Source organism: Xyrauchen texanus, chromosome 22 (genome assembly GCF_025860055.1).
Source record: "Xyrauchen texanus isolate HMW12.3.18 chromosome 22, RBS_HiC_50CHRs, whole genome shotgun sequence".
In the NCBI taxonomy this organism is placed as follows: Eukaryota; Metazoa; Chordata; class Actinopteri; order Cypriniformes; family Catostomidae; genus Xyrauchen; species Xyrauchen texanus.
The window spans coordinates 29,974,178-30,105,528 of record NC_068297.1 but is presented as its reverse complement, the minus strand read 5'-3'; the positions used below and the strand labels follow the sequence as shown (position 1 = coordinate 30,105,528).

General features: G+C 39.2%; 2 protein-coding genes across 2 annotated transcripts in view; one reads left to right on the top strand and one right to left on the bottom strand.

The window, feature by feature from the left end:
- Nucleotides 1–24,686: 24,686 nt before the first annotated feature.
- On the top strand, nucleotides 24,687–79,112 carry LOC127662191 (solute carrier family 35 member F4-like). Its single transcript, XM_052153281.1, has 7 exons — nucleotides 24,687–24,959; nucleotides 65,075–65,375; nucleotides 66,932–67,151; nucleotides 67,894–68,019; nucleotides 69,468–69,660; nucleotides 70,684–70,773; nucleotides 76,950–79,112. The coding sequence occupies exons 1-7, from the start codon at nucleotides 24,740–24,742 to the stop codon at nucleotides 77,189–77,191; spliced, it is 1,392 nt and encodes a 463-aa protein (XP_052009241.1). The 5' UTR covers nucleotides 24,687–24,739; the 3' UTR covers nucleotides 77,192–79,112.
- A 50,657-nt stretch (nucleotides 79,113–129,769) lies between these two features.
- The window catches only part of LOC127662194 (N-alpha-acetyltransferase 30-like), a 14,535-nt gene continuing 12,953 nt past the window's right edge, over nucleotides 129,770–131,351 (bottom strand). Inside the window, exon 4 of the mRNA XM_052153285.1 lies at nucleotides 129,770–131,351. This exon is cut by the window's right edge and continues 5,260 nt beyond it. The gene's annotated coding sequence lies outside the window, so the exon portion shown is untranslated.

Genomic DNA, 131,351 nt, shown 5'->3' with positions numbered 1-131,351 from the left:
GATTTGCCCTAATAAATGTAATATGAATCTATAACATTTATTTTATAATACAGGTAGTGTTAATACAATAAACATCATGATACATTTTAGTATAAGCGTGATGTTTAGATTGAAATGTCGGTAACGCTTTAGATTACAGCCCATATTTTACAGCGTAAGCACACAGAATTTACAGCGTACCTTTTTGTATTAATAGTGTACCTATAAGTTACTTACGTGTAGGTATAAGGGAACAATATGCAAAGTATGGGGAATAAAGGTGTAACAACATGTAAAATTACAAATAATTTATACTATAAGTATTTTATAGCTAAGGAGTAACTATTCTAATATTATATATATTACGTGGTATGTATGACCTAATATGCTAAACAACAATCTTATGTTTGCGAGCAATTTGGCAAGAATATATACTGCGTACCTTTTGTAATACTACATAGGTATTATATTATATATATATATACAGTATCTCACAAAAGTGAGTACACCCCTTACATCTTTGTACATTTTTTATTATATCTTCTCATGTGACAACACTGAAGAAATGACACTTTGCTACAATGTAAAGTAGTGAGTGTACAGCTTGTATAACAGTGTACATTTGCTGTCCCCTCAAAATGACTCAACACACAGCCATTAATGTCTAAACTGCTGGCAACAAAAGTGAGTACACCCCTAAGTGAAAATGTCCAAATTGGGCCCAATTAGCCATTTTCCCTCCCCGGTGTCATGTGAAGCTTAGCTGGGATATGTGAAAAATTAATAATTTCACTGTATATATGCAGAAATGTGTAACAATTGATCAATTTATTATTTATTAAAAAAAGAATTGTTGCTCTACATAAAGATGGCCTAGGCTATAAGAAGACTGCCAAAACCCTGACACTGATCTGCAGCATGGTGACCAAGACCCTACAGCAGTTTAACAGGACAGGTTCCACTCAGAACAGGCCTCGCCATGGTCGACCAAAGAAGTTGAGTGCATGTGCTCAGTGTCATATCCAGAGGTTGTCTCTGGGAAATAGACATATGAGTGCTGCCATCATTGCTGCAGAGGTTGAAGGGGTGGAGGGTCAGCCTGTCAGTGCTCAGACCATATGCCGCACACTGCATCATTATTCTAAAATCATTCTCTTCTAAAGATGATGCACATGAAGCCCGCAAACAGTTTGCTGAAGACAAGAAGACTAAGGATATGGATTACTGGAACCATGTCCTGTGGTCTGATGAGACCAAGATAAACTTATTTGGTTCAGATGGTGTCAAGCGTGTGTGGCGGAAACCAGGTGTGGAGTACAAAGTCAAGTGTGCCTTGCCTACAGTCAAGCATGGTGGTGGGAGTGTCATGGTCTGGGGCTGCATGAGTGCTGCCGGCACTGGGGAGCTACAGTTCATTGAGGGAACCATGAATGCCAACATGTACTGTGACATACTGAAGCAGAGCATGATCCCCTCCCTTCAGAGACTGGGCCGCAGGGCAGTATTCCAGCATGATAACGACCCCAAACACACCTCCAATACGACCACTGCCTTGCTAAAGAAGCTGAGGGTGAAGGTGATGGACTGGCCAAGCATGTCTCCAGACCTAAACCCTTTTGAGCATCTGTGGGGCATCCTCAAATGGAAGGTGGAGGAGCACAAGGTCTCTAACATCCACCAGCTCCGTGATGTCATCATGGAGGAGTGGAAGTTGACTCCAGTGGCAACCTGTGAAGCTCTGGTGAACTCCATGCCCAAGAGGGTTAAAGCAGTGCTGGAAAATAATGGTGGCCACACAAAATATTGGCACTTTGGGCCCAATTTGGAAAATTTTTCACTTAGGGGTGTACTCACTTTTGTTGCCAGCGGTTTAGACATTAATGGCTGTGTGTTGAGTTATTTTGAGGGAACAGCAAATTTACACTGTTATACAAGCTGTACACTCACTACTTTACATTGTAGCAGTGTCATTTCTTCAGTGTTGTCACATGAAAAGATATAATCAAATATTTACAAAAATGTGAGGGTTGTACTCACTTTTGTGAGATACTGTATATATAGGCCTAGGTATTTCTTTTTTAACCACAGGGTACATATTCTATTATTACAGGATACATGATGGAAATTATTAAACAACAAAACTTGAAATCTAGGGAAATTTGTTACTGAGTTTCTGCTAAGATTTTATTTGAATTCTCAATGTAGGCTACTTACCTTATGAAAGTGTATTGCATACAGTCCATCTCAGCTGCGAGATACGCCAGAAACTCCTCCCCACCCTTTTTTTTATTGCAAAAGACTTGACAATTTATTTGGGTCATCAAGCTAAATTAAAACTAGGCAAGGCAACAAGGGAAAACAGGGCAAGCAAAATTAGAACTATTGCAAAAAAAAAATCTGTAGTTACTGTGTAAATATACCATTGTTCCGTGTTGTTACCGTGTAAGTCAAACTTGTTACCCCCTTGTTCCATGTAGTTATAGGGTAAGTGTAACATTTGCATGCTGTAAATTGAAGTGGTGCTTGTTACCCCCTTGGTCCATGTAGTTATAGAGTAAGTACAACATTTGCGGGCTGTAATTTAAAGTGGTGCTTTTTACCCCCTGGTTTCACGTAGTTACAGCATAAGTACAACATCTGCAGACTGTCATTTTTAAGTGGTGCTTGTTACCCCCTTGTTTCACATAGTTACAGCGTAAGTACAACATCTGTGGACTGTAATTTCAAGTGGTGCTTGTTTCACGTAGTTACAGAGTAAGTACAACATCTGCTGGCTGTAATTTTTAAGTGGTGTTTGTTACCCCCTTGTTTCACGTAGTTACAGAGTAAGTACAACATCAGCGGGCTGTAATTTAAAGCGGTGCTTGTTACCCCCTTGTTCTGTGAAGTTATAGGGTACACAAAATATAATATCCTTTACATCATAACCTTTATTTTACAAACAACTTATTTCAAAGCAGATTTTCAAAACGTATTTATTTAAATCAAACATTGTCGACTTTTCAACATGATATAGGCATGACAACAATGTATCACGTTACCCCCCTTTTTTCTCTTGCTTGGCTGCTTCTTCCTTTTGTTCCTCTTATTTTTCTTCCCTTTCACTGAGGACTCTGATGTTGAAGATTTGATGGAATCCCTGTTTTTTGTGTGCGTGTGTGTGTGTGTGTGTGTACATACATCGAAACTCACAATCTTTTCCTTGGGGATAATTTACTCACTGCTGTTTTAAAGGAACTCTAAAAAAAATGAATTACATTAAACAAAATAAGGGTGTATCTTTCTTGAAACTGAACAAAACTGAATAACAATACCAGTTAATTCCCTATACAATCCAAAATAAAGGAAAAAATGAATCAAATTAGGATACCAATTACAAAACAAAACAGATAAATAAAATTAAATCCTATCTACGAAATATGGCAGTATCTAAACATGAAAGCACATGGGAAAAGAAATATAAACCAATATTTGCTTAGCCACATTTGGATTGACATCACATTACACATATAAGCTCACAAATAAATGTTTAACTCAACTCGAGCACTTTAACTGAGCACTTTAAGTAAACCAAAGCATTAACACAGAAATGCATGATACAATGAACAAACATTACTTCATGCACTTTATATGAACTATTCCTAAATTTCTCATACCTAACCCTTTTTAGCTTCACCGCCCTGTCCAATCATTGCACATGCGAACTCTGTGCATATCAAACATCTTATTTTAGACAAACACATGAACTAAATAGTGCATCTTTACAATACAAAATTTAAATGTAGCCAAAAGATGATATTTACCATTTTTTTAACCCAAAGATCTCACAGTAGCTGCACCATATATTTCTCACTCACAGCCTCTCACACATGCACACTGCTTGCCAGAGAGAAATCTCACCACACAGAATGAGGATTTCTTAAAGGGGCCACACCAAAAATGGCTTTATAATCCACTTGGCTACACACATATATAAAGGAATAGTTTGCTAAAAAGCATACATTTTAATTCATATACTGTATATATAATATATATATATATATATATATATATATATATGAATTAAAATGCATGTTTTTAGCAAACTATTCCTTTAAATGGCGATAGCAGAAAATTTGTTTCTTTACCATTGATGAGTTTTCAGTGTCCAGAAACAGAGATCACTCAGTTACTGTGGTGACTTGCAGCTGAGATGGACTGTATGCAATATACTTTCATAAGGTAAGTAGCCTACATTAAAAATTCTCAATAAAATCATAGCAGAAACTCATTAGCTAATTTCCCTAGATTTCAAGTTTTGTTGTTCAGTAATTTCCATCATGTATCCTGTAATAATAGAATATGTACCCTTTGGTTAAAAAAAAAAATACCTAGGTATATATATATATATATATATATATATATATATATATATATATATATATATATATATATATATATATATATTATTATTATTATTATTATTACAAAAGGTACACAGTGTATGTTCTTGCCAAATTGCTCATCACATACAACTTAATATATATAATATATAATATTAGAATAGTTGCCACTTAGTTATAAAATACTTATAGTATAAATTATTTGTAATTTTCCAGGTTGTTACCCCTTTATTCCCCAAACTTTGCATATTGTTCCCTTATACCTACACGTAAGTTATTTATAGGTACACTATTTTTACAAAAAGGTACGCTGTAAATTCTGTGTACTTACGCTGTAAATTGCTGGCTGTAATCTAAAGCGTTACCAAATGTCTTGTAATTTATGTTGGTGCTTGGCACAGTGTTGTCTCCCCTTTTCCTCTACATCGCTGTTTATAATGTCTATAGCTTTTTGAGATATTTGACATCAAAAGCGCTGTATTGAGTTAAATTATGTTAGTTATTTGACTTTTACCGGAAATGGTGCCTTCGGGTGTTTACATCCTGGTGCAAGCCTAACACTGAATAATGTAACAGTATGTACAATTTCTAATGGATTGAATACATTTTGTGTTCTATGCTGCAAAATTGAGGGAAGCCTTATTGAATCCCACATGATATCAGCTATGCGATATCTTATCTGTGGAGCATGCATAATGATAATGCGTGAATAATGTGGGAAGCCCGATTGATGTGCACTCTACAGAATTAATTTACTCTTACTCTACAGTATCTGTTATTCTCTTCCGAAGTTGTCCAAGCATACTGGAGCTTCTGCCAGGCATATTAACCTTTACTGTCCAAGAAACAAAGCATTTATGTTTGATGTTTGTGGCTCTGAAGATAAAAAGTATATCCTGGAGAAGGTAGGTAGGATCTACATACATACTATGAAGATTCTTGCCTGCTATATAAAAGTATGTTCAAACTTGTATGAAATCACACAGAGGGCATAAGGGGGAACTTGGCTGCATTAACTGAGAGCAACAAATCATGAAGAGGGAACAATAATTGAAAACAATCACACCACTCAGATATATGGAGACAATAATATAGACTTTCCAATTACTCTAATGGTAAATAGAACTATAATGCAGAAGGGAAAGACTACATTTTAAAGTGGAACCATGGAAGGAACGTGGTCATCAAACGTTCCTAAACATTGTTTCAAGGATGGAGAAATACATTTACACATTAACACACTAAACAATGCACAAAGCAGAGAAAAAATGGTAGTAGAAAAGATGCGTAATTACGATGTGAAATGTGTTCAAGTGATTTTTGTGGGGGAACAAAAGGACGTGTTAGGAAATGTCATATTTCTTCAGCCACAGAAAATGATGGGAAATGTTGTTTTGTCACAGATCACATCTTAAATCTGCTGAATGAGAAGTATTTTCTGGCAAGTTCTATCATTATTCTTTATCAACAGCAGCTCCACAAAATACATACAAACAAATTGTGTAGTCACCGTTAACAATTAAAACATAATTAAGATCTCCAGTCCACTTTGCCTTCACTATCTTTAATTGACAAGTCAGTGGCAATATACAATTAAATAAAAAATCTGTCTGTAATTACGAAATTGTGGTGGTGTTAATGTGCGCTCGTCATGACTTGAAGGCAGTATAAGTAGTTGTCCTTAAGAGATGAAAACCAAGTCGGCCCACAGGCTTGCTGTTGATAAAGAAAGAAAGAAATACTGCAAGTGCACTGAAACAGTGATAGTATTTGCCCTTCCATGTTTGCTGATGTATTCACATTATTGAAAGGTCAAATACCCCACCAGCTTACCAACAAATAATCAATTTGCTATTAATGAAAGAGCATGTGAACTATGGATGATTTATGCTCTCATTTAGAAGTGTCTGCTTTCACATCATATGTCATGACCATTTCATGTTGTGTTCTGCAGATGAATGAAACTCATCAGTTTGCAGAAATGATCTTTCCACTGTTAGCCCAAGTTAACCAAGCTAACAAGCATTACTGTTTGGTTAGAAATTGGTGGAATGGTGAGTTTCTTCATTTACATCAACATGAAATGGCCTTTGTGACCCATTACTTGCATAATGTGACATATTTCCAAGTGAAACAGAATAGTCAATGAAACGGATGTTTCATACTAGACTGGAGTATGCATACTGCTGTACACAGTTTTCATTTTCTTTTTGATTTGTAACTAGTATAAACATGCAGATGTCCTCACCTATAAGTTGTGACATTTTAAACAATACAAATTTATTGAAAGTCAGATTTTTTTTAAGCAAATTAATTATTAGGTTTACAGAAGTGTTGGTTATTCATGTTTTGGAGATATATAGACATTACAGTTGATTTTCTGTAAAGCTGCTTTGGAACAATGTGTCTTGGGAACAGCGTAAATAAAAGAAACAGTACAACCAAGAATTATTTGACTTGATTAGACTTGTTTCAATGTTTTTTCTGATTTGGCAACAAAATTTAAATGTTCTCTCTCTTTGCACTCTCAAACAAACAAGTGATTTTCTGACACAAATCAGAAATGTGTTTGCATAATTCATTCTGTTTAATTCTAAGTAATGTCCAGCATCATCCAATCAATACCAACCATGTTAAAATAAAAATTGCATTATAAATTATTGAATCTACGTGCTGATTATCATTGTCCCATGTCTGCCAAACATGTTGAGTGGTTCAAACATCATCTGCAGCCTGAAACTGAGTGAATGCACATGCCAGCATAGGAAAGCAATAGGATGCTCCCTTGCAACCTAGTGAATCACTTAACCTCCAGTGTGCATTCATTCTGCAATGGTCTCAGAACAGATTTTAATACACCTGATTTTCATCCTAACTCCGTAAACAGCCTCTGAAAGCAACATTTTTCAACTTTTCAATGGGTGCATCCCCATTGATTATCAATGTGATAATGCACAGTGGATAAAGTATGTCTATGGTAAGTCTGACTAAATGTCTTCATCTTCTTGTTTAACAATGCTCTCTTGATTCCAAAAGGTTTCAATGTTTGACTTGAAAAACCTTACTGAGGTTTCTTACCAGAAGTAGTTTTCTTGGCATTTCTCCTAAAGACAAACGTCCCTCTGATCGGCAGCATGTTGTTTTGTCACATGACTCTGTGCGTCAGAAGTTTAAGACTTTAATGACAGCCCAGAGTGTCCTGAACTGAGATCAGTCTGTTTAAAAGAAATGAAATTATGTGTAGTGTCTAGCGAAGCCAAAACACAATGTGCGTGCATGAGGGTCGCAAGAGGTTAGTAAATCATGTCCATTTTCATTTCATGTTGACTTTAAAAATACACTGGGCACTATCTTCAACTGCAGATCAGGATATGGAATTCATTGCTGTTGTTTCACTGTCCTTTTTCAGCCATGAATAGCCCTTGTCTGAGCGGATCAATACACCCCAAAATACCACTGTCTGTCTTCTGGCTCACCTGGAGGCATTATCCTGATGGCTCTTTACAGTCACACCATGTTGCGACTAATTAAAGCAATACATTGCTACAAACTGTGTGTGCAAGTAACATATTAAACACACGTATTAAATATCCACTGCAGTCCGTTTTATCACTGACCATTCTTGGTGGACTCGTCATAAAATGCACAAGATGAGAAAATGAAGAAGCAGATTTTTGCAATTTCTGAAGAAAAGAAAATGTGTGCTTGCCATTCGCCACCATAATGATAGGGTAACGTGGCATTGCTAATAAATGTATAATAATTTTTTTTATTCTCGCTACTATACATTTAAAATCTTTGTCTAAAACCTTTCAATTCTGTCTACAACAGCGAGGAATATAGCTATCTTTAGCGCACATGGAATATTTTTCTCAGCTGAGGGTGGCTGGTGAAGACACTGATCACGAAGGTGACCCATCAGGACTGAGGAACAGGGCTGTGACTTCAGGTTACTGCTCTCCTTCAAGTGTCCCCTTGCATAAATATTTGATACTGTATGACATTACAGTTGTATATCAAAACCTCACAGTCAATACACATGAAATCAGAGAGCTATCCAAGCATGGCTTTTATGCATGCTGTGCTTTGCAAACATACTGTACATTTGGGGATGAAATATTTAAATGTTATAAAGAGTGTAGCACTTCATTCATGAATTATTTATTGGATATGTATATTTTCTGGAAAAAAATCCTCTAAGGTTTGTGTGACGAGGTAGGCGAGGAAGAACGCAGCTTTATTAACAACAAAATAAACATGCTAACTCAGAATAAAAAGAAAACCAAAACACAGGGAACCGAGCATAAACAATGCATGCAAGAACTGACAAATAAACTGGGGAAAACAAGGGCTTAAATACACAAGGGAAAACAAGGAACACCTGGGGAAACAATCAGGGAATGAGAAACAATCAGGGGAAAACCAATCATAAAATGAAACTACAAAGAACTACAAAAACCTAACAGGAAACAGGAACTGAACAAGAACTTCAACATAAAAGCACAAAAACATAAGACAACAGGGAATATGTGACAGTCTGATTTGAGAGGTCTGCTTTATTCATGTGCCACCTGCCTCATTAAACATGATAGTCCTCAGTCAAGAACATGTTATTTCTCAAGTATAAAAGAAGGGTGTAGTCATAGCTGATGGAGGTGACAATTTGTGCACAGTTGTAGTCTAATGCCAGTACAACTAGTGACAGAACCTAGTGACTTCCACGAGTACCACTACTAGAGACCTGTAAATGGATTCAGATTCCAGGCCTAAATATACAAATGTTATAGCCTTTGACTCCACACCTAGGTGATAAAGCACATTTTATTACATTCTATTCAGAAAGCATTAAAGCAGCGACATGCTTTCAAAGTATTATGCATTTCAAAGAATCAAATGGTGCCTTTAATAAACAAGAATGGCACATACTGTAGTCATTTCTTTCATTCATCATTAAAATAATGATCTAGGTTAAATTCAACTAAAGTGATTTTGCATCTGTGACTCATACTTCTGGCACAGTGCCTCCAACTAGCCAAGAAACATAAAAAATTGCCATTTTTGACCCTGAATGTTGTCTTTAGATTCTTTGGGGTATACAGTCAAATGATACCCAATGTTTCTATGTCGGCCATATTGGTTGTTGGCCATTTGGAATTTTGTTATAAAATGCTGTTTATTATAAACGCATTGACAAATCATTATAAAACTTGGTATATGTCATGCCTAGAAAGTGCCAGAAAAGTTTATTTGGCCTATTGCCATGAGAATAGTTTTTACATTCCTTGGGTCACAGTACAGTGATACCAATTTTGCCATGGTCAACCATACTTTTGTCTGCCATGCTTCCACTTGATCTCAAAGATGGTGTGGTTTGTAATTAGAAAGAGGTTTAGATTTTATTGACTGGTTATAAATTCTGACAAATTTTTGCTGAATCCATGGTCCGTTAAGTGGTGTCATAATATCATTAAAAGGACAAATAAAGATTTTTTGTTGTTGTTGTTCAAATTCACTTAAAATCAGAGAACTACGCAATATTGTTGATTCAAACTGCGATGCCTTTGTAATTAATACCTCTCACCAATCCAGATATAAAAATGTGCTGTAATGTCATTCACCTGCCAGTACTGTACATCATTACAATAGCCTCTCTCTCTCTCTCTTTGACAAAGCATCCTCCCTGTTGCAGTCAGACAGACATTTCAGGCTCCAGTCACGCATTCCAAGTGTCTGTCTGGTCTGTTTCTGGGGAAGAATTTTTCTCTCAGAGTACAAATGACACCAAAAAATGGGAGAACAGGCACAAGAAAAAAGGAAAGAAAGAGCAGATAAACTCGGTTGCCTTTCAAAAGATACAAAAGACCTTACACTCATATGTTCACTGGGTATTAGCTGTTCAGTGATTTATTGACTGGTCTGTGTTGCTTCTCTGGGCAGAGAATCCAAGGACAGTCACTTAGGTCCAACCCTTATTATCATGCTGAAGACCTCCTCACTGAAGCAATCTGTCTGACAGCACCCTCACAACACAGACAGAGCAACCAGAAAACCACTATCTTGGATTACTGCTGTCACTTTACACCAAAATTCTTTGAAGCATGAATGAAAGTGTGCAAACAGGGTGTGAATACTAAGTAACAATGATTGTTAAGACTTTAGAAAATGTATCTGATAAAAACAAAAGCCTGTGGAACAGAATAGTAAACAGAAATCTGTCACTAAACAATAATAATAAAAAAATACAAAACATAATCACTGTTTTAAACGGGTTTCCTGAATGGTCTTCGATTACAGTTCAAACTACTCAGAGTAGTTTAACAATGTAAATTACATTAAAGTAGTATTGGTCTTGGCGGACTAGATCTGCTTCACGCACGCTGCTGCTCGACATTAGCTAATATGCTGCTGCTGTTGGAAACGTAGTGCATCTGAGACTAGATAGACATGCTACTGCTACTGAACCCCGCACCTAAAGCCGATCTAGAAAGTGGACCTGGGAGGAGGAGGGTAAATACTTTGCAAGGCTGCACTGCTGGACTTGAGTCAAGCTGTTGTGGTGAATACAATTTTTATATATTTTCATGGAAGGGTGTAATTGCCTGATTGGTTAGCATAGAGGGGAGTCAGTAATGGAACATTTTGGCCTGCGCCATGTAGTTTCCAAACTGAACTTAATGGGACATTCCTGCCCTAAATTCATGCCATCGGCTGAGCCAATGTTACTGTCGGTGTTATGATGAGCAGGAAGGCAGATGAGGGGCGAGGATCTAAGTGCAGGGTTAGCTTTATTGGAAGGGTTGAGGATTAAACAAACAAAACCAAAACAAAGAAAACACCCGCAATGGGGAAACACAACAAAAACACGGAAAACATACAATGGGAAACTGGCAGGATAAACATAAGGAAACACGAAAACAAGCATCCATATACATCGACAATCGACAGGGGAATGGAGAAACAGCAGGGTTTAAAAACACAGGAGACATGATGATGACAAACGACGATCAGGTGAGCACAATGACACAGGGCTGGCAGTGATGAGGGCCGGGAATCATGGGAAGTGTAGTTTTTTTACAAAGGGGATAGGAGTTAGAGACAAAGACTAGTGAAACACAGGACAGACAACAAGGGAATCGTGACAGTCGGGCTGGTAGGGGTGCTCGACCCTAAAAAAAAGGGCAATGATTTAAAAGCCAATGAGTCAGTGTTTACCCTTATAAGGGTAATCAACCTAAAATTTATTCTAGCTGTCTTTGCATATTAAGCTTAGTTAAGAGAAGGTATTTTAAAATAGAAAAATCAGACTGTTCTCACTGGAAAATATGCAACAGGAGGTACAATTATTTCTGCAAAAATCGGTCTATAATTTTCACAATATGATCACACAGGAAGTCAGAATGCTGTTTCCATGAGTTCTGGTACCCTAGGAGTGGTGACAGTTTGCAGACTCGCTAACATGCAACAATTCCCACTAGACATTTCAGTGTGTTTACCTTCTCACATGGCTGGATCGGCAGCTTATTGTGTCAGAAGTAAGAGAGACCGAGATTGTATCCATGTTGAAACCAGGAAGTAATCACGTTTGCCTAATCAGTGATGAGAGTAATTCGAAGGATTTGCAGCATAAAGCATTTGCATGTTCCCATTGATCATAGTTGAAATAATGGGGAGGTTGTACTAACTTGTTTTGATTATGGGGGGTATACAGTGTGGGCGATTCTAAGGGAATGAACATAAGGCACATGGTGCCACTAGAATTCGGCACATCAGGTTCAAATCTGGGTGGGGAAAAAAATAAGTAACATTGCATCACATTTAAAATGTAGAACATTGGTTGGAGTAAACATAATACAGTGATTTACATGAATTAATTTCTTAAATAATGTTTAAAATACTAGGGATGCACCGAAATGAAAATTCTGGGCCGAAACCGAAACCGAAAATCCAGGATGCACTTGGCCGAAAACCGAAACCGAAATTTTTACCTATTTAAAAAAAAAAAAAAAAATGTTGTGTATAATTGTATTAATGTTATACTTTTTCATTAATTTCATGAATTTAATTAATCTGAATTGAAAAACTACAAACCAATAAAATAAATCACACTTTTATTGAAAGTAGCACAACAAAATTGGACAAAAAATATATTAAAACTATATTAAATATTCTTCTTCTTTCAGTTCTGTAAAAATCTAATTTTACAGATTTTATTAACAATTATCCAAATAATGTAAAGTTTTAGAAAACTATTATATGCAAAACAACAGTCAAGTAATGAACTTAGCTAACATCTTTCAAAAAGTTTAAATATGCAACAGTAATTTTAATTAAAACAACAGGCAGAACACAGAATGGTCTCTATTCCACTGATCTATATATATCTATAATATATAATTATATATATAGATCAGTGCTCTATTCTGTTTATGTAAACGTATGTACACTTTAAGTGAAAATGATTGTGCAAAACAGCAGTAATTGAACTAAATCCAACCTCAACTGTAAACGACAGATGTATCCTCAAGTGAAGAACAAGTGTAATGTAATTGCTATACACATCATATTGGACCGCTTTCTATTTAAGTACAAGTGACAGGTTTCTCTTCAAGAACAAAAGTTGCTAAACGTTCTGACCGTCTCTCCTGTCAGAAAGCTCATCAAGAACATGAGATGCTGCACTGAACAGTCTCTCACTCTCTGTGCTGGTGCTTGGGCAGATATACCTGTGCGCAATCCGCGCAAGCAAAGGAAAGCCGTCTTTGTTTATGCGACCGTAGTCAAGGGGATTGTCGCTTCTGGCGTAGTTCAGCTATACGTCTCAAGTTGTGTTGTAGCTGCGCTAGTTGTGACATTTTCCTGTAGAATCTCTTGCTGTATTCTGTATATATATATATCTTGAAAGTTCTGCTGAATAAACACTGCAGATCGCAAATTTGATGTCCTTATCAGAAACTTTGAAGAATGTCCACACCGCTGACATGATCGCCTTTGTTTGGTAGCGCTGTGATAAGGGCTAGATCGATCCAGATTGAAATCTGAGCACTGAGGGTGGGGCGAGGAGGTATATATTTTCGGCTCATATTTTCGTGTTGAAAAGTGCTGAAAGAGCCATTTTCGGCCGAAAATTTTCGGAGGCCGAAATTTCGGTGCATCCCTATAAAATACATTTCTATGTATTACTAAAGCTGCTTTTTTTATGTGTGCAGAAACTGTGCCATACTGGATTTCATTCAGTGAATTAAAGTTCTGGACTTCAGTGGCCACCAAACAAGTATAACAAGTATGAAGAATGGTAGGAGACAGAGATAGTGTAATAGGCTGAAAGGAGAACAAAAGGAAACAAAACAATGTGGAGAGCAGATTGGTTTAGCAATAGAGTGAGGGAAGAGAAGCTTATAGAATCTGGCACTGTAATTGGGCCACATATGAAACTCAGCATGTGTCGCTCTCTCCCTGAAAATCCGAGAGGACCGTGAGAAAATTCTCTTTCGTGTGCCAGATAACAATTTCACACAAAGTACTAAGGACTTGACACAGAACCATGAAGAAGTCACTGAAATAGACTTGGCTTGTGATATTGGACTGGGTTTAGCCTGAACCTCAGCACTTTTTTTGGATGATCTGTACAAGAGGCATTGGTTCTGAGCCGAGGTGCTGTAAGCCAAAACTCTAAACTTCAGAGGCATGTTATGGTACTTTGCTCTACACGTGAATGTCATTCTATGGACTTGCGCTCTAAACTTTATAGTTGTCCCTCTGTAGTTATAGCTGACATTAATTAACTATTACAATTAATTATTGTATCACTTAATCTAGAGTGGAAAACTAAAAATGTAATTTTGTTGGGGAAAACAGCAAATTTTACTCACATAATATCCAACTAAAACAAGCATTAAGATGGCAACTTTAAAATGAAGAACTCTAAGGTATATGGATTTTATACTTCACAAAAGAAAAAGTGAGGCAGTATGCCATACTCTCAAAACCTTACAAATATATGAAGAAAAAGAATAAAAAGATACAAAAATCCTCAAGCTACCTATAACTATTTTATATGCTACAGAATTTGGTTTTATACATTTTTCACAGAAACCGTTGTCAGAACTTTGAGAGAACTTTTAGAGAACATTAGCCAGAGTATGAACAAATGTTCTTGCAGTAACTTTAATAGAACATTCTCCTGTCATTGATAAACATTCTCAAAACATTAGCATAAAAAACATCATTCATACATTTGTAGGGTTTCTTGGTTCAGGTTTGGGGAATGTACAATTAATATTAATGATTGTAATCAATGATTAATCATACGGTTTGAACTAGATAACAATACATTCTAAATTGCCCCAAAAAGGGGTTATATAGTCCAAAAGTCTGCTTCAGATATATATAGATAATTAAACACAACGAATTATAATTAATTAGGAATATAAATCATATGCAGACAGGCTGTATTAATTTTCAGAACACCTTAATGGAATTAACCCGTACCGCAACCAATCAGTTCGTCCAGCAAACCACTTTGCTCGATACTCTTGATCAATTCTCCAGAAGATTTATTCTTAGTATAAGCTTACTAATCAAAAGCACGTTAAATTGCTTTGATAATATCAGCTCGTAGCTTAAAATCGCACATTAAAGAGGCTTTGTTTTATGATCAACAAACACAGACAACCAAGCGTATAATTGGGTTTAATACAAGGAATTAGGATATATCACTACAATTAACAAACATAGAACACATTTAACAACAAACATTTAACATAGAACAAACAATGTAAAACAGTAAGGAAAATAAAGAGATTACAGGGATAGCAAACTTGTTACAACAGTTAAACCTTAAGAGCCAGCAAGGGACTTACACACTTTAACGCATTTGAATTTAGATGGGATAATACTTGCAAAATGGACCTTTGTGTCGCTGAACAAGACTGCGTGTGTGCGTGAATGTCCTCGTTGCGTCCGTGAGATGGAGGATTTCTCTTGGTGCTTCTCGGCGTGGATCGCTCATGGGAAGTTCAAAGCATCTTAGGAGTAATGGTTGAAACTGAGAGAGAGTCCTTTCACCCGGAGGATATCGGACTGCTCCAAAAACGTAGAGTGTTGAGCTTTGTCCGAAGACAAGAAACAGACTGAGATAAACGCCAAATAAAACAAAAGACATGTCTGACGAGAGTTTGAAGAGAAGTTGAAGAGGTTCAGAAGAGTAAGGGAGTAAGAAAAGCAAGAGGACAAGAGAGCAAGAGAGAAGTGTAACAGAGAGATGTAAGGATAAGAGGACAAGAGAGGACAAAAAAAGAGAAGAGAAGAGGGCGATTCAACACCAGATCCTGACTTTTAACTCTTTCCCCGCCAGCGTTTTTAAAAAAAAGTTGCCAGCCACCGCCAGGGTTTTTGACGATTTTCGCTAACATTTAATGGCCCGCAGAATATTTTCTTCCATGAACATATGAAGATGCTATATAGCACAATAAAGATCTGAGCCTCTGCTTTTAGGCAAAAAAAACGATTTTATTTTATCTTCATTTGTTCTTTTTTATTGCGACTTGAACAGAGGTCGGTTTTGTCAAAAACAACATTTCAGACAAAAAGCTGATAAAAGGCATGTTTATGTCTGATATTTTGAGCTTCTCAATACTCCACTTCTTCATGTTTGAGACGATCGCAGTCTGTTTCTTTGATCAAAGAGTTGCGTACTCTTTCAAAACATGCGGAGGGGTCTTCCTTACCGTATAACACCTAAAACACGGAAACACGGAAAATTCCGTGTTTGGCGGGGAAGCGTTTTTTCATAAAACACGGAAAATTCCGTGTTTGGCGGGGAAAGAGTTAAGGTAGGGAGGTCACACCTCCTTTGGGAGCAATGACCCAATGAGGCTCCTCAGTTTTGGCGCGAGATGGTTCCCTCTGTCTTGTCAAGGCTTCGTCATTTGCCTAATTTACAACAGGGTCCGGATGTGGTTTGAATCACTCAAAAGATGGTAAAACATAGCAGAATACATTTTAATGTAACCTTATATATATATTCAGCTAGGGCGAGTCGTAAGGTTTAATTTGATACCAAGAAACTTGTATTTGGTACACTTAAAAGTGAATATATACTCTTAGACTCTTTATATAAGCCCTCAGAGTTTAACTACACAACTAAACAATTTTAACTAGTTTGATATAACAGCAGAAATACCCAAGCATACGGGAATAAAACATATTTCCTTAAAAATAAGCCATTTCTGGGTTTTAAATGGTAGGAACGTGTGTGTGTATAGATTTTCAGTGTGTAGATGGCGATATCACGAGTGTCTCTGGAGAGGCTCTTTGGGTTGTAAAAACGTCAAGAAAGCATTCTAACTCCCAGACTCGCTGGCGCTACTCGGTGATTTAGATGGGGAGGATCAGAGTGTGGGTTTAGTAAAAATGTGTGCATTGCATTCAGAATTAATGAGTTCATGATTTTCCGTTCATACTCTACACATTGTTGGTGGAACACTCTTTAAATGTTACTACATAATAAATAAAAAAAAATCCACAATAAAAAAAAAAAAATTCAGAACATTCCTATTGACCATTGTTTCAGTGATGTCACTTTTTCCTCGCAGCTGCCATATATGTGACCATCAGCACGAGGAAACAATTGTTTCCCATGAAACTATATCAATAAAAACATAAAAAATTGCTTTTGATCCATGCCAAGTACCAGAAAAAGTTCATACATGTCTGAAGTATTGAAATATTGCCAAAAATTTACTAATCGTAGAAATAGTCACCTCGCTCTGGTTAGCTAAAATTAAGATTGTTCTTACTTGATGATAAAAGATTATCTTGCCCCCCTTAAGACATTCAGTGGTTTGTTCCAAAAGTGATTAAAAGGGGGCCTTGTTAGCTCAGCGAGTATTAACGCTGACTACCATCCCTGGAGTCACAAGTTTGAATCTAGGTTGTGCTGAGTGACTCCATCCAGGTCTCCTAAGCAACCAAATTGGCCCGGTTGCTAGGGAGGGTAGAGTCACATGGGGTAAACTCCTCGTGGTCACGATTAGTGGTTCTCGCTCTCAATGGTGTGCGTGGTAAGTTGAGCATGGGGCAGGAGAGTAGCATGAGCCTCCACATGCTGCGAGTCTCCACGGTGTCATGCAAAACAAGCCACGTGATAAAATACGCAGAAGACTGTCTCTGAGTTACCGCGCCACCACAAGGACCAACTAAGTAGTGCGAATTGAGCATTCCAAATTGGGAGAAAAAGGGATAAAAAAATAAAATTTAAAAAAGCACATAAAAAGTGCTGAATGCACTTCCCATCCATACAGAGCAAGGCATGAATCTTGCGCATCCTCGTGCTGGGTGCATCATAAACCAGGCTAGACTGTAATTTCAAACAAACTGTGAATTTTCTACTTTGAAGCACTATGGACCATGTCAAACACCTCATGAGGTCAGACAGACTCGACATTCTAAACAGTGCTGATGAGGAAAAGATGAGAAAACATAATGTGTGCCATTACTGTAGCATCAACTGTAAAAACAGGTATGATTTGATTGAAATGTTATAGATTCTTATTAAAATTATAAAAGGGGAGCAAGAAGTCAACAAAATTTCATTATAGCAAAGGCAGTTTAAATATAGATTTAGAATGTTTAGTCTACTGTATTTTTATCTCTCTCAAAACAATATGCTATAGTTTGTTTTATAGTACATTGACCAATTCAATAATGAGCCAGCCATGGTGAAACCTGTGGTAATTCTTACAAATAAGAATACAATAAAATCAATTGCTTTAAAGCCTGGACTTCTTTGAATTGTGGACCAAGCTACGATATAAGAAGTCTACACACCCCTTGTTAAAACAGTAGGTTTTTGTGATGTAAAATATTAAACAAAGATACACGCACCTAAAGGATTATTAGGAACACCTGTTCAATTTCTCATTAATGCAATTATCTAATCAACCAATCACATGGCAGTTGCTTCAATGCATTTAGGGGTGTGGTCCTGGTCAAGACAATCTCCTGAACTCCAAACTGAATGTCAGAATGGGAAAGAAAGGTGATTTAAGCAATTTTGAGCGTGGCACGGTTGTTGATGCCAGACGGGCCGGTCTGAGTATTTCACAATCTGCTCAGTTACTGGGATTTTCACGCACAACCATTTCTAGGGTTTACAAAGAATGGTGTGACAAGGAAAAACATCCAGTATCGCGGCAGTCCTGTGGGCGAAAATGCCTTGTTGATGCTAGAGGTCAGAGGAGAATGGGCCGACTGATTCAAGCTGATAGAAGAGCAACTTTGCCTGAAATAAACACTCGTTACAACCGAGGTATGCAGCAAAGCATTTGTGAAGCCACAACACGCACAACCTTGAGGCGGATGGGCTACAACAGCAGAAGACCCCACCGGGTACCACTCATCTCCACTACAAATAGGAAAAAGAGGCTACAATTAGCAAGAGCTCACCAAAATTGGACAGTTGAAGAATGGAAATATGTTGCCTGGTCTGATGAGTCTCGATTTCTGTTGAGACATTCAGATGGTAGAGTCCGAATTTGGCGTAAACAGAATGAGAACATGGATCCATCGTGCCTTGTTACCACTGTGCAGGCTGCTGGTGGTGGTGTAATGGTGTGGGGGATGTTTTCTTGGCACACTTTAGGCCCCTTAGTGCCAATTGGGCATCGTTTAAATGCCACGGCCTACCTGAGCATTGTTTCTGACCATGTCCATCCCTTTATGGCCACCATGTACCCATCCTCTGATGGCTACTTCCAGCAGGATAATGCACCATGTCACAAAGCTCGAATCATTTCAAACTGGTTTCTTGAACATGACAATGAGTTCACTGTACTAAAATGGCCCCCACAGTCACCAGATCTCAACCCAATAGAGCATCTTTGGGATGTGGTGGAACGGGAGCTTCGTGCCCTGGATGTGCATCCCACAAATCTCCATCAACTGCAAGATGCTATCCTATAAATATGGGCCAACATTTCTAAAGAATGCTTTCAGCACCTTGTTGAATCAATGCCACGTAGAATTAAGGCAGTTCTGAAGGTGAAAGGGGGTCAAACACAGTATTAGTATGGTGTTCCTAATAATCCATTAGGTGAGTGTAAATCATATCAGACCTTTTACTCCTTTAATGTAAAAATTACAAACTATACAATGCCACTGAAAACCAAAGAGACACATTTCAGAGACAAAAAATAAAAATATAAAACTTAGAATAACCTAACTGCATAAGTGTGCACACCCTTTTATAATTGGGTATGTGGCTGTGTTCAGAATCAACCAATCATCAAGCTCATGTGAAATAGTACACACACCTGTCTTCACCTGAAGTGACTCTGATTAACTCCTATAAATCTCAGCTGTGCTTTGTTTGTCCACAAAGGACTTACAAAGCATCAACAGGATTTCATTGTTGAAATGTATCCCTCAGATGAGGTCTACAAACAATTTCCAAGGCATTAGATATACCATGAAACACAGTGAAGACAGTCATCAACAAGTGGAGAAAGTGTGGCACAACAGTGACCTTATCAAGAACAGGATGTCGCTCCAAAATTGATGGGAAGACAAAGAGAAAACTGGTCAGGGTGGCTGTCAAGAGGAAAGTACTGGTTGCTCCCTACATGTGACAACTATCTCCCATATTCTTCATCTGTCTGGGCTATGGGGCAGGTTGGCAAGACCAAGCCTTTTCTGACAAAATAATAATAATTCAAGCCCGGCAAATACGTATATCCAGTCTTCCAAACCATGTGGAAAAATGTGTTATAATCTGATGAGACCAAGATTTAACTTTTTGTCCAAAATTGTAAAAGGTACGTTTGGAGCGAAACAAAACAGCACATCAGCAAAAGAACACCATACCCACCCACGGTGAAGCATGGTGGTAGCAGCATCATACTTTTGGGCTGCTTTTCTTCAGCTGGAACTGAGGCTGGGGGGAATCATGAATGGCTCCAAGTACCAGTCAATTTTTACACAGAACCTTCTGGTGTCTGCTAGAAAGCTGAAATGAAAGATCTTTCACCTTTCAGCATGACAATGATCTAAAGCGCACATCTAAATCAAAAAAAAGAATGGCTTCAGCGAAAAAAAAGATTAATATTTTGCCATACACCAGGAGATGCCCTCACAATTTGACAGATCTGGAATATTTTTCTCAAACAAGAGAGGGAAAACATTCCCAAGCCGAGATGTACCAAGCTAATAAACTCTTATCCAAACAGAGTGAGTGCTATAATAAAATCAAAGGGTGCTTCAACTTAGTATTAGTTCAGGGATGTGCACACTTATGCTGTTATTCTGTTTTTTCTTTTTCTCTGAAATATGTCACTTTGGTTTTCAGTGGCATTGCATAGAATGTAATTTTTACATTAAAGGTGCAAAAATTATGATTTATCAGTTAAATTTTTTACATCACAAAAACTTGCTCTTTTAACACTGGTGTGTATACTTTTTATATCCACTGTGTTGGATTACACATGCAGAAGAATTGTAACGACATGATTTGAATCAAGGAAAAACCCAACCTTTATAATCCTGGAATTCCTCAGCATCACAAATTAACGGACCAAGCATCAACTTCCTACTGAAGGCCTGTCTTTGGACAAAACCTAAACAACTTAATTTAAAGCAAAAAGGGTCATTGGCCAGAAAGGCCCCTCAGCATGACCTTCTGAACTTCCACAAAGTGTTAAAGCAGACTTCTCTTTGAAAGGTTTACAAAAGACCATAAGATTTGCAGGACTCGAATTCTAACACATTTCATTTTAATCCAGGAACATTCTACAGTCACAGTACTTTACCGATTTAACCTTCTAAAATGTACAGAATGCATTTAAATACACAATTTACACACTACCAAGGCTTGCTAGGTTATTCTGACAATTGCTTTGAACTGTGGTATATTTTGATAAATAATCTCATCCCTGTTTCTAAAAGATTTTGCTTCAAAGATGTGATATTGTTTTCAATAAGCCATGAGAATAATATCACTCCAATAAGTGAATTAATCATAATTCACTTATTAAAGCTAATTCCTTATAGTTGAAATTGTGAGCGGATACAACGAGACATTGTATTATGATTTTAATGGTGGAGAATAATCTAGTTATTTGTTGTTTGTCTCATTTATAATGGTTGTTGAACGTGACTAATTCCATTATACTATCATTACCTAATAATGTACAACAAGGACAGTTTAATTTAGTTCATAGCTCACATATTTCAAGACCCTAAATTCCCTTACGTATATTGGTGTTAGAAGATGGGCACGTTAACGGTTCCTGTCTAAATTAATCAGTACCAAATACCCTTACATATAATGGAGTGAGAATGAGGGCACTTTAACGGTTCCCTTCTAAATTCATCAGTACCAAATATCCTACAAATGTATCTGTTTTTCACCTGTATAAAATCTATTCTATTGCTATTGTAGGGGGAAAATGTTGGTTTAGTTTGCCTTCATATATTCTAAGAGATAACTTAACCCTATACGAATATATAACTTCACCACTCTTTAATACATATGTGGGTCAAAAAAGACCCAGGTGAAATCTAGATGCTTATTCTTTATAAAACTACTTTGTTTCCCCAAAGTAAATTAAATCTAATGACAATTTTATAAGTAACTAAAAATTTTAAATAGTTATATTTTATTACATTCTGACGACACATTGAAAATGAAGTTTAAATGGGTGAGAGTCTAAAAAAGACTGTATAACAGAAATATGGGCCATTTCCATGTTTGGTGGTAAGAAAAATCTGAAATGTCTCAACAACTCTACCAGCACAAACACATACATTTTTGTACATTGGACTAGGATCAAATGTTTGTTTGTTTGTTAGATTTTTTTTTTTTTTTTTATAAACGTGTAAAATTACAACCTTATGTACTCTAGTATATTGCCATATGACAGTATATTTATATTACTCTACAATCAATCAATGTATTTCATAAATAATGCCAGGGTTAAATGCATGGAATACCATAGGAAATACATATGGGTTATATACACTGCCTGGACAAAAAATAAGCATTTAAATAAGCAGATATTTAAGAGCCTATGATTGGATCATTATTGCAGCAACTAAGTTTCAGCTGGCAAGAATTATTTTCACTTTAACTGATGCAGCATGTAGCTTCTCATTTTTTAAACATCCATGTCGGAAGACATGTTCTGTGGTCGTGGAAAAGATGTTACTGTGTTTCAGAAGGGGCAAATTAATGGCCTGCATCAAACAACTTAGAAGATTGCTGAAATAATTGGAATTGGGTTAAGAACTGTCCAAAGCGTTATTAAAACCTGCAAGAATATTGGTGAACCGTCAACTTCACAAAATAAATCTTGAATGATCATGATCTGAGATCACTAAAACGCTTGAAGTCACATCATAAAAAATCAACAGTAGAACTCACGGCTATGTTTAATAGTGAAAATAAGAGCATTTCCACATGCACAATGTGACGACAACTTACAGGATTCGGACTCAACAGCTGTGTGGCCACAAGAAAGCCACTTGTAATTGAGACTAATTGGAAAAAAACTAATTAAATTAGCTAGGGAGCATAAAGATTGGACTGTGGAGCAATGGAAAAAGGTAATGTGGTGTGATGAGTCCAGATTTACCCTATTCCAAAGCGATAGGTGCGTCAGGGTAAGAAGGGAATTGCGTGAAACGACGCAACCATCATGCATAGTGCCCACTGTACAAGCCTCTGGAGGCAGTGTTATGATCTGGGGTTGCTTCAATTGGTTAGGTCTTTATCTGGCAATGAAATGAAGTCAGCTGACTAACTGAATGTACTGAATGACCAGGTTATCCCATCAATGGATTTTTCATTGCTGACAGTATGGGCATATTCCAGGACGACAATGCCAAGATTCATCAGGCTCAAATTGTGAAAGAGTGATTCAGGGACATGAGGACATTTTTCACACAAGAATTGGCCACCACAGAATCCTGACCTTAACCCCATAAAAATTATTTGGGATGTGCTGGAGAAGACTTTACAGAGTGGTTTGACTCTCCCTTCATCAATGCAAGATCTCGGCCAAAAATTAACTCTGGATGAAAATAAATGTTGTGACGTTGCATAAAGTTGTCAAAACAATGCCACAACGAATGTGTGCGTAATCAAAGCTAAAGGCAGTCCAATTAAATATTATTAGAGTGTGACTTTTTTTCTGGCCAGGCAGTGTAGGACCAACAAATGCATTCTAGAGGTTGTCATGGAAATCCTATGAAAAAATTATGTTAAAAAAAAAAAAAAAGCTAAAATTGCTTACATTTTTATAAACGTAAGTTAATGTGATAGAAGACACCTTAAATGAGGAATACCTGGAATGGCAGATCAAAGGATGTCTTAAAAATTCATATTCAAAGTTAATTTTGAACCACATATGCGTTCTAGGGTTGAATTAACATAAAAAATAAAAAAAATCCAATATTTCCATAAACAACAAAGCCCCAACTCATCAAAATGGCATTCATTTATTGAACAGTTAAGAGTCAGAGTGCAAAGTTGTAAGCGGGCCCAAAAATCCTTACCGCATCCCGGCATACTGAAGGGTCTTGAGTGTCATTGCGACATGCTGAAATATTTAAGGGAGGTGTCCTAACGGCCTGTTAACGCCATGAGTCTGTCTACTCAACCTCTTTTGTAAAACGACGGCACCCCACTGCGTCCGCTCCACCGTAATGTTCGAATCGCGAATAAATGGTTCTTTTGAACCAGTTCTTTTAATTATTCATTTGAACCGATTCCCAGAGTTTGTAAATCTTAGGAGCAAAAATATGTTACAGTAAATGAGGTGAGGTGGGTGACTCGTTTAAACCACAAAGAACCCACTCTTACAACAAATGCCCATTAAAATTCCATCAAGATACTAGTTACCACAATAAAGCTGTGATAAAATTGCATTATTAGCCATTATACTGTCTGTCATATATGAAATTAAACAAAATAGCAAAGATTTTGAAAGCTTATTGTGCAGTATGAAGGATATCCAAATTCGTATGTTTTGATAAATATTATCGAAAAAAAGAGATAAACATCAGTATTTACAAAAATAACACAAAAATTTCACGAAAAATTGAATTTTTGGGTGATAACACGAGAACGGAAAAATCGGTTTGTTTTGCCAGTTCATTTAAACGAACCGATTCGCAAAGACGAACTGGTCCCAAAAGCTAGACGCTATCTGTTCGGAGCAGCGTGACGCCCCCTGCTGTCTGTTGCACGAAATACGCTGGGCAAGTTTTACACAACCCTGAGCGACTCCTCAAACGATGTGTGCTGGAATTTGCTCTCTACTGCGGGGATTGTATGCCTAACGCTTGTCACCTAAAAGCTGCCGTTTTGCCCGCGTGGATGTAAAATGAGCAGCACGGAGACTCATGATTCGGGAGAGCAGCCCTGCATTCGCCTGGAACACCTACCGGGCAAGAGCACGCACCTAGAGGGCAAGGCGTCTCCGCAGGTGAACAACCGCTGGGATGTGCCACAAGTGACTGCCAACGGGATGCATGACATCGAGGACCGAATTTTACGAATCACCGGCTATTACGGTTATAACCCCGGATACTCCAGCCACAGAAGTAAGTGTTTGCAGAAATAAATGTATAATGTTGTCATGCAAATATGTTCACGCTGTCTGCTCATTGGGGTGCATGGCCTTGAATTATGTAGCTATACAGAGTGTTTGGACTGTTTAATTTATATGTACGCATTAGTTTATTTAGTTGACATGAAAAGAGGTGCTGGTTTGCTCACTTGTTATTTGCTCACTAAATGAATCTGATCAACACATGCATTCTAAGTGGGGCAGAACTTTCAAATATTTGAACAGAACAGAAAAAATAGAATATGGCAGAATAGAACAGAATTGAACTGACATCAGATGGAGTGTGTAACAGATAGCTTTAGAATACTAACTCATCCCTTTGCTATTTGGACTGGTAAGATCTATCAATGGAGCAATTTATCAATGTCAGCAAACTACAAATATTCTAGACATTATGCTCACAAATAATTACCATCAACTATGCTGTAAATGCATGTGTTGTGTTCAGCTTACTGAAACAGATTAGCAAATAAAACCAAATGATACTACACATCACGTTGCTCATAAATGCAAATAGGTTATAACACAATAAGTTATTGTGCTGTCACAAGCAAACAAGAAATCACAAGCAACAAATAATGTGTATGGCCAGGCTGACAATAACTAAATGTAAAGAGATACTAAGCAGAAAAACACTGATGTGCTGAACACTTATTATCATATAACACTTATATGATTCTGATTATAGGTCTGAATTTCAATACCCTCTTAGTCTGTTTTAATTCAATAGAAAGAGTCTTGGCGCAACAAGGATTGGTGGATTGGCTTTTGTTGGCATGCATTAATATTATATATATATATATATATATTTTTTTTATATCGCCAAGTGCAATGACTGAGAGAAATCTGCCTATTTGTACACACACAGGCTTTACCACACAATGGGGTACGTGTTAGCATTGGTGGTCTAGCACATGTCTCTGGTGTGCTGTTATTACACTGGTGCAGTATGTAAGTACATGAATCACATCTAATGATTATCATTGTTTGTGTGTGTGAGTGCGGTATCTTTGGGTCCCCGAGGTCTTTGGATGTTAACACTATCTATGCACTACATTTATCTTTACCCACCCATTGTAATCATATCATACATGAGGGGCTGTGCCAGAGATGGCAGTTAAAAAAAATACAAAACAACATAAAGCCAAGAGGAGGATCAAAGGATCCCAAGATCTTTTGGGGAAAATCATAGTCAAATGTCTTTTCAAATGAAGAATGCAATTTTAAAAAGAAATTCAATTAACCTTAAATGTTCCTTTTACAAGTGCTTTATTGAAAGAAGCTGAATCAAAAATCAACAAACTGATAAATCACCTTGATTGGTGATTTTCATCTGGGTTTGCTTCAGGACCCAGATTTTACAGTGGAAATCAAGTGGCAACCCAACATAGTACCAAAATTGTTTACTGCAGAAAAGCAACAAAAATGTTCTTAAAATAACATGTGAAATGTATTAATATTTCCATTAACTGCAAAGGCCCAACAATATCCAAAGTGATTAATGACAAAAGTAATGGTATGTGTTAAAAGTTGATAAGCCTAATAATTTTGGGACGGGTTCAAATACAAGTTAACCTCAATCAACAGCATTTTTGAAATATTTAAAAAAGCAGTTGCAGTGAGGCACTTACAATGGAAGTAAATGGTGCCAGTCCATAAATACAAAATACACGGAGGCTGCATTTGCACTGCAAGGCTTAATGCATAGATCCAATCTTTTAACTGAATAAATGTTTTGGTCCCACCTGTTTACATTCACTGAAGATACGACTCGTATCTGATCTGTGTTTACATTAATCTCCCGCCCCAACCCTGATTCCATTGCTGATCACTTTCACTTATGAGCGCCACGGTTCACCCTCTGGTTTTGAATGGCCTTGTGCTATTTAATATTTTCAAAAGTAGGCAAAATTGCATGCAATTAATTCAGCAAAAAAAGGCGAAAGCAACTTTTCACTGCTGCCATGGTAAACACGGCTTTAATGGTTTGAACATTAGTTAGAGTGTGGCTCAAGGCCTATTCAGACGGTATTAGTTTTCCTGACATAGATCCGTAAAGTAATTATTACTGTGAACATCTGTAATATTTACCGTCAATTTGCGTTCACGTGATAAGCAATGTCTTTAAAAATCACATAGATGGGTGTGATACAGCATTTACACACTGCTGTCATCTATAAGAAAATGTATAATGTGCTTATTAATTATGCAGGACATATTAAACATGATCATATACTGCCTGTGATTATAAGAAGACATTGATTGGACTATCTGGCTAAACACAACAGAAATGGTGACATTAAAAATATGGACAATCCCTCAATTTTTTTTTATTTTATGTTCTTAAACATGGGGCTCAACACAATTTCCTGCACTCACTTTGCTTAAATCTTTATCAAAAACTGCTTGTTTCTCTTTTACTTGGGTAAATATTTAATATTTAAATGGCTCAAGTGCCGGAAAGTGCAGATTTATGGGCTTTTTGTTAATTTGCACTGGATTAATATTACCAGGGGTTATTTTTACAGACCGTTTCATAGTAGGTAATCACGCTGTAATTTTTACCGGCGCGGGAATGCACAGTCTGGAAAAGGTCAGGGAAAATTACTGACATGACCAATTTGCATGGGATTAAAATGACTGAGAAGCTCAGGTAATTACTGCATGACCCCATGTCCCCCCATATAAAAACAATTCCGTCTGGATACGGCTAGAAGTCAGGAGTGGTGGAACCAAGGTCATAGCTAATGGTGAGAAAGGTGGTACCGATTCTAGTAACAAATTCTAAAGTGTATTTTTAAATAGATATATAGTCAGGGGGCCCAGAATACCTTGCTACGGGCCTGGGTGGGACCAAGTCCACACGTTTGACGACAGAGAGTGGGTACAAAATTTCAGCCTCAACAAGAGAAGCTTTAAGTTTTTGTGCGCGTGCCTACAGGCACGTCTGCTTCATAAGGATATGCAGTTAAAAAAAAAGCTTAGGGGAATCAGATATGCATGTTTAGTCGTAGGTCAGATGTCCAGATATCGGATATGTATCAGATTTAAAATCACATTTGGAAGTGGCTCAGATCGGATGCAAAAAAATCAGATCTTGTTGTGGATTTTTCCATTTACAGATTATGATTTTTTGTGACAGTGTAAACACAGCCATAGTTTCTAAAGTATAGCATCAAAATAGAAACATTTTACAGCGTGTTAACACGATTTTAGTGTTATAAAATCACTTGCTAACCTTATGTGTAAAGTTATACCCAATTTTAGGATTGCAGAGTTTCGTTGTCGGGACAACCAGAATTTAAGCAAGCAATTTTATCACACTAAAATCACGCTAACACGTGTAATGTTTAAGTCGTGTGGTAATTCTTTTGAACCCGTGTAAATTTTTGTATTTGTAGACTGGGTCCCATTCACTTCTATTGTAAGTGCCGTACTTTAAGTTATTTTTTTTTAATCCTTGTGCTGTGTTGAAATGTTCTACCTAAATTGGTGTTCCCAGTCAAAAATGACCAGTCTATTAAAAATTGATTATAAATCTCAAGTTATTGAGATTACCAAATATTGGATTAGATAATTTTGTAAACCTGTTTTCTTTCAGTCATCACAGGTTTTCTATTTCTTTTTGGAGCGTATTGATCATAATCCTCATTGACCTGAGCTTATGCACCTCCATTTTTGAGTGAAATAAAGCATTATTTGTGGATAATTTTGACAATATTAAATATGAAAACATTCTGTACAATTTATCAGACTAGTGAGCTTTAATGTTTAACCAGGATTTTTGTTTTGAAATGCTTTTATTTTGTACAAAATGGCACAAAGTCACACCTTTGGTGTTCCTGGTCAAAAATGACCAGCCATTAGAATGAATGTGGGAGATCAAAAATAAGAGGAAAACTGGGTGTTCAGGAGCATGTTCACATACAGTATATCACAAAAGTGAGTACACCCTTCACATTTTTGTAAATATTTGATTATATCTTTTCATGTGACAACACTGAAGAAATGACACTTTGCTACAATTTAAAGTAGTGAGTGTACAGCTTGTATTACAGTGTAAATTTGCTGTCCCCTCAAAATAACTCAACACACAGCCATTAATGTCTAAACCGCTGGCAACAAAAGTGAGTACACCCCTAAGTGAAAATGTCCAAATTGGGCCCAATTAGCCATTTTCCCTCCCCGGTGTCATGTGACTCGTTAGTGTTACAAGGTCTCAGGTGTGAATGGGGAGCAGGTGTGTTAAATTTGGTGTCATCGCACTCACACTCCCTCAAATTGGTCACTGGAAGTTCAACATGGCACCTCATGGCAAAGAACTCTCTGAGGATCTGAAAAAAAGAATTGTTGCTCTACATAAAGATGGCCTAGGCTATAAGAAGATTGCCAAGATACTGACACCGAGTTGCAGCACAGTGGCCAAGACCATACAGCGGTTTAACAGGACAGGTTACACTCAGAACAGGCCTCGCCATGGTCGACCAAAGAAGTTGAGTGCACGTGCTCAGTGTCATATCCAGAGGTTGTCTTTGGGAAATAGACATATGAGTGCTGCCAGCATTGCTGCAGAGGTTGAAGGGGTGGGGGATCAGCCTGTCAGTGCTCGGACCATACGCCGCACACTGCATCAAATTGGTCTGCATGGCTGTCGTCCCAGAAGGAAGCCTCTTCTAAAGATGTTGCACAAGAAAGCCCGCAAACAGTTTGCTGAAGACAAGCAGACTAAGGACATGGATTACTGGAACCATGTCCTGTGGTCTGATGAGACCAAGATAAACTTATTTGGTTCAGATGGTGTCAAGCGTGTGTGGCAGAAACCAGGTGAGGAGTACAAAGTCAAGTGTGTCTTGCCTACAGTCAAGCATGTTGGTGGGAGTGTCATGGTTTGGGCTGCATGAGTGCTGCCGTCACTGGGGAGCTACAGTTCATTGAGGGAACCATGAATGCCAACATGTACTGTGACATACTGAAGTAGAGCAGGATCCCCTTAGAGACTGGTCCGCAGGGCACTATTCCAGCATGATAACGACCCCAAACACACCTCCAAGATGACCACTGCCTTGCTAAAGAAGCTGAGGGTGAAGGTGATGGACTGGCCAAGCATGTCTCCAGACTTAAACCCTATTGAGCATCTGTGGGGCATCCTCAAATGGAAGGTGGAGGAGCACAAGGTCTCTCTAACATCCACCAGCTCCATGATGTCGTCATGGAGGAGTGGAAGAGGACTCTCCATGCCCAAGAGGATTAAAGCAGTGCTGGAAAATAATGGTGGCCACACAAAATATTGACACTTTGAGCCCAATTTGGACATTTTCACTTAGGGGTGCACTTTCGTTGCCAGCAATTTAGACATTAATGGCTGTGTGTTGAGTTATTTTGAGGGGACAGCAAATTTACACTGTTATATACAAGCTGTACACTCACTATACATTGTAGCAAAGTGTCATTTCTTCAGTGTTGTCACATGAAAAGATATAATCAAATATTTACAAAAATGTGAGGGCTGTACTCACTTTGGTGAGATGCTGTATGTGCTTGCAAAAATAAAGGACTTTGGCCTGTGCATGTGCACACACACACACATGCAAGCACACACAAACACACACATGCTCCCATACACGCATAAACTCTTTTGAGTATTACATGCTTTCTTTTTCACAGAGATTAACTTTATCCTACCCTGAACTGCAACCTGTGCTAATTAAAATGAAACAAGTTGGCAAAAAGATCTAATCCAATATTTGCAAGCAATAAATACAAGCAATTTTGTCATTTTATAGGCCAGTAATTTTTGACTGGGAACACCAAAAGTATAACAAGGTGAAACCCAAATTCAAAACATTTTCAAAAATGTTTTGGGAAGTTGTGATACCCTGTGTGAGTAGTAAATATGTTTTAGACCAATAGGGTCTATATATATATAATAAATAATATATAATAATATAAATAATAATGTTTTGTGAAAATCAACTGTGGCAGGGCGGAGGGCGGGCCGGGTCGTGATTCTACACACCCGGTCCCTTATCAGACTAATCAAGCCTCCGAGAGGGATAAAGGCCGACTGCGGTGGATTGTGTGGGAGAGAGAGATAGTTTACTGACATGTCCGTCATGAGTGTGTTTGTGTCGTTTGTTTAAGTTTATTATTAAAATATTATTTATATTATCAAGCCGGTTCTCGCCTCCTTCTTTCCATTGACTGCTTTACATCAACATACTGCCACAAATTCTGTCGACTGAGGTTAACTTGTATTGAACCCTTTATGCACAATGCACAATTATATGATTAGTTTTATTATTTGCATTTAGCATTGTTTTTTCCTGTTGTCCATTTACATCAGAGCAGATCCACAACCCATTTTTAGTGGGATCTGGAACTGGTGGGATCTTGACCAACCAGTTGAGAACCATTGCTCTAGAACACACACATAAAAATAGTTTTAGGAGATACATTTAGCCTTTTATGGTGAGGTGTCACATTGATACATTTTCCCAGAGTCTATGCCATGCTCATCACAGTTTTAAGACCTGATTCAGCACTTTATGGTGAGAATTAAAGTGTCAGACTGAGACAGGCAAGAAGAACAATGTGAAATCACTATTATTCATCAAACTTGTTGCAACCAAACACCATGGATCCCAGAGAACTCAGCCTGTACACATTGTTATTGACAGTAAATCCTAAAATTGATGCTTAATATTCATAGATGGATAAACATAGAAAAAGATATGGCGTATTGGTTTGTTTGTTGAGAAAATTCATGCAGTATATATTCGTATTGAACTAAATGAGGTAACGAGCAAAAGCAAGTTGTGAGCTCTTCTTGCATAGAATTCACATTATCGTGTTGATTAACAACAGATGGCACATTGGAGTCTCATCCATGTCATGGCTGATGGGAACAACAGTTCAATTAGCTTAAGGCAACATGAAATGGCCAGAATCGAAGTCACACCTGAAGGCCAGCTTGAAGTCGATGGTGGAGGACTACTCCCCTCCTGAAACACCACCGGCACCCAGTTTTTTTGTAGGCTTTTTGTGTTTTTATTTAATTTTAAAAAAGTGTACTAAGTGTCATCTCTAAATGCACACACAGCTGCAGGAACACAACTGGCAAGACTGGGAGTCCGACTAAGCCGATCCACCAATCAAAATGTTCATTTCAGACGTGATTGGATATTTGCTAACCAATCATACTTTCCGATTCAGTAAGGGGTGTGAAATGTCCAGCATCTGATGCACAAGCATACCTGGAGTGACCATAATTTGCACTGAAAATGTATTTATTAAAAATGTAATTTAAAATATATTTCCATCCTATATATATATATATATATATATATATATATATATATATATATATATACACACACATTTGAATTCAACTTATGCAATTAAATTTTGTGAAAATACTGCATGTTAGTGCTCACCTGCTACTTTTTATAGTTTTATAATTACAATAATTTTTTTATTTAAAAGGAAAAAAATCATACACATTTTACATATGTACTGTATATAAATGTAAATTAATTTTAGCGATCGGGTGCGTGTGTTTTTAAATAATTTTACAGTATGCCCACCTCTTCAGACACTACTACACCACTGAGTGTAACTCTATAAAGTCAGATCACATACATACTATGTGATCTGGTATTTCATAATATTTGTCATAATGGAAATAGTTATTTTTCAAATCTATAGTTATTTACTTTAACATTTATTACTTAAATTTTAAGTGACGTTAATTACTGCTCCCCGGCCTGAGGCAACGGCGGGAGGAGTGTAGAGCGGAGGAGGGTGGGGCCGAGCTGGAACGACGCACACCCGCTCCCCAATCAGAGGGATAAAGGTGGCCGGTGACGACAGTTCGAGAGAGAGAATTACAGAAAAATAGAATTAGCTGCCCTTTATTTGTTTGTGTGTGTCTTTTTATTTATATTGTTAAGCCTGTTCTCGCCTCCTCCTTTCCCTTTTACCCCCCTTACATGGTGCTAAGAGTGAGGGAGGAGGAGAGGTGGAGACCGAGCCTAACAGACTGAGTGTGGTTAGTGAGAAAGTCCATAATCCAGGAGCAGAGGTGAGTGGAGAGGCCCAGGTGGAGGAGTTTCCTGATGAGTATGTCCAGTATGATAGTATTGAAACTATAATCAATGAAGAGCATCCGGACGTATGTCCCTCTGTATTCCATGTGCTCCAGCCTTGTGGAGGGCTGTGGCAATGGCATCCTCTGTAGACCTGTTGGCCCTGTAATCAAATTGATAGGGGTCAAAAGTGGGAGGGAGGCTAGCTTTAATATGCCTCAATACCAGTCTATAGTCACTTTTGGCACTTTTACACTGCACGTTACGGTTCGACTTGCCTCAACTCTATTCGCTTTACTTTTCTGAGCTTGCATTTCCATTGCAGTTTAGTGCCACCTCAACATGGGTGGGATTATAGGCGGATCATCATAGTTGCACCACCTCTACTGCCATAACATCATCTTAAACACGACACAAACTGACCAAAACAATAACACAACCGCTAGCTGTTAGCAACTAGGTCATTGTGCTGCATAAAGCAGCTGTTGCATGGTGATTTTACACAAGTGTAACAGTTAAATTGGCCTAGTTGTTTTAGAAGCAAGTTCCAGTAGCTGGTCAACTAAATAAAGCGAAGCTTTCAAGCGGAGTATAGAGTTAACATAACAAATCATACCATCCTCCATCGTGGATCAACACCATTCCAGGGCACTCTCCCTCCCATTGCTTGCCAGTTTAGATAGTGTCCATTTGGTCAAACCACTTCCACTTTTCCTTGATGGTTCTGTAGTCAAGTTTTTTTTGTGCTTATCCCTACACTGTTGGTAGGTCCGGAGGTAGCAGTTCCGGTCAACAGCTGATAAACTTCCTGAGAGACTTTTTCATTTCACTCATTGATAACGAGAGGACCATCTGCAACTCGTTTATTGACCACGGCGTAGTTTTGCGCACAGCCGTTTATTTTTTCACAATTCAAAAGTCGCGTGAACAAATGATACTGTTATCGCTGTTTATAACTTTAAAACTAGCGGGTTGATGTTGCGTGTCGGAAATCCAGTGACGCTGTAGTGACGATTCTTTCTGACCAATTAGTGATCTGCAGGGTTTTGACATCACATTTAGTATTGGCTCGGCTCGCTTGGAACCTCAACTATCCACAGTGTAAAAACCCCCTAAAAGCGAGCAAAGTCGAGTTGAGTCGAGTTGTACTGTGCAGTGGAAAAGCCCCATTAGTGACAATAGAAGTAGGAGTAATGGGTCTGTAGTCATTTAAACTGTCTACAGCAGGCTTCTTCGGGGCTGGAATGATAATGGCTGATTTAAGGCTGGGAGGGACGATGGCTTGTGACAGGGACATATTGAAAATATTTGTAAAGACAGCAGCAAGTTCATAGGCACCAGTCCTGAGTACCTTTCCAAGCACTCCATCAGGGCCTGCAGCCTTTCTCGGATTCACTGACTTGAACACCTTCAGAAGCATATGATAGGTGTGGGTGGAGAAACGGATCAATATTTAAGTCCATTTTTTCTATAAATTCTCCCTAGCAATGTGAATCACCAAAAAAAAAAAAAGGACTGTAAAAGTGTATTTATAGTAAAAAAGGACTTGAATAATGATCAGTTTCTCACCCACACCTATTATATAGCTTCTGATGACATGTACTCTTTATTACCTTCAACATTGTGGCCACTATTCAATTGTATGGTCCTACAGAGTGGAGATATTCTTCTAAAAATCTTTGATTTAAATCCCCAGTCTAGGTTGGGGTAAACCATAACAAAGGTAAAAAAGTCCTTTGTGAATAAAGGAATCCTGGAGTCCCGGATATTCCGATATCCTGGAAATGGATATCAAAATAATGATTTGTTTTTATTAAACAAAGGAGCAGCAGAAACTTTAGGATGGGGAAAGGCCAAAACAATAAACAAAACTGAACTATCAAGAGGGAAAAGCAGGCACACACAAAGGACTCTTACCACTCCAGGACCTTAATGTGCTTCTTCTTGAGCCACTCCTTTGTTGCCTTGGCCACGTGTTTTTGGTCATTGTCATGCTGGAATACCCATCCATGACCCATTTTCAATGCCCTGGCTGAGGGAAGGAGGTTCTCACCCAAGATTTGATGGTACATGGCACCGTCCATCGTCCCTTTGATGCGGTGAAGTTGTCCTGTCCCCTTAGCAGAAAAACACCCCCAAAGCATAATGTTTCCACCTTCATGTTTGATGGCGGGTATGGTGTTCTTGGGGTCATAGGCAGCATTCCTCCTCCTCCTCCAAACATTGCGAATTGAGTTGATGCCAAAGAGCTTGATTTTGGTCTTATCTGACCACAACATTTTCACCCAGTTCTCCTCTGAAACATTCAAATGTTCATTGGCAAACTTCAAACGGGCCTGTACATGTGCTTTCTTGAGCAGTGGGACCTTGTGGGTGCTGTAGGATTTTAGTCCTTCATGGCGTAGTGTGTTACCAATTGTTTTCTTGGTGACCATAGTCCCAGCTGCCTTGAGATCATTGACAAGATCCTCCATGTAGTTCTGGGCTGATTCCTCACCGTTCTCATGATCATTGCAACTCCACATGGTGAGATCTTGCATGGAGCCCCAGACCGAGGGAGATTGACAGTTCTTTTGTGTTTCTTCCATTTGCGAATAATCGCACCAACTGTTGTCACCTTCTCACCAAGCTACTTGGCGATGGTCTTGTAGCCCATTCCAGCCTTGTGTAGATCTACAATCTTGTCCCTGATATCCTTGGACAGCTCTTTGGTCTTGGCCATGGTGGAGAGTTTGTAATCTGATTGATTGATTGCTTCTGTGAACAGGTGTCTTTTATACTGGTAACAAACTGAGATTAGGAGCACTCCCTTTAAGAATGTGCTCCTAATCTCAGATCGTTACCTGTATAAAAGACACCTGGGAGCCAGAAATCTCTGATTGAGAGGGGGTTGAATACTTATTTCCCTCATTAAAATGCAATTCAATTTATAGAATTTTTGACATGCGTTTTTCTGGATTTTTTGTTGTTATTCTGTCTCTCACTGTTCAAATTAACCTACCATTAAAATTATAGACTGATCATTTATTTGTCAGTGGGCAAACATACAAAATAATTTTTTCCCTCACTGTATATTAAAAATGACAAACAGAATAAAGATTTATTGTATTAATATATTATTACATAAAAATAACAAGTAAGGCACAAATATTATAAAAGTTCATTCACTGGCGGCCAAAAGTTTTGAATAATATACAGATTTTGCTTTTATGGAAAGAAATTGGTACTTTTATTCAAAGTGGCATTCAACTGATCACAATGTATAGTCAGGACATTAATAATGTGAAAAATTACTATTACAATTCGAAAAAACATTTCAGAACATCTTAAACTACTTAAAAGAGTTCTCATCAACATATCATCCACGTGCAGCAATGACAGCTTTGCAGATTCTTGGCATTCCAGCTGTCAGTTTGTCCAGATACTCAGGTGACATTTCACCCCACACTTCCTGTAGCACTTGCCATAGATGTGACTTGTCTTGTCGAGCACTTCTCACACACCTTACAGTCTAACTGATCCCACAAAAGTTAAATGGGGTTAAGATCCATAACACTCTTTTCCAATTATCTGTTGTCTAATGTCTGTTTCTTTGCCCACTCTACCCTTTTCTGTTTCAAAAGTGGCTTTTTATTTGCAATTCTTCCCATAAGTCCTGCACCCCTGAGTCTTCTCTTTACTGTTGTTCATGAAACTGGTGTTGAGCAGGTAGAATTCAATGAAGCTGTCAGCTGAGGACATGTTATGCATTTATTTCTCAAACTAGAGACTCTGATATACTTATCCTCTTGTTTAGTTGTACATCTGGTCTTCCACATCTCTTTCTGTCCTTGTTAGAGCCAGTTGTCCTTTGTCTTTGTTCACCTTTCTATGAAATCTTCAGTTTTTGGCAAGTTCAAGCATTAGCCTTCGTTCCTCAAAACAATGATTGACTGACAAGATTTTTTTAACCTAATATTGACCTTAAGATATGCCAGTCTATTGCATACTGTGGCAACTCAAAAACAAACACAAAGACAATGTTAAGCTTCATTTAACGAACCAAATAGCTTTCAACTGTGTTTGATATGATGGCAAATAGGGTTGCAGCGGTATACCGGTTTCATACCTAGCTATTTGGCAACTGGATGGAGAATCTCACATGTGCGTGTGCATCTCCTTTCCTCCTTGTCTGCCTGTCAGACTCGTCAACTTGCGTCACACACACAAACATGCAGCAGAGAAAATGTCAGAGAGAAGCAAGGCGAGGTGTTAAAGCAGTGTTTCTCAACTGGTCTATTCGGACTGGGTCGCGGACAGTAGGGAAAGAACAATGCCATGGGTCTCCCATTGAAGATATTTTGGCGGCCACACAAGTGATCGACTATGTAGGACTGCCGAGGCAGATTTAATGAAAATCTCGCAAACAGCTAAAGACTTCTCATCTGCACTTTCTCGAGTGTAACGAGCTCACGCTAATGATCTGCAATTATCACTGGTGCGCGCGTTCAATAACTGAGCTTCCCTCGATATTGCGGAGCGCAGCCATCAAAACTGATGTGACCAATTTCAATTCTAGTGAGACTTTTCTAGTTTAAAGTGTTACGGAGATTGTCAATTCGAACCTCTCAAACAGTAGCAGCCCTGACATTCCAAACAGAACTGAGGAGGAAATTAGCAAAATTGTGCTAGGTGCCAAAAAAAGATTTTACATGAGTAAAGGTAATTTATATTTTGACCAAATGTTATAGTTTTATTTGAGATAATCTAAAGGTAGAATCTATTAGACCTCATTTTACATCAACAGTGGCAGTTGTAGTTAAAGATTCAAGATGTGTTTCAGCTAATATTTATTTTTCATAAATAGTGTAATTTATTATTATTATTACTATTATTTAAGACTAGCACACTGACCATGGTAATGAGGAGCCTTTCCTTTTGTGTAATATGTTTATAAATATTAGGCAACAAACGGGATAATAATGGGCCCATATAAGTAAATATGCTCTTTAATTTTTAAAAGGGGGAAAGAAAAATTCCTGTTGGTTTTGACACCAACAACAAAAATAATGTCACTTGATGCATGTCCTTATACTGGAAAACCAGTCTGGTCTGGCCTCGTTGTCGCACACCTACAGTATATGTTAACTGTTAATAATCAGTTAACATAGGACATTACTTCAAAATGAGATTTTTCATTTTTGGGTGAACCATCCCTTTAAAGTTATTGCTCATTGACATACAGTACATTTCTAAAAACTTCTCTTGCCCTTATTCAGACATTTTCTATGACAAATGTGATGTGACAAATGTTTTGGAAGCTTTTTGTAACAGCTGGATTTGTCCTCAAATCATATCACCTTATTGAAAATCCTATTGTAAGCTTTGCTCGCACATCTCTAAAACCAGAATTGCAGCCTTAGTATACTGTATCGGTTTTCAGAATTACTAAATTACTATTGTAATATCTCCAACAGAGTTGTGAATAAAGCTGGGAAACAATGTTGCAAGCACAAAATTGTCTGAATGTGTAATACATCTTTTGGCAATCAGTCATGTGTACTACTGCATGTGCTCTCCTGTACTGCCCTCATCTGGTCTTTCAACATATGTCTTTTCACTCTTTCATTGATTCAGGCTGATATAGTGATGAGAGGACCATTGACTAACCTGCTGTGATTACAGTTTGTTGATTATTAATAAATAACAATCACACACAATATCATCAATGCAACCAAACAATATTTATTCATCATTTATTGTGTCAGCTATATATGAATTATTTTAACTTGGATCTCTCTTATTATTCTTTGTTCAGTACATCTTACATTTTACCAACTTTACTTACAGAATAATTGATATGTGGCTGGCACTGAGAATAGCTAATCATATAAGTGAACCCTTGTTCTGTGAAAATGTTCATGTATGCACATTTGCTGCTACCAAGGTTTGGTTAAGGTGTTTTCCCTATAAACATCTTGATTTTGGGCGAAATGTCACATGTACTTATTGTTTTTGCTGAAATATTACTACTTTCTGTCAGAATCACTGATTTAGATTGACAGGGTGACAGAGATTAAATGACTGCCTACAACATTTCTCTCCAATGCCGCAGGAATACAGAAATTAAAACAGGAGCACCGCAAACATTCTAACAGACTGAATTAAGACTATGTCATATAGTGGCATATAGTGCTGTACATTTGTATTTGGTCCTTGCTCTATAAAGTATACAATATGTTTACGTGCAGCCTTGGTGAGAAAAAAAGATTTACAATAATCTCCTCTTATTTTATTCTTTCTTATTTTAGATTAAAGGAATGTACAAGTTAAGCTCAATCGACAGCATTTGTGGCATAATATTGATTACCACAAAAAAATGGAAGTGGCACTTTCAATGGAAGTGAATGGGGCCAATTTTTGGAGGGTTTAAACACAGAAATGTGAAACTTGAATTTTATAAAAGCATTTAATTATTCTGTTAAAACTTGACAATTATTTGAGCTGTAAAGTTGTATTTTTACAGTCATTTAAGGGTTTGTGGACATAACATTGTCATAGCAATGATTTTGTAAAATTGTCTATAACTTTACACAGAAAATTTTAGTAAGTGATATTACCATGGTAAAATCATGTTTACACACATATCCTTTATGTCTTGTGGCTATCGTTTGAAAAAAGTGAGTATTTTAACGTTCAAAAATTGGCTCTTACAATTACACTTCCATTGTAAGTGCCTCGTAATTATTTTCTATGGTAATCAACATTATGCCACAAATACTGTTGATTGAGCTTAACTTGTGTTAAACCCGGAACATTCCCTTAAATGTGGCAAGGCTTATGTGAGGCCGATACTGATATATTATAACACTGTGCACTTTTGCAAGTTATATGCTGCAGTTATATGTTCAAGCCCCACACTGTAAAATGACATTCAATTTACATTAATTGTTTCTAATATTTTTTAAATTGAAAACAGTTATGAACAGTTCTGTTGTCACTATCAGTGATCATTGTGACATACTGACACCAGGAAATACCATGAGAGCATCACACACAGCAGAGATACTTTCAAAAATATGATATATCCACTCCAATCTCCAAAACTGCTCCAATGAGAAATCATTAGTATTTATGATTTGTTTACCATCTTTCACCTTTTGTTGTAATGCAAATCACAGATTATGAATTAATCATAGACATGTCTATGTCTAATCATACACATTTTTAAAACAAACCTGGCATTTTATTGATCTTTAATCTATTCATCTGAATTATTACGTTTCTGAAAGTGTAAATTTGCAAAATAGCTTACCCTCCAGTGGCAGCACTGTCATGCTTCGAGGGCTGAGCAAATACTCATTCATTACATTTGCACAGTATGTGTGATTTTGTGCATGCTGCATTTTGAAAAAGATCAGCCCTTTATCTAGACACAATAGATCGGTGCATCCCCAACGTGGTTGCCTGCAACGACTCCCTTTGATTCATCAAAAACAATTCAAATTTAAATTAAACGTTATGGATGAAAATTGGATGAAAACCAGATAAAGGTCTTAAAGTTAGAGTTGGTTTAGGATTCAGATTGGGGTAGATTTTGTACAAAAGTAGATTTTAGGGTTTGAGTTGGGGTTTGGGTTGGATTAGGGTTATGGTCTGAGTAGGCTTCTCGCTCCTGCAGGACTCCATATAAATCCAGTGTGTGAATGTCATAACAAACCAAATCTGTTTTGCAGAACCTTGGTCACCATCTAGCCATGGCCAACCATAATTTCTGAGTTCAGATAAGACTCCCTCCTCATGGCCACAAGATGTCCCCGTTCTCATTTTACTAATGGTTAATTCTACATCCAATTCACTTGTCCAAATCACATTTGACAAATTGTTTTGTTGACCAAGTATCTGAACTCTTAAGTCATTAAAAGGGGTCATTTTTTATAATTTTTCCATTAAGTTTTTAATGTTAAAATAGCCATAATGTTTTGGTTTTTACAACAATTTTCCACCACTTTTTTGACCCTTAAGAAATAATCAGGCCGCGTTTTTCTTTTTGTGTCTTGAAGACTTCTATAAGCACTCTTTTTGCATGTGAAATGAGATACAGTACTTTGCTGCACATTTACACATTAGCTGCAGACTTGTTGTTGGGTTAAAATAGTTTGCAATACTATGTTCATTTGTATCCATTTGTCTGATTTCAGAAAGTTGCTGAATTTGAAATGAACCATTTTTGCTGCTTAGTTTCAAAAGATACAGTATGTAAGTAAATTGTACTTTAAAAGTGGTAGTGAACTAGATCTTTAAGTATCAAGGAAAACTTTATTCCTTGTGATATGCACCCTTGAATTAGTGGACATTTGAAGGGAAACTGTTACAAACAGGATAGACCATGTGGCAAAGTTGCCACAGTTCAAAATCCTGACTCCTAGAATTTCTGTTTCAAACGAGAATGGTTAGCTTGTAGCAAAAGTACGAGAAAGTTCATATTTATTCAAATCACGCAGCTCCTGCACTTTTGAAAGTATTTTATGAGGTTTTGACTAAGTGGTTATGAAGTGTGTGTTACACATAGTGTGTGCACAACTCCCCTCTCTTCTCATCACGTCTCACTTTCGTGTCGTAGAACGCTGCTAATAGACTTGCATAAAGGACGCATCAGGTCTGTGGACAATGGTGGAGGAACATCGCACTGATCTAAATGACAAAGGTAGTGAATGGGGCCGCAGTGGCAGTATCGAAGGTGGAACACAAGGGCCAGGCGTTGCTATGGCAAGACGTGAGTGGAGGGGGGCATTGGGACGAAACAACAGGCATCCCAAATGGCAGGTGTCCATTTGAAAAAGAGAGGCTGATAATATAAGACCACTCTGAATATAGGTCCATATGTGTGATTGTTAATTTCCATACAAGAAGTTCAGAGCATTGGGTATGAATGTCTTCTACAGCTCAGTTGAAGTGGATTATTGTTCAAGTATATTACTGCAATATATTAAAAAAGTCATTAAAATAGCGTGACACAATACGTGTAGTCCTGACATAAAATCCATCTTAAATATGCATGAATATATTTTAACTTTGCATGAGCTGCTGGGATTTATATTTAATGGTGTATAGGCCTGAAATGCTTTATGTATATGCTGTAAATGTTTATGTGTCAAAATCAATACATATATGTGAAAGCACGTGATCATTTAAAATAATAACAGTGGCCCCAAAAACTATATGGACACTTAAGACAAAATTAAGAATATTTTTTTTTGCATTAGATAACAAACTATACTAAGTGGCATCTATAAACAAGTGTGCTTAACTTATTGCAATTACGTTTAAATTCAAAATGTAATCTACATTTATATGCTTAAAGGGATAGTTCACCCTAAAATGAAAATTCTCTCATCATTTACTCACACTCATGTCATTCCAGATATCTATGACTTTATTTATTCTGCAGAACACAAATTATGATTTTAGAAGAATATTTCAGCTCTGTAGGTCCATAGATTGCAAGTAAATGGGTGCCGACATTTTTATGCAAAAAGCACATAAAGGCATCATAAAAGTCTCTTCAGAAGTGACGTGATAGGTGTGGATAAAAAAACAGATCAACATTTAAGTCCTTTTTTGCTAGAAATTCTTCTATGTGCTTTTTTTAGGTCAACATTTTGGTACCCATTCACTTGCATTTTATGGACCAACAGAGCTGAGGTATTCTTTTAAAAATCAGGGAAAAAAATAACCTCTTCATTTGTGTTTTGCAGAAGAAAGAAAGTCATACACATCTGGGATGGCATGAGAATGAGTAAATTATGAGAGAATTAAAATTTTTGGGTGAACTATCTTTTTAATGCATGTTCCTGGTCTTATTGCTCACAATTCATCTGTGCATGTTATTCCAAAGAAAAAAAATATATATATATTTTTTAGATTGTAATAACTTGCTTAACATTTAAAATGACTTTCCTTTTTGGACAATGTTACAAATCCCACTTAATTTTTAACCTCTCCCCTCCAATCACCTGGTGGTATTCTGGTATGTAACGATCAATTCCTGTTGATTAAATTGAAGTCCCAGCTTACATTATGAATAATCTTGAACATACTCAAGTATTTCATTCAGAAATACTTCAGTTTACAATAGGATAGGTTGCAAATGTTGTTTCACACTGAGTGCCCTTCGATCAGACTGATCTCACAGAAAGCAAACAGAATGAACTGCTAAAATCACTCTTTACTTTTTTAATGTCCAAACTGGCCGAAGCATGATATACAGTCATGTGTATGCGCATCACTGAGCAAAACTGCGCTGATCACACTGTGAATTCAGTGTCAGTAGGTTGAATGTTCTGCTGCTGAAATCAGTTTGTTCTTAATGAAAACTTTCTTGTGAAATCTCCACAGGGTGGTGCCAAAAGCGAGTTTTATTTTTTTGTTGAAAATGATGTAATACAGTCAACTGGAGAGCATATTTTAGTAAACCTAGCCCCTAATCAAAACCCCAAACCTGAACCTTAACCATCACTGGACCAAAAATGCAACCTCTAAATCGTGCTCACCATTCTTTATGTGAACAGGATTACTTCCTGGTTTCCATGGAACCAGAACCCATTTCTGAGAGATTCTGAGAGATCAGTAGTGCGACAGTGAAAAATAATTACATTTGAATTGATGCAAAAATGTGGGATAAATCTGCGTAATTCGTCCAATGGGGTGGATTTTAGGATACATGAAATTCGGAAATAGCACTCCGATTTTCTAGTGATCATGTTGTTCTCTTATTTCTTTGAATCAATTTAACATGAATGGCAGAGCACATCAGATTTGATTAGAAAATAAATTTATATACTCTTAAAACTATCATTAACCAAAATTGCGCAATTTGTGTAAGTGGAAAAATCTTTCTTAAAAATAAATGTCACTTGGTTTGATATTTGATCTAATGCAATGAATTTGATCATTATTCAGATTGGCTTACATGTCCACAATACAAATAAGTATCCAAGTGTGGCGTAAGTGCCACTCACTGTACTTAAAATTTCACTGTTGGCTCTCAGTTCAGTGTCTTTTTGTCCCAAGAAACAGTGTTATTTATTTTTGTAAGTAACAGAACCATATGTTCAGGCCAATGGCGATTGCTTTTAAGGGGTCACGACACGAGGAATAAAAATTTTCTTGTTGTATTGACATATAAAAGGTCATTGTACTATAAAAACTTCCTTTAAGTTTCAGAACTCAAATCTTCCACCTCACTGTAGAAAAGAGCATTTGTTGAAACCAAGCTGCCAAAAAGACTCGTTCTCTACTTCCTCCACATTGTGATGTCACACTGTGGTAGACATTTGCATCTGACCACCTCCACAACAACACATCAATGTCTACTTTACTTATCACTACCATAGCCCTGCCCAGTAGTGGTGAGCAGTGAGATGGTAAGGAAAGAGCAGATCAATCAAGAGCAGAGAGCCAATCAGAATAGTGGACTTTTACTGTCAAGTCTTAAAGGGGAAGTAGCAACAAAACCATGTTTTTCTGACAGAGGATCAGAATGAGGGTGAAAAATGATTATGCTTTACAAATATATGACTGTTTTTTGTGCAAAAAATCTTTACTGATATTTAGGGATGGGACGATATATGAATTTTAGATATACATTTACATTTATGCATTTGGCAGACACTTTTATCCAAAGCGACTTACAGTGCACTTATTACAGGTACAACAAATGATGTGAAAACCATCCTGATCACTCATTCATACAAAACAATATAGTAATTGAACTTTTGTAAGACACTTTTAGTGTTAGAAAGGTCAGATGCGAGGAGTCGTGAACTATCATGAATATTGATTGTGATTCACACCTGAGGAGACAAAAGACCCCTCCCCTGGGCCAATCAATGAGGAATGTGACAGAAAGAGAATGAATATGAGGAGACTTAATGATCAAAATCAAGTTTTAAGTTAAAAGAAGTAATCTGACTGTACATTTTCTTTACATAAAGACTTTACTTAATTTCAGACCTACACTACCGTTAAAAGAAGTCTCTTCTGCTCACCAAGACTGCATTTATTTCATCCAAAATACAGTAAAAACAAGTGAACACTTACAATTTAAAAGAACATTTTTCTAATTGAATAAATTGTAAAATGCATTTGTGATCAAAGCTGAATTTTCAGCATCATTACTGCAGTCTTCAGTGTCAAGTGATCCTTCAGAAATCATTATAATATGCTGATTTTATAATATGGGCATATTTAAAGTGCATTTTACAAATTTAACCTGAACACATATTTGCAAGCACAAGCTTTGTTGATGATAATGAGGTAGCATGAACACTAATTAAAATATAATCTAAGCATTCATATAATTTTATATCATATTACATATCATATTTATATCATACAGCATACAATTTAAATAACTGCTTTAGCTGAAACAGCATTTAAATGTAACTAAAACTTGCTTATTAGGACATATTTCAAATTTCAATACTCTGAATCCTGGCTGGCAAGTCTTGAAACAGTCCCGCTAATAAAATATGTACATGTTTATATAAAATAGCATGTCAAATAATGAAAACTAAATGAATTACTCGTCCGAAATTGTATCCTCGGCTGGATCAAGTCGCTCTTCAAAATACAAACGTTCATCGGAGTCCCGGTCTTCTTCTGAGGAAAATGTTAACTCTTCGTCACTATCCAGGAGTTTTCTCACTTGTGTATCATGCTGTCTTCCAAACGTGCAGATAAGTGAATGAACTATATGTTTTCAAGGCACAGTCGGGGGTGTTTACCATTTGATTTGACCGTCTCAGCACATTAGCGTATGAATAGCGCCCTCTGCCATGGGTGTGATCACATTAGAGATCATTCACTGAGCCAGTAAAAACTGTACATCGCTTTGTTTCATACAGATTACATTGCAGGAGAATATTTGTTTTAAATTTGACCTTTTAAGCTTTCTTTAGACATATGTTTCATGTTTGTGTGATAAGTATTTGCGGAGTTTCAGTTCATTTTTGTGACCTGTTTCAGATATATGCTCGCAAACCCAGAGACTACTTACAGCCCATCCTTTTTATTTTATTTATTTTAAAAAAGGTTTTGTTGTTATTGTGAGTGTACACAAATGAAAGTAGACACTTTATAGTCTCTAATGATGTCTTACACTTATCTGTATGCCCCAAAATGACAGAGAATTTTATGTTGTTTCCACTCTAATGGCGAAAAAATCCAGCAGGACGTGCCAGCCTGTCCGTCGACCCCAGAGGGTTAAATGAAATGACCTGTGAAACATCATAATCTCGATCGCTTGATTTTACCTCTGAATTTAGCTTTTAGAAATCTATGTACTGGTATACCATGAAAAATCACCTTGTTTTATTTGAAAAGTACTTTAGATTAAAATGGATAATTTCTTCCATGTAATGTGTGTCCATCAAAGATGAGATCCCACATGCCACTTTCATTGAATAATGTGTCTTTTAATATCCTTTCTGTTCTTTACAGTCAGTTAAAAATGTAAAAAGAAATATAGATTTTGATTTTGTTTTTATATTACACAAATATGAGCCAATCGTCTCAGAAACTGATGTTGTCTTCAAAAATTTTTAGCAGAGGGCTATTGATGTTCTCTTTTGGAAACGCAGGGTTGAGAGCCTTCTGACTTTTTGCAAAGGAGGCTTTCAAAGTCATTTATGCAAAGGCAGAAAGCCTTACAGTGAAACTTGGAAATATGCCTTGAAGAAAGCGTTGCAGTCACTCACAACTACAGGATCCCCAGCAGCATTAATTGAGCAACCTAAACAACCTAATTGAGCAGAATACTCTCTGCTTTTCAAATTTGGAAAGTACACATTTTCTTGAACTCGACCCAAGCTAATTTTATTAAATGAATCTGGTGGTTCCTGATGATACATTCCCAAATTTGATGTATCGTTATGGACATTTCATTGATGTAGACTGAGATCTGAGAATTTCAAGTTCTGTACTCTGATCATTACTTGCAAGGTAACAGGGGAATGCTTTGTGACTTCTTAGTCTTTTTAAAGAAATTAGTCAATGCATTAATTATACAAGTTAATGTGTTTAGTTGCAAAAATTGGCGATTAATCAAGCAGGTGCAGAGAGAAGCTTCTTGTGCTTAAAAAGAGTGAAGTCGTACACCCGCAACACAATGGGCAAAATCAAATGAGCAATATTGCTCTGCTGGCCATTGAGAAGAAAATGGTCAACCAGCTGGAGAAGAAATCATCTACAGCTGCCAACCTATCTTTGGAGTCTTTGGTATTATTGTTAGGGCTGTCGATTTAATGCGTTAATTCAGTGAGATTAATTTTACAAAAAATAAAGCGATTATAAATTAATCGCACCATAATAAGGATGATTTCTGAGAAATGCAAGCTTGCAGTACCACCTGTTTACAACAGAGGGCAGTAAGTGAAATTTCAGCTGTATGAGCAATGCACAGATTATACAGTGAAGAAAACACTTCAGTAGGCAACAACACGTTCTTGCGTTCAAAACACTCGAAGGAGCGCAAATGCGATCTAAGGGATCTCAAGATGTTTTTAAAGATTGAGTATTAAACTATATTTATCTTAACACAGTGACCTAAACATTTTATGTTTATGATGCAACAGACCCGAGACGTCTGACGTAGGTGTAAATTGATGGGCCCTTTAACAAGCCCTCATAATAAATCTCCAACTGATTGACAAATTCACTTGTGAAATGGATTGCTGTGAACTGTATGCCAATGATTGACTTATGATCAAATCTAAAGCCACTTTTTGTATTGACTCATCAATGATGAACTCTTCTGCTACAGGAATGCATTTTAATTATCTGAATATTTATATATAAATATAATGTGTATAGATATATATAATGTGTTTATATATATATCATTTTTAAATATTTAAAGATAACTATGTATAGTTATATATTGATATAAATATGTATAATCATTATATATTGAATTATATTTATATGAGGGGCTTTCTCAGCAGATATTTGTATATGCGATTAATCGCGATTCATTAATCGGGACATCATGTACTTAATTCGATTCAAAATTGTAATCGATTGACAGCCCTAATAAATATATATATATATATAATTTTTTTATATTTAAAGATATCTATGTATAATTAGTTCATCTTTATATGTTGAATTATTGTTATATGAGGGGCTTTCTCAGCAAATATTTGTATATGCAATTAATCGTGAATAATTAATCGGGACACCATGTAATTAATTTGATTCAAAATGTTAATCGATTGACAGCCCTAATTATTGTCTTTGTTGCATTGCTTTGAGAAGATGTTAAGTTTCTTTAGGAAAGTTTATTAGAAAATAAATAATATTGGTCAACAACATATCAAACTGAAATGTGGCATGATATGAAATTTAGCAGTATGGTAAGGTTGATTTAAAACTAAGTTGAGTGGGTTATATATTTTTTTTTTTCAAACTTTGACTGTTTGTCAAGTTCCAAATAAGGGGAAAGTTTCAAAAGAGGGGAATCTCAGATGTTGGTCAAAACAGTTCCTTGCATCTTTTTACGTTTTAATATTATTATTATTATTAGGGGTGGGTGATATGACCAAAACCTTACATCACAATATGAATAATTTTATATCACAATAACGATATATATCACAATGTAGTATTTGTTTCTGTAAAATAAATAAAAATGGGTTTTTATAGTAACCATATTTATATTATAAAGTATTATTACTGGTATATAAATCACTCAATGGGCTAGGACCTCAATATATTGCAGATATGCTCACTGAATATAAACCCAACAGATCACTCAGGTCATTAGGATCACATCAGCTAGAAATACCAAGGGTTCACTCTAAGCAAGGAGAGTCTGCTTTTAGCTAGTATGCCAGCCACAGCTGGAACCAGCTTCCAGAAGAGATCAGATGTGCTCCTACATTAGTCACATTCAAATCCAGACTCAAAACACATCTGTTTAGCTGTGCATTTACTGAATGAGCACTGTGTGTCCGACTGTTTGTACTGTATTTTATTTTATTCTAAACTGTTTCAATTATTCTTATTTTTTTATTCTTATTTTAATCTCTTCTATGTAAAGCACTTTGAATTACCATTGTGTATGAAATGTGCTATATAAATAAACTTGCCTTGCCTATATACCATATGTAAGGAATGTAGGAGTGAAGGCAGACGAGGAGGTGCGGATCCAAAAGCAGGTTCTTTATTATAAATCAAAGTGAGGGCAAACAAACAGGAACAAAGAAATATCCACGAGGGGAAAACAACATGAACATGAACATGAACATGAACATGAACATGAACATGAACATGAACATGAACATGAACATGAACATGAACATGAACATGAACATGAACATGAACATGAACATGAACATGAACATGAACAACATCCACAGGCAGGAGAAACAACCATAACATTCACGTACAACAACATTCAACGACCGACAAGGGAATGAAGGAACAAACAGGGTTTAAATACACAAGGACAAGGGTAACAAGGCCAATCAACAAACAGAACTCTGAAACAGGATAACAAGATAATTAACTAAAACCAATGACAAACAAGAACTGAATCAAGGTAATCAAACAATGAACCAATAAAACCCAGATACAAAACATGGAGGGAAAACAGGATGTGACAAAACTAGGAACTGAACAGGAATTTTCAAAATAAAAGTACACAAAAGAACAAAGGACAACAATGAACATGACACCATATCATTATATACCCATTTTTTATTTATTTTACAGAAACAAATACTATATTGTGATATATCGTTATTGTGATATAAAATTATGCATATTGTGATGTAAGGTTTTGGTCATATCACAAACCCCTAATAATAATAATAATATTAAAATGTAAAAAGATGCGAGGAACTGTTTTGACCGACATCTGAGATTCCCCTCTTTTGAAAAACACCAGGTGCCACTAGTTCAGGTGTTTGCACAAACTGTACAGCTACTCGGAGTGCATATAAAATTGTTCAAGTTTTCAAGTAGGGATTAATACAACACAATTTTTGCTAAATTACATTTCCTGGCATAGTCCAATCAGAACTGTACACATTCCATCAGATTCTTGTTCAAAGCTTTTTCAAGCAATCTGACTATTCTACAAAGCCAGCTGCAAATATGCCAGTAAAATGAGTGCTGGCTAAGCAAACAAACTTTATTTCAGTTCAGAAGTATCAGGCAGCATAATTCAGTGTGTTACTGGCAGTATTATTTGTGTGTGGTTTGAATAAAACAATGCGTATGAATGAGAGGGATAAAGCTGGTGGCTATTTGTTGTTTTTAATAAGACAATTGTGTGGTGTGATGTGAGAATAAGCAGCTGTGGGAGTAACAGGAAGAGTGAGGGTCGAGTGTATGTCTGGGGTAACTGGAACAAGCTTCATTGAGGCATATTTAATTCTAGGCTTTGAAAATGGCAGACAGGGGCATCGTGTAATAGACCCTGCTCTGGCCAGGCAGGCCTGCTAAAAGCAACCTGGTCTCATTACTATACCTACATGTTTACAAAAAGATTTTTACGTGGCAACGTAGTTGGTTAAGTCAGTGCCGTGAAAGATTGTCACGTGTGATGTGGAAAATTATCAAATTCCACAAAATAAATAAATGCATGAAAAAAAAGATAATTTCAGGGATCCAAACTCTCACCTTTCAGAAATATTCGCCATTTTGAAACCATAATCGGTCACTTTTGTGATTGTGAAGAGCAATGATTAATGTGCAAAAGTGACTGGTATTTATACGCGTTAACGGAGAATGGCCAGACTGGTTCGAAAGTCTATGGTAACTCAGATAACCGCTCTGTATAATTGTAGTGAGAAGAATATAATCTCAGAACGCTATGCTGAGATGCGGGTTGGCGCTGTTTCGCCGGCACGACGGGGAACTACACAATATTAGGCAGGTGGTGTTAATGTTGTGGCTGATTGGTGTACACCATTAAAACAATCTGGTTTTGTTAAACAACTTCTTGATATATAGCACTTACAGTCGAAAAGAGGCGTCTGGCTTTCTGTTTACCGTCGTTCTTTTAAAACCATTTTGAATGTGACATTTCCTCAGCTCCTCATTATGGGATGGTAAAGAATGTTGCCAGAAATAGTTGGTCATTTGGGCATTTCTCACTTATTGTTTTATGAATACTGAGGAGTCAGACATTCAGTGCTACTCCATTTGGCATACTACTTAGTAGAGAATTATGGCTATTCAGACGCAGCCTTTAGTATCTTTAGTCTGAATGATGACAGAATGTTTTTTAGGTTAACTAACCCTTTAATCTACTGTGAACACAAGAGAATTTGAAAGAAAAAAAAAAACAGACAAAAAATATTTTGTGATAAGCATCCCAAAATCAAAAGTTTTTTAACTTCGCAACACTAATTTGTAATGACACTGTGGACTTCTCCTGTGGTTAAGAGGGGACATTGGATCATTCCATCCAGGAACGTTTAGGTTTTTAAAGAGATATTTTGCAGAGTCCCTGAAGGCTGAGTGCTTTGTTTTATTTGCATACCACTAAAGAGATGGCAAGACAAGACCTCTGCTAAAGCGAGCAGTGAAGGGCTTTCAAGTGGAGCACAAGTGCTGATGAAGGAAGGAAAGAGCGTGATTGGGCAAGGGGAGAGAGAAAAGCTACTTTTAACTCTTAGATTTCGCATATCTTCATCACATTGCCGTTATCAAGCAACTGGATGTGGCAAGGAAGTGGATGTGGGTGTAAAAAGGATGGAAGTGACTGAGAAAAATGAGGAAAAGAAAGTGGAAGAGAGACGAAAAAGGGAGAGGGGCCAATGCAGCATAATTAGCCGGAGCTGCTTGGTTACCTTCCAAACACAGCAAAGGATACTCTGTGCAAACGAAGAGGCGGGGACAGAGAGAGAAAGATGAAGGGGATGATTGCATTCCACACACACTTAAAGCTAAGTCTTCCTAAGAGATGCAGGATAGCTGTATGACAGTGCAACCTCTAAACTAGAGCCACAACTGTACGCTTATATGTGCAAAGTGGGGCGAGAGACCTTGAAAGTCACAGAGAGAAAGAGAGAGGGAGAGGTAAGTTAACAGAAAGAGAAAATACAGCAGAGGAACTGCAATAGTGACAGGAGAGATGCGCGTAGGGGTGAAGTGGCTTTGTCGAAGGAGCTGAGCTGTGCCGCTCACACAAAACACACACACACACTTCCAAATCTCAGGACACCCAAGGAACGAGGAGAGAATGAAGAAACACTCGGCTAGAGTGGCTCCTCTCAGCTCTTACAGCACTCAGGTGCTCACCTGCCCCATTTCTGAAGGTAAAACATGATGTGTGTGTGTGGGTTGGTGGGTGGATGGTTTGTTTAACTATAGTTTGTTCACAAAATTGTCCCCAGAAGTTAGCTAAATATATCAATTAAACCTCCCTTTGGGGCATCTGGGGATGTCCTCAAAGGTAAAAATGATTTATAAGAAAGTAAATGTTTTTTATCATTATTATTACTATATATTTTTTTCAGGTTTGAGTTAGTCTGTATTAATTATAATTAGCTTTATATGGAAATAAGTCTGTGGTATGACCTTATTTAGACAAAGTGTGTGTTAGTACAGTGTGTGTGTGTGTGTGTGTGTGTGTGTGTGTGTGTGTGTGTGTGTGTGTGGGGTACATAAATATGCTATGATGTTTTCTGACTGTTCCAGAAATATCTGCAAACGCATAAACAGGAGACAGTAATTACTACATTTGTCAGTAATGAATATTGGCTTTTTCATTATGAATCTGTTCTGTATATTTGAAAATGATTGTGATTTAGTATTTGAAATTGCACAGCTCATCTGTTTTCCTCACAATGTGGCTGGGTTTGTTTAAGCATTAAATGAACCGTCCTGTCCTCGGGGATGTTGTTTTTTTTTTTGTTTTTTTTTAAGTGTTTTTTACTACACAAAAGTTAATTATGTGGGATTTATGGTCACTTTTCAACTAAGATTGGAGGTAGAGTTAATTAGACAGTGTTTTAAGATGTACGGCTGTAGCATCATGCATGAGATGCTCAGTTGTAGGATTGCATTATGGGATTGTGACGAGCCAGCAAACGTGAAAATCAACACAAACTGCTCAGTGAATCCACAAGCACTGATTTGATTGTGGGCCTCTGGTCGACCTCATTGCTGTCTGATCTGGGATGTTAAAAAGATTTTGGCTGGTTTTGATTGCAGTTTTTGAAACCTGGTTGCACTGAATACTGCAAATCTGAAGCAGCAGCTTTAAATCAAAAGTATAACTGATGTTTTTTGAGACTTTAATTTGAGTCTTCATATCTGTATACAGTGGCCTCCAATATAATATAATTTGCTAATTGAGTTCAGCTCATTTTCTTATAGATTCATTAGGTTGTTGTGTTCATAAATCTACTGTCAATACATGAATGGTTCTGTTTACCTCTGTGGATTTGTAATATAATAACAATGTAATATAGTGTAACTGACACATAACATTGTTATTAAGTTTATTTGTTTCTACCTCAAAATATTAGTAACATACATGTGGTGGAAATTACATATTTAATGTTTAAAATAAAATGTCAGACTCCTTTGTCTTGCTAATGCTCATTTCTAGCTTGCATTTTAATATTAAATACAATAAAAAAATATTTTCAAACTTTTTGAATAATTTGCCAAGACTAGGTGCTGTAACTGGTCACCCTTTTATTGAAGTTTCGCCAATTTTCACCAATGTACTACAAAGACTTGACAGTACACATATTCCAGGTAATCTGCCAGTTTCGTGTCATTCATGTCTTCATAAAACATAATTGATAATTATTATATAAAAATAAGAAAAAGGCTGTTTAAAATAGTTTTAGATTTTAGTTTTAGAAGTACAACATAGCACAGTGTAGGACACTGCTGTCATTGTTTGACAGGGGCGGTGCCAGGATTTTTTTCATGGGTTTTTAACCAACCTAAAAATTCTCCAATAATTTGGTGTGTCCTCTGTCAAATTTCTTTTGCCTTCATTCTAAAATGATGTTTATGAATCTTAATGCTGTGAAGTGACAATAGCATTGAATGCAGCAATCTGAAAATATGTTGGAGAGGTAAACCAGGAATTTAGCAGGGTTTCAATGCCTCTGCATTGTTGGATCTGTGGTTCCCTGACAGTGGTGGTTTCTTGAGGTCATTAAGCTATCCAGAGATATAAAAAGTCTTTCAGTGTGGGTGCACATTGTGGGAGCCATTTACAGCCTAGAATATGTCTTAAGAGTTGTCAGGTTCTCTTTAAAATCACTATCGTGTGAATAGAGTAGTGGATTAGCTGCTATGTTTCAGGAAACATCTGGAATCGATCAAGATAGACATCAGGTAAATGTGCAGTGCAATAACACGGAGTCACAGGTGTTAATTCATTAAAATGTTCATTAAATAATTCATTATATAGTGGACATTGTGGTTTTTGCTCATTTTAATTTAATCCAATTGGGACTGTGTATTTTTAAATGCAAGATTGAGTCACACTACTCGTACTGCAAGAGTACTTCATGAACTGCAAACAACTAAAATATGATTACAATTTCTTAAAAGAACAAAAACAAAACTTAGAAGTAATGATGACCAGTCATCAGTCATATAAATACACTTACCCTTATAAATTCCAGACTGATCTCACAGTGAATTCTGAAAATGTAGTTTGACTTTTCTTGATCTCAACTCAGTCTTTGCCTACAAAAATTGGAATCACTGCCCCCAGTGGACAAAGCAGGAAGTGTTTTTGAATGCAAAAGCATGTGTGAGCTTCAGGTTCCAAGTGAAATGCCTACAGAGGGGTGCCAAAAGCGAGTTGTTTTTAGCTGTAAATGATGTAAGACAGTGATTAGGAATGCACATTTGATCAAATATACCCTCTAACCCAAAACCTATCTATCAGTGAAGTAAAAAAAATATTTTAGAGTGAAAATGGAACCTCTGAATTGCACTCATCATTGATTATGCATTTGTGATTACTTCCAGGTTTTAATGCAGGACAAGAACCCAAGTCTCCCATGCTGCTGACACAACACACTATTGGTTGCGTCACAGGAGAATGCAGAAAACTTGAACCGATGCAAAAATGTGTGATGGGAGATAGCTCATGTCAGGAACTCTGCATAATGGGGCCGATGTCAAGTTACCAGAAGCTTCAGAAGCAACATGCAGACTGTGTGATCATGTTGTAAACTCATATAATTTCATATAAATTGATATTAGCTGAATTACTGTGAAGCGGCATCACCCGCCAGACGTTTTTGCATCACCTTTCCCTTTGGCGCTACTGAGAGTGCGTCGCACAAGCAACCTCGAAGACATGGGTTCTGGTCCCCTTGGAGCCAAAACATAATCGCGTTCACATAAACTATGGTAAGCGTTATTCAGAAGCTGGATTTTTGTTCTAACATAAAATTTTTACTCCACTGATGGTTAGGTTCAGTGTTGGGGTTTGGGCTAGGGGTAGAGTTAATAAAGTTTGTCCTGTTGACAGTATTTCATCATTTACAACTAAAAATACAATTAGCTTTTGCCCCCATTCTGTGAGCGTTTCACCTGGAAACTGGAGTTCACACATGCCCATCTCTTATTTTGGAATTTACAGGCCAACTTCAGCAACAAAACATTGGACCTTCTGTTGCCTAATTCAGTCTGGAAACAGCTAGTTAGTTAGTTAGTGTTTGTTAGTTATTTACAGTATGTACCTGTTCAAGATACTGTCAGCTCTCACAATCTCACATTTGTGTAGATGCTGCCTTGTAACAATACTCATGGTTGTCCAGACTTTTCTTCTTACCGTAAATAAGCTTGACAGCTTTGTAGTTTAGTAATTCATTTAGGATTACAAGTCTTAAATTGCAATGAGATAATGATTTATTATATTTAGCCAGTTTGGAGTTTTGCCCTGAGCAGAAGGTTTTGCATGTTTTGCATTTGCATTTATCCAAAAGGTTCAAGCATCTGAAATAATGATCAATAATGTGAACCGGGGTCAGGGTCTTGTTTACTTTTCATAGAAGCATTCAAGGACTTCATTAATGTAGGCCTTTTCCTGCAGATCTGCCCTGCAATCTTTGAGATGAGCAAGTCAAAGAACTCTGTACAAGCAATTAATTTTTAGACTCCGTATGGCCTTTAACAGACGCTGGTGCACTGTCGAACACAAGTACTGATCTAATATTGGCCTAACGCTGACCGCACAAAAGATGAGTTTTAAAATCTCTTTCTCTCACTTTCTCTCTCTCTGTATTGCAATAAGGATGGGTTCAATAGATTGAGAGTAAAAAGACAACAACAAAGTGGCTTTGTGAGTGTGTGTGGGGTGGGTGTAGATGCGCTTGCTGACCCAGCACATTGCAAGTTAGTGACCATGGGCCAGTGCATGTCATCTTTTATTCCTGGCCTGGTGTAAATTGATCACTCTGAGTCTACAGCATAACGGATCTTGGCTTTGTGATACTAGCGCTCTTCCTCTCCTATCAACCCATCTATATATCTACAGTGGAAGTCAAAAGTTTACATATAGCCAAATACATTTAAACTCAGTTTTTCACAATTCCTGACATTTAATCGTAGAAAACATTCCCTGTCTTAGGTCAGTTAAGATAACAACTTTATTTTAAGAATGTAAAATATCAGAATAAATGTAGAGAGAATTATTTATTTCAGCTTTTATTTCTTTCATCACATTCCCAGTGGGTCAGAAGTTTACATGCACTTTGTTAGTATTTGGTAGCATTGCCTTTAAATTGTTTAACTTGGGTGAAACATTTTGGGTAGCCTTCCACAAGCTTCTCAAAAGTTGCTGGAATTTTGGCCCATTCCTCCAGACAGAACTGGTGTAACTGAGTCAGGTTTGTTGGCCTCCATGCCGCACACGCTTTTTCAGTTCTGCCCACAAATTTTATATTAGATTGAGGTCAGGACTTTGTGATGGCCACTCCAATACCTTGACTTTGTTGCCCTTAAGCCATTTTGCCACAACTTTGGAGGTATTCTTGGTAGGGCTGGGTGATGCATCGAATACCCACATGTAACTGTAAAAGAACAGGCAAGGAGGAGGTTGGAACTGGACAATTCATCAAAGTAATATATAATGAAAACATAAACACACACACGGCAGCTGCGTGTGGCTCTCACTCTCTCAAACTGCCGCATCCGACTCGTATTTACCTCTTCTTGGCTGATTAGCCTGATTGGGGGCTGGGCATGCACTCCTTTCCGAGGGTGGCCATTCCTCCACATCCAGGCGGCCTCCTTCCCCGGCGGACGGCCGCAGCTGCTCCTTTGGGCAGACACCAGTGGCGAGGACTCAACGACAGCACATCCCTCCTCCCCAGGTTTCGGCACCAATGTAACAGGGGGTGTTAAAATGGAAAAGTAGGATGCGGGAACCGGATGTACCATCAAAGTAATATTTAATGAAAACTTAAACAAAAAGACATAAACATAAACTGCAGATGCGTGTGGCTCTTTCTCTCCCAAACTGCCACATCCGGTTCTCTTTATCCCTCTCCTCGGCTGATTATCATGATTGGGGTTCGGGCAGGCACATTCACGGCCTGGCCCAACCCTCCTCCTTGTCACACCATGATATAATCACAATGATTTTGCTGACGATGTAAAATTCAACAATATTGTGAATTTCGCTATGATTTTAATGAGCCTTTTATTTTCCATTTAGTTTCATAGAGTGCATCAGTAGACTAATTTCACGGTCCTTCAGGGCTGAATAATTATTCAAAATAACATAAAAATGGAGATATTATCATATGTGATTATTTAACTGCCCAAGGCTGTGATTTAAGATAGATAAATATAGTCTGTGTGCGCTTCAGAATGAATCGTGGACACGCTGATCTGTGTGCACGCGCGGGGGAGGCGGGCCTCATGGGCTAGTGTTTTAACGCAGTTCACCTGCATTGTGAAGTACTGCAGGTTCCAAACATTAGTAACCGCTAGAAAGTTATTACACAAATCTACAAACGCGGAACAGTAAAGGAGAGTTTGACAGGGGTTCACAAGATGTGAAATGTATAACTGTCAAACAAACGGGGCTCTATCCGTTTCATAATAAAAGCTCCTGGTGAAGGTAAAATAAACACTAATGCATGCAGTGTCAGAATAAAAACCCCAGGTTAGGGTTAAGTAAATAGGACAGAAATATATTAATTTATCTCTAACAAACCTGAAAACAATAATTGCTCAGTATTATATTATAATAATAGCTGCAATTGCAAAATGCAATATTCATATAGTTTACAAAAAAATAAGTGCACACCTTGTTCATTCACAAAGAAAAAAATTTCATAGAAATATATGAAGGTTAATACGATTTTATTAAGCTTCCATGTATGATTGTATGTTAAAAATAATTATAAGCATGCAAATCAACGAAAATGATTACATTTTACTCTCCCTTGTGTTAATTTAGTGAAAAACTGGGGGAAACATGCCATCATCATTTTTAAATTCTATTTAATGCCTTTGAAATATGAATTCTACATGCTACCATGGTTTAGATGAAATGTTCCTCTGATTATAAAAAACAAAAAAAAATGTATGCTGTTTCAGAGCAAAAACATAATTAACAAGATACTTATTGAATATCATCAATTTGCTAAAACATATTGACATATACATTTTGAAGCCATATCGCCCAGCCCTAATGCTTGGGGTCAATATCCATTTGCGTCTGTGCTGTTATTTCCTGGCTGATGTCTTGAGATTTTGCTTCAATATATCCACGTAATTTTCCTTCCTCATGATGTCATCTATTTTGTGAAGTGCACTAGTCCCTTCTGCTGCAAAGCACCCCCACAACATGATGCTGCCACCCCCATGCTTCATGGTTGGAATGGTGATCTTCGGCTTGAAAGCCTCACCCTTTTTCCTCCAAACATAATGATGGTCATTATGGCTAAACAGATCCATTTTTGTTTCATTAGACTAGAAGATATTTCTCCCCATGTGCACTTACAAACTGTAGTCTGGCTTTTTATGGCGGTTTTTAAGCAGTGGCTTCTTCCTTGCTGAGCAGCCTTTCAGGTTATATCGATATAGGACGTTTTACTGTGGATATAGATACTTGTCTACCTGTTTCCTAAAGGATCTTCCCAAGGTCATATTCTGTTGTTCTGGGATTGATTTTCACTTTTTGCACCAAACTATGTTCATCTTTAGGTGACACTATGCATCTCCTTCCTGAGTGGTATGATGGCTGCTTGGTTCCATGGTGTTTATACTTGCATACTATTGTTTGTACAGATGAACGTGGTACCGTCAGGCATTTGAAAGTGGCTCCACAAGATGAACTAGACTTGTGGGGGTCCATAATTTTTTTCTGAGGTCTTGGCTGATTTCTTTTGATTTTCCCAAGATGTCAAGCAAAGAGGCACCGAGTTTGAATGTAGGCCTTAAAATACATCCACATGTACACCTCCAATGCAGAACACCTCCTATCAGAAGCTAATTGGCTAACTGCCTTAAGGCTTGACAACATTTTCTGGAATTTTTCAAGCTATAGGTACAGTTATCTTAGTGTATATAAACTTCTGACCCACTGGAATTGTGATACAGACAATGAAAACTGAAACAATCTGTCTGTAATCAATTGTTGGAAAAATTACTCGTGTCATGCACAAAGTAGATGTACTAAACAACTTGCCAAAACTATAGTTTGCAAATATTACAGTGGAGTGGTTAAAAAATGAGTTTTAATGACTTCAGCCTAAGTGTTTTAAATGTCTGACTTCAATTTTATCTATCTATCTGTCCGTCCGTCCGTCTATTATCCAGCCAGCCAGCCAGCCAGTGTTGTGCAACATTCATAATTATATTGAGAATGCATTTTATATTCTAATTCAAGTTCTGAAATTGAACTGAATTTGAATAGAGGTAGCAAAAAGGATGCATAATTGTAATTTGAATACAATTTAATTTGAATTTAAGGAAGTTGAATTAAAATGGAATGAAATTCATATACCGTAACTGCTGTAATTATAATTTTTTACAAATGTATCATATTTATTCGCATGAATTTCCTATAAATTTCACAACATACAGTTGAGTGAATTTCCATAAACATTCAATTATATTAATAATCATCATTTGAAATGCAGCCTACAGAAATGTGTATTTATATATTTTCATTATGTTTAATAAAATGTTGTTTTATGGACCATGGTGGAAGAATAATTCCTGTCCCAAAATGCTCTTATTTACTCAATTTCAGTATGTAATCTATATATTCAAAGCTTGATGTCAATATTTATTTTCTTTAAAATTATCTGAAAACAATGTGGTGAACATTTTGATGGCTCTGTTAATAGTTATGACTGTATTGAACTTTATGTCTAATAATTTGAAGGGGAAAAAAGCATATTCTACATATCAAGGAATAATAAGGCATAATCTGTAAAAATTTACAATGTAACTTTTTTATTGCCACTTTTGTTTGTGTGACTGTTAAATTCATTTTGATTGCAATTCAGCATCTAGTTAGGTGTGTACAATCTAATTCAAATTACAATTTAAATTCCAATTCCACAAGCCAATTCTTAGATTCTGCATTTTTCTCAACCTGGCTTTTTATCTGTCTTATTGTCTATGCACCTGACCTTCAGCATGCTGAGGTGTAATGTTGTCATAAGGACTGAATACAGCTGCTATGAAGGAGGTCATGACTGATGATAGGCAGGATGTTTTCTGATTAGTTGATCCCACTATGCATGCCACATCTGAATGGTCTCTGGGTGTCTTCATGACCCTGTGGGGTTATTTTTGACAGAGGCTTGACTGTGCAATATAGGCAGATTTTAAGCATTAGTGCTTCACATGCAGGTAACTGACACTGACAGCCACTGATCAATAATACATCTGCACATATTGTAGAGAGACATCAGCGGCAGCAGCAATGGGTTGGAGAATTTCTCATGAATACAACACATCAGCAAAGTACATAATTAGCATTTCTTAACCCTGTCTAAATATAGCCTGTAATATTGTGTTCCAATATTTGACCAAACAGAAGGCAAGAACAGAACATTTTTACTAAGTTCGATAGAGATCTGCCCTTAAAAGTTGAGTTGCAATCATGTTGCTACCTAAGGACTACAGTACAAAAGTTGTCCACATAATTACATGTCATTCGTCAAGCAAATGTTTGTTTACATGCTTGGCAAATGATGTGTACTGGAAGTCGCATGTTGTTTCCACGATTTCAGATGTTGTTGCCGAGCATCGGCTTCAATGTATTTATCTTCGCCTGTGGTGCGATCATAATCACTTTGTATCATCTCCATGGGAGTTCGGATACTGTGTTGAAAACAGGAAGTAATTGTGTTCACAAAATCAGTGACAAGCATGATTCTGAGGTTGCATTTTACATACAACATAACATTTTCACTCCACTGATGGTTACGTTTAGGTTCATAGTTTGGATTGAGGGGTACAGTTTTTAAAATATGCATTCTTCTTCACTGTTTTACTGCCTGTACGGCTGAAGTCACTTTTGGTGCCCCTCTGTGGACATTGAATCTAGAAAATGGAGCTCACATGTGCCCATACGCCAAACAACACTTCCAGTTTTGGCCACTGGAGGCGGTGTTTTTCATTTCAGTAATCAGAGACCAATTTTAGCTAAACCTAATGTTTCCGATTTCACTGTGAGATCAGTCTGGCAAAATGTGCTTAAGGTATGACTATGTTGCACTACAAATGTTCAAGTAATGTTAACCACAGGACTTATTTTACTCATAAAGTGAAAATCGCTATTCAAAAAACAAATTTGAAATTCCACAGGAAAACCCATTGTGAATTAGCCCTATGGGTTGGCCTTCAAACTGATGCCATGACTGAACAGTCAGCTGTATTTGCATACTGTCCATCCTAAATAGTATGCAAGATTATGCAAGACAATTACTTTGTCCATATTCATAGCATGTTATAAATAACAAGTCAGAGGTGCCCAGACAGTCTGAGAATATGTGAAAATTGGCGACAGGAGGTTGAATGTTTTGTCTGAAGGAATGGGACGATATATCGAATTTTGATATTTTGCACCAAAAGAAAATGACAAACCGTATCGAGGCAAAACTCAATATATTGAAATTTGAAACAAAGTTTTCTGTCCATGTGATTATAAATGAAATGACCCATCAAACATCATAATCTCTCTATTGCTTGATTTTACCCCTACTGCACTTTTATCTATACCGCTTATAGAGTTTTCACAAAGGTCCGTGAAGTGCTTAAAGTGCCTGAATTTAGCTTTTAGAAATTTAAGTACTGGAATACCTGTAAAATCAACTTTTTTTTTAAAAGTGCTTGAGATTAAAATGGATAATTTCTTCCGTGTAATGTGTGTCCATCAAAGATGAGATCTCAAACTCCACTAGCATTGAATAATGTGTCTTTTAATATCCTTTCTGTTCTTTACATTCATATAAAAAAGAACGACCGGCCATCCCTCTCGTCATCGTCGCCCCACCTTTTAGGGCCGTCCTTCAGCCAAGCTCATGACGGGAGTTGGGCTGGAGAGCAAGAAGAGGTCGATAATTACTAAGCCTCGTTCTGACAGTGGTGAATGAAGCACATTGCTTCATCACCGCTGTCTTTAAAATGCAGAGCACATCTCTTCTTGGGGAGCCGGCTTCAAACATCTGTGTGTATATCCTTGCACGCCCAGAACAAGAGCGGGGAGTGTTCAGACAAATTTGATGTGTCGCCAGACCTGCTCCTCAGACCCCCGTCGCGAGTTAGATGTGTCACCGGGGGGAAAACATCACGTCACAGCCGACAGGCTAGAGGCCAGGCCGCCTTCCCCTCTCACCTGCCACGGGCCTGGGAAGACAGGCCGCCAAGGATGCCGACGCCCCATGCGCCCAGTCAGACCCCACTCATGCCTGGGCCAGAGGTGCAAAAACCATTTATGCAAGGTATGCAATGCATTGGGGCACCATGTAAAGGTGGGTGACAGTGGCTCACTAAAGGTGGTGCAATCGGCCTCCTCGACCCCTCCAACATCACCCTCCACCCCCTGCTCAACGCTTATACTGGATGAGACGCCCCTCACTTGAAAGATACATGGGGCACAAAATTTAGCCCCTGGCCCGGGCCATTCCTTGGACACTTTCCGTATCACTTAATCCCCCTGGACACTTTATTTTCTCCTAAATTTTGCTTTCTGGATTTAATTTCTTGGTTCCCTTGCTCCACCCACTTAGGAAAGGATGGAAGGAAAGGAAACGAGTACAGAGGATTAGAAGGAAGATGTTTTTTTTATTATGGAATGTCTTGCTCACTCAATCACTTCAGAGCGTCATCTCTACTCAGCTGCATTACATCAGAGCACTTTCCATTATATTGTTGAAACTTGATAAATGTATATTTTCATTATAAAACCTAATAATTCAAGATGCACAGATAAAGTATGTTACAATTATGGTTTATTTAAACTGCAAAGATGAATCATGAAGTAAGACTGTTGTGTCAGATGTGAAGGGGGAGGAGAATTTGTGTGTGCGTCAGGTGCTTCGACCAAAAAGTCTTCCACATAGGAATGTCCTGTGTTCCTCGCTCAAGCGTCCTCTGTAAGCTCCCTCTGTCCTTGATTCTTGCCTAGCGAATTGATACATATTTCATGATGGCTGAAACTGATCGGTCACAGGCTCGAGGACGGAGGAGCAAGGAAGCAAAATTTAGGAAATTACAAGCACCCACAGTGTCGTCTGTTGCTCACCCCGCCACACAACAAATTGCACGGATGCGCTAAAAAAGATGTCTTTCTCGTTAATGAATGAACAGAAACAACTGTGTGTGAGTCTGTGAGATGCGTGTTAAACTCTTAAAGTGACAGTACCATTATAGTGCTTGTTATACAAATGAATGTAAACTTAATGTTATTACTTGTAAAATTTACACATTATTTCAAACATTGACTTCTCATATAATTATTATATATACAATTTATTGCAACTTATTTGTTTGTGATCTTTTCTTATAGTGAAAGGTATGTGAGAAACTTTTATTTAAACTGAGCATTTAAATTGTGCATTAAAAACTTTGTCATTTACGTGTTATCATATCGAATCTTGAACCTCAATTCATATATCAAACTGATCCATGAGATAACCATATCGCCCCATCCCTATATGTCTGTGATAATCTGTCTATGCTGTCATATGCCCAACCTGCACTCCATTGGCTGAAGCTGGAATGCTATGTACTGCGCAAGCACAAGACCTGAGCAAATGTTATATGTATTGAAACTTTGAATATATGTGACATGAAAGGCACAACGCAAAATTATTTTCAAATGTAGTATCTAGCTAGCCGGAGATCAAAATGGATGTGATGTCATAGACACAGTCCGGACAATTTTTGTGGCATTATCATTTGGCGTATGGAGGTGTTTGTGATTATTTGGGACAGTCTGTCCAAATTTAGTAAAAAATACTATAATGACGATTTCCCCTGTGATCATATTGGACCAAATGGTATACTAATTCTGGACAATTTTCAAAAGGTGCATTCATGCATGCTTCTTATTCAGCTGATATTTCCCACAACACCTTGGAAGAGAAGTTTCTGACAGTTCTCTTTCTACTTTTTCAGTTGGATTTTTTACCAAAATATTCATAGTACAAAGTTCATAGTGCAAAGTGTCGGTGTGCGAGTTGAAATACTGCCATGGAATTACTTAATGCACCTAAAATCTTTTTTTTTTTTAAGTATAACGTTTATAAAACGCTCATTACACAGCACACTAAAAGGCTGAAATTATCTGCAGAATCTTGAATGGAGTCAGTACTTTAAGCGGTTGGAGCTGAATAAACTGCAGAAAGATGTGCAAAGAGGAAGAATAAGAAGTATGATGGATTTCAATATAGCGATCTCTTTATTCAGCACAATAATTATGTTACCTACTATGCAACAAGCCCAGTAAGTAAACACGTGCTGTAATGGTGCAATGCTGATCTGTTTGTTGCAGGAGAGGATGGCTCAGAATCGCAAGCAGAAACTCCAGTCAGTGAAACCAGTGGAGATGGCACTGCATATCAGACCTGCGCCAACACTATACTCAAGGTGCTGGGAGGCCTGCTGGTGGTCTTGTGCGTCTCCTCGTCCTGGGTTGGCACCACACAGATGGTAAAGCTCACGTTCAAGTCCTTTTCCTGTCCTTTTTTCATCACCTGGTTTAGCACCAACTGGAACATCCTCTTCTTCCCCCTCTACTACACTGGGCACGTGGCCACCACCAGAGAGAAGCAGACACCCATTCAGAAATTCAGGTGAAGTCAGAATAATCTAATCAGGTTAATTATGATGTGATGTGATCAGGGTTATTATATCATTGTAGTTTTAGCATTTTAGAGCTGTCAAAGTTGAAGCATATTTTAGTTTAATTTCCAAATATTTTAAGTTTTAATTTAAATGTATTTTTTTTTTGTTAGCAATATTGACAATAACACAAGTTATAGCTGTATCGAGTTTTAAGTCAATAAAAATTACCTCCCTACCTTAAACCTAAACCTAACCAATAGTGTCATAAAAAACAAATGTGCCACGAAAAACAGATAAGGTTTTTAAGGTTAATGCTCTATCTATGCATTTTTAATCCCCAAAACTGACCTTCCTTCCCAAAAAATTCAACATTAAACTTACAGATGGTGCTTTAAAAAGCAAATGTGACATTTTCTGGTGCTTCTATTACAATTTCAGCTCACATGTGCAATGCTCTCAGTTGAGAGACACAATCTGATTCTGAACACACTCAAACAACTTATAAATGTAATTGGTTATGTAATGCAACAGTAAAATATACCTTACAATTCATGCACTAGTAAAAGTGTTTAGATGTCATAAGAGAGCATTGTTTGAGGAACTGGACAAAAAGTGTTTATGAATTGATAATCTGTCCCTTTACCCGTGATTTGAGTGAAAGGAAATAAAAATCTTTGTTTAACGCCTCTAATGTTCATTTCACCAGGAAACGAGACACGTAAAAATAATTTAGCAAAAAGTCAGGTATCGTAAGACCAGGGACTCGTTTCCCAATAACGATTGATTTTAGTACCGGTAGTTGAAAGCGTTTTCTACAAACAATTTTGCAAACTTTAGTTATTTTTTAACGTTACTTTCCTAAAACTACACTTAAAATGAAGGCACGAGGACATGCTTTAAGTTTAAGGAAACATAGCTCCTATGATGAGAAGAACCAGGTATGCTTGAGGTCAGTATTAGGCAAATGACTTCCTATTTTTGGTCCGTTTAGAAGTCTTTGGTCCATGTTGCGTTCATATATCAATCGATCCGTACCAGAGTTTGTTTGGAAGCGGACTGAGACCCAATTTTCAGGCAGTCTCGGTTCGCTTGTTTAGTGCGCACCAAGGATCGGGTGACAGCGTTCACACTTGTTCAAATGAACGCACTAATAGAGCAATCGCACCAGAGTTCATTTTAATCGAACCAAACCTGCCAAGTGTGAACACTCTCTAAGAGAGTCACTGTCCGTATACATGAAGTGCTGAAATGTGACCATAGTGCTGTTCGTCATTACAACATGTAATTGTAAATTACAGTAATATGGGTTTAGAACGACATGAGGCGGGTGAGTACATTTTGACAGAATATTCATTTTTGGTGAGCTATTCCTTTACGTGCCTCACTCAAATGCACAATGGTGATGAATTAGCCCTTACATAATTTGAACCTGAAACCTTTTGGTTACCAGCCCATATCTTTACCCACTTGACTACACTGCAGTACAACACACATCAACGCTACAGTTTTGCATTACCAAAGTAAGCAAAGCCACCCTTTACTGTCTCCTCATGTCATTGTGTAGGGAATGTAGTCGCTTGTTCGGGGAGGATGGAATGTCTCTAATGGTATTTCTGAAGAGAACAGCACCTTTCTCTATCTTGTGGATGCTGACAAACTATCTGTACCTGTTGGCGCTGAGAAAACTAACTGCCACAGACGTCTCAGCGCTCTACTGCTGCCACAAGGCCTTTGTCTTCCTCCTGTCGTGGATCGTCCTGAAAGATCGTTTCATGGGTGTGCGGGTAGGAGGAATATAACTTTGAATATCACACATTATTATTCTATTATTACTACATTACTTTCTGGAACGCTTGATTTTTGTTGATCAATTGGGGCATTCAATGGTCCAATATATTTGTATAATGACCACTGAACTGTTCAATTGACCATTGCCCCAGACAACCCATTTTCACAAAGAGCTGTGAAACTGTTTCTCAGCTGGTGATAACTGCAAAATAACATCATCCCTTACATACACCCATAACCACTAAGATTTATAAATGAACTTATGAAGCTTAATTGAATAGATACAGTGAGTATGTTGAAATGGGTTAGCAGCAGTACTTGTTGATATCATGTCAAATGATATGTGAAATTGGATTTGAATCAACAGCTTGATTATTATAGAGAAGGAACCAATAGTGTGGCTCGTATTTTTAATGATAAGGTACAAAATGGTGTGATAATGAGAATGTATTCTCATTCAAGTGTAAAAAAAGGTTCGCCTTGCCAGTTTGCTATTATGCTCACTGTATGTCAGAATTCCTGACTTATTTTGCTTAATGTTTCGGATTTGGAATCATAATTTTAAAGTATTTGCTTATTGCGCCAAGAAAACAGACATCCACATCCAGCTGAAATATGAAAGGAGGCAAGTGCAAATAAATCTTACCCAGAGGTGCAGTGACGGCAATCATTATGAAAAGTTTATTGTAGTTATTTTTAAAGACTGGATTTAATCATCTTCTTATTCTTTCCTCTTAGATTGTGGCTGCCATTATGGCCATCACGGGCATTGTCATGATGGCATATGCTGATGGTTTCCATGGGGATTCCTTTATGGGTGTGGCCTTAGCTGTTGGCTCCGCCTCCACTTCAGCTCTCTACAAGGTTCGTGCAGAAATCCTGTTCACCTAAAATGATTTCTCATTCCTGTTATGCAGTACATTTTTCACTAATGTGTAAATAATCAAGTTATATTTAATAAAGTTAAAGTGATCAGAGCAAAAAAGTCTGGTATGTCCTTTTATAGAAATACTTCCCTTAAACAAAAGGGAAATGTAGATTTTTGTAACCATCCAATTCTGTTAAAAATGGGTTGCATACTTTACTCTGCGTGGCCATTTTTGAACGAAAACATTACAGGTGTAATTTTTTTTTTTTAAGAAATTATAACATTTCTTCTTCCCTAAAGTAAAAACAATAATATTATGGGACAATAATATTCTTCTTTTGGGACAATGTTTTTACATATATTTTGTTTACATATACATTTCTTGATTTCACCTTTCATTTGAGTATGCATATAAGCAAAAATGATGTAACATCACTACAGTAAAAAAAACTACACTTCTATAAGTTGAAACATGATGAATATATAACAATATGTTATGCATTGGAGGCAGATTGCTGCCATCTGGTAAAAACAAATAAATAAATAACATGACTTAACAATCATATAATGTCAATAATAGCCAGTAGATGGCTGCAGTGTTCTATGCTGTAACTAACACACTGTGTAGTAATTCTAAATGTTATAAAGTTATGCATTTTGATGTATATTTGGACATCATCAAACTATTATTTGTCAAAGTTTCGATTTTTTGTGTGTTTGTTTGTTTAAATATTTTGAAGTGAAGTTTTTGAAATAATGTCACATTATGCTTTCAGTCAAACCTGACCTGGTGTTCAAGGAAAATACTTTTTTGTTAGAAATGTTGTTGCCAATCATTAATTTCAAACAAAACAAATTCATAACTCGAAGTAAATTAATAATAATGTATATTTGCATATTTCTGTATATTTGCAGTTATAAACAGAAATGAACAGCAATTGACTGTGGAAATTCAGTTAGTGTATAAAACAGAAGAGTCAGATTTTGTTCTGTGTGTGTGTGTGTGTGTGCGTGCGTGCGTGTGTTTTTGGCATGCGTGTTGTTCTGCGTTCTGTCACAGCCTTCTGGCTGTGTTAGTCTCACCCATTTATTGTGTGTGTGTGTGTTTGTGTGTGTGTGTGTGTGTGTGTGTGTGTACATGCTGCATTGTGGGTGTTATATATTGTATTTTAAATATTAAAAAAATTAGCTCTGAACAGATTGTTAGTAGAGGAAAAGACACCAAGTCTTGGACTGCTCAGATAAAGGAAACCATTTTTAGTTCATTAGGAAAACTGATTTTGTTCAAAAATGACCCAACAGTATACGAAGGTTAAAGGTTATAGTGCTCAAAATCTATTGCACAACAGGAATGACCCAGAGGAGCCTTGATACCCATAAATATTCCTTCAGTGTTATTTTATTTTAATATGCATTTCCTGCAAAACCTCTTTGTACCACTCAGGTGCTGTTTAAGTTGTTCCTCGGCAGTGCCAATCTGGGCGAGGTGGCTCATTTCTTCTCTACAATGGGTTTCTTCAACCTCATCTTTATCTCCTGTGTTCCCCTCATCCTCTACTTTACCAGAGTGGAGCACTGGGGCTCACTCTCATCTCTACCCTGGGGTTATATGTGTGGTGTGGCCGGCCTTTGGCTAGGTATCATTGGAATTCTGACAAAACGCCATTGAACATTCACTAAGCCACACCTTAAACCGTTATAGACAAATCCTAACTTAGCAAATATTGCCGTCACCCATATTGTCAGATAAGCTTTAACTCTTTTTGAAAACAAATTAATTAGCCATAATACATGGATATTTTGGAATGACAGTCAGTGGGAAAGCAGGCTTTTTGGAACTAAATGGAGTGGTTCCAGCATGTAGCAGCAGGGCTAATGGGGCAATGCTAACCAGAAAACTCCTGACCCCTTAGAGGATATAACTATAAGAAAACCACTTGTAGTTTGATTTTCCTGAAAAGTGTAAACACTGTGGCTCTGTTGTTAGAACATCCTGGCCAGCCTGACACAGTAACATTGGCTCTATCAGTGGCATGAGACCGGGGCAGGGGCATGTTCCGCTACCCAAAACCAAAATATCTTTATTTTTGCAGTTACGTTTGGTGATGCTACATTCAAGCCCACATATGAATAATGTAAATCTCCAATTCATTCATTTTGGATGTTCTGTAAAGCTTTTCTGAATGAGCAACAGTAACTAAAAGGGTGGGGCTTAGCTTGGGTTAGTGCCCCTCCAAAAAATAACTTGAGTGTGTACACAGTATTGGCATTAAATACTGCTGATGGATCACTACTTGATCATTGTTGGTTTAGATGTGAGTTACAGTGTCATAATGGATCAAATACAATGCTTAAATACACTTCCAAGAGTGCTTTAAGTGCTTAGTAAGTGAGATAATTCAGGTTAGAATCATCAGTTTACACTCATAGTAGCATTTCTTAGATATCCAATATGTGCTGAATCAGACTGTGTAGACCGTGGTAGAAACAGATCCACTTGTATTTACTGCATATTTTAGCAAAAATGGTGCTCTACATCTCTAGGGTTTTTAAGGACAGGGCGGTATCCATTAACTTTGGCTAGTATGTTCTATGGTGAAAACATAAAGTGTCATTGCTTTTTTAACAATCTCTTCTCTCTCTTTCCCTCTCTGTTATAGTATTTAACATACTGGTCAATGTTGGAGTGGTGCTCACATATCCTATTCTCATATCTATCGGAACATTACTCAGTGTTCCTGGCAATGCAGGTGTGTGAGGCCATGCTGTGCATCATTATATATATACAGTTCAGCACATAAGCTTACATCCTCTTGCAGAGTTTGCAAGATGTTTATTCATAAATTTAAAAAAAATTGCATTTTCATTTTTATTTAGTATTGCCCTGATGAAGCTATTGGACATAACAGATATTTACTCCATAATACAAAATAATAACTGAATTCACACAAATGATCTGGTTCAAAAGTTTACATACCCTTGATTCCTAATATGGCGTGTTGCTTCCTCAATGATCAATGACTGTTTGTATGTTTTGTGATAGTTGTAAATCTGTCCACTGTTTTGTTTTTTTAAATCCTTGCACATTCTTTGGTTACCCAGCATGTTATGAACATTTTAATTCTTCCCAACAGTGGCTATATGATGTTGGGATCCAGCTTTTGACACTTTTTTGGCAATTGAGGGACTCAATGATTAACAATTTTTAATCAAATTAATTACATATTGGGCACATTCCGCCATCAGATCAACATGAGAGCTGCGTTTGGTGTCTGGGCCGAACCCACATAGAGGCAGCTCTTATGGAGACTGACTGCCCTCACCGTGAAGGCACGAGTATCATGGCGCTTGGCTCATGAATCGCCCTCTTTCTGAGGGATGATTCAACCTCCTGCACCCTCCCAACCGCCTCCTCTGTTACTCCCAAGGGATCACATGAGGAGGTATTGCTTGATGAATGGTTCCTGCAGTCCAGATGTCGTCAAACGACCTCGTCTTTCGCAGATCTGCCTCATTCTTCCCGGAGGTTTATAATGAACTGACAAGAACCTAGCATGCACCCTATTCAGCTCAATCGCACAGCAATTACACTCTTCCCACTGAAGTGGCCCAAACGTTGGCTGCCACCTCAGCGCGAGCCCTGCGCAGATGGGAAAAAAGCCCCTGCGTAGCAAAAGCACTCCTGACATGCATAGTTCTATGAAGCACAATCCAGAGTTCGCTGTTCCTTCTGGACCTGTCCTGAAGAAGGCTCGAATAGAGACACACAATGCTGTTCCCCTCTTCCCCACTTCTGTTTGTCAAGAGAGGAATATTGTTGTTCAAAATGTTGTTAAAAAATTTGCTTCTGTCTCACAATCAAATAAAGAATGTAAAAAAAGAGTACAGTGCACACGAGACGCTTGCACTTCATAAATAAAGAGCTCTTTTCCACTTCAAAGCCCACACATTATGCACAACTGGTTCCAAATGGTGAGCAGCACATTATATCATATAATGAATGAACCAAAATCACCCTCTGTCCTGTTATGTGGACGCAAGGTGAGCTCTTATGGGCATTTCCAATTTGGTGCTAAAAAGGATCAAACATGGTTATACGATCCAATTTGCACGTCAGTCACCCCATTTCAACAGTGTTCTGTCTTCCATGGTTCTGTCCAAAGACACGCTGGTGTTATGAGACGAAATACACAATCTTCTCTCAAAGAACAAGATAGAGGTTGTTCCAGATTGCCTATCCCGCAAAGGGTTTTACAGCCGTTAATTTCATGTCCCAAAGAAAGACAGCAGGCTATGGATGATTTTAGATCTGAGACATTTGAATCGTGCACTTGCAAAATACCCGTTCAAAATGGAAACACAAAAACAGATCTTATCGCACGTCCGCCCACACGATTGGTTTGTGCTGATAGTCGTATGCAAATTGTACCACATCACAGGATGTTTTTAAGATTTGTGTTCAAGGGAACTGTGTATCAATTCAAAGTCCTGTGCTTTGGATTGTCCCTGGCTTCTCGTACTTTCACAAAGTGCATTGATGCGGCTCGTACGTTCACAAAGTGCCCCTCTGAAACTGAGGGCATGCGGATTTTGAACAACCACGACAATTGGCTGTTACTGGCCCAATCAGAGGCTCTGTTATGCCAGCACAAGGATTTATTGCACATCTGAACAGCTTGGGCCTCAGTGCCATCTGGACAAAGAGCATGCTCTCCCCATCCAACAAATCTCCATTTTGGGAGGCCGTCTCAACTCCATGAGCAAGCGTACGCATCTTACGAGCAAGCACGTTCAGGCCATTCTGCAGTGTCTGTCTCAGTTCAAACTGGGGAGAACACTTCCACTGAAGCCATTTCAAAAAGCATCGGGGCTTATGGTGGTGGCATCCGCCATCATTCCATTAGATATTTTACACATTAGACCTCTTCAGTACTGGCTCAACACTACATCCCTGGCACCAAGAACGCATGTGTATCGCTATATCTTGCCGCTGTCTAGCTGCTATAGAACCTTGGACAGCTCTTGCTTTCTACCAGCATGGGGTCATGCTGGAGCAGGTTTTCAGGTGGGAAGTGATGACCACGGACACCTCCAACACAGGCTGGGGTGCATTGTGAGACGGATGACCAGCCTTCGGCACTTGGACAGATGTGAGGAGGGCGTGGCACTTGAACCACCTGGAGCTTTTGGCTGTTTTCCTTGCCTTGATAGCTTTTCGATCCGACATAGTGAATTATCATGTTCTCATTCACTCCGGCAACAGGACAGTTGTGGTGTACATAAACTGCCTGGATGGAATTCGTTCCCTGCCAATGACGAGACTGACGTGTCACCTTCTTCTGTGGAGCGAACGCCATCTCCTCTCCTTGTAAGCAACATATGTCCCAGGATGTCTGAATTGCAGTGTGGACGTGTTGTTGTTGAATGGAGACTTCATCCTCAGACTGTCCTTAAGATTTGGTAAATATTTGGCAAAATATTTGCCTCCACGGAGAATGCCCACTGTCCCCTCTGGTACTCCAAGTCTCAGTGGAGTGGACACAATGGACAACAAATGGCCTACAAAAAGCAAATACTTTTTTACCCCGGTGTGCCTCCTTCACTCTGTCATATGCAAAGTCCGAGAGGACCAGGGAATGATTCTATTTGTTGCGATGAAGTGGCCCAATTAGTCCTGGTTTCCAGAAATGATAGAGATTCTGGACAGCCTACCATGGAAAAATACCACTGTGGAGGGATCTCCTCTCTCAACTGCAGGGCACAATCTGGCATCCCTAGCCCAAGCTATGGAACCTGCATGTGTGGCCCCTGAACGGAGCACGCTAAACATGCCAGAACTGACTCAGTCGGCTATGAATACCATTTTACAGGCGAGAGTGCTGTCTACGAGTCGCCTTTATGCACTGAAATGGAATGTGTTCGCTAATTGGTGCATTTCACACAGCAAAGACCCAGTGAACTGCTCCTGAACGAGCAATTGGACACAGGGCTCACTCCATCAATGCTCAAAGCCTATGTAGTGACTATCTCTGCGTATCACGCACCTGAAGCCAGCACCTCTATAGCCAAATATGTTTTAATCACAAAGTTCCTTAAGAGGAATTAAGTGACTTAATCCCCCTCACCTGGCTACAGTCCCAACTTGGGACCTAACTTTGGTCCTAAAAGCGATCGTGGGTCCCCCCTTCGAGCCTCTGGACTCTGCTGAATTGTGTGTGCTTTCTCTCAAGACCGCATTACAGCTGGCTCTGGCCTCAGTAAAATGGGTCGGTGATTTGCAGGCTCTGTCAGTCGACAATTCATGTCTGGAGTTTGGTTGGGGTCTTACCGACCAAAGCCACCGTCAAACCCAGAAAAGGGTTTGCGCCTAATGTTTTATCCACACCTTTCAGAGCTCAGGTGGTTCACCTTCAAGCCCTTTTCCCTCCTCAATCTAATTCAGATGAGGAAATGTCCTTGTATTTGTTATGCCCTGTGCGAGCACTACACACATACGTTGAGTACATATGCCAGTTCAGACTGTCTGACCAGCTCTTTGTGTGCTATGGAGGATGCACGAAAGGAATGTCCATCTCTAAGCAAAGAATTTCCCACTAGATCGTTGATGCGATTGCCCTGGCTTACGAGTCGCAGGGTGTGAATTGCCCAATTGGTGTTAAAGCACACTCAACTAGAGGCATGGCCTCTTCAATAGTGTGTCCTTACAATGCATATGCTTTTCAGCAGGTTGGTCTTCTCTAAGGTTTTACTACTTAGACAAACGTTTCTCTCTTTACAAGTCCTTTCTGTCTGGAGCGCTTGCTTTTTCATTGGCCAAACATAAACTTATGCCCCCCTTTTTAAGTTTGGGCTCCCCCTTCATTTTACACAACGGCCTGCATTCAGACCATTGTATTTTCCCATAAAGTCACAAGCACTTTCATAATAATAAACTTCCTTCTCGACTGAGTTCGTGAAGGGGTCAATTCATACTATGTGACTATAGTTCATATATCCTTTTTAAGTGCTCCCCTCCTGGCTCACCACAAGGATTATTCACTTGCTGTACACTCATGTTGGTTGCCGTGTCATATTCTTTCTAGTATTATGCTTCGGTATCCCTCTTTGGGAGGGTTATGTCATGTAGTGCGGTATGATGGGACTCTGTTCCCCATATGCGTCAGAATGATGCAATGTCGAGTGAATTGAATCATAAGGAAACGTCTTGGTTACGTTTGCAACCTCGGTTCCCTGAGATGAAAGGAACGAGTCATTGTATAACTGGCCGGACTACAGACTCTGTTTTTTTTTAGGTGCGATTGATGCACTCTTTGTCCCTCAGTCATAAAATTCTGAGAAATGGTGTTTGCACACCCGGTTATACCGAAACAGCTTTACCCCTGAAAGGGCGGGACTTAAACACCATGGCCAACCTTAGAATTGCCGTTATTGTGGAAGGGTTTCAACAACGTTGTCTGAAAGGAAATTTCCCCATATGCGTCAGCATGACGCAATGTCTCATTCCCTTTATCTCAGGGAACTGAGGTTACATACATAACAGAGATGTTTTCTAAAGTACGTTTAAAGAGCATATATTAGAGCCATATTGAATGTGTGTAAAGAGCAAAGCAAAGTGACCAGACTAAGCATTAAAGTGTGAATCTCATGAAAACACCTCTACATGTTTTACCCCAAAATGAGAGGACAAAAACAAAAAATAAAAAAATGAAATAAATGTAGCATAAATGCCAAAGTTCTTTTTATTTTTTTCCTTTTTGCACATTGCATAAATACAATTTGCATCAGCAAATGATACATTTTAGAAGCATTAAGTTTTTCTTTGGATTTTGGCATTTCCATGACAACTAGACTTTTTAAAAAAAACATTTTTTAATTATTATTCTGATCAGATTCTCTTTTCTGTAATACATATGTTTTACTGTATTACATGAACATACAATGACTGTGATATGATTATTAATATATGCATAATTTAAAGGTGCTGTAAGCGATTTTTCCCATGGAAATGTATGCAAAAACATTCCTACTCCCTGAAAGATATTAATGAAATAAGTGTTGTAAGATATCTCACCTGTCTCTGTAAACAGCAAATAAAAATGTGTCTGTGGGCGCGAACAACGATGCTTTCAACCTGTCAATAATTTTGCGAGTGCTCATAGTGTTATTGAGACGAATTATTGAGGCTTACTGCAATTTTTAAGCCATTTTGTTCATAACAGTTGTTTGTTGAGGGCACTATTTTGCTGCTGTTGTTTTAAATAACCATTTCTGTTCGATTTCTGTCTCAATAAAGCTAATTTGTTATATTTGGAGTGTGGGGTTAAGGAAAGAGGGGGCGTGGCTAATTCAACGGTCTCGTGGAAGTAGAATGGCTGAAATCGCTTACAGCACCTTTAATAAAAATTGGCATAACTTCAAGGCATTACAAAAAAAATATTTTACATTACAGGAATGCAAAAATTAGAATTAGATTTATAAGATCAACATTTTATTTTATTTGCATTATGAAAGAAACTAAGGAACATAAGATGAAAGCAATGCAAAAGAATATGCATAGTATAATTTCATATATTTTTTTTTTAGTTTGGGGTGAAATACACTATGACCCGGCCATGTTCTTGACAGGCTTTATAGGATTCCCCTAAAAATGTAACATTTAAAATCTCTCAGTCTTCCCCATGAAACTATAAGAAACCCTTACAAGCAAGCATCTTATGTAGAAGCAAACTACTACCTCATGACAAAGGAGTGGTGAAGTTGCCAAGGCAACAATGTCCTTATGTATTCTTTGAAACATTTATGCATGTCTTCGTTGTCTCAAGAACTACCCAAATTCAGATTTAGACCAGCTCTTAAAAATGTCTCTGTTGTCCCCCTTCATGTATATTCTCCATTTCTTTCCTTATCATCTTCTCTCTGTGAGTAGCCATTGACGTGTTGAAGCACGAGGTGATCTTCAGCATGGTGCGTCTGGCTGCCACCTGCATCATCTGCCTGGGCTTCCTGCTGCTCCTGCTCCCTGAAGAGTGGGACACAGTCACCCTGCGCTTCCTCACTGCACTGGCTGACAAAAAAACGGAGGAGCACGGCGAGGAGCTCACCGAGTCCAGCATTCACACACGCAGCCGGAGTAGAGCCAACGGAGCCATATCGATCCCTTTGGCATGACCTTTTAACCTGTCAGAGACCTAGGAATGAGTAGCCAGTGGTCAATATAGATCCAGCATGCAGCAGAATTTGGGCAAATAGAACGGTCTTGTTATATTAAAGGTTTTTGAAAGCATGGAAGGAGTCTTGAAGACAAACAGCAAAGTGGAGTGGATGGTATTTTCTTTAACAATAACCACATCAACCAATCAGAACAGATGTCAAAAGAGATCAGAACATGCTGTTACTGGCCTCCACCTTAATGGAGATAACATAAGAGATTTATTGAGTGTTCCAAAAATAACGTCCCGCTCTCTTAAAGGGATAGTTCACCCAAAAATGAAAATTCTCTCATCATTTGCTCACCCTCATCCCATCCCACATCAGGATGAATAAATTATGAGAATTTTAATTTTTTGGTGAACTATCCCTTTAAATAAATAGTTCACCCAAAGATGAAAATTATTTCATTATTTACTCACCCTGATGTCATTCCAAAACCATATGCTGTTCTTATTTCTTTCTGAAAAACACTATAGTAGACATTTTAAAGAATCTTTACACAGTTCTTCCCATACAAGAACAAATCTTATTACATGCCACTCTGGAATACTCGATTCTGATTGGTCAATTGCAGTATCTAGCAGTCTGATATCTTCTGCTTCTCGGATCACTGTGTAATCTCTACATGTAAGCTTATAAAATAATGTAAAAACAAATCAATGTTTCATGTCCAGTTATTTATTTATTGGGCAATTAGTCTTGTAATAGACCGAATAATGAGGAATCAGATGGTAATTTAAAAAAACAAAATCACCAACAGAACTCTGACACAAACTGGAAATGGATTTCAGCTGTTAAATGATATATTTCTTCTCGCATAATTACATAATTTCAGCACAAATCAATATTTTATGTCCATTTATGCAGTATATTTAGCCGTGTAATAAGTGGGATAATGTACAGTCAGCCGGTTGTTATCGCAAAATAAACGCCTTCAGTATCATGATACAAGATACCTGATCACCCTGTCTGGCTTTATTTTGCGTTAACAACGGGCTAACTGTACATAATACCTTACAAAGTGAGCATGTCTGTTAAGCTCCAAAAAGGAAAGAAAAGAAGAAAAAAAAAGTCCATATGACTCTTTTAGTAACAGACTGAAATTGAAGTTGTTATTCACTGATTATCTTCACTTCTGCTAAAGCTTGATTGTGTCAACGTCATTAAAGCCAAAGTGGCATTGGTTCTCATGTGTTGTAACAGAATCGTGATTCAAAAGCAGGCTAGATGCAAGCTTTGGCAGTGGTTGACATTATCAGTGAATAACATCCTCATTTTTGGTCTATTCTTCACAACAAGCTTTTGTATGACTTCTGTAGACTTGGGATATAGTGCATCGGTCAAATTGACTACTTTTATGGTCCTTTTTGGAGTGTGACAACCATGGTCACTGTGATCCGTCGTTGTATGTCAGGAACGGCTGGGAAATTTATTATTTTTTATTTTTCATTTGTGGGTGAACTATTCTGTTTTCAAACAGGGGTATTTACTGACAGTATTTATTTATTTATTTTTTACAAAAGGGATCTAGTATTCTCTTCCCAAAGTGAAGGACTTACATTTCTATGGGCAGATTAACTCATCCACTACATAGAAATGAATGGACTTTCAGATTATCTCTCTCTGCACGCAAACCCTGCACCCCCCCAGCAAGCCCACCCCATGGACTGTATTCTGTGAATATAGACTCTGTCAGGGCCAGTTTGGCTCACTGTACACATGAATGCATTCAGAAATCAGATAAACTGTATATGTATATGAAATACAAGGAATATTTGCATTGTATGTAGTAGTGTTAGATTGTATATATGTAGAAGAAATATATTATGCTTTAATGAATGAGCCTTACATTTCCTTTTATAATAAAAGACAAAAATAAATATCAGCTTTAAAAAGCTTCTGCCATTTTATTTCTGTTTTAAAAGAGAAAATTTAAACTGAATCAGTCCCAGTATTCAGTTGAGGCTTAATTGTTAAAATAGTTATTTTATTATATTAATATTAATGAATTAACATACATTGTGTGATGTTACCGTGTACAGGGTTGTGGAGTAATGGAATACATGTAATGGGATTACATATTAAAAATACAAAATATAAGTAACAGTATTCCACTACAGTTACAATTTAAATAATTGTAATTAGAATACAGTTACATTCAAAAAGTATTTAGATTACTGAAGAGATTACTTTGCATTTTGTTGTCATTTGTTTCATTTAATATTTAGTCCTTTCAGATGGAAAACATTCATACATATAAACAATGTGATCCAAAGTGCATTTGAACAGCGGTGAAACATTTTCTTATGATGTGTCACATTCATACGAGCAGACAGAGAAGTAAGTTTGGAGCAGAAGAGAAATAATCTTTGTGTAAATTGTCAGCTTTACGCTAAGCTAAAATGCAATTTATAGCCATTTTACATGCACATGTTACCAGACACGATCATATTTTTTTTATCAAGAAAATACATTAGATCATAATTTCTTTTGTTCTAGTAAGAACTTTGATATTAGGGCAAAAATAATATTCTTGATAATAATTTGTGTATTGTTTTCCAGTAAAAATATCTAAAAATCCTGTAAACAAGATCAATTTGATTAATCTTGTTTTAGAAACAACACTGCATAAGATATTTAGGTTTTTCAGAGAATGTATTTTTAACATGTGTATTTTGTATTACTGTACAGAGTTTTTATTGTCAAAACAAGTGAAATAATCTACCAGTGCTGAAGAAGTAATCCAAAGTATTTCGAATATGTTACTGACTTTGAGTAATCTAACAGAATATGTTACAAATTACATTTTACAGCATGTATTATGTAATTTGAAGTGGAATACATTTCAAAAGTAACCCTCCCAACCCTGTTCACCATAACAATACATGCATTAGACATGAAAACCTTGAATGCAAATTGAAACAAAGATTTACTGAAACTAAAACTGGCCTTACTCTTACAATGTACATTCATTGCATGAATAGATAATAAAATATCAAACCAAATCACATATGCTAACAAATGATACTTGATCTATTCTCCAAACTAAATGTATTTTAACCAATTGGTGTCAAGGGAATTTTTTAGGAGAGTTTACACAGGTGCCCCAGCAGAGTTCCCATATGTGTAGTTAATGACATTACTATGTGCATGTACCACTAAGTTTGACCATCAGAAATTGTCCAAATACTTATTGTATTGATTTTGGTTAAGAAGAAAAAAATGGCTTTGCTTTCTCAGAAATGGAATGAGATATTAGCTGAGTGGACAGGTTTGTGTATTTTGAGAATGCAGGGTTAAGTCCAATTAAGTGAAATGAAGCAGAGGAAAGAAAGGGAGGGGGAGTATACAGAATGCAGAGGAAGTCTTTAAATCCAGATTATTGGCCACTGGTTCAACCACTCTGGGAAGTAGCGATAACACTCCATATGCTGACACAATTCAAAGGCAAATTGCACACAATTATCTAGTGGCCAAGGACATTAATCTATTTTTATGTACATACCTGTCCATGTATTTAAAAAGGGTAAAATACATTTCATTGAGCTAACCTCAGACTGTGCTTACCGAAATTGGAAGCACTGCCCCCAGTGTCTGAAGCGGGAAATTGGAAGCACTGCCCCCAGTGTCTGAAGCGGAAAATTGGAAGCACTGCCCCCAGTGTCTGAAACAGGAAATTGGAAGCACTGCCCCCAGTGTCCGAAGCGGGAAACTGGAAGCACTGTCCCCAGTGTCTGAAGCGGGAAATTGGAAGCACTGCCCCCGGTGTCTGAAGCGGGAAATTGGAAGAACTGCCCCCAGTGTCTGAAACGGGAAATTGGAAGCACTGCCCCCAGTGTCCGAAGCGGGAAATTGGAAGCACTGCCCCCAGTGTCTGATGCGGGAAAGATGCCGCTTGTCAGTCGCTTGGCATAATGGGGCCGATGCCAAGGCACTGGAACATTTAAAAAAAAAATATTTATATTATTATTACTGTTAATTTGTATGTTATCAAATGGAACATTTTTACAATGATTTGTTAACATTAGTAAATGCATTAGACACCATGATCTAACAATGAACAATTATTACTCACAGCAGTGGTTCCCAACACTGTTCCTGGAGGCCCCCAACACTACACATTTTGGATATCTCCCTAAACAAACTCACCTGATTTAACTTATTAGCTCGCTAGTAATGACTCCAAGACCTGAATTGTCAGATAAGGGAGAAATACAAATTGTGCTGTGTTAGGGGGCCTCCAGGAACAGGGTTGGGGACCACTAATTGCAGCATTTCCCTTATAAAAAAATCTAGAGTTCTCACAAACTTGCCTCAAATTTACAACTCATTATTTTCACATGCAAATGAGCTTGCGATATGTTTTCAAATGTTTGCTAGAAGTTTGCAGTTCTTCCCCGTTAGTGGTGATGAACCTGCAGCAAACCTTTGATGACAATGAAGAGTTTGTTGCGAAGCTTGTTTGCATAAAATATTGTGCCGAATTTGCTGCAAGTTTGCCAGAACTCTTGATTTTAAAGTTAATCTTGGAGTTAATATTAGTTTATATAACTAAAATGTACAATTGTTATTTGTTAATTCATGTTAGTTCATGATGCATTAATGTTAATGTATACAACCTTTCCTTTTAAAAAGTATTGTATTAGTTTATGTTATTTTCACATGAACCAAGATTGCTAAGTGCTGTAAAAGTATTGTTCATTGTTAGTTCATGTTATCTAATGTACTTAACTATAATCTTAACAAATATATCATTATTGCAAAGTGTTATATACCCATATCATTATATTCATTACTCTTTACCTTGGAAATATCTTTTAATGATTAAGATGTTTACACTAAATTCACAGTGTAAGGAAAATTACTTATTTCGATTTTGATGGTTAAACCACATGTAGAGGTCATTAAATGAAACCCGTTTTTGAAAATGGTATTCATTTTAGTTTACTGAAAGAAAACAAAACATTTGTATTGTGAATTGGAATAATTATATTGCTGTGTAATAATTATATATCAGCTAGGTTCCTTTTCTCTAAAGTTGAGTTATACCTTAAGTAATCAGACAAACTCAAAAATTTCACTAATTCTGTCAATCATGAAGTGCGGTTCCCCGAGCAGCCGCATGCCTGAGCAATCAGAGTAGAGACGGGGCCCCCTCACCACCGTCCAAGCATTAACACACAGTTATAAAGTAACCTGTGGGGACAGTCACCATGGAAACTTACCTCATTACACCAAAACCAAGAAATATAAAGAGAGAGAGGGTATGCTCCTGTCATTTCACAAAACAAATTCGCTAGAGTTCATTATGTACAGTTCAACAGAAGGGGAATAATCTTTGTTTATTGGAATAAGTTAAAACATAACCGAACAACTTGAAACAGGAAGAAGTGGACATTTTTTGGACAATATAAGAGATTTAAGAAATTAAGAAAATTGTACAGTGAATTAAACCTGGATACAATATAACAATTCAAATGGAGTGAAGACGGCCTGGATTACACCTTGGAAAGCAGGTCAAGACATGGAGTCTAATGTGGTTCCTTGATTAACATTGCAAGGCTACTTCGTTTTTACGGAACTGACAAACTTGTTCCATGAAACACCTATTTTCTCAATTAGGCATTTTAAAATATATTTGATAAAAAAAACGCCACGCCAAATATTTGCAAAGTTGCACCATCTCATAGTCAAGCAGTGGCGGATGAGCCTTCACTGCTTCCAACTTCACAGTGGATGATCACTACTGTTCAAGACAAAGGAATGCAAGAGAAAGGGATTTTGGGACAGAGGAAGACCAACCATCTCCCTCCTTTGACATGAAGTGCCTCACATTGGCCATTTAGGACAAGGTCAGGTTACTTGCTGTGATCATAACATGTTCATTCTAACCTGGGGCGAAACCACTAAAGACATTGATAAGGACATACCTCCCACCCCCGAATATTCATATTAGTGGTGGATTAACATTTGGCTTCTCCCTAGTAATCAATATTTGGTTATAATATTCCTTGTAGTGTTTTTTATGTTGTTTGTTCATTCTTTGCTTTTAACAACCAAGCAATTTCATAGTTTCACAAATGGCCTCATATTTTTATTTTACTCATGCTAGTGTATGGGTTGTGTCATCTGCATGTCTGCACTGGAGCTCAGAGTGTATGTGACATAACTGGTCAGAGCATTATAAAGTGTCAACCACCACAACCAGCAAAGGTATGAAAATGTACTTCCTTTCAGAAAGTCTTTCATGTGTTAATTAGGTTTTATGTACAATAACTTTGTTTACATTTCTAATCTTGAACATTCAACTCACAGGTATGGCATCCAATGGCTCCTACCATTGGGTTTGATGTGAATCCTGCCAAACACCCATGCATGACACACAAAAACACAAAGTCAGATGTCTTTAACCAGGTTTCTCCGTCTTTGATGAAAATATTTTTTTCAGTGTTATTTCCAAAGATCAGGGGGAAGTCAAGGCCTTGTGTTTTAATGAATATCATGCATTGTATTCTTCTCAGGGCATGGAATGTAAAGATGGGCCTGCCTGGGAGGGCACTGCAGCACAAGCAATACACAACAGGTACAGAGCACCACTCTGGGTCAAAGTCCTTTTTAAATGGGTAATGGCATGACTTTTTGTTATTTTATTATGTTCCTTGAGGTTCACTTATAATCAGTGCTAGCAAAGCAAAAACTTATGAGCCACACCTCCCACCACCACCCCTGGAAAATCATCTTCCCTTCTTATCACGGCTGCTTATTCGCAACTGACCACATTATATTGATGAGACGCCTAATGTTATCAGAAGAGCTACAGCCCCGAATAAACCCCACCTGATTTATATGTATAAGAGATGTCATAACTTTACAAAATCATTCTATATAAACTTCTAACAAATGTGGAGCCAGTTTTGCAGCATAAGATCTAAAAAGTTCAGCGGCAAAGTAATTTGGCCCCGGAGCCTTGCCTATAGGCAAGACCTTAATTACCTCACCAAGCTCCTCCAAGGTTATCTCTGAATCAAGAAAAATATTTTGCTCAATCATAAGTTTAGGGAGTTCTGATGGTTCCACAAAATTTCTAATATCTTTATCTGTAGATGAAGACTTGGAACTATAGAGATCAAAATAGTATTCCTTAAAAGCATTATTATTAACAATGGCCAGGTTAAAAATTTCAACACCAGCAGATTTCATTGAGGGAATGGTAGAAACTCTCTCTGCTTTATATATCTAGCCAAAAGCTTCCCTTCTTTGTCCCCTGATTCAAAGTATGACTGTCTTGCCCTGAATTACCAAATCTCCACCTTGTGCGACAAAATAGTATTATATCTGTATTTCAATCAGGTCAATACTCTGAGGCCATCAGATGACATTCGTCGCTTCAGCACTGCCTCTGCACTTTTAATATTCCTTTTACAACTCCACGAGTTCTCATGCTTTGGATTTTTTGATGAATGAGGCATAGTGTATGATCCAACCCCTAAGATACACCTTAAGTGCCTCCCAAGCCACACCCACAGAGGATATTGAGGACCAGATAGTCTCCATATAAACACTGATTTCATTTGTTGGAAATCAGGATTATGCTAAAGGGATACATTAAAGCACCAACTATATGATTTATTTTCTCCATATGTGGCAACACCTCTAAACTCACCATGGCGTGACACCAAGATGTTTCCAATTGAACAATCAACAACAGATGAAATGAGGGACTTAGTTATATAAAAAAAAATCTATTCTAGAATACATTTAAAAGTCTCCAAATATCTGTAAGACCATTTTCACAGGATTTTTTTACCCATCCTGTGAAGCGTCAATGGTGCTCTAGGGGGCTTACACACTTTTGTTTCACTATGCTAAAGGTCTGAATCCATCAATAGATTAAAGAATCCTCCCAATATTATATCATGAGGGGTGCCAAAGGCTTGCAGCATCCCTTCAAGATATATAAAAAAGCCCTGATCATCAGTGTTGGGTGTGTAAATATTAGCCAAAATCAACATTTGCCCCTGAATTTCTGCTAAAACATTGACTCTTCCTAATTTATCTTTATTCTGTTTGAAACATTTGAATTGTAGATGTTTACTTATCAGTGTAATGACTCTCCTGCTATTACCCAGATAGCAAAAAATATCCGCACGGCTTCTTTTTGCCGCCGTCCCTAAGCTGTCGGCTATAGGTGCGTCCCACTGGCGGGGATGAAACGTTTGCCGCCGAATTCGTCACTCCCATTTCTTGCGAGATGCCACCCGCGAAAAGCTGGCGGGCCGCCCGCTTCATTTTCTCTGGCGGTTGCCTCGGGCTGATCGACCATGGCGGCTGGCGGCAAGCCGCTTTGAAATACAAGGATTTCTACTCTCAAAATCGACCAGCCATGTTGGCTATTATTATTTTTGCTCCAAAGCCATTAGGGTTTATAACAGTGTCTTGACTCTTGATTCCATGATAAGGTAAGGTTTAGGAAATGACATTTAAATTACTTTGAAACTCTGAAGCGATTATACAGTAATATATGTAAAATATATTGAATTATTTTATGCACTTGAAAATTTTTTACATTTCTTTGATTGCTGCAGCATTTGAGACATGCACCAATAAACCAAAAAGAATTCCTTTTGTAAAACTTACTTGGCAATAAATATCTTTATGATTCTGATTAGGTTTTAAAATAGATATTTAATTCATGGTATGAACAATTTAGCAGAATAAATTGATGAAGTTAGACTTTTCACGAATGCCTGACTATCTGTGAACAGTGAAAGACATCTGCAACATGGCCAAAATCTCGGGTATACTTTAATTTTTTTATTAATTTGCAACCATGGTGATATCTATCATAAACATGAAAATCCCTGTTTTGACGTGGAGGATAAACTCAATGAAAAAGCGAAATTATCCTCTGGTTTCACAGTTGCGCAGAAATTTCGTTTATGTCAAAATTTTTTCCAACCTCGATTTTTTTTGTTATTTTACCTTTTACAGGTTTTGCAATTATGACCTGTACAAATGTTTAAGAAAGTGTTAAAGTCCCTGTAAAGGCAATAAAAAAAATCTAAATGTAACACGCGCACACTGCGGCCTTAGCATAAAATGAACTTTCTATATCTCGGACCAGATTCAGAAGACTACGTTCTATAGCCAGTATTGCAGCAAGACAAGGGAAAGGAACACATGAGACAGATGTAGATGAAAAAGGTAAGTATTTCTTTTCTTTTTTTTTACTTTGAAATAATTTGTTTAGATTTAGGGAAATAAGACAAAACAACAAGGAAAACAACAAAATAAAATAACACAGTTTCAATATATTTTACAAATCCCTTCTTGAATTAATTCCTTGAAATCGGTTTCACTCAAAACCCAAATAAATCTGACTCAATGGCTCTGTTCAACCTTCTCAGAAGAATTTCAAAAACAAATGGAAAAAAAAATAAACAACAATCAAGACAAATAAATGTCAACACAATACTCAATGGCACACTAATTCAAAAATTAGTATCCGAATTAACTACAATGAATTAAACTCATTTCAATGTTCAGTTTACTCGTTCAGTGTCCTTTATGAACTGCAATGCAGATCCAAAGTGAACGAATAAGATGGAAAAATCCCGTCTCATTCACTGAATGCAAAGATGTCCTTGAGTGAAAACAAAACACAAAATCGTGTACACGTATGGTCCTACCACCTCGATGAATGTGTAATAAGTGTCCAAGTTCAGAAAACCAGGGTTGGCTCGCCAGTTTCCACCAATGTCGAGCTGACCTCGTTGACGGCAGAAACAATTTCAGTTCAAACTCCTCGTTTGATTCCAAAAGACATCACAGACAGGAGCTCAACATAAAGAGAGGGGAAAAGAAAGAAAACAAACAAAAAAAAAAACCCAACCTTGCAAAGACAAGGCAGGAAAATACAATTAATCACAATTTATTCCCTTTTACACACATTAACATTTCAATTCGACTAATTCTCATCAACAAGTCCTTTAAAAGGAATATATATAAACATATTAATGCTTATGACTTCTCTTAATCCTTAATAAATCCCACAAATATGAAATAAAGTAGATAAAATTACGTCTGAAAATGACGTGCACTTGGTTAGCTTATAACTCGCACTGTATGGCTAGCAAAACCTCCACGTGAGCTACAATACACTCATTACGCCAATGAAATGAAAAACCATACATAACCACTTTTAGCAGTAGATTAATTCTCAATTTATCACTTTAAATCACATTTCTTAACATATTTCTCAAAAAACTACAACACAGTATCACTTAAACCCATAAAACACTGAACAATGTATACTATAGCTGATTAATAACTCACTCACCAAGAACGGGTGCTAATCAATCAGAAATAATCCCAGACAAACTAGGAAAATTAGGCTGGACACGGTCCTCTGACCGAATCCGTAGGATTTCTCATCTAATATTCTTTTTTTCTCACTGGAATCTACGTGCATTAATCACGCGGCCATTTCACTCACGCTTTTTTTTGCGACAACTTCCTCACTCCTAAAGCCCGCTAGTCATGACAACAGCTGAGGGCGGAGCTAATCCAAATTAATCGAACTATTCTCTTTTCTAGTTTGTCACATTTACAGGTTATGTTATTCATATTTAATTTCTTTATCATTAAAATAAAAGTAATAAATTACTTATATAAATCTAACTTCTGTCTTTTTTTCTTCCTTCTCTCATAGGTTTGGTGTGCACTCTTGTAACCTGGGTTACACCCTCCCTCTGGAATATATGCACGTCCCGTTGCATCTACACGTGAATTACAGGGGCGACAACTGACTCTTCTAAAGAAGAACTAAAAGCATTTAGACCCTGCAACAAGGACTGGATTACTAGGGTGAGTGGATTCCCTAACTGGGGATATTCAAACTTTTTAGGGGACGTCGCTCTCTCTGTGAGCGTCTGAGGGTAAATGTGTCTTCAGGCTCAGCACTCCTTTCTTCAGCTTTATTGTCAACACAACTCTTTTCGTTTGAGATCAGATTTCTTCTTACACTCCCTAACTCAGAACTACTTGGCACGGTCTCAACCAATTGAGTAGGATAGTCATCCAGAGATCCAGGGGATTGTTCTGGTTCTGGTCTCTGCTCCACTGAGACATCTGATTCAATCTCATCTGCACATATTCCTCCAACAAATTCATCTAATTTTTCCTCCACAGGTTTCCATTCAGGTAAGTTCCGTCTAGTAGGATCAGGGACAGGTAAGTCAAATGCAACTCCTCGAACACAAGGTAAGTGCTCAATGCCTGTAATAATTTGAGTTTCAGAGCCCAATGTTCTCCCAGGTACGTAACAGGGAATTCGCTCATCCTCAGACTCTGAGCATTCAGAAGCGGACTCAGACTCCTTTATCCCTTCATCAGGACAAGCTCTGGTTCTAGGCCTTCGAACTTTCTGCTTTGGTCGTTCTTCGAATTGCTTGGCTGCAAAAACCCACAGGGCAGCAGTAAGTCTCGATGCAACGTCCGGAGAGGACCCTCTTTTCTCTCTGGTTGGACAGTATATACTGGCAGATCTCGAATCTTTCTGACAACCACATGAACATCTTGTTCCCATTTATCAGCCAGTTTATGCTTCCCTCTCAATCGCACATTCCGTACCAGAACTCTGTCACCTTCTTCCAATGTCGAAGCAATCACATGCTTATCAAATCTTCTTTTGTTTCAGCTCGGCTACCTTCCTTGCATTTTTAGTAGCCACCTCGTAACTCTCTCGTAACCGACTCTTAAGATCTCGCACGTATTGAGAGTGAGACTTGATGGGAGTATCTGCTGGCAATCCGAAAGCCAGATCTACAGGTAAGCGGGGTTGTCGTCCGAACATGAGTTCATAAGGAGTAAACCCAGTGGTGTCATTGCGGGTGCAATTATAGGCATGCACTAAAGGCTTTACTGAACTCCTTCCACCGAGATTTCTTTTCATTTTCCAGTGTCCCCAGCATCTGGAGGAGTGTACGATTAAATCGTTCCACTGGATTGCCCCTTGGGTGGTATGGGGTAGTTCTCACCTTGTGAATTCCTGCGATCTTACACAACTCCTTTATTGTGTGGGACTCAAAGTCTGCCCCTTGGTCACTATGCAGTTTCTCTGGAAACCCATAGTGTACCAAGAAATTATCCCACAGGCTCTTAGCAACGGTTTGGGCAGTTTGGTTTCGAGTTGGTATTGCAACGGCATACTTAGTAAAGTGGTCCGTGATAACCAGTATGTTTTTGGTGTTGCTCTGGTCTGGTTCCAGGGACAGAAAATCTATGCATACCAGCTCTAAGGGCCTGCTAGTTTGGATGTTTACCAAAGGAGCTGCTCTTTCCGGAGGTGTTTTTCTGCGGACACAACGCTCACAAGTTTTTATCCTTTCCTCCACTGCCTGTGACATTTTCGGCCAGAAGAACCTTGGCCTGACGAGATCCAGGGTCCTGTCAATACCCATATGACCCATGTCATCGTGGAGGCTCCGTAACACCATGTCTCTCAATGTAGTGGGCAGTGCCAACTGATAGCAAGAGGCTCCACACTCCTGTCTCCTCCTATACAGCACCCCACTTCTCAGCTCGAGGCGGTTCCACTCTTTTAACCACAAACCCATGGTAGGGGTTGATCTCTCAGGTTACTGAGGTTTCACTCCACTCTCCAATCCTCTAATAACAATCCTCATTTCCGGATCTTTTCTCTGTAGTTCTGCCAAGGAAGTTTCTGAGAGATGAGGAAGATCTGGGAGACCATGTTCATCTTCATACTGGAATTCATTTGGCAGAGCGTCCTCATGTTGAGCAATGGTTTCAACCAAGGCAAGTGAGAAGTGAGAGGAACTAGGATTATTAGATGATCCAATCACCTGATGCCTTTCACAAATCGCCCTTATCGTGTCTGCCATGAAAACAGATGATTCAACTCCCGGCCTCATGAAATGATTCAATGTGAACTGTCTTATCCTTTCTCTCTCCTTTTGAGAAATCAGGTCATCCAGAGGTTCACCATGCTGTCGTCGGGATAGACCATCAGCATCCTGATTTTGGCTACCTGCTCTGTACTGCAGCTTAAAGTTGTAAGTTGACAAGCTGGACAGCCAGCGGTAACTGGTGGCATCGAGCTTAGCTGAGGTTAGAATATACGTCAAGGGGTTGCTATCAGTTACCACAGTGAACTCTACACCATAGAGGTAGTCAGCTAAATTTGGAGGTGACAGCCCATTTTAGTGCCAGAAACTCTAGTTTGTGCGCAGGGTACCTGCTTTCACCCTTGGTCAATCCTCTGCTGGCAAAAGCTATGACCGCATCTGCCCTTCCTGCTCCTGATATAAAGCTGCACCGAGCCCGGTGGTACTGGCATCGGTATGAAGCACGTAGGGAAGCTTGGGGTTAGCAAAGCCCAACACAGGTGCAGGCGTGAGTTTGCCGATTATGGAGTCAAAAGCACTCTGACAATCTTGAGTCCATCGATCACCGAACTCTTCCTTGGGATTGAAATAGCTTCCTTCCTTCGGTTTCTTAATACCGCTCTTTCTAAGTGGAGGATATCCCGCTGTAAGGTCGGTGAGAGGCTTAATGATCTTGGAGTACTCTCGCACAAATCTCCGATAGTATCCAGCAAAACCTAGAAAAGACCTCAACTCCTTCAGGTTTGTTGGCTTCGGCCATGTCTTCAAGGCTTCGACTTTTGCTGGATCCGTCTCTACTCCATCTCGTGAGACTATATGACCCAGATACCTCACTGACGTCTGGAAGAACCGACATTTCTCGGGTGACAATTTCAAACCATACTCCTTCAGTCGGTTTAGAACTTGCAACAACCGGGACTCATGCTCTTCAAGAGTTTTCGAAAAGACTATGAGGTCGTCGATGAAAACCAGCACTTGCTTTCTGTTCAGGTCTCCCATGCACCGCTCCATCAACCTCTGAAACGTGCTTGGTGCGTTGGTAATTCCCTGCGGCATCCGGTTAAATTCCCAGAATCCCAGCGGGCAGACAAAGGCGGTTTTACACTTATCAGTCTCTTCCATTCCGATTTGGTAGAACCCGGATTTCAAGTCGAGCACCGAGAACCAATTCGAGCCGGTAAGTGTTGAAAAGACCTCCTCCAGATTTGGTAAGGCATATGCATCCTTAATCGTCTGTGAGTTAAGTTTTCGAAAGTCAATACATAGCCTTACTGTACCATCCTTCTTGCGGACTACCACTATGGGTGGCGCAAATGGAGACTCAGACTCATGGATAACCCCGGCCTCTAATAGTTCTTGGAGGTGCTTTCTCACAGCGTCAACATCTTGGGGATGTATGGGTCGAGCTCTATGCTTGAACGGTGTGTTGTCATTCAACTTTATCTGATGTTTGACCTTTTCAGTGCTGCCGTAATCAAGGTCGTGCAGAGAGAAGACCTCAGGCATGGAGTTCAACAACTTTGAGATCCTCTCTTTCCAGCTCGTGGGCAAGGGAGAATCGCCAAATTCGAAGGTAAGGTTAGCACAGTTGGGCGACGGTTCCTCAGCTGTGAATTCTGAACTCTGGTGCTGCTGGTCTATGATCTTCTGAACTGCATGAATCTCTGCCAGCACAACTTTAGGAGGGACTTTTATGTCGGTTCGCGTTCCATTTCTCAGCAGAACTGACAATTTGGAGAGACGTTCTGAGGTAAGGTGTGCAAACAGTTTGCAATCTGTAGACCGCTTGGTAAAGGAATAGATGGAGGCTCGAGAGTCACCCACTTTTCTGTGTGAGGACCATATAGGTGGACAAAGCCATCAAAAACCACTGTGCTTCCTGCAGGCACAACTTCAGGGGAGCTTCCCCTCAACTTCACATAACCCAGAGTCTTACTACTGGCTTGTCTCCATCTAGCCTCCAAAACTTTGAGTACGGCTTGGTAACCATGGAAACTTGACTGAAAGCTAGCTACATTCTCTTTAGCACACTTGCTGTAAAGCACATCTAAGGAATTGGTCCCAACTAGAATCTGGGAAAGACTTGTTAAATCTGGAACCACCAGGGCCAGAGTGGGAACCTCAACTTCAGTACCAGTGAGCACTTTGGGGAATTTCAGTGTTAGCTCAATGTACCCCAGATATGGCACAGCCTGTCCGTTAGCTCCTTCTACCTCCAGCAAGTCTTCCAACGGCTTCAGTGGGTAGTCTGGCAAATTGGCTTCATAAATCGACTGCGTGAATTGTGGTCACCTGTGACCCTGTGTCCAACAGGCAATCTACTTCCCTTCCTTCAATGGTGACCTTAGCTGTGCATTTTATTCCCACTAGCCCCTTTGGCAAGCGTTTCAATGGTGGTGCTTCACGGCTGCTCAGTATCAAATATCAATTTGTAACATTCAGGGCGACAGTCTGAACATCTGGCCTCCATATGCCCCGCTACAGAGACCTTCTTCAGTTTAAAGGCTGGGCGGGCCTTCCATGCAGAGAGTCCCATTGCCTTTGTCGCTCTCTTAAATCAAGTCAGCTTCTCTTCGACTTTGGCAGGATTTGGAGCGTTCTCGCAAGTGATAGCCAGGTGCCCATCCTCTCCGCGACCGGAAACAGTACCAGGGTCGTGGTCTGTTAACTCTCAGCTGACCCATCCTGGGATTTCTATCCGTTTCCGTGTCAAGCGGTCTCCGACTGTTAGGAGTTTGAGGCATCTTCACGAGTGGCACTTTGCGTTTGTAGCTCTGCGATCTGACGCTGCAGCCTTGCAACTTCCAACTCTTCTGCACTGTTTTGTTTCAGTCCCTGGGTGACCGATGCTTTTACTGCAGCTACTTGGGTGCATAATTCTCCCACCATCTTCTTTAAAGCGGTCAACTCAGCCTTTTCGGAGTGACTCTTTGGATTTCCCGATCAGGAGACTGCTTTAAGGCAGTGACTTGGGCTTGGATTTCTGCAACTTGTTTCTTTAGAAGGCTAGTTTCCGAGCCATCGGAGTTGGGCGATCACATGAACAGGCTGATACTCGGTTGGAGACTGCTCGTGACTTTGGGTAGGCATTAGGGGGTTTTGTCATCCCAAGATGCTTCCTCATCCGTTCCTCCTTAGAGGCGTGTTTGTCTTCCTGGGTTCGAATAAGCACTGCTAATTCGGCAAAAGTGGGTGGTTGGGCTTCTCGTTTGTCAAGCTGAAGATCGGCAATGAGACGATTGTCCCAACACCCTCTGCAGAATTGTTTCAGAAGGTAACGGTCATGTTCATTTTCTGCTATGCCACCCCGCCTGATTGCAGCACTCAGAATAACTTGCAAACGATGTAAGTAGTCTGACGGTTTCTCACTCTGATTTTGCAGAGTGCCCATGAGTTTGGCCAACAACTCGTCTCCGTCCTCAACAGAACCATAAACGGACTCTAAAACCTTAAGATACACAGCAGGTAAGGCTGGAGGACGTACATGTTTTACAACGTCGGCAGCTGGAGGTAAGAGACTGTCGAGGATTTTTCGCGTTCTGTGCAAGTCAGAAATTGAAGGGTCATTTAACAAGAAATCGACACTCGCACGCCAGGTGTCGAAATCTGGTTCGTTGGGAGGGCGAGGAGACCTCCCTGAGAAGACTCTCAGACGGATCGAGGTTTGCTGTGACAGAGTAGCTTCACTTGTTTTTACTATGTGTTCAACCACCATTCTCTGAACACTGGGTGGGTCCACAATACTGGTGGGGAACACAGGGCAGGTTGTCACGGTGATATCTTCAGTGGTAGTTTCTGGAGAAGGGGAGAAACAAACATTGTTCTGTTCTTGGTTGGGTTTTTAGGTTCGGAGCTTTGAGTTTGTGTCACTTTTAAATTAGTCAGGGGGCTACTTATTGACGATGGGGTGGTGGCCTCTGCACTCTGTAAGTCACTGCTAGAACCCTGACAGCTCGCTTGCTGAGATTCTGCTGGAGCTTCATTTTCAGAATGGGTCTCTCTGAGTTTCTCCAATTCCTCTTGAAGCACACTTTGGAAGGACATTCCACTTTCTTTAGCAATGGCCTTCAATTCCTCAAGATACCCTTCAGTGGCAGTGCAGATAGAAGGTTGAGTGTAGACAGTGGCTAAGGCACGCACTCGGAAAGTAACGCCTGGGTCAGAGAGACTCCCCAAAGTCAAGGGTAGGAAGGAGAGCAAATTTTGGATTGCTGAGTCGTGATTATACTCTATGATGGCATTTCGGTGAAACTCTGAAGCTGGGTCATCAATGATAATATTACGGCTAATTGAACCAAATCTTTCTAGGTACATTTCTAGCTCATTGTCTGTTTCAGTTAACGTAAGGCCTCCGACTATGAGGGCGTTTGCTACTTTAACGTTTTCCGCTTCACAATATCCATTGTGACAGTTGAAATTTTCGATAAGTTGTTCCTCTTGTTCTAGTAATTTCCCTTCTCTGTCTCTTTAACAGTTACCCTTGCTGCAAGAACTGGCTCCTGGCTGGGCTCGCCAACTTCTATGTAACACGCGCACACTGCGGCCTTAGCATAAAATGAACTTTCTATATCTCGGACCAGATTCAGAAGACTACGTTCTATAGCCAGTATTGCAGCAAGACAAGGGAAAGGAACACATGAGACAGATGTAGATGAAAAAGGTAAGTATTTCTTTTCTTTTTTTACTTTGAAATAATTTGTTTAGATTTAGGAAATAAGACAAAACAACAAGGAAAACAACAAAATAAAATAACACAGTTTCAATATATTTTACAAATCCCTTCTTGAATTAATTCCTTGAAATCGGTTTCACTCAAAACCCAAATAAATCTGACTCAATGGCTCTGTTCAACCTTCTCAGAAGAATTTCAAAAACAAATGGAAAAAAAAATAAACAACAATCAAGACAAATAAATGTCAACACAATACTCAATGGCACACTAATTCAAAAATTAGTATCCGAATTAACTACAATGAATTAAACTCATTTCAATGTTCAGTTTACTCGTTCAGTGTCCTTTATGAACTGCAATGCAGATCCAAAGTGAACGAATAAGATGGAAAAATCCCGTCTCATTCACTGAATGCAAAGATGTCCTTGAGTGAAAACAAAACACAAAATCGTGTACACGTATGGTCCTACCACCTCGATGAATGTGTAATAAGTGTCCAAGTTCAGAAAACCAGGGTTGGCTCGCCAGTTTCCACCAATGTCGAGCTGACCTCGTTGACGGCAGAAACAATTTCAGTTCAAACTCCTCGTTTGATTCCAAAAGACATCACAGACAGGAGCTCAACATAAAGAGAGGGAAAAGAAAGAAAACAAACAAAAAAAAACCCAACCTTGCAAAGACAAGGCAGAAAAATACAATTAATCACAATTTATTCCCTTTTACACACATTAACATTTCAATTCGACTAATTCTCATCAACAAGTCCTTTAAAAGGAATATATATAAACATATTAATGCTTATGACTTCTCTTAATCCTTAATAAATCCCACAAATATGAAATAAAGTAGATAAAATTACGTCTGAAAATGACGTGCACTTGGTTAGCTTATAACTTCGCACTGTATGGCTAGCAAAACCTCCACGTGAGCTACAATACACTCATTACGCCAATGAAATGAAAAACCATACATAACCACTTTTAGCAGTAGATTAATTCTCAATTTATCACTTTAAATCACATTTCTTAACATATTTCTCAAAAAACTACAACACAGTATCACTTAAACCCATAAAACACTGAACAATGTATACTATAGCTGATTAATAACTCACTCACCAAGAACGGGTGCTAATCAATCAGAAATAATCCCAGACAAACTAGGAAAATTAGGCTGGACACGGTCCTCTGACGAATCCGTAGGATTTCTCATCTAATATTCTTTTTTTCTCACTGGAATCTACGTGCATTAATCACGCGGCCATTTCACTCCACGCTTTTTTTGCGACAACTTCCTCACTCCTAAAGCCCAGCTAGTCATGACAACAGCTGAGGGCGGAGCTAATCCAAATTAATCGAACTATTCTCTTTTCTAGTTTGTCACATTTACAGGTTATGTTATTCATATTTAATTTCTTTATCATTAAAATAAAAGTAATAAATTACTTATATAAATCTAACTTCTGTCTTTTTTTCTTCCTTCTCTCATAGGTTTGGTGTGCACTCTTGTAACCTGGGTTACATAAACACATTATAAATGTTAAAAATGTATTGCTAAAACACATGACAAAGACTGAACTGTGAAGTTCCGCTGTCGCCATATCTGTTTCCGGTTTACTTGCGCGTCGCCCAAAATGTCTGTTTTTATGTTCATCGCATTGTTGATGCCTGGTCCCCTGCTCCGACAAGCAAGAGGGACAAGGGCTTTAAACTCTACATATCAAGTTATCTGCACAACTACAAGGGTAAGTATTTTAATCTAATGTGGTGTGCCGGCAGATAGCGGCTAAGCTAGTTCGCCACGTGTTCATTTTTTATGTAAGGTTAGTATAGAAGCTTATTTTTCCTTAGATTTAAAGCAGACTGTTTGTTAATTTTTGTGATAATTGTGATATAAATTATATTAACTTGCACTCCTCTCAGTTTCTAATAAAGATCAGGGCACAGGTGAAGTCACTGTCAGGGCATTGTGCTACAGGTCCACGAGGAAAGCAGATAAACCTCACAGTTTGAGTGTATGGTGAAGCTAGAATTGATAAGACCGCAGTTACAGGCTTGTTACTTTAATAGCCCGATGTTCCTGGGGACTCGGCTAAGGTTATTCATGTTTAATGTAACTCAAATCAAATGAAAACAGTTATTGTAGGCAGGTAAGTTTCCCTAGCTGGTCCCCTCTGTGTAAAATGCGTTCTTATTCAAGTTTTCAACTCAGTCATTCGTTTAAGATACAATCTTGTGTTATAAGTATTAGGCTATCATGATTATACAGTGAGCAAGCTATATAAATAAGTATTTAATATAATAAAAGTGTAGAGCAACAACCGAGGGTGTAAGGTAAAGGCTGAATATTGTAGATTTATTACAATATGTTGCATGTTTGAATTAAAATACCTGTGGATATGCAACTTCTCACTCATGAAAGTGTTATTCAAAGGAGCACACACTCTACAAAGGCCTGACTGGAGATTTGCCTGATCTATCCGTCCTTCAGGTGAGTAGGGATATAACAATAGCAAAATTCACTGTACAGTATGATATATCAACCAAAATCTGTATACCAAAATTTCATTATTTTCTTTTTCCTCCCCTTTTACAAACAAATATTCTGCTTCAAAGAAAAAAAATGAAATTGATGTTATCATAAGGGTTCTTCATTATGAACTTGTATGCCATGCATAACATACTGTGGATAGAAATTACAGGGAAAGTTACTGGTATGATAATTGTGGTTATATTATATTACTATTATATTTAGTGTATTGCTAATCAATATATTGTTACTTCCCAGGTGACAGCGGCTCACTTCAAGAGCAGGTGAAGCAAGTTGGGACAATGTTGAAGGCGTTTGCTCGCACTGGGCAATCAGGTACAACTTGCAAACAACACCTGTGGTTGTTAGTTTAATTCCCACTGGGGCCACCTGTACATGTAGTAGACCTAGATATAAATGTCATAGTTTAGTAGTTGAAGGACCAGGACTGACTACTTTATTCTTTTATTCTGGGAACCCCTGTAGGTGCAGATCAAACCCTAATGCTGCGACGTCTTGGAGTTTGGCGATGTTGTGCGTAGCATGGACAACAAAATGCTATGCTGCAACATTTCAGTGCCAATGTGTCTGTTGGAGAGTTATCCCTGCCAGGGGATCTGTTACTCCCCCCTATAGACACCCAGGAAGATTTGGCGTTGCTTGACAACAGTTTGAGGCAGGATAAAGAGCTCCAGCAACGATTTGTAAGTGTGCCGATTTCGTTTATAACGCCATAGGGTAATCTAAAAAGTAAAATTAAGATCGTACACTGCATATTCTACAGTCTGAATCCACAGCCTGTCACATTTTAAATTTATGAGAAGATTCAGAGAAATGTAATTTGTAACATGTTTTTTTTGTATTTTCAGCTTCAGTTTTTGGCAATCAAATGTGGGAGGGACCTAAAGACAACCGTGTGGCGAATGCTTCAGAGTATCTTCTCTAATCACCTTTCTATCAATACAACCTGGACTGGTGTAGGGGATAAAGCATGTTTTAGAGACATGTTCCTGAAGACCATTGTTCAAAGTAAGTTGGATATTTTTTTTATATTTAAGTAGATGTGTATGACCTTATTCCATTCAAATGGAATGACAGATCTTTATTTTCTACAGGAGCCATCCGGAAGAACCCGGCAACACAGGATGCCACTGATGAGGCGATCCATGTTAACGTTACGCGTTACCTGAAAGGAGCATCTGAACATGAAGGTGGAAAAAGGCGCCGCACAGCTGAGAGTGACCCACAGCCGACCCCTTAAACCTAGGCTGACTACTGACACCCCAGCATCACTGACAACTGGAACCCTTTCTTTATCCTGCAGTCAGTAACATCAAGACCCCTAAAAAAGCCTGCTAAAAGTGTCAGACTACACTCACCCAATCCACACTGTTCACTGTGGAAATTGCTCTTTTTTTTTCTCTCTCTCGTGACCCTGCTTTGAGGGCAGCTCCTTGGATGAATATGGGATGGTTTGTCCTTTTATACAGGCGCACGAGGAATCACTGAAGATATGCCAATTTGCACTGCCTCATTCTGGAGGTCGGGGAAAACCGGTGATTCTTAGCCCACTATGCCACGCAGTCCCCAACCTCTCCAGACATTCTGATTGGCTGTGTTCTCTACAGCCAGATTTTCTGCTGTTAATTATATTTATTCCCACTTGTTGTCATGTGTAAGTTGAATGTCAAAATGTATATTATACCTGTATCCTGCACATTCCTTGATACCAAAGATCTCAATTATTTCATATACAATTTGCTTATTTCATTGTTACAGTGCTTGACTATTCTATTTTTAAATATAGCTTGTAAATCCTAGATTATACATCTAATACTTGATATTTGCACATTATCTGGTATCAAATATTCTACTTACCGTGACTTTAGTATTGGCTTATTTCATTCCGTCAGTGCTTAACGATTCTATTATAGTTTGTAAATCCTATTTCATACCTCTGATACTTGATATTGCACATTAACTAGTACCAAAAATTCTACTTTCATTCAATCACAGTGCTTAACTGTTATTCTATTGTTAAATATAGCTTGTAAATCCTTGTGCCACAGGTCAGCATTGCAGTTACGGCGGATGGCCAGCGGGCCGGCCGTGGAACGAAGGCGGTAGGAAGGCGGCTGCCGCTTTTTAAAAGCGGCTGCCGCCGGCGGTGCGGCGTCAAACGTGTTTGCGATATTGCCATTCTGCCGCTTCTACTGCCGCCGGAGCACCGCCAGCGGCCCGCCGACTTATTGCTATCTGGGTAATTGAGCCAGCACTAAAGAAAAATTATCCACCCCATATCTTCCCAAAAATGTTCAGCTTCCTACGGGGAAAGATGCGTTTCTTGAAGAAACACTATATCACATTTCTTATGTTTAAGAAAAGAAATATTCTTCCTTCTTTTTATGGGGTGCTCCAACCCATTCACATTCCACATGGAGAGAGACAATCCTCTCATATTAACATTTGACATTTTGACATATTAGGTAAAAATTGATTGTGTGTCAAAAATAAAATTATTAAGACCACATTCCAACATTAGTGCAACAGTCAAACCCCAAACCAAACAAACAAAAAAATGAAAAACCTGCACATTATCCCCATGTACGACAGCACCAACTGCCGTCCATCCCTCTAAACTTAAACAGTCCATCTACGCTTACATGAGCCCCCGTGACAACTTTGCTGTCAGATTGCTCTAGTCCGTTGTTCCTATACAAATTTTATGAGACAGAATTACATAACAGAATCTATAAAGCAAACTCCAGCCAATAGGCAGAATAAACACAAAGAATGTGTAGATTAATTCACAAAACTGTCCCAAAGGTGTGCTCCTCCACAAAACAGCCACTAGCAGAACCAGCACAACAACAAACACACAAAAAAATCTGTTTCCTCGGACAGTCAAACGAATGTTCAGTGTGCCGGCTGTTCATGGGTGCAGCAGATGGCCTAATCCTTCTAAAGTACTGCAAAACACAAAACAAACACCAGCCAATAGGAGGCATAAACACAAGGTACATGCAGATTCAGCCACAAATGTCCAGAAAGAGTGTTATTCCACAAAAAAGACTCCAGCCACTAGGTAGAACCAGCACAAAAAGAAACAAAAAAGGTGCCTAGCTTCCTCGGATGGTCAAGTAAATGTTCAGTGAGTCAAGCTCACTTGGCTGCAACATGAGAAATACACCATCACTTCCTTAGTCCATTGATTTTATGAAAGACATCACTTGTTGTGGACATGTAAATATTTTGTGGCCATCCTTAGTATCTATTCTTGCATTACGTCGATGCAAAATTTTCTTTAAGGATCCTCCAAATTGGCCCGGTTGCTAGGCAGGGTAAAGTCACATGGGGTAACCTCCTAGTGGTCGCGATTAATGGTTCTCGCTCTCAATGGGGCGCATGGTACGTTGTGCATGGATCACAGAGAGTAGAATGAGCCTCCACATGCGGAGTCTCCACGGTGTCATGCACAACGAGCCATGTGAGAAGCTGCATGGATTGACAGCCTCAGAAGTGGAGGCAACTGAGACTTGTCCTCCACAACCGGGATTGAGGTGAGTAACCGTGCCACCACAAGGACCTACTAAGTAGTGGGAATTGGGCATTCCAAATTGTGTTTGAAATTAGCAAACTGGTTACCCCACCCCACCTATGGATAAATCTATGTGGAAAGGGTCCCCTCATGGAGGCTGCCATTTAAGGATCACATGACCAGCCAAATACTACTCGTTTAATCTTAGTAACCATCCTGTTATTGGACAATTTCATTTGTGCATTAAATTAATCATGGCTACCCAACATGGCTGGATACTATCGCATTTGAATGAGGCTGCATCCATGCCACTGGGTGTCAGGGTAAGTCCAAGACAACATACACTAAAATTACTCATTGCACCTTTAAGTATACATGACAATAAAATACATTAAATCACCAGTAAAAATGACAAAATGGTATAGTTGTTTTGCTTATTTAGCAATTGAACAATAAACAATTATGCAGGCTGGTCCATGCAGGCATGTTCTAAAAGTAAGGACTGTGACATAAAGACAAAGAGTGTTTTTAATTGAAAGGCGGAACATCCCTTCCTACAGCTAGTGTTGTGATTTGTACCATTAATTTTTCAAAGAGTTGCCTGACTCCTTGTTCCAGTGAAGATTTATTTAAGACTACTCAGTAAGCACAGCTTCCCCTAAAATTTCTTAAGAAATGCAGAAATTACAAGTTTAATATATGTACAAATAATATACAGTATATACTGTAAATTACATATGACTTTCAGTGCATTTCAATATTTTTAGCAAATAAAAGTGTAAAATATTACACATCACTATCACACTGTTTGTTCAAAGTACTGCAGCTCACATTTTTCTACCAGTATATGTCTATAGAAGACAGCGGAAAAACATTTCAGTAAGCCCTAATGAAGTCGTGCATCATTAGGAGTGTAGGGCACATAATGTACCTGTACCATTTCAATTAATGGCTCAAAATATCGAAGTTGATTAAACCAAAGGCTCCAAACATATAATTTTGGGTCCCCCCCGAAACCTGTGCTTCTCTGGGATGGTGGTGTGGCAGTAGCATGCAATGGCCGCTCCAGATCCAAAACTGTGCTATTTTGGTTTCTTAGCCTGATTTTATGGCGCATGGCCATCGGAGCATCCGGTGTTCATGTCAACCATCGCCAGACACTGCTAAAGTATAGGAATCATGCAACAACCAAGCTTCACAATGATCTGCTGGAGAAGCTAAGCGATCTCTGCTCACATAAGAGATGTGCTAGGAAGCAGAAGAGTGGCAAGAGGGCGGGGGTCCATGCTCTGCTCCCAGAAAAATAAATTGGACTACATCCGACTCCAGCAGACTACGTGGCATGAGTTTAGAGACTACTGGGTCTTTGTTTTCATAGAGACATGGCTCAGCAACATTCCAGATGCTGCCATTCAGCTACACAGGCTCAACGCCTATTTTCGTGCCGACAGAAATGCAGCTCTGTGTGATAAAGATCATGGTGGTGGCTTGTAGTTACTGCTCATTGCTGGTGGAGTTTGTGATTGTTAGATGCAGACCATATTATTTATCATGCTCTGTGAACTGTATGGGGCAATTAGCGAACTGCAGGATGCACACCCTGACAGGCTGTTTATTGTCACTGGAGATTTTAACCATCTGAATCTTAAGTCAGTGCTCCCTAAATTCCATTAGCATGTGGAATTTGCAACGAGAGGGGCGAACGCACTGGATCTTGTTTACACAAACATCCCTGGTGGATCCCCGCCCCCACCTTGGCTACTCAGACCACATCTCTGTTATGCTAATCCCAGCATACAGACCACTCATCAGATGCTCCAAACCAGTTCTGAAGCAGGGGAAAACCTGGCCAGGATTAGCCATATCTGCTCTTCATGACTGTTTTGAGCACACTGACTGGCACATGTTCAGGGAGGCTGCCACCAATGGCGACTCCACCAACTTGGAGGAATACACGGCATCTGTGACCAACTACATCAGCAAGGGCATTGATAATGTCACTCTCTCCGAGACCATCACAACACCCTCCAACCAGCAACTGTGGATTACTTCAGAGGTGCATGCACTGCTGAGGACCCAAGACTCCGCCTTCAGTGCAGGCGACAAGGTGGCCCTGAGAACAGTGAGGGCCAATCTGTCCCAGGCCATCAGAGAGGCAAAGCGCACACACACCCATTGAATCTACAGCCACTTCCAGGACAGAGGTGAAACACGGTGCATGTGGCAGGGCATCCAGGCCATCACCAATTACAGTACTACATCACCTTCCTGTGACAGTGATGCCTCTCTTGCAGATGCGCTTATTGACTCCTATGCTCGGTTTGAGGTGCAGAATGATGTGGCAGCGAGGAAGACCACACCTCCTCCCAATGACCAGGTTCTATGACTCACTCTGCTGACTCACTACTGTGCACCAATGCACAGCTCAAATCCCATCATCAAGTTCACTGATGACATGACCGTGGTGGGTCTCATCAACAAGAACAATGAGTCAGCAGACAGAGAGTTGGTGCAGTGGCTAACGGACTGGTGCATAGCCAACATCCCGTCTATGAATGTGGACAAAATAAAAGAGATGGTTGTTGACTTCAGGAGAGCACGGAGAGACCACTCTCCGCTGAACATCGATGGCTCCTCTGTAGAGATTGTCAATAGCACCAAATTCCTTGGTGTTCACCTGGCGGAGAACCTCGCCTAGTCCCTCAACACCAGCTCCATACCCAATAAATCCCAGCAGCGTCTCTACTTTCTGCGAAGGCTGAGAAAAGGTCATACCCTACCCCTCATCCTCATCACATTCTACAGAGGGACTATCAAGAGCATCCTGAGCAGCTGCATCACTGCCTGGTTTGGATATTGCACCATTTGGGATCACAAGACCCTGCAGAGGATAGTCAGGACAGCTGAAAAGATCATCTGGGTCTCTCTTCCCTACTTCATAGACATTTACACCGCACACTGCATCCGCATAGCTGCCAGCATTGTGGATGACCCCACGCACCCCTCACACAAACTCTTCATCCTCCTGCCGTCTGGCAAAAGGTACCGAAGCATTTGGTCCCTCACAGCCAGACTGTGTAACAGTTTCTTCCCCCATGCCATCAGACTCCTCAATACTCAAAGACTGGTCTGACAACACACACACGCACAATCTCAACTGAACACCATCCGACTCCCTTTGCAATTTTTGCACATTTCTGTATTACCTACCCGGAATTGTTTTGCTGCTACTGTATTCATATATATTGTTTTTAATTTCTTGTCCCATTCTACCTGGCTGCTACCCCAATAACTGCTATGTCCATATATGGTATAAGCTTATCTGCTGAATAATATGTCATAATATGTTATGTTTACATTCACAGCATTTTCTACTATAATATAATATTTTTGTAATACCTGTTTTATTGGTCACTTTCACACCAGAACTGTGTACTGTTCAGTGCTGTACTGTCTCTTACGGTGTCTATTGTCCTGTTTTAGCAATTATTGTACTGTTTACACATGTTTGCATGTGGACTTCATGTGGAAATGTGTAGGTCTTATTTAATTCTGTGTAGTCTTGTGTAGTTCTTGGCGGCTGTGGCTCAGGTGGTAGAGCGGGTCGGCCACTAATCGCAGGGTTGGGTTCGATTCCCAGCCCACATGACTCCATGTGCTGAAGTGTCCTTGGGCAAGACACTGAACCCCAAGTTGCTCCCAATGACAGGCTGGCGCCTTGCATGGCATCTCTGCTGTCATTGGTGTGTGAGTGAGAGTGTGAGTGTGTGTGTGTGAATGGAAGAATGGGACACAGTGTATTGCACTTTGGTAACCGCTAAGGTTAAAAAAGGCGCTTCATAAGTGCTGCTGACCATTTACCATTCTGTGTTTGCTTTATGTTGTTTTATGTAGCAACATGTTCCTGGAGGAACATTGTTTTGTTTCACTGTGTACTGTGCTCTGTATATGGTTGAAATGACAATAAAAGCCACTTGAATTGACTTGAATCTACGCCAGCTTCATGAGCTCAGTTAGCACTGCATCTGGATCTGATTGTCTACTGGATATTGGGCTTTCAATCAATATATGTTTGTCTCGGCTGGAAACCTGACTTTTCTATATGATGACTGGTTGAGCTCTGAAATGTTTCAGAGGATTTTCAGAGCAGAACATTTGAGATCCAAGCATCAAGGAGCCAATAATTAAATGTAACGGGTTCTGTAATTAAGGAGGACACGAAAGCGAGTAGCTCCTCTCAAGGTAAATCTTTTATTACAATTTTACACAGCTTTTTATTTATAGTAATCAGTTCACTCCCTGACTCTCTCTCTCTCTCTCTCTCTCTCAAGTGTTGGTGACATGGGTCTTTTATCCGCTCTCCCCGTGCTCACTGGAATTAGAGACAGGTGTTAGACATAATTTAGCTCAAGTGTAAGTGCCTTTACCCCTTCCCTCTCGCCGGACGGGCACTTGACCACACCCCCGCTGCCACATTAAAACATTGATATATGGGATTGATCATACAAGAAATGTAAACGGGAGTTCAGTAGCTCAGAGATACAGGCAAAGTCAGTTATAATCTGCCCAAGCACTTATTTCAGTTTTCATAATTAGATTTTGTGACTGATTCTTTGTTTTTTTGCTAAATAAGATTTTTGAGCAGCTTTGGAAGCAACATTGTAGACATCAAAAACCATAGTCTGTACTTAGTCATAACTTTTGAAAAGCACCAGCTGGCACTGCCTTATTCTGCCACAGACCCAAACACATTCCACACAACACTCTCTCTCTCTCTCTCTCTCTCTCTCTCTGAAACTTTAACATGAATCCTTCTCAGTAACAACATCTAAATTTGCATTGAATCATTCACTGAAAGGCACATGAAAAAATCCTCAATACAGACTAATGTTCAGTGGAGATGACATAGATAAGAGAAATGCAGAGTAAGCTTAACAGAAGAGTGAAATATAAAAACAGACATTCTGATAGAAGGGGGTTGTGACAACACAGGGAATGAAAGATTCTGATGGTGATTTAAAAGATACAGATAAAGAGGAAGAAGACTGACAGCTGGTGAGCACTGAGCCTTGCCCTGTGATCCCACTGGATCTGATTACAGTGTTGGCAGAGTGGAAAGTAGGCTGCAGTCATGGTGCCTCCATCTCTGGGATCCATCATCAAGGCACAGGGAATGGGAGTCGATCCCCTCTCCACACTCTGGAAATCCCATTGTCGTCAATGCTGAGTGTGATCTTGACTCACCATCTTACAAATACAAATTACCATTAATAAAAATGGTTCCAATTGTTTTTTGAGTCATACGTGTAATTAATATAAACAATACTTTTGAATTAATTTGCATCTTAAGGGGGCGTTCACACTGAAAGTTATCAAATTTGCCACTCATTATTTTCACATGCAAATGAGCTTTGCACCAAACTTTCATTGTCCATTGCCATAGGTTTGTTAAAGGTTCACCACTACCGGTATAGAACTGCAAAAAGAGTGGCAAATTTGCAACATGTTTGCAAGAACTGAAAATTAGCACATCGCTGTACTGTAGGTTGGTAGTGGGTGCTCCTCTTTGTGTGAATGCCCCTTAAATCACATTACCACATTTTAAACCTACAATAAAGGGATAGTTCACCCAAAAATGAAAATTCTCTAATAATTTACTCTAATAATTATGACTGTCTTTCTTCAGCAGAACACATATAAAGATTTTTTTACGAATATTTAAGCTATGTATGCCCATAAAATGCAAGTGAATGGGTGCCAACATTTTGAAGCTCCAAAAAGCACATATAGCATCACATAAATAATCCATACTGCTTCAGTGGTCTAATTAATGTCTTCTGAAGCAAAACGCTAGATGTGATTAAGAAATAGACTATTATTTAAAACTTTTTTTACTAAAGATGTTTGCTTCCAGCCATTTTGAGGTTTGTACGCTGATGAGGGTGGAGTTCAAACTACCTCTCGTGTGATATAGGCCCATAAGGCTCCTCAGCATAAATATTCATCTGTAGATACTTTATTAGCTAGTTTCTATGGTGAGCCATACTTTTTTTTGACACAAATGGAGTTTATTCAGTGGTCTGAGCAAGGAGCTTGGTCTAAGGCATCTCCTTCACTCACTTACTTGCATTCAAACCGATTCAAATAACTCTCCTTGTTCACTGTTTCAAGATGTCGCCGCAGTTGATGTATTAAACCAGACGAAAGAGACATCTATGTATGATTATATATGCTCCTCTATTGTAAACAACACTTTGCTTCAGAAGACATTCATTAATCCACTGGAATCGAACGGATTACTTTTATGATGGCTATATAAAAAATTCACTTGCATTTTATGGACTTACAGAGCTGAAATATTCTTCTAAAAATAATTTGTGTTCTAAAGAAGAAAGTAAGTCACACACATCTGGAATGGCATGAGGGTGAGTAAATTATGATAGAATTAAATTTTTTTGTGAACTAATCCTTAGCTATTCTTGGAAGGATCATTCATGCATACCTGACCTTCGCAGAGACACATGAAAGGTCTTCTTCTGGCACCGATGATGCTCAGTCGCCAAGCAAGCACCAAGCTCAGCAGAAGTGCTTTGAGCAAAGAAGTGGGAAACAGAAGAGGTTCTACACCTCCAAAGGTAAGTCCACCAGTTTCACTCCATTTAATCTTTATCAACAATAAATGACTTGTCCCAATGATCCGCTCTACTTCAGTTGTGTATTTAAACTTATTTTAAGAGTCTTGTGATTATCAGACGTTTATGTATTTTCTGAAATGTACAAGTGGAAGGAGACAACATGGAGGGAGAGTCCGGCATGTCTCCAGGCTAACGCGAAGGAACATCTTCTGGGATGAGTCTGAGGGTCAGTTTCTGGATGAAAGGGAGTTGCTGCAAAGACGTCCAGAGTTGATAGACTTAAATGTATGAGACATGATTAACAAACCACTAACTGGTGGATTTTTGTCTGAGGTAGAAGACTGGAAATTGTGAGGTTTGGTTATGGAAAGTTGTAAGAACTCCCGATTGTCTCCTAAGAGCAAAAGAAATCTGATCTGAGGTTTGACAGAAACTGTTCAAAGATCCTGTAACTTAACTTGTCTTCAGGACTAGAGGGAACTGGAGGGAAAAACTTTATAAATCTGAAAATGTACAAGTATACAGAAAAAGAAGGATGGATGGACATTACTCTGGGTTATCCATAAAACTATGTGCAGGTGAAAGGGAAGAATGGGACATAAAGAAGAGGCCTTTGTTCCAGGCAGACACTGAAAGGCACAGTTAGATATTGTGGGAGAATTCAAGCACACTATAGAGTGTTGAGTGTTGAGTGTTGCGTAAAGGGTTAAAGAAATAGTTGGCCCAAAATAGTTTGTGGTCCCTGATAGTGACTGATTTCAAAGATTGAAAAAATAAAACGTATCGGTTACCTAACGTAACCTCGGTTCTCTCTAGATGAGGGAACGAGTATTGCGTAAGCTAGCTTACGCTACGGGAAAGATTCATCTTTTCTGAGATATTGAAGCCAAAAAATTATCCTTAATTTTTGTATCCATTGTCAACGCAGTGCGGCAGCTGCAGACCTTGAGCGGGCTAGCTAAGCGAGCTCATAGGTTGCTCTGTGGCAACTGCTGCAGCCTATAGACGAGCTTGGGCGAACTCGCGATCCAAAGAGAGGCGTCCGCGCTCACTGCATCAAAGCCCGCCAAAATGGGCGTGACTAGAGTGCATATAAGCGTAGTTCGTAGGCTGGAACCCTGGTTTTCATTGACTGAAGCGAAAAGTCGCCGTGGGCGCTGAAGCACGGCCGGCTACGCAATACTCGTTCCCTCATCTAGAGAGAACCGAGGTTACGTTAGGTAACCGATACGTTCTCTTCACGAGAGGTTCTCTCAGATATGCGTAAGCTAGCTTACGCTACGGGAACCCATTGTCAACGCCGTCGCGCCAAGCATCCACTGTATGAGCCCCAGGGAATTAAGGGGGACCGGGGAGCCCTTATGAGTGGGGAAATAATATTTGGCCGGCAAGAATGCGGGTCATTGATTGTGTAATACATAAGCACATAGTGGGAAGGGAGCGACAGAGCGGCGGTGCCGGTCTGTGTGGAATGTGTCCCATCAGTGCAGCTCACCAGGGGAGCTGTAGCGTATTAAACCGCTAGTAGTTTTGCCTGCAGAGCGGGCACTTCCATATTGTAAAATCTGACAAAGGTGGAGGGGAAGTCCATCCCGCTGCCACACATATGTCGTGAATGGAAATCCCGCTGGACCATGCCCACGAGGATGCCATGCCTCTAGTGGAGTGAGCCCTAATGCCCAACGGGCATGGCAGGTCTTTTGACGCGTATGCAGCAGCAATAGCGTCCACTATCCATCTAGATAGTGTCTGTTTCGAGGCGGCGAGACCTTTGGTGCGCCCTCCGAACGAAACGAAAAGCTGCTCAGAGCGTCTGAAAGCAGCGGAGCGCGCAGTATACAATCTCAGTGCTCTGACCGGGCAAAGGAGATTGGTGTCGCGTTCGCTATCGGGTGCTGGCAGCGCCGATAGGGAAATGACCTGTGCTCTGAAAGGAGTACCGATCACCTTGGGAACATAGCCGTGTCTAGGTTTTAAAATGACCTTGGAGTCACTTGGTCCAAACTCAAGACACGCAGCACTGACAGACAGCGCGTGAAGGTCTCCCACACGTTTGACTGACGCGCGGGTGTTTAGCCAATGCTGAAGCGGGCGCATGTGCAGTAAACCCAGCTGAAGTACTGCTGCGGCTGAGGCCATGTAACCTAGCACTCTCTGGAATTTCTTCAGAGGCATGAGGCTGTTCATCTGAAAAGATGCGGCTAGTCGCTGAACACGGCGTGCGCGCTGTGTAGATAAGCGAGCCGTCATTGCCACGGAGTCTAGTTCTATTCCCAGGAAGGAAATGGTCTGACTGGGCTGTAGTGAGCTCTTGGTCCAATTGACTGCAAGACCCAAACTGTTCAGATGGCTGAGGAGAACTGCTCTGTAAGACAGAAGCTCCATATGTGACTGAGCCATAATCAGCCAGTCGTCCAAATAGTTCAGAATTCGCAAACCCTGACTCCGCGAGGGGTGCGAGCGCCGCATCCATGCACTTCGTGAAAGTACGGGTGCTAAGGACAGGCCGAACGGAAGGACGGTGTATTGATAAACCTGGCCGTCGGGCTGAATCTCAAGAATGGCCTGTGACGGGATTTATCTGAATCTGAAAGTATGCATCTTTCAGATCGAGAGAAATAAACCAGTCCCCTGGTGCACATGCGCGAGGAGTTTCCTGATTGTAAGCATTTTGAACGGTCTTTTGCAAGCACCTTGTTCAAAACCCTGAGATCTAATATGGGTCTGAGGCCACCGTCTTTCTTGGGAACAAGAAAATAACGGCTGTAAAGCCCGACTCAGCTCAGAGAGGGTGGCACTTTTCTATGGCCCTTTTGCACAGAAGGCTTGCTATTTCTGAACGAAGCATGCACGCTGCTTCCGTGTTCACAGTGGTTTCGAGCCGGCTCTGAAGCGAGGAGGGCAGCGATCGAACTGTAGCAAATAGCCCTGTTGTATTGTGCTTAACACCCACTTGGATATCCCTGGAATAGCTTCCCACACTTTGAAGCGTAACGCTAGAGGGTGAATGGGCAATTGGCTCTGATTGCCGCACACAGAGCTGAACAAAATGTGTGAGCGCGTTTAGTGTGTTCATGCATGATTGCTCGCAGACAGCATGAACAGGCTGTTTTGTGAGTGACTTCCCGATTGGAATGAATGGGGAAAGAGTCACATCTGTTACGTGATGCGCAAGCATAGTCATGGGCACGGGACTTACACACAGAGGAATGGTTGCTGGCCATGTAACAGAGCGGGCAGAGAATGGGCGCGCGCACGCATTTGTGGGCGCCTTCATTGACTCTGACGCTCGAGCGGTTCATAACCGCTTTATGTGAGCGTGCTCTGGTGGGGACACGAGACATGCAGTGCTTGTGTGCAGAAGTGAACACTGGATTGTGGGCACATTTTCTACACATAGGGCTGGTCGTGTGACAGAGCAGGCAGAGAATGGGCACGCGCACGCATTTGTGGGCGCCTTCATTGACTCTGACGCTTGAGCGGTTCGTAACCGCTTTATGAGAGCGTGCTCTGATAGGGGCACGGGATGTGTTATGCTTGTGTGTAGGGGCGAACACTGGGTTGTGGGCTCTTTTTCTACACATAAGACATGTTTGCTCTTTACAAGATTTATTTGGGTCGCCGTGAAAACGGCGTTTGAGTGCAGGCAAGCGGGCAGTGTCACCGGCTTGTTGGCTGCTAAATTCACCACTGTAGTAGCCTGAGAGAAGGGGACTGACAGGGGCAAAGCTTTGACGGTGGTCCGGCCGCGGCGGGACTGAGCCGTCGTTTGTTCAACAAAGTTAGGAAGACTTCAGTTGCTCTGGTTTCACCGTTACCTTAAATCGAGGCCCGCGGGGGGGCGGCGGTCTGCGGCGGCTGTCTGAGCGCAATCGAGGGCGGCCGCCCTGTCGACGCTGAGAAGTCTGAGTTTGTTGAACTGGGTGCTGTGAAGAGGCTCATGCAGGAGGCTGATCACGTGAGCGGCCTGCAGAGGAGCTAGCGCGACGTGGCAGGAAGAGGTTCATGGCTTGGGTGGCTTTCTGGACTTCTGAGAAGCGGTCAACAATGCCACTCACCGCGGAGCCGAAGAGACCGGTCGGAGAGAGCGGTGCGTTGAGGAACGTGGAGCGCTCTGCTTCTCCCATGTCGGCTAGTGTTAGCCATAAGTGTCTCTCGGTCACAGTCAGCGAGGCCATGCACTTCCCTAGAGCTTGGGCTGCAGCTTTGGTAGCGCGAAGGGTGAGGTCTGTCGCGCCAGTAGATCAGTAACAGCCTCTGGGTGCCTGCCTTTCTCATCCCACTCCGAAGAAGGTCTGCTTGTAGGATCTGTAAAACAGCCATTGAGTGCAGAGCAGATGCGGCTTGGCCGGCGGCGGAATAGGCGCGCCAACATAGGCGAAGTCGCTCTGCAGGCCTTAGACGGGAGCACAGGCTTGGAACGCCATCTCGCGGTGGGCGGACAAAGGTGTGCTGCTACCGAGTCCTCGACCGGGGGGATGGAGGAGTAGCCTCTCTCAGTGGCGCCGTCCACCGACGCGAGAGAGGTGGAGACGTGGGAACGGGTCCTGGCTGAAAAAGGACCGTTCCACGACTTTGCAAGCTCCATATGTAATTCCGGCAGGAAGGGAGCGGCCCGGGCCGCGGGTGTAGAGCGGCGATGGCTTTGAAGAAAGCAGCCATCGAGTCTGTTGGGTGCCTGCTCAGGAGGCGGTGACCACTCGAGCCCGAGGCGGTCGACGGCCTGTGTGAGGAGGCGTGTTAACTCCCCTTCGACTCCGGCGCGGGTCCTGCTGGATTCCTGGGCCGAGGAGGAGGCTTGGGAGCCTGACCACTCCTCGCTGTCCGAAGCCATGATGGAACAGCGGCCCTTATCCTCCGCCTCGTCATCCGAGATGGCAGCAGTGCGGCCGCTCGGCGGCAACTGCGTGTCCCGGGGCGGGAGGGTGAAAGCGATGCTCGAGGGAGAGGCTCGGCGAGGCAGTCGCTTCAACCACAGTTTCCGGCAGCCTTTGTGAGCGGCGCTTCTTCCTGCATGGCTGAAGGTAAGGCGCTGGCGGTTTCTGCTTTGAGCGCCGAGTCGAGCCCGCAGGGTCGACATCGGTAGCTCCTCGCAGAAATCGCATCCGCCCTCAGTGAGGGCAAGCTCTGCGTGCCCCAGTCCCAGGCAGAGAGCGCAGATGATGTGGCGGTCTCCTGTGCTGAGAAGGGCGCGACATGAGGCGCAAGTGGAGCGAGGCATCTTGAAAAAGACGCTCGTACTCTTTTGTGAATAGTTCGTGAGAACTAGCTTGCTGAATAAAAGGATACGTCGTCGGATGGCGTAGCTCGCAGGATGGCTGAAGGTGGCTGAGATGGCCGGCTTCTTCTAGCGCTATCCACGCTTGCTTGATGCCCCTCGAACGGCGACGCGGCTTCCAGGTCAGCGATGCGAAGAGCTTCGCTGAAGAGATGAAAATCAGGGTTCCAGCCTACGAACTACGCTTATATGCACTCTAGTCACGGCCATTTTGGCGGGCTTTGATGCAGTGAGCGCGCGGACGCCTCTCATTGGATGCGAGTTTGCCCAAGCTCGTCTATAGGCTGCAGCAGTTGCCACAGAGCAACCTATGAGCTCGCTAGCTAGCCAGCTCAAGGTCTGCAGCTGCTGCACTGCGTTGACAATGGATACAAAAATTAAGGATAATTTTTTGGCTTCAATATCTCAGAAAAGATGAATCTTTCCCGTAGCGTAAGCTAGCTTACGCAATACGAGAGAACCTCTCGTAAGAGAACTAGTGGAGAAACAACCTGAAAATTTAGTAATTTTTTGTGAAAATCTTGACAAATGTTGCATGTTTACACGTTAAGCGCTAAAAACAACGCAAGTTATTGCATGAACACATACTCCACTGTGAACAAGCTTCTCTCGTATCATGGATACCAAGCATTAAGAGTTAAAAGTAGGGTTGTCAATCGATTAAAATTTGTTATCAGATTTATTACATGATGTGCTGATTAATTAATCAAATTAATCACAATTAATTGAATATATCAATATTTGCATAGAATGGCCTCCAAATAAAAATAAATTAAGAAAATAATTATAATAATTTTTTCAAGAATCAAAAATATAATATATAATAAATAATTAAGATACATTGTGGCAGACAAGTAAAACATTGTTCAGTAACTAAAAGTGGCCTTAGAAGGGGGCCTGGGTAGCTCAGTGAGTGTTGAGTGACTCCAGCCAGGTCTCCTAAGCAACCAAATTGGCCTGATTGCTACAGAGGGTAGAGTCACATGGTGTAGCCTCCTCATAGTCATGATTAAGTCATTCTCCCTCTCAATGGGACACGTGGAAAGTTGCACATGGATTGCGGAGAGTAGTATGAGCCTCCACATACTGCGAGTCTCCGCGGTGTCATGTACAGCAAACCACGTGATAAGATGTGCGGATTGGCGGTCCTCTGCCACCTGGATCGAGGTGAGTAACCGTGCCACCACGAGGAACTAGTAAGTAGTGGGAATTGGGCATTCCAAAAAAATTGGGGAGAAAAGGGAATAAAAAATACAAATGTGGCTTTAGAAGGCAATAAAAGACATGTCTGTGCACATGTGTCATCTGGATGCTTTTGGGACATCTCGCTTTAGTTGCCTCTCCTCATAAACAGCGTTTTAAGGATGCTGTGTCAAGTAAACGTAGTTTGGAACCCTATGTTCGGGGTTGCAGTCTGTACAGCTGTGTTTGAAGGCATGAACACATCCTCAACTTGTGCTGTCTGTGGTTTGTTGACTTTACAGCTGCAGTAGAGGTCTGCATGGGACTGTTTTTTTCCATCCTGCTTTCGCAAGTTTTTATCCAGTAACCGTACACTCCCGCTGAATTTTACTCCATGTTCATCCACCCTCAGCCTAATGTGATTTCCTTCTTGACCGCTCCCGTTCCCGCAACCCTGCATTTTTTTTCCTCATATGACAAAGGCCATTCAAACAGACAACAAGTGTACACAAATAACATTTTATTTTCTGTTATTGCTTTTTTTAGATGACCTGTGATGTGATGCCCATCTGACTTGCCTGAGGTGGGTTTCTTAACACTTAAATTGACCATTTTCCTGTCCCAGTGTCAGATCATTTGATTCTAAAGTGCCATTGACTATAGCCTGCTCCAAATATTGGATAATTAGATGCACATGTTGTGTGCATATTTGTACATTGATTATTTGTTGATTGTTATCAAAAATAAATTCATATTAAAATAATATATATATTTTGTTTTGCATTCACAAATTAATATACAAAAATAGACATCCACATTGGATTTTTAGGCTATTCTCTGACTGCCCACTCCCGCACACAACTCATTGACGTACTGTCCGCTTTTATGGCACCACATAAAAAGGATGGTTATTTCTTTTGTTAAACGACGGAAATATAATATAGTGTTTCTTCAAGAAATGCATCTTTCCTCACAGGAAGCTGAAAAATTTGGGAAGATGTCAACCCCACAATGTTTTCTTTAGTGCTGGCACAAGTAAGATCAGGGGAGTCATTACATTGATAAGTAAACATCTACAATTCAAATGTCTCAACCAGATTAAAGATAAATTAGGAAGATTCATTATTGTTTTAGCAGAAATTCAGGGGCAAAGGTTGAGATTAGCTAATATTTACACACCTAATGCTGATGATCAGGGCTTTTTTTATAGATCTTGAAGGGATGTTGCAAGCCGCTGGCACCCCTCAGGATATAATATTGGGAGGAGATTTTTAATCTATTGATGGATTCTTTCCTTGATCAAAGAGGAGCAAAAGTGTGTAAGCCCCCTAGAGCAACACTGATGCTTTGTTAAAATCTTGGTCTTACAGATTTATTCTAGAATAAAGTCCCTCATTTCATCTGTAGTTGATTGCTCAATTGGAAACAACTTAGTCTCAGTCACACCCTGGTGAGTTTAGAGGTGTTGCCACATATGGAGAAAAATAAATCTGATAGTAAGCTCTTTAATGTATCTCTTTTGCAAAATCCTGATTTCCAACAAATGATAAAGGCTGAAATCAATGTTTATATGGAGACCAACTGGTCCTCAGTATCCTGTGTGGGTGTGGCTTGGGAGGCTCTTAAGGCAGTTCTTAGGGGTCAGATCATACAGTATGCCTCATTCATAAAATAAATCCAAAGCACGAGAACTCATGGAGTTGGAAGGGAATATTAAAAGTACCAAGATAGAACAGAAGTGCCAAATGTTGTCTGATGGCCTTTAAGTTACTTTATAGACACCTGGTAGTAGCAGTACAAACAAATGGATTCATTGCATATTATTTTACTCTGGATAGGGGCACCTGGCAGGGTTTCCCTCTCTCCACATTATTGTTCTGTCTTGCCCTGTAGCCATTAGCAGCTGCGATAAGAAAGGTAAGATATATGATTTTCCAGGGGTGGTGACAGGAGGAATGGCGCATAAGCTTTTGCTTTACACAGTTTATATTTTATTATTCGTCTCTGACCCCATTAGATCTATGCCTTTCCTCCACAGATTTATTAATACCTTTTCTAAATTCTCATAATACAGAGTCAATTGTTCTAAATCCAAAGCTTTGGCTCTGACAGCGTACTGCCCAGTAACAGCCTTCCAGCCGAGTGCCTTCCAGTTGCCCAAACAGGGCATTAAGTATTTGGGCATTTTATTCCCAGCAAATTTGTGTGATTAATTTTGACCCCTTAATAAAAAGGTTTTTGAGTGATATGAGCAGGTGGGCTTCATTACATGTATCTATGATTGGGAAGATTAATGTTATTAAAACTACCTGCTACAGTCTCTCTCTGTAGCTGTCCCCTCTATTTCAAGCAATTTGATAGCATAGCGAAATCCTTCATTTTGAATGGTAAGTGTCCTAGATTACATTTTAATAAATTATATAGGCCAATTGACAAAGGTGGGCTAGACCTACACAAGACTTAGTTTTATTATTATGCATTTGGTCTCAGACATTTGGCTCATTGTCACATCCACTTGAGAGAGCCCCTCCCTGGTTGTGTGTTGAACAGGAAGTTCTTGCCCCTATTTCGCCATTGCAAATCCTTTCTATCAAACTATTTGGAGAAGTTAAGTTACACCCACGTTATCTCGCGTTTGCACTCGGTATGGACAAATGTGTCCAGAATGTTTCAGTCTTATGCAATTCAAGATTATATATTGATTCTATTGGACAACCTCTAGATTGTATAGACTTGGTCTTAAAGACACACCCACCTGCTGGCGATGCCAAACAGAGGATGGACCACCCATGTTTTTAGGTGGTGTGTTGAGATCCAGGAGTTTTGGATAAAGGTTCAGAGATTTGTGTGTGACGTGTTGGATACTCAGATTTTATTTTGCCCCAGACTCTGTGTTTTGGGCGATGGGTAGGTCATTGATGTGGGGAATAAACACAAAGAATTGGGTCCTGACAGTATGATGGTTGCCAGACAGATTGTCTTGAGGGGATGGAAGTTGGCTGGAGCACCTCCATTTCAGGAGTGGTGCACTGAGATGGAGAGGGTGGCAGCGTTTGAGGAAGTGGTATTTAGTAGATTGGGTAATTTGGATTTGTTTGTTGGGAAATGGGGAAAGTATCTGGTGGCACGTAAGATGTTTCACAAAAGCACTTGTCTTAAGATGGTTATTTATATCGTCAGCTTTAATGTTTCAACAGTAAATATAAATGTCAGACTCACAAACATTACTTTTGCAAATAGAAAAGATTAGAATAGAATAACAGGCAGCCCTGCAACAGATGTCATTGCCCCCACAAAGCCCACCACTGAACATCGTGAGATTGCTTTAAAGACAGAAGCAATTGAGAAAGCCTAAACAGATAGAAGAACTGTGGTGAATTCTCCAAGAAGCTTTGAACATCCTATCTGCCAAAAACCAAGAAAAACGGTGTCCAGGTGTACCAAAGAGAATTGGTGCTGTTTTAAAGGCAAAGGTGGTTATACCGAATATTGATTTAGCTTTTTTATGTTTACTGGACTTTGTATGACATTAAGTGATAAATGAAAACTATTTATGTTATTATTTTTTAAGACATCCTCACCATGCAACATTTTTCACAAGTGCATAAAACTTTTGCACATTTGTGTATGATCAATCTATTTGTATTTATTTATTTATTTACTTATTTTAATTTTATTTATTTATATATTTTTGTGTGTATATGCTCATGCGACCACAGGAGTGTTTGTTGGGGGATGGAGTTTGGGAGAGGTAGTGATGGGGGTTTAATGTTAAATGTTGATTCCATTTATATAAGTTTTGTATTTTGTGTTTTCTGTGTGAATCAATAAAAAATGTTAATCACAAATAATGATATTCATAGTACTGTAGTGTATACCTCAGTCAAGGCTCATCACCGAAATTTCAAATTAAATGAGGTTTTGTCAAGGTTCACCATCACTATTTAACTTGGCAGCTTAACTAATGGCCTAATTTATTTTTTAAAAATGGTGGATAACATAGGGATAGATATCTAAAGCCCCATTCACACTGCCAGCAACATCGCACGAGACAGCAACAACATCCCATTAATTTTCAATGAGAGCACAGCGACTTACGGCAACACGAGCTGTCGCGACTGTTGGTGGCAGAGCTGTGTCTCGTTTCAAAGGCTGCTTGCTAGCTAGGATGCGTCTAAGGCTGCAGTTTACCGAGCTTCCTCCTTTAAACAAGCCTTGTTTAAACGATACAGCCTTCGTAGGACAAATGGAAACAGAACGCATCATGGTTGTATGACAGCATGTCACTCATTAACAAGTGTGAGTGCTTTGAGTCCCTTTGGAAGAGAATGTAAAAGGTACATTTTAGGAGAGTTATAGTGATGTAGAGAGAAAAATATATATATTTTATAGGTGTACTTTTAGCCTATAATACTTTTTTCATGATATATTAATATAATTATACATAATTATACATATTATATGATGTACAACTCGTCATGGGAAATACCGCTGAGGAGGGATCTACTCTCTCAGTTGCAAAGCACAATCTGGCATCCCCAGCCGAAGGTGTGGAACCTGCATGTGTGGCCCCTGAACGGAGCAGGCCAACCACGCCAGAACTGACACATTCAGTCAAGAACACCATTTTACAGGCCAGAGCACTGTCCACGAGACGCTTCTGTAACACAGGTCAGAATTTGACTGACTAGAAAAAAAAAAACATAATTTGCAATAATTATATTTTCAACAAAAATACTGAAAAGATGCCATAAAATGTCTAATTGAAGTCATTGTGTAATTAAAAAAATAACCCAACACAGAAAGAAAATAAAATGTGATGCATATAGGCTGAGACAAAAACTGTGTGACGTCATAAAGATGAGACACGGAAGTGGAGAGAGAAACACGTTTCGCTGATCGTGGAAAACAAATCTAAGAGCTGTGATTGTTGATTTTGATGCCGATGGTTACTGATTGTGAACCCATGTAAAATCCAATGTGGATGGTAAATGCATATGAAACTCCTGGATTTGTTTTATTGTGTGATTGGATCAAACTCTTCAAAAACCGAGATGGCGAGCCATTCAGTGAATGATTATTGATTAGAGAGGAGAAGAGAAGAAGAGATTCTACAATTCATCACCAGATTAGTGCCTTTCTACTGTTACAAGTGGAACCCATTCCGTTGGTAATTCTCATCGGTAGGGTTCAACTGACTATTTCTCTACCGATTTTTGCACTACTGATTATTGTACTACTACTCTTACACCCAGTGATTATTACATATACATTCATTGGATTCTTAAACTTTGGATGCCACAAAAGGGCATTCATTCACACACACTAGATTTCCATGGACTGAGAATTTTGTTTCACAGACTATGAAGTGCTATTTAGCTATTGTATTGTTTGTGAAGTTGAATTGTCCTCTTACTGACATGAACCTTCTTACTGTGATTCTCTATTTTCTGTTTATGAGTTAATATTTCCATATGAGAGTTAAATACAATAGTGCGGAACAAATTGTTACGCTGAGCAGAGATAGCGGAGGGAGACGAAGGTTGAGGATCCACTTGCAGTATATTTATTAACTGATAAACACAAAGGAACACCCGCAATGGGCAAGTAAACATGAACAGAGCACAAGGGCAGGGAACACAGACCAGGCTAACTACAAACCTAAACATTCACTAACAAAACAACGATCGACCGTGACTGAACAAACAGACAGGGTATAAATACATGAAAGGGCCAATGAACAAACAGAACTCAAAATAACATGACAAGGTGCTAAATAGAAACCAATGAGAAACTAACGAGGACAGGTGAAAACAATGAACAATGAACACGAGGGCTAACAAAACTGTGGAGTTACAGACGGGTCAAAAGTGAAAACTATGGAGTAACGAAAGTGACAAAAATGGAAGACAAAGGGGAAACAGTAGAACAAGACAAGGTCATACATTACATAGCCCCCCCTCTAAGGATCAGATCCCAGACGATCCAAAAAAGAAAAACAAAACCCAAGACAAAAACCATAGAAAACAAAATGATGGCACCGGGGGCAAACAGACAGACCAGGGGGGCACATGAGCAGGGAGGTAGTCCAAGGGGCACAGAGGGCAGGCAGGAAGTCCAAGGGGGGCAACGAGGGGAAATTAAACAGTCCACGGGGGCACAAAGGGAAAAGAGACAGTACACGGGGCCAATTAGGTAGTCCCTGGGGGAACAGAGGGACAGGTTCAGGGGGCCTGGGAGGTGGCCATCGGACAGGGATGGGTCCAGGAGGCCTGGGAGGCAGCCTCAGGATAGGGACAGGTCCCGGGGGCGAAACTGAGAGGGGCTCTGGGGACGAAGCTGAGGGAGGTTCAGGAGGCTCAGGAGGTGGAGCTGAGGGAGGCACTGGAAGCTCAGGAGGCGGAGCCGAGGGAGGCTCAGGGGCCTCAGGAGGCGGAGCAGAGGGAGGCTGTGGAAGCTCAGGAGGCGGAGCTGAGGGAGGCCCAGGAGGCAGGGCCGAGGAAGGTGGCGCTGTAGGTGGCTCAGGGGGCGGAGCCGTAGAAGGCTCTGGAGTCTCTGGGAGCAGAGCCGTAGGAGATTCTGGAGGTGGAGCCGTAGGAGGCTCTGGAGGCGGAGCCGTAGGAGGCTCTGGAGGCGGAGCCGTAGGAGGCTCTGGAGTCTCTGGGAGCAGAGCCGTAGGAGGCTCTGGAGGTGGAGCCGTAGGAGGCTCTGGAGTCTCTGGGAGCAGAGCCGTAGGAGGTCCTGGAGGCAGAGCCGTAGGAGGCTCTGGAGACGGAGCCGAAGGAGGCTCGGGAGGCGGAGCATAGGAGGCTCGGGAGGCTCTATGGGCGGCGCCGTGGGAGGCTTTATGGGCGGAGCCCTGGGTGGCTCGAGAGGCGGAGCCGCAGGAGGCCCGGTAGGCGGAGCCGTAGGAGGCCCGGGAGGCTCCGAGGGCGGAGCCGCCGGAGGTGGCGCCGTAAGAGGCTCTAGAGGCGGAGGCTTGGAAGGCTTCGGAGGTGGGGCCGAGGGAGGCCCAGGAGGTGGAGACGAGGAAGGCTCAGGAGGCGGAGCCGAGGAAGGTGGCGCCGTAGGGGCCTTTAGGGGGTCCTATCAATACTCGACAGTTCATGTCTGGAGATTGGCCCTGGTCTTTCAAAAGCCACTGTCAAACCCAGAAAAGGCTATGTGCCTAAGGTCCTAATCGCACCCTTCAGAGCGCAGGTGGTTTACATTCAGGCATTCTTCCCTCCTCCATTTAATTTGCATGAGGAACAAAAATTGCATTTGTTATGCCCTGTGCGGGCAAGGCACGCATACGTTGAGCATGCCCGCCAGTTCAGATTGTCTGATCAGCTCTTTGTATGCTATGAGGATGCAAAAAAGTAATGTCGGTCTCCAAGCAAAGACTTTCTCACTGGATCTTCGATGCAATTGCCCTGGCTTATGAGTTGCAGGGTAAGACTTGCACACTCAAGTAGAGGCATGGCCTCCTCATGGTCATGGACGAATGGTGTGTCCTTACAAGACATATGTTTTGTAGCAGGATGGTCTTTGCAAATACATTCGCAAGGTGTTCTGTTTTGAGCACTTGCTATTTCATTGGCCTTATATATATACACTTATGCTCCTCCCTTTAAGGACGAGCTTCCCATTATTTACACAACCGCCTGAATTCAGGCCATTGTTATTAACCATAAGTAACAAGCACTTACATTATAAATAAATTCTCTTCCCGACTGGGTTCGTGAAGGAGTTCATTCATACTATATGACTATAGATCATATATTCATTACATCCAACCACATGAGGTTCACTCACTGAAGCATACTCATGTCGGTCGCCGCCCCACAAGACTGCGACGTTGTGTTTCCTTTCTGGAAGGTTATATCATGTAGTGTGGCATGATGGGATTCTGATTACCATTTGCATTAATAAATGCAATGTCAAGTGTACTGAAGCATAAGGGAATGTTTCAGTTACAGGTACGAGACACTGCGAACACTAGCCGCACTTCAAGACTCAGAGTGCTTGAGGTATGAGGATGCGCTCCTTGTTTTCAGTCAGTCTCAGAGGAAATGGTTCACTTTTGCAAAAACAGTCAAGGTTTAAACACCATAGCCAATATTAGAATACTGGCGTTATTGTAGAGAGGTTTCAGCTAGGTTGTGTAAGAAGGCACTATGTGTTAATAAAGGCAATGTCTCATTCCCTGTTCGTGTAGCTAAAAAAAAACAACTGTGCCGGCTGGCTACTACAACTGCGACTGCCTCGCTCTCGCAGGACATTTTTTGCCATACGTCGTCATGATATCACAGCAAATCGGACAGAATTCTAACTGACATGCACCTGTCGGTGAACACCGGTGATCGGTTCAGTGCAGAACTTGCTCATCTCAAACCAGCCTAAGATGAGAAACTTTCAACTTTACGCAAGCAACATTTGCAAGCGACAGAGGAGCTCACATCATCTGTCTCCAGGCAGGGTGAGTGTGAGATACTGGAGTCGACTCAAGTGCAGGCAAGATAGAGAAGTTTCTGTGAGCGATTTCACTGTTCTATATCATTTGTCTTTAAACACATACATAGTTATGGCCTAATAAAATGATGCATGGAAAACCATGTCAGCATTCTGAGTGAGATTGATTCATATATTGATATAACAATCATCTTGTTTAATGATATGATGCATTCAGCAATGCTGCAGGTTATATAAAACTCTCCCCTGCAGAATGTGCATGTTAAGAGGCAAAATAACAGATTCCTTGTCAAATTAGTATGATATTAAGACTGAAACGATTAGTCGACGTTATCAATAAAAAAATTGTTGACAAAAATATTTATTGTCGAATAGTCGTTTTATCTAATTTAATGTAACATGAGATCACTTTAAACTCTAATGATGAGAGCACCACTGCAGCTCGCACCTGACTGAGGAAGAGGAAGAATTACGCAACTCACAGTCCAGATGCACTTTAAACTTTCCAAACAGTTTCAGGTGATGTAGATCGCAAAGTAAGAGGAAATTATAATTCGAAAATACTAAATTAGTAAATACGGAAGCACTCTCGTGGATCTGCTGGAGCTGCTGCTCCGCTGAAGCAAAACTTGCGTGTCGAGCTTCTTTAAAGGAAACACCCCGACGTTACATCTTAAATGCAGTTCTATTTAATGTGTTATAGCTTTATTAAAGTTCAAATAATACTGAAGCAGATCATGTAAATAACTACAAATTCCGAAACTTGCATTTTTCTGTGGGGTCAGCGCCTCTTCTATGAGTTGCACGAATGTCCCGATCTAAGGGGGGAGATTGAAACTGCATCCAGCTGATGCACACTCTGTCACGGGGATGCTTGTTCCTCGAGCGCCCATGCTTAATGCAGCTAGATTATAACGTATTGGCGCGTGACTTATTGAATCATATTTTATGTCACTGTGCATTTCTTATCTTGAAGAAAATTGTCAATATGCAGCTTTATTAATACGAGAGAGTTTTTTTTTTGAGTTAAAGATGGATTGAAGTGAACAGAAAGGTGAGAGAGGAAGTCTTCGCCCCATTATACACGTTTGTGTTGAGGCTTGTTTTCCAATATAAATATGTAAAACTCTTGTACAAACAATGTAAAAAAATTTTAGCAACTATACTGCAGAAGAAAAAAAAAAAGTATCTGAGAATGTTGAATATAATATTAAAAATACAAATATTTTAAAATATCTAAAAATCCTTTAAAAAAAGATGCATTCACCTGAGAAGCAGCATATCAGATATTTAGACTTGCTTTTAGAGAATAGATCTTGAATATCAGTATATTTTGTCTTTACTGCACTCGCAGAAGTATAACCAAGTGAAAAAAATACACATATATACAAAATACACTTACTGTTTAAGCTACATTCTCTTAAAGCAAGCCTAAATATCGTATATGTTGCTTCTCAATTAAAAGTATCTTGTTATAAGGATTTTGAGACATTTTTTAATGGAAAACAAGACAAAAACACAACAATAGGATTTATTGTAGTGAATTTCTTTACTGAATTAAAGATTATTTTCTCCTCTTTATTGTTAGTAAGCTCGTTTAATACAACCTTTTAAGTCGGGACACAACCAGAATAATCGGATAAAAGCTAATAATTAATCGTTGCAATAATTGCAGAATAGTCAAATAATCGTTCTAATAATCATTAGATTCATCGATTATCAAAATAATCATTAGTTTTAGCCCTATATGATTTCAAATGCTACTATGGCCAGTTGTGCAGTTCACCAATAACGTTAGAGTGGCGGCAGCAGTAGAAACACAATGGGATGAATTTAGACTCAAAATTATTAACAAATGGGTACATACTTATCCGTCAATTTGATAAATGTTGCCAATGCATCTTATAATCCACAGACAAATACCTTTCAACTTGTGTCTGTGAAATTCAAAATTAAATGTGCTGGGATTTGTACAAATATTTTGAACACAAATGTTCCCTTTTGTATAAATGTATCACAATTTATGTATGCAACCAAAGGAAGATGTTCCAAATCAAATTCAAAAGGTCTTGTGAGGTAGTGAATGTGTATTTGTGGATCAAGTGACAAGCATGCATTCATAAAAAACTTTTTTGGACCTCAACAAGTCTGGTTCATCTTGTGGAGCAATTTCCAAATGCCTGAAGATACCATGTTCATCTGTGCAAAAAACAGTATGCAATTATAAATACCATGGGACCACGCAGCCATCATACCGCTAAGGAAGGAGATGCATTCTGTCTCCTAGAGATGAACGTATTTTGGTGTGAAAAGTGCAAATCTATCCCAGAACAACAGCAAAGGACCTTGTGAAGATGCTGTAAGAAAAAAACAGGTAGACAAGTATCTATATCCACAGTAAAACGAGTCCTATATCGATATAACCTGAAAGGCTGCTCAGCAAGGAAGAAGCCACTGCTCCAAACCGTCATAAAAAAAGCCAGACTACAGTTTGCAAGTGCACATGGGGACAAACATCTTACTTTTGGGAGAAATTTTCTGTGGACTGATGAAACAAAAATTGAACTTTTTGGCCATAATGAAAGCATATATTTCACAAAATAGATGGCATCATGAGGAAGGAAAATTATTTGGACATATTAAAGCAACATCTCAAGACATCAGCCAGGAAGTTAAAGCTCAGTCGCAAATGGGTTTTCCAAATAGACAATAACCCCAAGCATACCGGCATATTTGTGGCAAAATGGGTTAAGGGCAACAAACTCAAGGTATTGGATTGGCCATCACAAAGCCCTGAGCTCTATCTGATCGAAAATTTGTGGGCAGAACAAAATTAGCGTGTGCAAGCACGGAGGCCTACAAACCTGACCCAGTTACACCACTTCTGTCTGAAGGAATGGGCCAAAATTCCAGCAACACATTGTGAGAAGCTTGTGGAAGGCTACCCAAAACATTTGACCCAAGTTAAACAATTTAAAAGCAATGATACCAAATACTAACAAAGTGTATGTAAACTTCTGATCCACTGGGAATGTGATGAAAGAAATAAAAGCTGAAATAAATCATTCTCTCTACTATTATTCTAACATTTCACATTCTTAAAATAAAGTAGTGATCCTAACTGACCTAAGACAGGGAATGTTTTCTATGATTAAATGTCAGGAATCATGAAAAACTGAGTTTTAATGTATTTGGCTAAGGTAAAACTTCTGACTTACCTTGGTGTAAGTAAACTTCTGAATTCAACTGTATATAACCAAGATATCATATTTTAAAAGGTGAAAAAAAAAAACATTTTAGCCCTGGTGGCAATGCGTTTGTGTTATATGTCCGTAGCTTCTAGTTACGGTAATAGGATTCCAACACCTGACTGACTGTGTCATTGTTCTGGCACCAGTCAGTTTAAGGAATAGATCACCCAATTTACTCACCGCTCATGCCATCCAAGATGTATCTGAGTTTCTTTCTTCATCAAAACAGAATTTACGATTTAATTTCAGGCCTCCTCCATTTTTGACGGTCCAAAATGCATATTTAGGATGCATCAAAATAATTCACACGACACCAGTCGACAAATAAAGGTCTTCTGAACCAAAACGATTGATAATTTTGAGAAACAAAACAATACTTATATACTACTTATATACTTTTTAACTACAAATGTTCAATTCCGTACATCTCTGTGATGTGCGCTCATGAGAGGAATGACATAAGCTCGTTGGTAAGGGCACGTGTCACGACATTTTCATTTTTGGGTGAACTTTTCCTTTAAAGTCTACTGTTTTAATCTTAACAAATTTTGTAGACTGACAGTGGGTTGTGCAAACAAAGAATCTGATCATTATGTTGCACTAAACTTACCCGCTTCCCCGAGATACATGAATGGGTCTTTCTCATACTCGCTTCAGTCGGCAGCCCGCACTCTTTATTTCTGACCACAACAGTAGCGCTGATGTGATGGAGGGCCGTGCGACCCTTTTTACTTAAATTATTCTGCCTTATTTAAGGCTTGTGGCATTTTCTTAACCTACATGACTGGCCATGTGTACTAACGAACTATAGATAGGTTCAGAATTCAGGTTTTAATCACAGGTTTAAAGCTTAAACTCTGATTTGTTAAAATATATTTAAAGTTAAGTGGTGTAACACAACACATATTAACATAGAATTTGGATCAACAAGCCCTGGATTAGCTCTAAACTCTGCTTAATTTAATCATTATTGGTGCAACCAACCTTGAAATTATATGAATTCTATGATATACTATTTCAGATTCAGACAACGATCATTAACTCATTGCTAATACCTTTTCAGATTTGTTCTGTGCATTGCCCAACAACAACACTTGACTCACCTGCTCCTAATCTCACTTGTTCCAGCTCCAGTACAGGATACATTTTAAAATGAATATGATCCTTTATTGTTCTTTGATGTGAAGTCAGACATTTTAAGGGATATGTCCATGTCTTCAAATAAAAGTGCAATAAACATTACATAAATAATTAACATTGTCCTCTTTTGCCAGAACTTTGTTTTGTGAAGATGAAAATAGAATGAAAGTTGTAATAATTCACTCACCCTCATGTTGTTCCAAACCCATGTCTCCTCTAGTCTCTTTACATACCTCCTAACCTCTTTCATGGGAGTAAATGATGATAGTTTTAATATTTGGGTTAACTATTCCTGTAAATATTGTTTAACCACAAAATTTAGAGTAAGGTTTTCATACAAAAAGTCTCAAATGCAAGTCAGCTCGCAGACGAGGCATTTAATTTTATATGCACATATACAACATGTGAAAGTTTCTTTTACATATTTCATTGTACAACTAAGGAATGTGGGTACGTCTTTAGGGGAACAAAGGGCTATAATCTAGGTTTCATATAGTAATTTATGTTACTACGAAACATTTGGGTAACATTTTTAATTTTAAAAATAATTTTAAGGATAGTTTACACACATCTAATAAATTCATGTGTACATCCACAAATTAATATCCATAGAAAAAAAGGGAGAAAAATACTTGCATACTGTTAACTTTACAGTTTAATGACAACGTTTTGACTCCGAATGGGTCTTCATCATGTCAAACAAAATGAAACATTTTGTTTGTTCTGTTCGAGTGGAAACAATTTAATTAAATTGGAAATGTCAGCAGTTTTTCTCCCTTTTTTCTACACATTTTATATACACACACAAACAATGGAATAGAACATCACAGATAAAGTACTGTGACATTTAGCTTGAGGTTACCCTTCCTCATTGCTATTGCATGGTGTTGTGTAAGTCTGGGACTGATTGATACCTCTTGCCAGGGCAAGAACAATCTGGATGGATACGTTTAAAATAATAACTACACAAAAATCTATTTAAAATTTTACACTATGAAAAGTCGTTGCCATGAAGCTTTGTTGTGCTTTACCAAACTCCTTGATGAGTCAGGATCCTCATTTTGCAAGACAAACAGGGTTTTGATGATACACTCCCTCTTAACATCAATGTAGTCACACTGAGGATAAGATCATGACCATTTTCAGCATGCACCCTTAACAAAATACATTTTAAAGAAATAGTTCACACAAAAATGAAAATTCTCTCATAATGTACTCACCCTCATGCCATCCCACATGTGTATGACTGAAGATTTTTAGCTCCGTGTGTCTAAACAATGCAGGTAAATGGGTGCCAAGTTTCAGAAGCTCCAAAAAGCACATAAAGCCATCATAAAAGTTATCCATATGACTCCAGTGGATTAATTCATGTCTTCTGAAGTGGAGCATTTATAGCAGACCAGAGCAATTTACGGCCTGCGAGCCAGATCCGGCCTTCCACATGGTTTAATGTAGCCCACAGCGGGTTTTTTTTTACTTCCTTTAGCCATTTCAGTTATCTTGCATTGGGAACATACTCAGGGTTGCCAGATAATCCCAATTTGAGATTTATACTTAAGCAATTTGGAAATATTCTACCTAATGTTAACGTTCCTCTAGCTCTCACTTTCCCCTTTGAACAAATTTAGCGATCTCTAGTGCAATATTCTGCTCAAGGAAAAGTGTTATACGGCCACTCTGTGTCCATTATTGGGGCTGAATGTGATGTGTGGTGCTACTAAGTTTGCAGGTAAACCTTCTCAGTGATTAAATTAAATATAAAAGTAGATCTCGGTATCACTGACATGTGAGCAAAAGCAAGCAAGAGATGAATATATGTATTTTTTATTTTGTGCAATTTAGAAATGCTGAAGTCCCCTCACACCTGTATGTTAAACTCTTGCAGTAATCATTTATCATAGTCATGCAGCCTGTTTTATTCAGTTGTGTGCTGAATGAGACCTGCATCATGACACTTTCAGCATGGAAACGGTTTTGAGAATAAAATAAGTAAACTAGCCTGCTTTGTGACAAATATTAAAAGTTCTATAATTGTAGATATTTTTTCAATTAAAACAGACCTCTTATATAGAGAGTGTTAAATTGAGTAATAAATTAACAGGGAAGTAGAGATGTTAAAATACATAATTTATAATAAGCTCAGCCTTTAGTCAGTTTTTTAATGCCTGGTAGAAAGATATCTACCTTTGTAGAGCAATTCAATACTTTAGGCAAATGCAGAATAGTCCCATTAGTCACAGATACACTTCAGAAAATTGAGTACACAACTATTTTAAAACACACAAACACCAAATCAATGCAGAACATTGTATCTCAAAAGGAATACAATGCACTGTCCACAACTTAAAGCCCGATGTAGTCCCTTTACCAAAATACTTACCCACCCCTGATTTATGTTTATGAGTGCAGTTATCACACCTGAGAAATTGGCCCAAGAAGTTCCCTGATCATTTTTAACAACATTTATAACTTCATACTTTGCCGGGTGACAAACTACACCCCATTTTTACAGCCTGAACTTTATCAGAAAGACAACAGCTTTAAAAAAAAAAGAAAGGACAAAAGAATGCAGTCTAGGTCTGATTGAAGACACCCATTATTCATGTAAATTAACCGAATAGTTATTTTGATATTGGCCTACAGGCGGGGCGAATTGTTAGCCGCAAACCTCGTCCAGCGACAAGCTATCTGCCTGCCCACACCAGACTCGACACCGCGATATTCGTACACTAAAATGAGGATTATTTACAATAATATTTAGAAATCAGAGCAATCACAGACGGAACAGTGTTTATTGAACGAAAGTTGTTTTCTCTCTGAAGTTCCGTAACGCTTTGTACGGCAAGCCCTGAGAGTACAAATACACAATCACATGGTTCAATAAATAAATATTATGTCCAAATTAATATGCACGACAATAAAGGTGTTTTTAAGTTTTTAATGTATTTGTGTTGCTTTACACAATCACATCAACATTTTAGATGTTAATTGGTTCTTTCTATGCACAGTAAGTTCATTTTGTCACCACAAAACACAAACAGTAGAATGTGCTTTATTCAGCTCAGACCAAATCCTTTTTAATTGGTGTAATTCAGTGTATTTTGACAAAATAGAGCAATGAAAGACAAAAAACAGAATTAAAAAACAACAATAATCATTGATTGTACTTATAAAAGAAGGTAATCTGGTCAAGCAAAAACTAAAGTCATAGAAACCATTTAAATTAATTATATAAATTATGCTTAAGTGAAATTAACTCCAATAATCCTTGCAGTGCTCCCATTAAAACATTAAAACAGTTAAACTCAAAATAATAAAATGGCAATTTAATTAGTTGTAAATCTCTTCAAATGGAAACACTTGATGACTGCTGTCGACTGAGACCCAGCTGTTTACTTCCTGCAGCCAGTTGAGCTACTTGACTGAAACATGTTCTTTCAAAATTAAAACATTGAGTCAACCCAAAGAGTCACCTATTCAAGTCAGTTTAACACGATGCAATCGTGTTTGAACAAGAAACATGGTACAATGATGTCAAATCAATATGAATAGTTTAAAAAACAAACTTTTTGGAGGCTGTTCAGATGTGGCAGCTATTATGCAAACCAAAGAGCCCTAAAAGATACATGTAAGAACATGTAAAGCACTACCTGCTCACATGTCCCTTGCCCACAGAACATGTGGTCTCTATGTATATAGTCTGAGGAATAGAAAACCTTCTTTCTTGTGTCATGTGAATCAGTTTAATGTAATTATGTTAAAATAAACATTGTGGTGGTTTTTGAGTACAGCTGTCTCCTCTTCAACAAAAATGAATTTTAACACAAATTGAAATGAGTAGAATCATGAACACAAATTAACATCCACGAATAATCAAGTGTCTCTGGTATTCTAAGACAACTAATTAAGAGACGGTGTCTGAATACAGTTGTAGAACTGTTGTGATGACAAATTGTTAATTTCTTCTTACTAAATATTTGAATTCCATACTGAAAACCTAGAATTATCAAATGACTTAACATTTTTCATCTGTGCCGAGACAGCCTTTTTGTTTGTTAAATCTGGCACATTTACATCAGTGAGATGTTTGAATAATGTGTAGTGTCCCTGACAAATAAATAAGATAATTTCAAAAGAACCCATACCAAATAAATCACACCAATGACACAAATGAAGATATCATTTACAAGGGGTCATAACATGAGGAATAACATTTTCCTTTATCTTTTAACATATAAGAGGCCATTTTGCTATAAAAACATACTGTAAGTTTCAGAACTTAAAACTTCTTCACTGCAAAAAGAGCATTTGTTGAAACTAAGCAGCCAAAACGACTCGTTGTCTACTTCCTCCATATTGTGATGTCACACTGTGGTATATGTGCACCTGACTGCCTCCACAACAACACATCAATACCTACTTTACCTCATCACTTCTGTAGCCCTGCTCAGTAGTGGTGAGCAGTGTGTGATGGGTGAAAGGTGCCATTCATTTTTCCTGGTAGGCTACTCGGCCTTACAGGCTACATCTG

What these genes read in the sequence shown, in the direction of transcription:
- LOC127662191 (XM_052153281.1), top strand. Translation starts at nt 24,740, where the DNA reads ATGAGCAGCACGGAGACTCATGATTCGGGAGAGCAGCCCTGCATTCGC. An exon ending in ATCGTTTCATGGGTGTGCGG is followed by an intron (nt 67,152 to 67,893) that starts GTAGGAGGAATA and finishes CTTTCCTCTTAG; the next exon opens with ATTGTGGCTGCCATTATGGC. An exon ending in TGTGGCCGGCCTTTGGCTAG is followed by an intron (nt 69,661 to 70,683) that starts GTATCATTGGAA and finishes TCTCTGTTATAG; the next exon opens with TATTTAACATACTGGTCAAT.